The sequence below is a fragment of the Culex pipiens genome, chromosome 2 (genome assembly GCF_016801865.2).
Source record: "Culex pipiens pallens isolate TS chromosome 2, TS_CPP_V2, whole genome shotgun sequence".
Lineage (NCBI taxonomy): Eukaryota > Metazoa > Arthropoda > Insecta > Diptera > Culicidae > Culex > Culex pipiens.
Genome location: NC_068938.1, coordinates 213686061 through 213830239, shown reverse-complemented (window position 1 = coordinate 213830239; position 144179 = coordinate 213686061). Strand labels below are relative to the sequence as shown.

The 144179-nt window shown below is 37.5% G+C and overlaps 5 protein-coding genes across 11 annotated transcripts in view; all 5 read left to right on the top strand.

Annotated features, from left to right (window-relative positions):
• The window catches only part of LOC120416837 (prominin-1), an 11821-nt gene extending 9581 nt beyond the window's left edge, over nt 1-2240 (top strand). For 3 of the 4 annotated variants that reach the window (XM_052708271.1, XM_052708272.1, XM_039578726.2), the window contains exons 7-8: nt 1466-1582; nt 1973-2240. In XM_052708271.1, the coding sequence (XP_052564231.1) occupies nt 1466-1582; nt 1973-2144 (289 nt within the window). In that variant the 3' untranslated portion in view covers nt 2145-2240. Of the gene's footprint in view, nt 1-1465; nt 1583-1785 lie in introns of all 4 variants that reach the window. The other variant, XM_052708273.1, reaches the window with a different exon arrangement.
• A 6151-nt stretch (nt 2241-8391) lies between these two features.
• LOC128092975 (uncharacterized) lies at nt 8392-9518 on the top strand. The gene is made up of 2 exons (XM_052708274.1): nt 8392-8903; nt 8956-9518. The coding sequence occupies exons 1-2, from the start codon at nt 8397-8399 to the stop codon at nt 9463-9465; spliced, it is 1017 nt and encodes a 338-aa protein (XP_052564234.1). The 5' UTR covers nt 8392-8396; the 3' UTR covers nt 9466-9518.
• An 18182-nt stretch (nt 9519-27700) lies between these two features.
• Nucleotides 27701-32327, top strand: LOC120416830 (probable serine/threonine-protein kinase kinX). Of its 2 annotated transcripts, XM_052708504.1 has the most exons (5): nt 27701-28135; nt 28226-29986; nt 30046-30105; nt 30163-30444; nt 32005-32327. In XM_052708504.1, the coding sequence occupies exons 1-5, from the start codon at nt 28060-28062 to the stop codon at nt 32253-32255; spliced, it is 2430 nt and encodes an 809-aa protein (XP_052564464.1). In that variant the 5' UTR covers nt 27701-28059; the 3' UTR covers nt 32256-32327. The 2 variants fall into 2 exon arrangements, with proteins under 2 accessions (XP_052564464.1, XP_039434651.1); XM_039578717.2 differs by lacking the exon at nt 32005-32327 and having other exon boundaries at nt 27708-28135; nt 30163-31975.
• Nucleotides 32328-32436: 109 nt separating this feature from the next.
• Nucleotides 32437-33014, top strand: LOC120416863 (uncharacterized). The gene is made up of 2 exons (XM_039578760.2): nt 32437-32584; nt 32649-33014. The coding sequence occupies exons 1-2, from the start codon at nt 32437-32439 to the stop codon at nt 32984-32986; spliced, it is 486 nt and encodes a 161-aa protein (XP_039434694.1). The 3' UTR covers nt 32987-33014.
• Nucleotides 33015-39400: 6386 nt separating this feature from the next.
• Nucleotides 39401-143746, top strand: LOC120416849 (RNA-binding protein 24-like). Of its 3 annotated transcripts, none has more exons than XM_039578739.2 (8): nt 39401-40695; nt 103877-104672; nt 104755-104881; nt 105035-105052; nt 111279-111339; nt 139957-140119; nt 140233-140326; nt 140399-143746. In XM_039578739.2, exons 2-8 carry the CDS (start codon nt 104433-104435, stop codon nt 140554-140556), a joined length of 861 nt encoding a protein of 286 aa, XP_039434673.1. In that variant the 5' UTR covers nt 39401-40695; nt 103877-104432; the 3' UTR covers nt 140557-143746. The 3 variants fall into 3 exon arrangements, with proteins under 3 accessions (XP_039434673.1, XP_039434674.1, XP_039434672.1); XM_039578738.2 differs by lacking the exon at nt 39401-40695 and adding an exon at nt 72615-72949; XM_039578740.2 differs by lacking the exons at nt 39401-40695; nt 105035-105052 and adding an exon at nt 72614-72949.
• The last annotated feature ends 433 nt before the right edge of the window (nt 143747-144179 follow it).

Genomic DNA, 144179 nt, shown 5'->3' with positions numbered 1-144179 from the left:
CACCAATGAAAAAACGGCTAATATCCACTTTTGGCAAAAACGAGATATTAGCACCAGGTGGTAGAGGATGTTCCAACGCATCTTCTGCAACTTGAATTTTACTAAAATAGTGTTTAGATTTGGCTGCCGATGCAAAAAACCAAACGGCTAATATGCCACTCCTATGGGAAATTGCCCTGAAGAAGATTTGGTGACAAACATTAAAACGCGTTTTTCTCGGAATACTTGATTTGGCATAATAGCCGAATTTTCAATTATGGGCAGTTTAGTTGCTTTTAGGATAGTATATGTTGCCATGCGGGGTCTGTATTTTCTTTACATAAAGTCTTTATATTTTATTTAAATTGGAATGAATCATTGTATAACTGAGATGAAGGAGCCAACAACCTAAAAATGTGTATTAAGTAACGTTTTTAATTTGGACTTTCACACCAAAAAATAATAACACAAAATAATAGTTTTTCAAAATTCTTATTTTTTTTTTAATGACAAAAATCGCCGCATATGAGCTCTAGCACTTATTTAGCAGCGTTTCCATTTTTCCAAAAAATCATGAATTCCGAAAAACGTTGGAAAAGGTTTGGGAAAAGGTATTTTTTTGCCCGAAAAATAAAGGGGCAAAAAAGATCCAAAAACTTCGAAATTGCAATGGAAGTAGGCGTGTAATCACCTGGAAACAAAATATTTTTAAAATGCATTTTCCTACGTTGAGAATCATTTTCAGCATGTTTGGACTCATTTAGGAATATTTTGAAATTTTGGTGAATTTTTCGTCGCTTTTAAAAGCTAATGATAACAAACAGTTTGTCTGCTTTAAAATTAATTTAAAACACTTCTTTTATTCATAGGCCTGTTTTTTAAATATTTATATTTTTATTTGAACCTGTTGAATAAATTTAATTTGGGGCCTCAAATCAAATTTGAGTTAAAAATTAATAATAAAAAATCATGGGTCGAATATCCGAAGTAATTTTAGAAATCTTAGGATACTAAAATTTTGGATAATAAAATTTTAGATAATCGAATTTTTGGATAATCGGAGTTTCGGATATTCACCATATTTTTATGAGTTGTTGCACGTGAAATTTCCTTTGAGAATTTGAAATAAGAGATATATTTAAAATCACCTGTATACGAAGGTCTTGGTTGCAAAAAACTGTAAAACAAATATATATTCAGATTTAAAGCTAGTTTCTGAATATGACTGAGATGCCGACAGAGTGGAAGCGACAAGCAAAGTAAAGCGACTAAAAAAAAAAGAGTTTTAAAAAAACTCTATCATAATACTTCTTTTTCATAAAAAGTTTTTTGCAGTCAAAATTTGCCAAAATTGACGAATGACGCTTTCGGGTTTATTTTAATTTAATATGATTTTCATATTGCTTAGCTTTTTTTTGCAAATTTTTGCCTTTTTATATTATTTCAACCAAAAACTATTTTTCTAACAAGACAGTTTCTTCCGCAGTCGTGGTGGGGCTAGCCGTTCCGAGAGCCAGCGCCATTCGCACCACCACCAGCAGCAACAACAACACCATCATCATCATCCTCAGCACGAGTCCTCAAGTCATTGGTCCACCCAAAGGTAAACCTTAACAATAGTTGAAACAGTTTATTTGCAGGGATGTGGAGTTCGATATTGACTTCAAATCAAATGTTATACAAAAAGTTGTGAAAACTACCTCAGACTCAGACTCCACAGCCCTGTGCTCATACCGAAAATCATTCTCTAACTCAAAATTTTCCCCATTTTTCTTCTCTCTCCCTGCACCCCTCGAATTGGCCCAGATCGCATATGGCATCCTCCGTCGGCACTTCCGCCAGTGTTCTTCCGGACATTGACCGGTCCAATTGGTGATTGGAGCTCCTCCGACATTGACCATCATTCTCCTCCATCTCTCTCTCACCCGGGTGATTCCTGCTGTTGTTGTTCCGTTTCTGTGATTTTCAACCGAACCACCTCCTCCTCCTGCAGGTCCGTTTCGGTGCACATTGCCGCGGTCAAGGAGAGCTGCACCGACGACGAGATCATTGCGGACGATGATGAGGCTGGTCAGGACGGGGAGGTTAAATACATCGAGTACGAGTACATCGAGCTGATGTTCGATGCCGACGATCCGACCAAGTACCGCGAGTGTTTGATCTGAAGCTCTAGTCATTTTTGCTCTATTATTATTATTCTTGCCTAACAGTATACTCTGAACCATCATAAACAACAGTGAATAAAAATGTGACTTAAATTACGCAATTTGTTTTTTTTACTCGCCTTTTCACATATTTTTCCCTGGAATTAGTCGAACGTTGAACGGCGGTGATGTTGTGGTTGCCGATAAGGAGACAACTAGTTAGACATGCGGGATGATCATCATTTCACTTTCACTTGCGGTTAGTGTTACCAAAATACTTTTTAAGCTTTACAAACTGTGTTGAAGTTAAATACAAAGCATTTTTTGCCTTTTTTATTATTGCAGGGGATGAAAAAAGAAAACATTAGCATAATGGTACAAAATCTTTAGGGTTAGTGATTTTTTACGATGTCTCATACAGTGTGAAATTTAGAAATTTTGGTGAAAATTCGCGAAATTTTTAAAATCAATGTTTATCAAAAATATCAACATCAAACTAATATTTAATCCGCAAAAACTTTTTATGTAATTTATATACCGTCATCAGGGGTGATATTGGGTCTAGGGGGTGAGATTGGGTCATACAATTTTTAACATTTTTATATGACCCTGTTTCACCTCCCAGACCCAATGTCACCCTAACCCCTGAAGACGGTAAGTTTTTGTTTTGCAAAGCATTAATAGAACTAATGTTTTTCAATCAAAACTTTTCTAAAGTGGCTTAACAAGAGTATTGTGATAAGTGGTTAAATGACTGATCAGATTTTATTTTAGATTTTATATATATTTTTTTTTTGATGATCGCATGATAGCAAAGCTTCTTGATAACATAACATTTAGTAAATATAGACGAATTTCTGTGAGTCGATATTAAATGGGCCGTGGTTTGAGGAAGCAACCAGGATATAGAACCGATAGTATTTTTCAAGCTTTTCTTCGCAAACTTACTGAATTAAATTATAGTTTTATTCGCTTTAATGACAATTTAATTATTATTTTATTTTAAAGATTGAAGTACAAAAAAATAAGATGATTTAAACTTGGTTTATTCTATTTTTTCTAAGATATCAGACGTTAGAATTATGAGATTCTTTCTCCTTTTTTATTATTTTTGATGGAAATTAATGGAGATTGTTGGATTTTCTTGATGTTTAAATGATAATTTCGAAGGAGGGGCTTATTGGGCTTAGATAGTTTTTCAAAGTGCCATTTAAAATTTGAAATAGTTAAAATAGAAGCGAATCTGAGAAAACTTTTAAGTTTTTTGAAAAAAATGGGCTGCAAAAAAAAAAAAAGCATGTGCTTGAATAATACAGAATTATGTATAAAATGTACTTTGTGAAATATTAGTATAAGATATTTGAACTTATTTTAACATTTTTCACGTTTCGTGAAATTTCCATTAATGTTGATGTTTTGGAATATGGTCCCCGTGAAAATTGCAATTTTTAAGCGTGAAAAATCACTAAGCCTAAAATCTGGTTCGGAAATTATTATAAAATCACTTTAAAAAAATTAACTTCAAATTTTCAGAAAACCCAAAAAATCCAGGGCAAATGACATAAATGCCACGGTTTAAGTACGGTATGCTGATCGGAAGGAACGCGGTCAAGAAATGTTGCGTGTTCTTTTCGTGACCCCCCCAAGAAAAGTTGACAGTTCGGTATGAGCGCGATTGACGGTGTGCGCGCTTGAGGTTCTTTCGAGGAAAAAATAAAAAGATTAAAAAAATTAAAACTTAAAATGTTTATTCAAAAACTTTTAATAACAATTATAAACAAAATTAAGAAATCAATAAATAAAAGCAAATTTAGAAATTCTTAAATTCTAAAACAAGAAAAACTGAAATTAAAAAAATATGTAATTATGAAATAAGGAAATTAAAAAATTAGGAAATTAGGAAACAAGGGAATTAGGAAATTTGGAAATTATGATATTAGCAAATAAGTAAATAAAGAAAATAAGAAAATTAGGAAATTATGAAACAAGGAAATTAAGAAATTAGAAAATTAATATGTAAGCAAATTAGGATGTTAGGAAGTTAGGAAATTAGGAAGTTAGGAAATTACGAAATTTGGAAATTAGGAAATAAGGAAATTTTTAAAATTAGAAGACTGGGAAATTAGGAAGTTAGGAAATTAAATTAGGATATTAGGAAACTTGGAAATCAGGAAGTTAGGAAAATAGGAAGTTAGGAAATTGGGAAATTAGGATATCAGGAAACTAGGAAATTAGGAAGTTAGGAAATTAGGAAGTTAGGAAGTTAGGAAATCACGAAATTAGGAAATTTGGAAATTAGGAAATAAGGAAATTTTTAAAATTAGGAGACTAGGAAATTAGGAAGTTAGGAAATTAAATTAGGATATTAGGAAACTAGGAAATTAGGAAGTTAGGAAAATAGGAAGTTAGGAAATTGGGAAATTAGGATATCAGGAAACTAGGAAATTAGGAAGTTAGGAAATTAGGAAGTTAGGAAATAAGGAAGTTAGGAAATTAGGAAATTAGGAGTTTAGGAAGTTAGGAAGTTAAGAAATTATGAAATTAATATGAATTAGGAAATTATGAAATAAGGAAAATAGGAAATTCAGAAATTAGAAAATCGTGAAATTAGGAAAATAATATGTTAGGAAATTAGGAAGTTAGGAAATTAGGAAATTAGGAAATTAGGAAGTTAGGAAGTTAGGAAATTTGGAAATTAGGAAGTTAGGAAATTAGAATATTAGGAAGTGTGGAAGTTAGGAAGTTAGGAAATTGGGAAATTAGGATATCAGGAAACTAGGAAATTAGGAAATTAAGAAGTTAGGAAGTTAGGAAATTAAGAAGTTAGGAAATTAGGAAATCAGGAAATTAGGAAGTTAGGAAATTAGGAAACTAGGAAATTAGGAGTTTAGGAAGTTAGGAAATTTGGAAGTATGGAAATAAGGAAATTAGGATATTCGGAAACTAGGAAATTAGGAAGTTAGGAAATTTTGAAATTATAAAATAAGACTGGTACAAATGTTTAATTTTTTTCTGGAATTCCTAAATTCTTAAATTTTTAAATCCTTAAATTCTTAAATTCCTAAATTCTTAAATTCTTAAATTCTTAAATTCTTAAATTCTTAAATTCTTAAATTCTTAAATTCTTAAATTCTTAAATTCTTAAATTCTTAAATTCTTAAATTCTTAAATTCTTAAATTCTTAAATTCTTAAATTCTTAAATTCTTAAATTCTTAAATTCTTAAATTCTTAAATTCTTAAATTCTTAAATTCTTAAATTCTTAAATTCTTAAATTCTTAAATTCTTAAATTCTTAAATTCTTAAATTCTTAAATTCTTAAATTCTTAAATTCTTAAATTCTTAAATTCTTAAATTCTTAAATTCTTAAATTCTTAAATTCTTAAATTCTTAAATTCTTAAATTCTTAAATTCTTAAATTCTTAAATTCTTAAATTCTTAAATTCTTAAATTCTTAAATTCTTAAATTCTTAAATTCTTAAATTCTTAAATTCTTAAATTCTTAAATTCTTAAATTCTTAAATTCTTAAATTCTTAAATTCTTAAATTCTTAAATTCTTAAATTATTAAATTCTTAAATTCTTAAATTCTTAAATTCTTAAATTCTTCAATTCTTCAATTCTTCAATTCTTCAATTCTTCAATTCTTCAATTCTTCAATTCTTAAATTCTTAAATTCTTAAATTCATAAATTTTTTAAATTTCTTTATTCTTAAAATTTAATTCAAGATTTTTTAATTTTGGAAGAAATAGAGTTTTTGATTGTTATAATTTCGAGGTTTTCGTAAATTTGTATTTACGAATTTCTATATTTCCGATTTTTAAAACTTTTGGAATTTCGACTTGTACATTCGTTTCGAATTTTAACATTTTTGATCTATGGAATTTATAAAAACGTTAAAAATTAAAATTATTATTCAATTCTGCATATTTTTAATTTTGATTTTCCAAATTTCAGATTTTTGTTGAAATTTTCTTTATTATTTAAAAAAAATGTTATTTGAAATTTCTGAAATGTTTGTTTTTTTTCACATTTTTGAATTTGTTGTTTGGTTGGATTTCAAAATTTCAGATTATTATTGTATTTTCAGTAAGAACATAGATATTTGTATGATTATTGTCAAGTTTAATTTCACTCTGATTTACTTCATTTTGGTCCCGCGAGTGTGGATAAATCGGACAGTGCAGGGGACTCATAATCCAGAGGTAGCTGGTTGGTACTAGCAATAAATTGTTGGTGACACGATGGTCGACATCTATAAAGACAACTTCTTTTTTTACTCCATTTCGACCGAAAAACTAAATCTGTCCTTTTAGTTTTAATATTCTGCTTTTTGAGATTCGGCGGGAATTTTAAATATTATTATCTCCAATACAAAATTATTAAAACGTTTGTAATTATCAGTCGCATTCAAAAAGAAAAATTACAATTCTTTGATTTTTTCATCAAAACATATTACAAACAAGCACCGCGCGAAGAAACGTCAAACGCAATCTTTCCGTTTCTGTTACTTTTCAGCTGCGTACCGCTTAAGAAAAATCTTTTCGTGACCCTTTCCTTGACCGTTTCTTGGGCGTTTTTTTGTATGGAGTTTTGCGTTCCTTCTAATCTGCGTATCAGCCTTTAGCACCGCAGCTTATGGGTTTTTGGCTATAAGGGAATCATTGGCTATAATCCTAAGAAAAAGTATCCAAACTTTTAAAAATTATAGTATTGTCAGCTATCCGTTGCAATTATAATTACATGGAAATTTTCAAAAAAATATGTATTTTTCCTGTATTTTATAAATGCAGTTTTTTTTCGAAAAAAATCTCAAGATCATTGTTTTTGCAATATGGGTATCAAATGATCGGAATTTTTTCATACATTTCGAAAATAATAACGCAAATTCTTGGATATTTTCACAAAACTACGGATTTTTGAAAAAATACTCAAAATTTCAGTAATTTTCAATATGGCTATCAACTTATCAAGATTTTTTTTATACATTTCGAAAATAGTAACACAATTTTTGAAAATACTCAAAATTCTCCTAAAACTATGTATTATTGAAAATATACTAAAAATTTCAGTTTTTATAATGTGGGTATCCAATGATCGGAATCTTTTCATACATTTCGAAAGTAATAACATATTTTTTTGAAAATACTCAAAATTTACCTAATGTAAATTACTTAAATTTGGAGTATTTTTTCAAAAATCTGTAGTTTTGTGAAAGTTGTGAGTATTTTCAAAAATTTGAGCTATTATTTTTGCAATATATGAAAAATCCCGTTCATTGGATACCCATATTGTAAAAAAATTGAAATTTTGAGTATTTTTATTCAAAAATACGTAGTTTTATGAGAATTTTGAGTATTTTCAAGAATTGTGTTGCTATTTTCGATTTTTTTTTTAAATCGTGATTATCTGATAGCCATATTGAAAATTACTGAAATTTTGAGTATTTTTTTGAGTATCCATGGTTTTTGTGAAAATGTTAAGCATTTTCAAGAATTTGCGTTAACAATATTGAAAAAAACTGATATTTTTAGTACTTTTTAAAAATCTTAGTTTTGTGAAAATTTTGAGTATTTAAAATAATGTGTTATTACTTTCGAAATGTATGGAAAAATCCCGATCATTTAATACCCATATTGTAATAACAATATAAACCGGAACATGACTGTATGCAATTGATGATTTTGTGAGGAAGGTATTCATCACCTATTTAAATAAGGTTTTTGAATAAAACTGCATTTTTTTTAGTAAAGATATATGCTTTTGCAGACTTAAATTATCAAAAAATGTACTTCTTTCACCCTTTGAGAGTACTCAGTAAAAAAAATAAAAGCTAAATTTTAAAATTCCGAGCTTGTTTTTCAAAATATTTAAACAAAAAGTATTTTTCACAAAAAGCTATGCTACAAGTTAGTCAAAATTAATTTGTCATTGCTGACATTTTTTTCAAAAAATTGCCAAAAGTACTGTACACAAATTTCTATATCGTGCACCATTTTCAAGTTATTGTAACTAAAATTTGTTTTTTTTTGTTTAAATACGTCACTTTTTAGAAGTTTGATTTTTTATATCATTTACAAATCAGGCCATTGCTAATAATTTTCAAAGTTTTTATCATCCCCTCTGTACAACAATACATTTTAAATTTTCCTAATCATCATAAGTTAAAGTCTGGTAACCCTAACGTGGAGCAGATGTACCCCACGATCAAGCATAAAGCTGATGGTCTGGATCGCTTCGCGATCAGTTCTGGTCTCCACCTGTTCCGGTGAAGATGTGGTTTCGCTATGCGTTGTTCGTGGTTCTAGTGTGTTCAAGTGCCGGTAGTTCCGACCAACAAGAACAGGAAGTTCAACTTCATCCAAGCGCCTCTCCTAGAAGAGGTCGTTTCCTCGGACTTCTTGGCCTGCTAACCGGATTGACTTTGGTGGATTCGTTGGACGACGGAGATGGGCCACCTCGGATACGAGCGCCCACCGGGATAGTCAAGATCAATATTGGTCGACCGTTTGGGGATTCGTTCTACCAGCACGCGTACGCGTACGCCAATCCGTACTACTATGGAGCAGTTCCGACTATCAACATCAAGATTCCGTTGAGACCGGACGGAAGTGTGCACGAAGGGTTGGATGGGTTTGGGTTTGTTGGGAACGGAGGTGTGAACGTCAATACGGGACCGGCGGTTTTTCCTGGACAAGGAGTTGGTGCTGGTGGTGGTCATTTTGGATTGCATGCAGGGCAGAACCTGATCGAACCGAGGCCACAGTTTGCCGATGAACAGGTGAGGCAAGCGATTAGCGAATATAAAATAAAGTGACAATAATCATTTAAAGTTACAGGTACCGGAAGTAACCGAACCCTCGGAGAATAAATCCCGCAAGGCTACGTCCATTCCAAAATCTAAGCGTTCAAAACTACCAACAACACGAAGAGTTCGCAGCACAGCACGCAACGATTCCGGCGAAGATCAAACCGGAGAAGCATCCGAAAACCAACTAGAGGACTTAATCTCAACAACAACCATCCCATCAACTCCGGCCGTCCCGAACAATGACCCGCCAGTGACGAGTTCCACCGAGAAACCGCTGGTCCTGCACGCAACGGCCATTCCAATTATCGAGGACACCCAAGCATCACTACCGATTCCACAGTCGTATTACGTTCACCCAGGGAATCACCAGCTGGACGTGGAGTCCATTAGCCTAACGACCACTGGAGGTCCTCCCCTTCACGAAGGCAGAGAGTTCAAACCGAGTCGACCCGATAAATTGCTAAACTTCTACAGCAACTCCGTGACCGCGTTCAGCCCGGACGAGTTCCGTCCCGTTGCGGCCGTTGGCTAGAACTTTGCATTTTTATTCGTAACCGTAAGCTTTTCTGTAGAATAAAGAGTGTGTTAAAAACTGTCGTTACAACATCACACCTCGATGTCCGAAAAGCGACCCCCAGGAAAGTTGGCCCAACAATGGCCATGTCTCACCGCACCGCACCCGACCGTAGACCGTAGACGACACCTCCGACAAGCCGGAGGAACCCCGGGAGTGATTATCAGTCATTTCTCACCTTAATTTGTGTCCCGCATCTATTCTACGGTTAGCGTTTAGTGGAGTCTCTTCGACGATGACCTGCATCAACCGTGACAATCCATATGGCGCTGAGACGACGAGACAACCAATCGAGAGGTACTTCAAATTCCCATTTTCGGCGGAGGCCAATTAAGTCGTATTACGTAATTTGAACTGTTTGGGAGAGGGAGAGAGAGGATGACAGAGGGAGAGGCCCACATAATTGAGGTGTCCTACGGTGTGGTGGGATTCCTGGTAATCACACGTCCCGAAGGATTATTGTCCTAAATGGATGCTTCTGGTTAAGGGGTTTTTCTTTTGTTTCTACAATTTCTCGGTGTTCAATGACTCGACAGTAAATCACTGCTCGGGACATGTGCGAGACGCAAGGAATGGGTTAAGTTGAGTTGTATTATGATGTTTTGATGCGGTTTTGATTGCGATCAATTAGAAATGGTAACATCGAAGTAGGCAAAACGGCAAATTATTTTTGAATCATAACCAACTTACTGATTTTTTTTTTTCAATTTAACACAGAAAATCAATTTTAAAAGATACAAATATTTTTTCCTTGGTCAAATTTTAATTTTAATTTTCACGATTTTTTGATTGGCAATTAGGGTGACCCAGGCCGTGTTAGGGTTGTCCGAAAAAAGGCAATTTTTGTCGATTTTCGCAAAAACCACATTTAAAAAAAATCACCGATTTTAGCTGTTTTGGACGCAAATGAAAGGTGATAAGTTGACCTTTCAAAGATAAATAGCAAGCAGTTTCAAAAATCTAGCCAAATATTTGAAAAGGTCATTTGAAGCTTTAAAATGCCGTTTTGACGGTGTCTGGACCAAAGAGCCTATTTCTGGAAATATATTTATCGGATTCCTCGGACAATTTCAATCTTTTTTCTAAAAATGGGAGGAGTTCATTAACAGGATTCCGAGATGTGATTTTTTGAAAATAAAATCCGGATTTTTTTCAACTCGCCGCGCGTTTTTCTAAAATGACGAAATCGGCAAAAAGCAGCTTTTTTTCACTCAAACTGTGATAATTCAAAATTTAAGCGATGACTTGATGACAATGACGATGGTGTTTGGGTACCAAAAGTTGCGTCTTTCATTTTTTTTGTTGCTTTTGGCTATTTAGGAATTTTTCAAATTTGAGCTCATATTTCACAAATGTTTCTCATTTTTCCACTCATTTTCCACACAATTTGAACTTAAACAGGCTGTATCTCAGCAATCAGCAGTCCGATAAACAAATACTAACAATGAAAATTGTACACTTTTTCTCAGCTCTTCGAAAATATTTTTTACAAGAGTACTTTGAAAGTATTTTTAAACGGAGCACTTCATTTAATTTGTGTGAAGTTATTTTCAATTGCAAATTTGAAATTTTATCTAAACATGATTTTTGAAATTATTGTTGAACAAATAATTTAGATTTCTTCCAAATTTTTTTCATGGCATCACATCTTTGGCATAAGATTTGGCACCATACTTAATTTGTAGCGCAAAAGATGCATATTTTAGTTCCCAAAATTTCTAAAAAATGAAATTTTTTAAAAAGTTCTTTGTAAATTAAAATAACTTTGCCGAAGACACCAAATCGATTAGAGAATCCCTTCTCGAGATACAGATTTTCGAATATTCACCATAAAATTATATGGAGCGTTGTATGGAAGAAACTTATGATGCAAATATGGCTTTTAATACAAAGTTTCATTCAAATCAAAAAATACATATTAGAAAAATTTAAAAAAAAAACTTAGGAAATTCTAGAGAATAATACCCTTAGAAAAATCTAGTTCAATCAATTTAGCAGGGCTGTGGAGTCGGAGTCGGAGTCGGAGCCGGAGTCGGTGGAGTCGGGTCTTTTTGGGGACCTGGAGTCGGAGTCGGAGTCGGAGTCGTCAAAACTCTAACAGCTGGAGTCGGAGTCGGAGCCGGAGTCGGCTAAATTTTATGAGCTGGAGTCGGAGTCGGAGTCGGAGCCGAGGATTTCTGATAACCCGGAGTCGGAGTCGGAGCCGGAGTTATCTTAAATTCAACAAAAAATATGTTTTTTTATTGTTCAGTATTTCCTATAGAACAGCTTAATTTACAAAACATCTTATATTTTTAATTGATTTATCAGATGCCATTGTGTTTTTGCAGCTTTTTATTGTGATTGAAAAGCTCTAATTGTGTTATTACACTATAATCACTAAAAGTAACCTCTTACCCAATTATGTTGTATCATAATTTAAAAAATAATAAAAAAAATATTGGTTATGTAGTCAGACATATCTAATTGATTCTTGAATGCTTCCTTTTGCCTTTATTTATGTGCCCTTTCAATTCAAATTTGACCAAATTTCATCCAGTTATTTCTGAAAAAAAATACACACATAATCATCTTTTACCCTGATAGCATATGTCTTGGTACGAGGTACATAAAAAGATTAAAAATAGTAATCACTGTTTTTGCAAATCGAAAAAGAGTCACTGACAGTTTAACTTTTGTAACAAATAATCTACGATAATAACAATCTCTTACTTGGAACTCAACATGCACATTTTGTTTATCACTAAGTACAAGAAAATCAATATGTTGCATATAAAATAATTGAAACTAACAAAAAATATCAAAAGAAGTTGCAACAAATTTTGAATTAATCATTGGTTGTTGATGTTGATGTTGATTTTAGTTAAACTATTTTGATATCGTTGCAAATTATCGTTGAACAAATCTGAAGAATTCAGTACAAAAATGAACTAATAAAAAATGTATAGAACAAAATGTAGGATTTTAATTTATTTGTCATATATTATACATAAAACAAAATCAAAATATTATAAACTGGTACGAATTTTCTCATACTGTATGTCCCAAGCCAATATGACGCAAGGTGATAATCATTGCATAACAATGTACCTAAAAAAAAAAAAAATATTTGTGACCTAGAAAATATTTTACTTGTGGATATTTGTTTTTTATAATATTTAAAGTTTTTTAATATTTTTTGATGGAGGCGCAAGATCATTCATAAAGCTTCGTTTTAGGTGAAGATTTACGAAGTATCGTGCGCCTCCTTTTTAAAGTACAAGCCTTACCCGACAAACTTTGTTCTGCCTTATTTCGTTTGTTGTCATTTTTTGATTTTTTGACTTATACGAACCCAACGCAACAAAAAGCACCTCGATCCGACTTTCCGTTATCAACTGATGCGCGTTCGAACAAAACCGTCGAAATTTTTATATATATATATATATATATATAGATATAAAATTTTATAATTAAAATAAATTAAAAATTTCCAGGGTAATATATTTTCCATGTCACAGATATTTGAAAAGGACATCTTAAGCGTCCTTTCCACGAAAAAAATGTTTAGATACATTGATTTGCAATAATAATCTCCTTCAGCCATGGCGTGATGTCCATGTACTTCTTAAAAAAAAAAAAAAAAATGTTTCGTTTAAAATTGTCATTTTAAAAACAAGGTGCCTGTCACTGTGCTTCTTACAAATGTCAGCCTGAAAGTGAGCAAATTGAATTTTAATGTTCAATAGATCATTAGGCCAGGTTTCTTTTAGTTATTCATTCAAAAATAACAATTTAATATTTAAATTTATTAGCTTTGAAAAAAATATTTTCAAATTTGAGTTTAAGCAAATAAATCCAAATTTTTTACAAAACTGTTCTTCTCAAAATGCCTCTAAAACTGAAGATATTTTTTTGATTTCTGTTTCCATAACGTATAAAACATGTAACCTAGAAACTTTTTTTCCGTTTATTTACTACTTACCTTATTTTTCTTGAGAAAAACATGACGCTTAGAGAGTATTCAAATAATCCTATTTATCAATGTTTAAAAAATTATTAACTAATAATAGTTAACTAACTTTTGAAACATTTAAAAAAATGTGGAGTCGGAGTCGGAGTCGGAGCCAACCATTTGTTGAAAGCTGGAGTCGGAGTTGGAGTCGGAGTCGGCTAGAGTTGGTAGGCCGGAGTCGGAGTCGGAGTCGGAGCCAACAATTTGTTGGAAGCCGGAGCCGGAGTCGGAGTCGGAGTCGGCTAATCTGACAAAGCTGGAGTCGGAGTCGGAGTCGGAGTCGTTTGAAATATGACCCGACTCCGCAGCCCTGCAGTTTAATCAATTTTTATCCATATTTAATTAAACTAGATTTTTCTAAATGTTTTATTCTCCAGAATTTCCCATTTTTTAAATATTTTTATTTTGATTTTTTTTATTTGAAAAAAGCTATAATTCGGCCACTAATTGTCTGTTTTTGAAAGTTATATAAGAAAATTTATAGTGAATTTTCTCAGATAAAAAAATATATTTTTAAAATTGGACAAAGATTGACTTTTTCAAAAATCTTAAAATAATCCTATGTATTACCATAAATTAAACATGAACTGCAAATAATTTGAAAATTATGCATTTTACTAAAAATATTGTAAAAGATAAAAAAAAATATAAAAATTGGAATAACAAGCTATGGTCTCAACGTTGGAATAAAAAAGGTGTTTTAACATGCATTTTACACCTGTCAAGTTGTTTTGCAGTCATTAGTTTTCAAAATATCCAAGTATTGAAACAATTTTTTTTCGCCAAAAAGAAAACTTTTTGCGGTGCTGTACATCGGAATTCTACAAAAATTGAAAATATTTTTGATCGATCCCGAGCAGACGGAAATAACTTGAGAATAATTTTTTTTTGATATTTGAAAATATTAGCCCAATAACATTTTATGTTATTTATAACAAGATTTGTTATTCGTCGTTATATTTTTTTTTGTTATTGGATTGTAATTGTAATAACAGACTAATAACACTTTTTGTTATTCTTCGAAGAAATCTTTATTATTATTTTTTGTTATTTTAACAACTAATCCGATCATCCCAATAACAGTTGACGGTATTCTTCCATAACAAAAAATGTTATTCAAATGTTGTTTTGGCTTTCAACCAATATCAGACCAAAAACAAATTTTGTTATGATAACATAAACTGTTATAAAACCCTTAGGCAAAAATTAATTTTTCAAGAAGATTCCATAACACTTTCTGTTATTTTAACAGTATTTGTTATTGAAATTGCATGAATTTTGTTATTACCGTCTGCCCCGGATCCCAGACATGCTAAATATGGTTTTAAACGCAGGAAAATGCATTTCTTATTGTTTTCAGTTGGTTAGATTTCTATTTCCTTTAAAAAATTTAAGTTTTTTGAAAAAATACTAGTTTTGCCATTTTTCGGACCGATATTGAAGGAGGCGACATAAACATTGAAAAATAGTGTTTCAGTGTAGTATTTATTATGAATAGTTCTCATCAATACCTACAACTTTGCCGAAGACACAAAATCGATCAATATGTTTTTCAAAGGATATAGATTTTCGAATATTTACGTATTTTTTTATATGGACAGCTGCCTAAATTGTTTGGAGACTTCTATGGGCGAACGAATGGCACAAATTGCCATTTTGGTCATAGGGAAAGTTTGATCCAAATTTAAAGAATACAAATACGATCCATTTCCGGAATTCGGGGAGAATTGCTCCATAAAAAATACGATTAAGCATAGTCTTGGAAAAAAAACCAATATGACTTAATTTTCCTTAATTAAAGAATGGTAGTCAATAATTAAAACACGGATAAAGTTGAACCAAGGATAATTTTTTTTCAAAAAATTTACAAAATCACACATCACAATTCGAACTAAAGTAAATTCAAGAAAGGAGTAGACAGTGCTGCGTTACGTCAATAAATGTTTGTTAAATATTTCAACAAGAATATTGAAAAAAAAAAAGATATTTAGTCGCAAGTCTACGTAACTCCAAAGACATCGGTCACCAAATGGTTGACTGCAGCGACGACAGCCGTCCACGAAAAAAAAGGGGGCCGTCCCTCGCTCAAGTGGGCCATAAAGTCGATCGCTTTTTAGCCCCTTTGTTCTCGGGGCCCTAGGACAATAAACGTTGGTCACCAGAACAAAAGGCAGGCCAGGCCAGTCAAAATCGACAGAGGAAAAAAACGAGACAACCCTACAGCAGGCTCGCTCCGAGACGACGCCGCCGATATCGTCGTACGCCCCAGGATCGAAGCAGGCCACCATCCGGTTGGTTGCTTTGTTTTGTGAATCGGAAGAGACAAATCCACAAACAAAACAAAGGATCGATGTTTACCCCCGATTGACTGGCGAGGTGGGTTTTTCCCAGACGCGATTCTTTCATGAAGTTTTTATTGGAATATTGAGACGTCTCGATTTTTTTAGGTAGTTTTGACGACGATTGGGGACATTGGCCTGCTTTGAGTTTTTTTTTTCTCATTTTCTGAGTTGAATCGTTCTCATTGAGTAGCCTCCGTCCACCGTCGAGTCACAAACCGTTACGGATTGACTCCTAAATGCTTCTTGATTACCCACAACAACAGACACCGGCCGCCGGGGATCCTGGGTCAGATCGGATTATAAAGTCTCTCTCCCTACCCCTTTAACCGAAGGGGTTAAGTGGCCCTAAGCCAAGTCACCAGCCACCTTATTGGCTGGTTTATTGTGACGTTTCCCCCTAGATTAGTCCGTCCTTTGTGGCTAAACAAACAACGCCCGCGCCGGAACCGATAAGAACCGAAAACAGTGCTTAGCGTCTGATCGGAAACAAGAATCAAGTCGGGCGCCCGGCCAATTTCCTGTTTGGGCTGTTTTTTTCCTCTTCTCTCAACCCTGAACAAACCTGGCCCAGACGACCCCTTGAGCCCTTAAAAAGTCAAACATGTTTTCCGTCTCAGAAGGCACCTAAAACGCAAGATAACAGAACTCTGTGCGAGTGTGTCCTGGGGAGGAAATGAACTTTATTATCCCTTTTTCAAGAGCTTTTTATTTGCATCCGACACGAAAAGCCATGGCGCACTACGATGGTGACTCCGAAGCGAAAAAGGATTTCTTCTGGGCCATACGCAGCAGATTTGGCTGGGAAATCGATCGCGCCTACTTGGATCACCCCTAATTGGGCCCGATGTCTTCTGCGTCTAGTCATAGCCTGCCTGGACTGAGCCACTTGAGAGTCCCGGGGCGTGCGACGCGGCTGCTGACAAGTGGCTCGTGTGTTTGGCAAGCTTGAGTTTGTTAAAAGGTTAGGAGACAGTTTTTTATGTCCGTCGTCGTCGTTGAGGGATCCAGAAGTCGAGAGGGTCTCAAAAAATTGGTTCAAGAGGGTTATCTGTGGGATTGATGGATTGTGGGTCTGGGTCTGTGTTTGCACTTAGCAAAACATGTGTTGCGTGTCCGTCAACGATGAGTTAAAGAGATCTATGGACTGGTGCAATATTTGAACGTCTGTTCCTTAGTTTAAGTTTATCACGTTAAATACCGATTTTTGATTTGTTTTTTAATGGTTTCATATTTCATAAATGTTTTATTATTAATAAATGAAAATAGCTAACAAACATGCTCGATTTTTGAGGCAGTTTTTATTTTTTCAAAGTTGTTACACTAAAAAAAACAATTTTAAAGATACTTTTGTAAGAAAACTTGAATTTGACAAACTTTACCACCGTTGATCTTTTTTATATGTTTAAGTGTCAACTTTTGATAAATTTTACATCATGAGCGTGGTTTTGTCAGTTAGTCCTCAAAATGTTACCTGTTTTTTTTTTTTACCTAAAGAAGGGTAATTTTAATGACAACAATGAAATTAAAAGATATTTTCCCCTTTTTGTTATCTTCAAGTCATCAAATTTTATAAAAAAGACGAGTAAATCTCCCCATATTTTCAAGATCATCAGATCTTTAAAAATCATAAAAAAGTCGAGTGAATCGCTGTTAATTTCATTATTCTTGTAAGAATTTGCTCTAATTTTTAAATTAAAAATATAATTTAAGAGGCCTTCCAAATTTTGATGGATATAATAGACTAATCTACTGCAAACAACCTAAAATGCATTTTTCTGAATTGATTATCAAATTTAGCATTTTTGAACTAGTTTAAAAATATTTAGATTTTTATTAAATTCCGATCCCAAAAAACTCATGTTTCGCCAAAAAAAATGTTTTGATAATACTTAGATATTTCAGAAACTAATGATTACAAAACAAACTGCATAGGTGTATAATGCATTTTTAAACACTTTTTTCCAACGATGCCAGATTATTTTATGAGAGATCTCCAATCCAATCCACTTTAACGACCCCCGGGTCTTTTGTGGTCTCTGTTGCATGTTTCTGCTCATTTCTAGGCGTCCGAAGGTTATGTGTGGTGAGTCACTCAAATCCTTTTTTACGCTAATGGACCGACGTTTTACTTCCCCATCCGATAGAAGGCGTGATCAGGCAAATCTCGTCTCGAAAAATGCCACCGGGTCCGTCTGGGATTGAACCCAGGCCATACTGGGGTGAGAGGCTACCACGCTAACCACTGCGTCACCGGACCCGGCTAAGATCTATATTTCCTTAAAAATAAATCTGTATTTTATCTATATCTAATTTAGACATTCTTCAATTTTTAACAACTAACTTAAGCTTTTTAATAATATTAAAGTATGATTCATTTACTAAATTGTAGATTTTTTTAAAAATATAATCATTTAAAAAAATCTGTACATACAGATTTTTGTGATTTTTGGAATCGAAAAATCTGTAAAATCTAGATTTATCTGTATATTTGAAATGGCTACTTTGTACATGCAAATGCTGAAACTATGGCTTGTTATTCTTTTTTTTTTTTTGCCCTCCTCAATTGACTTTGGTCAGAGTCGAGGGAACGGTCTAAAAAGGTAGGAAAATCTTTATGAATTTCTTAATCCTCGTAAAAATTTAAAATTTTCAATTCTTCAAATCTCCAAAACATCTAATCGTCAAATTTAAATGATAAATTCATTATCTAATGGTTCACTCCATAAATTTAAAAAACAAAAATCATTATAAAATTACTCTTCTTTTCAGTGAAAATTATTCATTTAATGGAATGGTTTATTCTGGCGTATGGGTCATTCTGAGGAATGGGATTCTGGGGAATGGTCAATTCTGGAGAATGAATTTTTAGTGAATGGCATTCTGGGGTATGAAATGCTAGAGGATGGAATTTTGATGAATGTGATAGGACTGAAAAAAGGGATTTTTTGAAGGCTTCCATAATACACCCGAAAAAAAAATTATTAGTAAAATTTAAATTGATCAGGACTGTTAAAAATCGGTAAGCACAAAAAAAAACTTTTTAAATCAAGTTTTTATCAGAAAAACTGTATTATGACTAACATTACCCTCTTCGATTTTTAAATTTTATAACATGTTTAGTGGACCAAAAGTGCCAATTTTTGGTATAGACATTGCAAATCGGATTAATTGTTTCGAGATATCTTAGACATGAGGGCTTATTGGGTTTTTTTTTTCTAAACATTCATCGTTTCAAGGCCATATTTTGCAATCAACGTTCGAAATAACAATGGAGGATGAACATTTCTTTTAAAAAATTAGAAAAGAACGTATCCTAGACAGCTCAAAAGCTGGCACTTTTTGGAGCAATCAAATTTAAAGTTGTTGTCAATAAAGGATTTCAAGACATCATGGTGAAGCCAATAGGAAAAATGCTTGAATTGGACATAAGAAATCGATGGACAAAATTTCATCAAAGAATTGGTTAAATGAATTCATCAAAATTTCATAACAAACATAAACGGATTTGTTTTCCCTACCTCTGATCTCTGAGCTCTTTAATTTTAATTTGCTGTAACTTTCTGAAATTCTGAAAAGATTTCAAATTTTGAAATTCGCTATTCATTCTTTTTTGCGCAAATTAAAGTGTTTTAAGTGTTATTTGGGCTTCTCAAATGTATCTTGAATTAATTGAAATTGATGGATTTTTTTTACAATACAATGTTACGACAATATTTTCTAGTAGATCTTCAAAAATATCCAGAATATGTCATTCCATGAATTTTTAATTTCTGAAAAGAAAATGCGATTTTGAATAATTTAAAAAACTTTAACTTTATTTATCAATTATGGATCAACAAAACATAACAAACATCAATTCGTAATTCATCAAACCTCAGGCAATCACCGTCTGCTGCGTGCGCTGCCATTCCCATATAACGAGCTACTCTCGAGAGCCACGCCTCTACTCTGGCCTGCCAGCCAGTAGCAACAGAAGGCAACCTGTCGCCGAGACTCGAGACAGGACCAGCCGTCGACGACAAGTGCATATCCTGGACGTACAGTCAGTGGCTTGAGAACCGGGTAGGATATTTAAACGCCTCGCCCTATGGAAATATCATTCACTTGCAACTTGCGCTTCAAACGAGTAACATCATCATCTGGGCTTATTTCGAGTGACAATGAACTGTTGGAATTGAGTGATTGAAATTGTTACAGTGATTGTTTGAATAGTTTGTACGAGATAAACGATATCAACATGTGTTCAAAGGCAGTGATTTTGGTGGTGCTGTGTGTGGTTGTGGATTTAACCGCTGGATTTACGATTCGTGAAAAGCACTCAAAGAAGGAGGATGTAAGTGCTTCCCTGCGCACGCTGGCAGGATACCGGAAACGTCTTCAAGCTCAAGGATTAATTCCTTATGTTGAACAACACGACTCACAAGGTAGGTTTCAAAAGATGCTGGATTGTTGACTTATTTAAAGTGAGATCATCTCTCTCAAGCAACTCCCATTTCAATAAGATCATAAAATACTAATTACAATTTCCTCTTGTTTTATTACAGAAGTGCGAAACTTTGACGAACTTGAACTGCTGCAGCTCATCCCGGCCACAATCAAGCAGCTGCGCCACGATCTGCTCTCCGCCGAAGAACGACGATCGTTGCACAATATCTTCGGCGAGATGTGGACTCTCATGGTTGAGGATTCTCGTCGCAAGCGCAGTGAACCCCGCGATGCGGTCCTGTCCGTTCTGTTGAACTCTCGTGAAGTCCGGCTCGGCAAGAAGGACATCAACCAAAAGTTCCAGAATGACATCGAAGGCAATTCAGTTCAAAAAGTGTACAAACCAGCGGACGCCAAATCCGTGCAACTGTCGGACGACCTCACCGTGGAACCTTCCCAGCGAATCCTTCGCATGGTAGCTGCGATCGTTCAGAAAGCATACAAGGACTTGGCCGCTCGTAGACCAGCGCCTACCCCCACCCCCAAGAAAATCCGCTCCAAGCGATCCAACTCGATCAACCTGGAGAACGTCAAGGTTACGATCCACATGCCACGCGTCAAGCGCTCCCCGTCAATTCCACTCAAGTCAACGATCGGGCTGTCCGCGGAGGAGAAGCGTCGCGTCGAGGAAGCTAACGAGGCTGCTATTATGGAGGCCGTCCTGGCCCAGATCGGCGGCAACAGCCTGGACGAGGACGAGGACTACGAGGAGGAAGACTACGAAGAAGAGGAGGAGCCGGAGTTGAAGAAGTCGTCGTCGGACAAAGTCGCATTCCCCAAGCTGGGCGAAATTGAAGAAGACGAGGATGATGAAGAAGACGCCGGTGATGACCTGCATGGAGCCATGCCGGATTACGCGTACGACGATATCGCAGGCAGTGACGACTACCTTATGGAGGAGTACAAGCCGGCTCGTTTTAGTGGTGGGGACTTTGAGAATCCGTCCGTCAATGAGTTGATTATGCTGGCGGCGAAGCACCGGACGCACAGGCGAAGTGATTCGGGGATCCGGGCGTCCAGTTACAGGACGGAGAGTGAGGAGTATGAGTACTAAACGGGGTCTTGCGGGAGAATGAGGGGATTGAAGTTTGATCGTACATTAGAATAGTTTTGTAAATAGTAGTCATGTAAGGCGATGTACATAATTTTATTGTTGTTAAGGGAGAGTTGCAATATTTATTTAGTTACGTTAAATAATTTATGAGTAAGTTTAGTTGTATGAAATAATTTTATAAGACCGCTTAAAATTGCGAATAAACACAAAATTTAAATATGAACAATTTTCTTCCCCTCTCCTATTGATGACAAAACGCAAAATGAAAAAGTTGTTTCTCCCATTTGATATTGAAATATTTTGTCAAAATGCTAAAAAAATACATTCCTATTTTACCACATAAGTTCGACTTCCGTTTTAACCATATTTATCTCATGTTATATTTAAAACTTGATTTTTAATTGAAGTCCTAATTCAAATTTAACAAGATTTTTATTATCGAATAAAAAAACACACTTTTAACCTTCTTATCAAATGATATTCATGCATTTTGGATGATTCAGGCCATCTTTTTTTAATTATTGTTTGAAACCAAAATGAATAAAAAACAATTGGGCAAATCAATCTTTAGGGTAAATATGATGAAAATTTTCAAAGAAGATCAAAAATCAAATCCAACATATATTATTTATATTTATTTCTTTTTTGAGTTGTTTAAATTTGACGATGCTAACATGCACAAAAACTGAATAACTAAAATAGTTACTTTCCCCATACAAAATCGTACGGAAAAGCTGTAGACTAAGGTTTATTGAGTTTTCGTCTAATTCATTGATTCCCAAACTATTTTGTGCAAGACATCACCTTCCATAGATCAATGGTGGAGCACAATGGGGCCCAGTACCCACTTTGGGAAACACTGGTCTAATTGAACTCATATTGTATATGTAGGCTCAATACACCCTAAGTCAAAATACAGTTTAAAAGTAAGAAAAAAAGTTTTATTATACCTTAAAAGTTGCGCATTCATACTGTTTCATATGTGTGCAGTTAATTAATGATTATTTTTAAACTTGTATGACATATCGGAAGTATCTTTTATTTTTTATCATGTAGTTGTGAGAGAAGGGAGAATAGGGTCCTAAAGCCCTATGTTAATTTTTATGTACAACGGTAAAAAACACTATCAAAAACTATTTCCGATCACTTTTTTTTTATTGTAACACAGACAACAGACGTAGCTGCTAGAACAGAATTAGTGCGTCCATCCCGGGAATTCCCGGGACAAAAATCCCGGGATTTTTCCAAAACCGGGAATTCCCGAATCCCGGGATTTTTTATGATTTTTCCCGGGAATTCCCGAAATTGAAAAAAAAAACAAATTTTATTCTGGAAATTCAGATTTTGTTGTGGAATCAGATAACAAGTTGAATACTTAGTAATCGATAAGAATTTTAAAGCATTAACATTTTTATTCGGCATATATCATTCATTTGGATTATCACGGAAAATTGTTTTAATTTTAGATTACATAATGCCTTGCGCTTTAAATATTTTATATTTAATTATATTTTATATAATATATTATATATGATTTGAAAATATTTTTTCAATTGAGTTTTTTTAACTATAGATCAGTAATTTCAACGGTTTAGTGACTAAAAACATATAAGTATTAAATAAATAAAACTTACATTACTCGGAAACCGGCTGAAAATAGCTTGATGCTAGTGAAAAACAGAAAGTTGTACAAGGTGTCCCGAGCCAAAAGTGATAAGCAACGAGGCCTAAATTTTTGGACCTAATCGATGTGCTAGGAAAATTATAGGAAATGCGAGTGGCATTGGAAAAAGTGGCTGAAAAAGCGGAAATAATCAAAAATGTTAACATTTTTGGAAGAGGTAAGCTACAAAACGATCCTGCTTACACTTTCTGTTGGTTGGATTCAGTAAATTCGTACTTTAAAAGCCTGAACTACCTCGATTAATAAAAATAGGTCCAAAATAGGTACTAGGTCCAAAATAGGGTCATATACCCTATTTTTAAAAGATATTTACGTATATTTATGATTTTGAATTTGAAAAAAAATAATCATATAAAATGTTTTTTTCATCGAATTAAGACAGCTGTTGTTGCCATTTTTGTGCATAATGTTTTGATTGACTTCATTATAACAAAAACAGAACAAAACAATAAGTACATCGATTTCCAAATTAATTGCTCTAAAATCTCCTGTAACTATTCGACTGTAATGTCGATTTTACCCAGCTGGCAGTAGTAACTCAAAGATAATTTTTACTCAAAGATTTAATTTTTATATGAAACATGATATTAAAACCTATCTAAAATTTTACATTGACCGGTATTATTTTATTTGTTTTCGCTTCTTGTATTTTATACATTTTCAAAGATTTTTTTCTGGCTTTTCTAGTCACGTCATCTACAAAAATAAATAAAAGAAATATATTTATAAAAGACATATTCAATTTGAATCACAGTGTATTTAAAATTGTGGTTAATTTAAAATCGAAAGCACAACACAGATTAAAAACACATTTTTTTAAGCTTACTAAAAACTGCTGTCCTTGTTTCGATTTAAGTGTAGATTATCACCAATTAATATTTTTGACCTAATTCTATGATTTTATGCTTGAAAACATAACCAATATAATGAAAACATAGATTTTATGACTGTTTCAAAAATTTCCCGGGATCCCGGGAATTCCCGGGATTTCAAAAATATTTTTCCCGTTTCCCGGGAAATTCAAAACCCGGGAAAATTGGACGCCCTAAACAGAATAATTTGAAAATTGTGTGTTAATATATGGCGGGTGATCTAACGCCATCTCGTAGTCTATTGCCACTTGCAAGAATAAGCCTGAATGTAGACTGCAGTGCACCACAGCTTTTGCAGGAGCCGCATTCTGATTCTCACCAACTTGATTTTGATGATGCTATTTTTTTTAAAATAAATTCATTTTTTTCTTCTTAAATTAACTAACAATTATCTGAAGCGATACTCAAAATTATTTCTTCGGCGACAGCTTGCCACGGCTTGCCATTCTTGATAAAACCGTTGCATGGTTTTACACAAGGTGAACAGAAACCTTTTATGCCAATGCAGATTTTTTTTCAGACTACAATTTTACTTTAGAGAATATTTGCAGATATTCTTTTTATTTTACGGTTATTTTGTGAATTGTTCTTGAAATTAGAAATTTAGTTATTTTTTTATTTTCTTCATTCAATATTCTGTTTATTTTTCTGCAAATGATTTTGTCAACAAAGTGCAATTTAAAAAAATATATATGAATAATGCGTTAGTAATTTATTTTATATCTCAGTTCAAGAGCAGTAATTATTAACAGTTTATTTAGTTTTCTGTAGAATGGCTATATCCAAAATGGAGTGCTTTTCAAACTCAGGTTTTTGTTTGTTTCCCCGAGCAGGGGTAAATAACACGGGAATACCAAATTTTGATATTACTTGGGCAAATAACAGCGACCAAAATGTGCCTTTGGTTGCCCAGTAATACATGGTAAAATACCATTAAATCATACCAAAGTCTTGTATGTGGAAGGGCACTACAATACCAAACCATGTTATTCCAAGAGTAAAATAATACCTCAAAATAAAAACATTTCAATACCAAGTTGAGGTCTTCTGTTTTTTTTTTAACATTGCTTGAATACCAAAACTTGGTATTGCCATGGTTTTATTCTTAGGTATTCCTTCGCCCTTGGAAAATCAGATTTTGGTATTCCTGTGGTCTTCCACATACATGATTTTGGTATGATTTCATGGTATTTTACCATCTATTACTGGGCAACCAAGAGCACATTTTGGTCGCTGGTATTTGCACAAGAAATACCAAAATTTGGTATTTTCATACCATTTTTAGTGCAACAGTTGCAGTTAGTGAAAAAAACGGAAATGATCCATATGCAACAGCCAAATCTACTCACCTGATGATTCCATGTTGTTTTTAGTGATATTCTTCACCACATCGAATGCATTTGTCATTGATGAACGGCCTGTGCTTGAAGTTCTTGAAGCTTCTGAAAAATAACAAGATTGAAAAATAAGTGTTATTAAAATGAAACTGGATTGAAATTCACCAAAATTCAATAATCTGTCGATTGACTCGTTTTTCAAAGTATTTGGTTATCCCGACTTAGAGAAATTTCAACGATTTAAAAAAAAATCTTAAAAATAAATTGAAAATCAGCTTTAACATTTTTGGGTTTCAAGTCATTTTAGCGCAAAATTAATTATCTCGTCAAAATTTATAAAAAATTTCCCATAGTTTCAGAGGAATTTGATGAAACACTTCAATACCAAAATAATACCAAAATGTGCCATCCTGACTTAGAAAATTTTCCACAATTTCAAGTCATTTCTTTAGGGGGTATATCAAAAATGTTTAAAATCAAGTATGAAATTTCCGGTTTTCAATGAAAGCATTCGCTTTGAGAAATCATTTTAGCGCAAAATTACTTATTTTGTCAAAATTTTCCCATGGTTACAGAGGAATTTGATAAAATACTGTAATACCAAAAGAATACCAAAATGTGGTATTCGACCATTGACAAATTCTGCAATTTTGCAATATCAAAACAATACCTTAAATTGGTATGATACCAAATTTTGCTCTTGCATAATCCTTAAGACAAATTTTAAAGGGTCCAGGAATACCAAAATTTGGTATTGATACCAGAGAAAGGTATTATTACGCATTTCCCTTGTTATTTACCCATGCTCGGGTTTGGTTATTTTAGACAACAAATCTAGAGTTTTTTTTTTAATAGATTCTATAAACATATGAAAGACAATAGCTTATAGGAACTTAAAAAAATCTAGAACTATTTTATACATTTAGTGATGGAAAATTCTAATTTTGGTAAAAAGGTCTCTTCAAGGGTTCAAACTGCTGTTCGGCGTGAGCTGCATTTGATTTACCCTACTCGCCAACAGATGGCATATTGGAATGCGGGCGGGCACACGCATTTGAAATGCATGGAGCACGTGAATTAGGGGAAATATACCCATTTTAATCACTCTACGCCGTTCGACCAATTCTCATCACTTTTGTCGTTTTCGCTATTAAATCAACATTTTCAGTTGTATCAACAATGGAGAGTTGCTTGCTCACTTTTATTTAAGCTATTTATTACTTTGGAACAGTCAAAAACACTTTATGAAAGCTGTAATTCATAATCAAAGTGCTGATAGGCCGATAATCGAAATAGGCTGAAAAAGGGTATAGTTCCCCTAGGTAAATATTCGATTCAAAATATTCTATCGGTAAAAATGGCGTTTTTCATAAAAATGTGTTTTCAATACTAATGGAGATGCCTGGTACTAAACATAATAAAAGAAAATGATTAAAAAACACTTTTTTAAGTTAATGCTTATCAAAGATAAAAGAAGTGTAAAACATTTTGAAACACTACATGTAATAAGTAAGTAAATCTTTCCCAGTTCCTGAGGGGAACACCCGTGAAGAGTATCGGGACCGGCATTTACAAAGCGGATTCAGTGGCAGTTTTTCACTCAACTAATGTTAACATGGTTAGGTTAACATTCCATAGGTCGCCTCCCTAAGGTGTCGTGATAAGGTCCAGTTTGTGACGATACACTACCTTCCCTTTACTAAGCAATCGAATCCAGAAGGGAAAAGATCACCAGTTGTGTTGGTCCGAGCTGGGATTTGAACCCCGATCTACCGCTAACGAGGCGGAAGCGTTACCACTAGGCTACGTGGCTCGGTCACATGTAATAAGGCTTATTAACAAATTATTGAAATTTACTTGAGCCACCATGCGCCTCCTCCCATGGTACTTTAAATGGGAAAACACATTTTTCTGAAGAACGCAATTTTCACCGATAGAATATTTTGAATCGAACATATTCTTAATCAGGAAGGTGAAACACAACATTCTACGTATAAATTTTCCATGGGTGTTTTCGATTTATAATATTTTGCTTCCTCCATACCGTGAACGGCGTGTGTAATGAATGATTATATATCATGATCTCTCTGAATCGTCTTTTTTTTAAATAAAGACGATGAATTTGAATAGCTATATAAAACAGTTTTTTTTTAAAATTATTATGTTTCCTGTTGTACATTTTATGTAAAATTGTGCAAATTAAATTATGTACAAAACTTAGAGACATTAAATGCCTCCAGTTCAAATTTATCAATTTGGATTTTCCCGTCATTTCCTCCAGTCCCACGTAACGTTCGGAATTTACGCAGACAATTCCCCAGCTGGTGTCGGTACATGTGCCAAACAAAAGAGGCACCGACTTCGGAGGTAGCCAAAAAACGCACAGGACGAACAGAGGAAAACATCCCAAACATTCATCATATTGTCATCTTTATTTCCTCTCTATAGATCTTCGCTCGATCGGCCCGCCACCAGCACCGTCGATCGGAGGTAAAGAAATTACACACATGCAGTCGCCAGACAAGGACGCCTCCAGGAGACGCGCCAAGGCCAAAGGGAGACAGAGACTGGGATCTGAAAGCTATTCTTCTACCAATTGGTCAGGGCAGGTCAATTTTGGCTGCCTATTGAATTGACCTGATCTGGGAGATGCTGCCAGGACCGCTCACGATCAGTTTCAGCTTGTCCTTTGACTTGGAAGGACATTTTTTGCAGTTTTTTTTATATTAAAATTTAGAAAGTGACAATTTTTACATTAAGTTGGTGTTTTAAGAGTGTTTCAAGATGAGGGCACTTTGCTTGCTGATTTTATCAGCAATCGTCAACTGCAGTGTCGGATACACGATCGTTGAACGACCTGGTAAGTGTATAGAATTTGAATAAGTTCTCCAAAATGGATGATCGCTACGTTTTGTTGATCATGATGCTAAAGTTGTTTTACAATTTTCAGCAAAAGTCGATGAGAAAGAGTTCAGCTACAACCGAATTCCATCCGGCGTAGTTCAATCGCGTCCCCCGACGGGCTTCTGGTTTCAGCAACATCCGTACAACCTGCCGAAGTCCGATTCCCAAGCGCTCTTCGAGCTGTACTACCTGACCCAGGTGATCACCATCTACCGACGCCACCACCCACGTGCACACCGGTCCCATCTGGACGCGCTCGTCGAAGAACTGCAGGATGACGGTTTTCAGCAGAAGATGCGTCAAGCGCTGCAAGGTATCAAGGAACTCGACGTCCTGAAAGCCTACGCCGACTTGAACCTCCAGGACTATGCCCCGTTCGTGAACGATCGTCGCCAGCTGATTCCGACGATTGACCGAACGCTGAACGAGATCCAGCTCGGTCAGATCAAGGACAAAGCACTTCGATGGACGTTGGAGCGACTGAAGGAGGAATCGACGGCGTTGACGGTCAAGATGGCACGCAAGGAGGCCGAGGTGCTCAGGGAGTTGATCGAGTCGAACCGGAAGGTCGAGAAGGCTTGGACCGTGTCGGACATCCTGGCGGCCGTGTTCGGGAAGCAGGACGAGGACACCATGAAGGACTTTGAGCAGAAGTACGAGGTCGTGGACGACGGGAAACCGATCGACGATGGCAAGGTTGAGGAGTTTTGGGTGGTGTTTGAGGACGATAAGCGGGAGGAGTCTACGACCAAGGCGCCTACTCCAGCTGAACCGGAAACAAAGCCATTCCAGTTTGTTGACGACAACTACGAGCAGTACGAGGCGAAACAGGAAGTTGAGGTCGATGCTAAGGAGGAATCGGCTGAACAAAGTTCTGAGTCGAAGGAGGTAGAAGAAGCTGTTACCATTGAAGAAGTTGAGCAATCTCTGGAACAGGACTCTCAGCCCAAAGAAGAGGTCGAAGCTGTTGAAAGAGAAGACACCGTTGTCGAAGAAGAAACCATCGAAGAATCTCTTGAACAAGAGTCATCTGTTGAACTGGACGGCGAGCAGCGTATTGAGACTGATGGTTTTGAGTTCAAACCGGAAAACTATGAGGGGGCAGACCTGGAAGAGTCTGACTACGAGCGAACGGTACCGGAAAAAGAAGAACAAAGTTTGGTCGAGGAAGTCGTAGCTGAGGAAGAACTTCCCGATGCCGTTCCCGAAGAACTGCAGACGCTGGATGCTTCAGTGGAAGTCGTAGAAGAACCTGAACCGGAATACACTGAAGAAGTCGAGGATGAACTACCAAGTCTGGAAGACTCTGCGAAAATTGAAGAACAACCAGAGCCTGCTTTCAATGGAGAACTCGAGGAAGAACTGCAGAATCCAGATGATCCCGTAGAAACTGAGGAACAACTTGAGTCAGAATTTACTGAAGAAATCAATGAGGAACTGCAGAGTGTGGATGGTTCCTTGGAAGTCGTCGAAGTATCTGAACCAGCAAACACTGAGGAAGTCGAGGAAGAACTACAAAGTTTGGATGATTCCGTTGAATCTGAACAACCCAAACTCATCGAAGAACTCGTGGAGGAGATCCCGGAACCAGCCGCAGCCAAGGCTTCACCAGACTCGATCACCTTCCCAGAAGATCCCAAGTGGGTCGAGGACTCTGTGAGACCGCTTGGACCATCGGTAGCTACCGGCTTGGACTCTGTGTACAATCCGGAAGAGGTCGAAGCACCGGTGACCCAATCGGTACCCCTTTGGATCAGCAAAGGCTACGCCGCTGAGTATGAGGGACGAGAAGTTGTGGGTGAGGAAGGTAAGCGATCAACATGTTGTACTCAGAATATTGGCTAATTTTAAGTTTTTGTCTTCTAGAACCTGAAGAAGTCCAACAAGCTGAAGACTTGGAGTCGCGAGCTGAACCATCTCAAACAGGTACGATCGCGATCCAACACCAACTCCAACCAAATTCTAACCTCAAACCAATTTCAGTGGAAATCGATCAGGAAACGCTCCGCTACGTCGCCTTCGAGATCCTCAAGGTGGTGAGCTTGCTGGAGGACAACGCCGGCTTCACCGGACTACGCGATCAGATCACCACCGAAGACGTGGATCGCCTGATCGAGCAGCTGAGCATGGAGCAGTTTGTGGGTCTGATCGACGAGCAGGGCATCAACCGGGTTGAGATGATCAACGCGTTGGAGCGGTTGATAGTGGAGAAGGATCTGGAGAATTCGGGCGAGATTTTGGAGGTTCTTGAGCAGTGGAAGCAAGGTGAGGACGCGCAACCGGTTGAGGATGGGTACTTTGGCGAGAGTTACGGTAAAGATGGTGAGGGCGAGGTTGAGGGTCGTATACTAGATGATGGAGAGGAACCGCTGGTTGATGAGTCTGTGAACGTGGAAGAGGTTGGACCAGAGCTTAAGTCCAATGATCTTGATGAGGCTGAACCGGTTGACGATGGGTACTTCGGTGAAAAATATGGCCAAGCTGAAGGAGATATGGACGGAATCGAAGGTCGTATGTTGGATATCGATGAGGTGGCAACCTTGGAAGAAGCTCAGGAACAACTTGTTGACGAAGTAGAAAGTGAAGCAGGATTACAGGTTGAAGACTCGGAAGACAACGTGGAAGAGGTCCAATCAGAGCATAAGTCGAATGATCTTGATGAGGCGGAACCGGTTGATGATGAGTACTTTGGTGAGAATTACGGTAAAGCCGGAGAAGATGAGGATGACATCGAAGGTCGTATGTTGGATATCGATGAGTTGGCAACCTCGGAAGAAGCTCAGGAACAGCTTGTTGACGAACCGGAAAGCGAAGCAGAGTTACAGGTTGACGACATACAGGACGCTGAAGAAGAGGTTGAACCGGAGACAGAGGACGTTCAGGAATTGAAGTCTAACGATCTTGTAGACGAAGCTGAACCCGTTGACGATGGGTACTTTGCCGAAAAATACGGCGAATCCGAGGACGAAGCAGAGAGTCGCACACTGGAAGATGATCAAGAGACGGCTGAGCAATCCGAGCTGGTAGTGGCCACTCCAGATGAAGCTCAGGACGCGGAACAGTTGGTTGACGAGCTGGAAGGAGAACTTAAGGGCGATGCTGAGCTGCAGGTTGAAGATTCAGACACGCTGGATGAGATTTCAGTGGAGCCAGAAAGCGTTCAAGAGTTGAAATCTGGTGATCTTGTTGAGGATGGTGAGTTACTCAACGACTCACCGGAATTGTTGGAAGACGCTTCGGATCTTTCAGAAAGCATCTCGCAAGTTGAAAAACTTCAACCGTTCCCGGAGGAGGTCACCGAGGATACCGAACCTCTGGAAGGTGCCCAACGCGTTGTAGAAGAGAAGAAGTTGCAACCATTCCCAGAGGAGGTCACGGAAGAAACGGTTCCCGTGAACTCAAAGACGCTTGAGCCATTCCCAGATCAAATCCTAGACGAAGCGCAGCCACTGGAGGTCGCCTTGGACCAACTGGAACCGTTCCCGGACCAGATCTTGAACGAAACGCAGCCGTTGGAGATCGCCGCAGAAGATCAAGAGTCCGACTCGGCTGTTGACGACGTAAAGATCGTCCCGGTCAGCAATCGACCATTTCCTGCGACGCCTACCGGCGGGTCGGAACCTCTGGAAGTGGCTCGAACTGGCACTGATGAAGGCGCTTTAGCCGACGAGGATCGCCGTGAAGAAATCCTCGAGGATCTTCATCCAGAACCGTAACCTTTTTGTGATCAACTTAACAATAAACTAGCAATTAAGAACAAACTAGAATAAAGACAACTTCAAGAGCATTATTGTAACTAGATTGTGTTTTGCTTTGCTCTTGCAGATCCCTCCGAAATCAGTGATGATCTAGAATCTTCCCCCGTCGATCGGTACCAGCCAGATATGCAGCAACTCGTTCCGCTCATCGTCGAGCAGCTTCGGTTGGGGAACATTTCCGAGCAGGAGCAGGAAACGCTGGCGCGCATCTTCGAGGACACGTGGCCGCTGATGGTGGCGGAAGCTACGCGGACGGATGACCGCCGGATCGATGCCCAAATGCAGGGCATAGTGGAAAATTTGAACTCGCTCGTTTGAGCGAAGGTGTGCAGTGGAAAATGCACACATTTTTTTCTTGTAAATAGATTACTTTACGACGGTTTACCGCTACATTTGCTGGCCTTTTTCTTTCGTCCTCCGTCCATTCTTCCCTGCTTCGCCGCAATTAGTCCGTTGGGATCATTACCTGGGCTGACCCGCCCGGGCCGTTCTTGCAGCAATGCACCGTATCGAAAGAGTTGGAAGGTTCAGTTATCGCATTGCGTTCGAAGAGTTCACTTCAAAAATGCATTCCAAAGTTCTGGTCGCCGTGATTGTTCTGCTACAGATCGTCCTGATCAGCTCCAGTCCATTGTGGTCTAACCATGGTAATTATTCGTGAGTCACCCCTAAAATAAATCCCCTCTCTAAATCAAAGTGACTAAATTCCAGACGCAAACTGGAGCTACGAGCCCCAGATCGTAGGCTACAAGGATCAGCTCAAGCAGTGGGGCCTCTATCCGAGAATCTTCCGGTACGGAACCAGCCTAACCACCCCCAGGTTCAACGGGCCCAAGCGGAACACAAAAGAATCGTCCACCGTGAAGAAATCGGATTGGCGCGGACGGAACGAGGAAGTGGCCGGTGTTGTGAGGAAGGTGCAGCCGGCCAGCCTGAGCGAGTGGGACGCCCAGCATCAGGCCAAGTACGAGCGCGTGTTCCGGAAGTTCAAGGAGCAGCGGCTGAAGCGCATGGAGCAGGAAGTGGCGGAACTGTTGTGGAAGTGGTAGGAAGTTGGGGAGGGGAGAAGAAGACTGATTTTTTTTGAAGAGGTTACCATTATGGATTGTGAGTTTTATATTTATTAAAAATATATATTTTTTAATTTCATGGTTTGATGTTTGCTTTAGATAATCACATCCAAAATCCTATGTCTGTACCAAATTTCCCACTGGTTGAGTGTAAGGACTGTATCGAAAATTAGTGCGACACTCCAAAATGCTTCGAAAACATATAAAAACAGGTTTCTGTTGAAAGAATTTTTTAGAAACATATCGAATCATGCCGTACTATGATTCTTTGAAGAATGGCAACTATTTATCCAAAAAAATAAATAAATTGGATGGATGGACAGGATTGGATTATGGATTTTTGCAAGACATTCCTTCTACAATTCCCGACAGGTCAAACATTTTGCTCAGAACAGAACAAGCAAAATTGAACAAAATTCCAGTTATTTTATTCTAAAAATATAAATGTTGATAAATTAAAACAGACAATCTCTCGGTGTTGTATTCAAAAATAAACTTGTTACCTATTGAATTTCAATCATAAAATTATATTTCTTTGAAAAAGATTGCAACATAAAATACGACTAGAAGAGCTCAATTTTAATTTACATAAACTTTGAACAATTTTTGCAACCGCCTAAGCTGTCATAATTAAAAGAATTGTTGTACGGCATATTACGATTTGTGTTTTATTCATTCAGATCTAGATCTGCAATAAGCTTTCTACAGAGGTTTTGTTTGTTTTTTTTTGTATTTTGCAAAGTATTTTAAAGCGTAGCACTAATTTTCGAATCAGTGGCTATTGCAAATCTTTTTCAATATTTTTGTCGAATTTTAAAATGAGCTCTTTACGTTTCAAAAGGCCCAACATAGGTTGTTTGAAACAGGTTTCAATATTTTTTCAAAATACTTTAAAGTTTTAATGGAAATAGAAGTCTTATCAACTGAAAACAATTTAAAATGCATTTGGCATCGTTGAAAATCATATTTAGCATGTTTGAAATCGATCAATTTTTAATTTTTTTGTAAAATTCCGTTGTACAGTACCGCAAAAAGTTTTTTTTTTTTCGGCAAAAAGAAAATTTCGCCAATACTTAGATATTTTGAAAACTAAAGATTGCAAAGCATCTGAGCAGGCGTAAAATGCATTTTAAAACACTTTTTGCAATTTTAATTTTTATGTTCTTTTCGAATCTAAAAGAACAATTTGATGTTCTTTTCGAATCTACATTAACCCAGAAGGGTATTTTTTTCATATAAAATAACATTTTTCATTTAAAAATTATATCATTTCATAAATTAGCAAGTTCTCTACAATTTAGTAATTTTTTTCGCGATTTTTCAATTTTATTTTGTTTTATTTGGATAAAACTTTTTCCATGCATTCCCTGTGTCAAAAGGAGTCATTTTACATCAAAAAATGCAAATTTAGATTTTTTAAAAGTATCGAAAATCCAGACAAAAAAATTATTCAAAACCGTAATCGATTTTTTTTTTTTTTTGATAAAATGTACCGTTCTCATGTCTTTGCAACTTTTGAATATTAATTATCGATTCATTTTTCCGTTTTATTGCATTAATAAAATTCTTCTTGAATGAAAAGTATTTGCGAAATAAATATTTTTGAAAAGCTGTGCTGAGTTTATATAATTTGTTCGCTGGAAATTTGAAAATTGGTAATAAGTTTCTGAGATACAAAGAATCACAAAGAATTCGAATCGATGACAATGAATTTCTCTAAGTGCAACCTAATTAGCCTGTAATTTTCAACTGATGATATCTCAAATTATATTGATCCGATTTCAATATTACAGATTGGAACTTTTGTGAAATTTTGTAATCTTTTTGATAAAAGTAATTTCAAAATTTTAAAATCATGCTGAATTGTTAAAAAGTTTAAATAAAGATGGTTACTATATTTATTTTCCAAATTAAAGAAAAATTTAATCATTTTGAGATAAAAAATTAAGTTTGCAAATTCGGCATCAAAATTAGCTTCACAATTTTTTGATAAAGTGCACCGTTTTCTAGTCATAAAAAAAATTAAACTTTTGTGAAATTTTGTGCACTTTTCGTTTCGTTTTTGAAATGAAAAGTAACGTTTTGAAAAGGCTGAAAACACTTATGATGGACAAATTTTCAAATGTTGATGTTAAAATGTTAAAAATTGGCAGCACTACCAAATTAATTTTGAACTACTTTTGCTAAATCGCTAAATGGCCTTTTTGGTCTTGTATAACATATCCAATAATGATATTATTCAAAACTCGATATTTATTCAAATCGAAAACTTGTATCGAGCTAATGATGCCTTCTTTGGTCATAGAGTCTCAGAGAATTGCTCACTTGGTAAAAAAGTCTAAAAATTTATAAAAAACCAGCCCATCTCGCAAAAGTTCATCAGTCATCTGAAACATAGTCGCACAGTCGGCCTACAAGATGTTTCTTCGTTTTTTTTTCGCGGGCGTTCTTGTTTGGAAAATGTTTATAAATAAAACCATACACCATACGAAACGAGTGCAACGCGGGAAAGAGCGCAAAGAGCAAACATTGTCACACTTACCCTCAAACAAACACACTCGCAAAGGTCTACAAATTGTAAAGCGCAAAATAATAAGCCACAATCGGAGCTGAATACATGTACAACACACAGGAAAAGCTACAACAAAGGAAAACTGAGCTGAGAGAATCGCGAGAGAGAGAAAACGCCGGAAAATTCAACTCACCAACACACGCAACTTGTATCAATGTTGGTAGAGCACGCGAAGTCAGTGATTGCTCAAATGTACTCCACACATATACATTTGGGTTACCGATTTTTGGGAGAGTGAGAGACTCATAAGTCACAGAACTGTACTGGGGGAATCGAAATTGCGTGTAATCACGGTGTACCAATTATGCATTTAAGTTTCAATGTTACATGAGTTTACACTTTTGAAAATTTAAAGTTATTTTCTAGGAAATACTTTTAAAAATATTTCATTGTATTTTAAAATTATTAGGGTTTCATATCTCTATTTAATTAGTAATTTTATAATTTTTAAGTTATTTAAATCTGAGTATGATTTTTATGTTGCAAAGTAATTTGTTCATCGGTGGGACGCCTGAATGGCTTCCCTAACCCAGTCTGTACTGTCTGTATTCGCGAACTGGTGTGCAATTAAATGAGAGTGGAGAGAGGGACATGAACGGCAAGCAACAACACAAAGAATCGAGCACACACATCATGCGATTTGCTGTGCGTTTTGATGTGTACAGTAGTCGTGCCTTACTGGGCTGGCACTGGAGTTTATGCTATCATGAAACATGTGAGGAGCATTGGCTTGGATTGGACTGACACATCGCGTCGAAGCGTAGTAGGCTTCGAACGGATCCATTCAGCGAACAAGAATGAAATGAAAACAATGCTCGAGCGCGATGAATTGAAGGAAAGATATTGATGAAGACACGTTGAAGTGATTTTTAAATTGGAGTTCATTGCAGAACAATGCTGAGGATGCCACAAATATTTTTAAAAGTTATTGTCATGTCAATGCATTTTGCATTTTAAAACACTTTTTTTATTCAAATGTTAAGACTATGGCTTGTTATTTCAATTTTTTTTTATTTCCTCGACCCCGACCAGGGCTAAGAACCAAAACTTTAAAATAATATTTGCATCAGCCTACTGATTATTTGTTTATTTAAATCATTTCAATATTTCAGAGTTTGATTATATTTTTTTACTACAGTCCAGACTCGATTATCCGAAGTTCGATTATCCAAAGGTTTGTATAAGACTTTGGATAATCAAATTAGGAACAAAAAATGTTTTTTCTTATATTTTTTTTATTTTCTTGTTTTTAACATCAAATTCGAGTTCTGCGACCCCATTTTAGTCAAATTTGAATGGTTGATTGCCTATACAATTAATAAATGCATTTTTCAATATTTCATCACCGCCAACTTGGATTTAAAAAATCTTAATCACTTTAGAGGAAATTCGGGGTCATACTAAAGCTCAACAATCAAAACTAAGACAACGACAGCGACTGTATTGCTTAGTTTAATAAGATCTTTGCTTGAATAAAAAAAAATACTGTACGTATCGAAATATCACTACAAAGATTTTTGAAATGATGATTGCAAGCATTTTTTTTTTTTGATTTTGGGTGCTGCTCATACAAAATGGGTACCTAAAAATATGAAGTTCTGTAACTATAGAAGGGATTTTCTCGTTTTTTCCTTTGCAATTTTCGAAATTTTGGTTGTGTATACTGCCGTTCTACGCATAATTGTCCCATGTTCAAAAATGTGCAACTGAGAAAAACGCGATTGAAATTTTTCGACCGTTTTTTGTGTTTCTACGCATAATTGTCCCGTGGGTCCCTATTCACCCTATATGTCCCTAATCATCCCAGTTAGCAGTTTATCACTCTTATTTGTAATCCTCTTGCTACACAACAGGTAAACAAGACACAATACTTCGTAAAACTGATAATTTCGTGATAGAAAATACTTGGTGGGACAATTATGCGTAGAAGTACAACGATGGGACAAACAGACTTGGTGTTGTTTTCACTGAGTTTACGAACAAAGTACTAGATTTTATGTGTTTTTCGAAAAGTAAACGTCAAACTAAACCTAAAAATGACAAAAGGTCAGAATCGACAAAAAATGACATGGGACAATTATGCGTAGAACGGCAGTATATGGGACTAAAAAACATTGAGCCACAGTGCGTGATAGTGCAAAATCTTTTTGAAAAATATCGAAAATCTGGACAAATTAAATTTAAAATATTTTTCTAAAGCTAAGTCAAATTTGCGATCGAAAAGTACTTTACATTTTTTTGATAAAATGTACCGTTTTCAAGTTAGAGCTACTTTTAGTTATAAATATTTTTGTTTTAGCTTGAAAATAACTCTTGATAGAAAACGCCACTATTTTTTCACACTGGAACTTTGAAAATCGGGCAATTAGCAATTTCTTTAAGTTTCACCTAATAAGCCTATAAATCTCAACTGAGGATATCACGGAAACTATTGGTCCGAGTTTCAATGTAAAAAAATGTTTTTTTTGCGAAATTTTCTGATCTTTTCAATGATAACATTTGTATTGTATTGTATATTGTATATTTTGGTATTGTATAATTTGGTCTGAAATATGAAATGAGGGAAATTATTTATTTTAAACCTTTTCAAAAAATGACCTGATCCCGCCTGATCCCAAAAATTAAAAAAAAAATCATTGAAGAGATCAGAAAATATCGCAAAAGTTTCAATTGTCAACATTGACATTGACATTTTATACATAAACATAGCCTATTAGCTTAAAAGTCATAATAAAATTTGACAAATCACAGTCTGGGAAATGGAACAAAAATACTGAATACTTGTTATTACCTCAAAAGTTAAGGATATTAGTTTGAAATACGGTCAAAGTTGACTTCTAAAAAAATTGCACGTTTTAAATTTGAGAGTGAAAAGCAGACTAATAGGGGAAATTAGTTAAGCACTCGCTCCTAACTCCATCCAATTTGCTGATTAAACTATTTAAACAACTAATTTTGCTAAACTTTTGATAGAAACTTGCTAGCTCACTTCTCATTGAGCTATTTATCACCCGATTTCAGTTGAAAACGCTTTTGATTAGCTTTGATGGAATGTCAAAGTTCTGACCTGCCAACATTAGAGGCACGCTGGAATTAGATGCTGTTCCCCTAAATTAAGCTCGCCCAACATTTTCCAGATCAGCAGAGTAAATGAAGTAGTGTTTGCAACAATGATTTTATAATTTAAATGGCATAATAGAGTATACATTTTATTTCAAATAAGGCCTACAAAATTTGCAAAAAAAATGCAGATTATTTTGATAGATTCTTTGATGTAATTGAATACGTTAAATGTAGTATGAAAAATGTAGCTTTTATTAAAGAAGGATGCAGATTTTACAAAAAATGGCAAGTTTCCGCATGCCCAAATGCAACACTTTTCCTCCACCCCCACGATTCCAAAACCTTGCAAAAACAGTAAATCACCCATAATTAAATCGTTGCTCGGCGGTCGGCGGAAAATATACAGTAATGTGTTCACAACATACCACTCGTTTTGCGTGCTACTCTCCAGCTCCCGCCCGGAATGCGTTGCGTTCCCACAAATACGCACGCAGATTTTCCACGAACACACACAGCCACAATTTTGCCGGGTGGGCTAGTAGGCGGCGCGGAAGTGGGAGGGATGATGCGTTTTTCCGATTTGCACAATAGAAACGAATGGCGTCCCGCCGCCAACTTGGATGAGCTTGTGTGTGAGTGGGCGCACGCTGGAGTGAGAGAGTGAGAAGAGAGCGCGAGAGAAAAGTGGATCGTTGTTTGGCTTCGGAAGTGTTCGATTTGGAGCTCATTTCGCATTCGCAGTTGTGTTTTGACCATTGTGTTGTGCACAGGTGTGTGTTAGAAGGGAAAATTTCGCGTTGTGATTTTTCCGAGAATTATCGCCACGATAATCACAAAGGTTAGGTTTCGATTTGTTGGAACAAGAGGGAGAGACAAAAATCAAACCTATTGTACTCTGCCAAGCGGAAAACCGGAAGCAAAAAGGGGGAAAAGACACCATTACACAAACACACTCACAACCAGCAGCGGTGGCGTGTGTTTTGTTCGTTTTGTGACAACGTGACACAACTTGTTTTTGCTCCGCGCCTGCTTTGCTCCGATTTTTTTTCTGTGTGTTTAAAAATAGCCTATCAGTCGGTCAGCGTGGAACGACGTGAAAATTGCGCGCCCGGCGAGTGAAAAGCAAGAAGACGTCGACGTCGCGACGCCGTTTGGGAAAAATTGAGTTTTTCCAAGAAGCGCGAAGAAGAAGAAGCGTGAAGAAATTGTAAATGTGTTAATGTTGTTGATGAACGCGTAAAATATTTGTTGTTTTTTTCTAGCGTTTGTTGTTGTTGGAAGCGGACAGTGACGGCAGAAGGCAGAAAAAAAACAAAAACAACAAACGGTGTGTTGCAACAGCGCAATAAAACGTGAAATCAACACACACATTGAGAGAAAGATAGAAAGAAAAAATAAAACATAAGAAAGCAATTCAGTGAGCAATCGAATCGAACAAGATAAAAGAAGCAAACAGCAAAAAAGCAGAAAGGAAAAAGTCCGTCGAGGTGAAATATAGGAAAGCAATAGAGCAATGAATGATAAATGATAAAAAGCTGCAAATTAAAACAAGAGAAGCAGCAATTTTCGGACGACTCCGAGTGATACATATTTATATGATTTTTATTGCGTTACCGAAAAAAAGCCCACAGTTGAAAGCGGCAAGTTTCCGTTAATTGAAGTGTGCGCGCTCGGAGGAAGTTTTTCTCGACTTCCAGTCTCGAAAAAAAAACAAAAAGTAAAAGAAACCAACAGAAAAACTCCAAAAGTTGAAACAAAAAAAAAGTCGGATGCAATATTCAACGCTTTAATTACCCAGAGAGTTTTCAAGAGAGCGAGGCTTCGAGGATAATTACATTCAAATTTTCGGCTGAGATTTTCGGTTGTGAAACAAAACGAGGAAGAGGAACACGGATCAATAGCCAGGTTCGAATTGAATCTTCCGGGCAACCGTGTTGAGGCGGAAACATTGCTGGAATATCGGCGGCGGTCTAAGAATCAGAAGGAGCGAGCTAGGGGAAAGGGTTCTCTATAGCCAACATAGCATTCAACAGCTTAGCCGATTGGATTAGAGGTAAGTGTAATTGTAGGGTAGGAATTATGTGGGGCTTAATGGTGAAGCTCTACGGCGGATAGGAGCTGATTTTTGGTTGCTGAAGCACTTGGCTTATCAAAATGATAAGCTGTGATTTGCGGATGAAATATGAAAGAAAGGCGAAATTCATCATTATGATATTAAAAACAATGAGTTTATTTCATCTTGATACAAACGTTTTCAATTTTGTCTCATTTAAGGTAAACATTTTTGAAATTTAATTAACAATCACAGTTAATATTTATAATCGAGTGCTTTTACTTCAAGAAGTTTTTTTTAAATGATAACAACATACTTTTTTATAAACGTAAAGTATACGACACTTTCTCAAAATTGATTTTGAAAAAATCCTTCAGTAAAAATACGTTTTTGCTGCAAAACATAAAATAAAAATAAGAACAAATAAATTTACAAACCATGAAATCAACATTTAAATGATAAAAATTGTTGGAAATGTTTTTTGCAGCAGTTAAGTTGTTTTGCAATTTTTTTTTCAATATATCTTAGTATTGCATTTTGAATGACGTTTTTTGAAATCAGTCAGAAATTCTTCCTCCCCCCCCCCCCCCCCTGAAGTGAGGATTTGGCCAATCTTTGAAGGGAATGGGGAAGGAATAGAAATTTAATGCCTTCGCAAAACATATCTACGTATGGAACAAATCGAGAGTTTTGCATACATTTTAACTGTATCATTTTCAAGAAGATTGAACTATCTAATTGATTTATATTGACTGAAAAAAAAATCAGTTTTTCGTCAAATAAAACTGTAAGTATTTGCATTCTTCCCAACAGAATCAGTTTTTTTAAATTTGTTTCCATTTTTGTTCAAGAATAAAATTGCTTGATAGTTTAACATATTTTATTGCATATTTATTGAGCAGCTTATACAATATTTATTTGATGTCAGGCAATAATTTTTGTTGATACTTTATTTTTCAGACTTAATACGATTTTAACTTAATATAAAGGTATATTTTGCATAATTTTTTTAATGATTCAAATCTTTAGATGTGAACTAGTTAAAGTCTGTCGGAGAGATTTTGTAATTGTTACATGAAAATTGAAATTCATCACTGCTCCATCGATAAATATTACGATTTTAGGCTGAGCAGTCTGCAGCATTAAAATTTGTATTCGGCATATATTAGGGGAAATTGTTAATATTTAAGTTTACAGATTCGCAAAATGCCTTGCGCTTTAAATATTTTCTATTTGATTTTATATATTTAAAAAAGGGTATTATATTACCGTAAACCAAACATTTAATATTACGTCCTTTTGCAATGTTATTCCTGATTTAAAATTTTTAAAAATATTGTTTTCGAAATGATCGGAAAATTTGTTTGGGTGAGACTTAGAAAACATCAATTTTCCTTCGTATCAACAAAGTTCAAAAAAGATAAATATAGAGAATTTTCTCAGCTTTTCAAAAAAAATAATTCAAGAGTGGGCAAACATGGGCACTAATTTAAAAAAATGAATAACTACGACTGTTTTCAGAAAAGTTACCTAAAAATGGCTTCAACTTGAAAACGGTGCACTGTATCAAAATTTCACTAGAGTACTTTTTGATTGCAAATTCGATTTTACATTCTGTACCTATTTGGACTGTAGTTCCGATTTTACATTCTAAAACATTCTAAAATTACCTTAATTTTTACACTTCGAAGAAATTTTTTGAGCTTTTCTTGTCATGCCATTAGAAAAAATAATTAAAAGAAATATATTTATAACAGACTAATTTAATTTACAGCGTGGTTAAGGGCCATTTTTGAGGATTTCGCGGAAATCTAAATTGCTCTCACCGAGCAGGATTTACATAAATCTTTGTACTTTCTTCTGGAAATACTAGATATACACATAAATACATTTAAAAGAAATTGAAAATCAATCATTGTTGAATCAAACTATTATATTTTTACAAATGAACGGTGGAGGAGGGATATGAAATTCTAAAAATAGTCAAAGGGGGATGAAAAAACACTTAAGGATTAACTGTTTAAATTTTTCTATCATGTACGATTGCCAGTTTCTCACAATCAAAATCTATGCAAACATTAATCTTGCTACACAAATAATTTTAGAAAGGGTTTCCAGATCAATATCTTTACCTTGTGTTTGAACAACTCCCTTAAATGGATAGTTTTGCGATGGTGTTTCCTTAAAGAATCACCCAATTATGAAACTTCCGGACCTTCAACAAAATTCCGACCAAAATCTTAGGAAATCCTGCTTTTAAATTGATTCAACTATTGAACAGTGCCCATCTCCAAACTTGAAACAATAAATTTAAGAACTTCAACGGCTGGTCAGCTTGGAATTTATTACAAACCTAAAACAAAAGGTTAGTTACACGTTGGGCACGCGTCGTCCCCCCACAAGTCTGCAAACCCTGTTTGACCATCATCAACGCAAAAACCCAACGAGAGCCCCTCCAGTCAAGAACTATCGAGTCTAGGCTTGCGTGCGTCCGGCCGTTCATCTTCTTGGCTCGCGCGCGCTTACGGAAGGCTAATAATCATAATTAAGAAAGTTAGCGGCCCTCCTTTGGGCTCCGGACTCGCAATCGCAAGCTATAGCTATGTGTACGCGCGTTTGCTTCTGGGGTTTTCTACCTTTTCTTAAACGGTTCAAGTGTAAAGGTGGTAACCCTCGCCCGTACGAGCTGGTAATTTGAACAAGTTGTCTGGAGAATTATCGGATTGGGATTCTCTGGAAAATCGGTAGTTGAAGAGATTTTATCAACTTTTTTTTGTTTTACCAGAGATTTTTCCACCTTTCCAGAGAACTACCCTGGATTAGATCCGAGAGTTCACCTGTTTGCAGCCATCAGAAACGGTTCGTTCGCGTTCCCATTTCTCCTCACCCAGCCAAGTGTGGCCCCCTCCGCGAGGTGCCGGCACCTGTCCGGACTTTAATTAGTTGCCGCTACACACACACCTTCCCCTGAGTCTGAGTGTTGTTTTGGGAGATTGAAGACCCGTCCCCACGTGCGATAGCTTAACAACGCGTGCCAACTATCTGTGACAGTTAGAGAGGTGGTTCCGCCGGGATGGTTCCGGCGACCATCAGCGACTAATTGGAAGCCACGCGATCCCCACGTGGGGATCTCGCGGTGAAACTCGCTGGTCGGAACTGTAACAGTTGTATCAGCGTGCCAGGTTTACATGGATTTTTTGTGTCCGATTTCGCATCGCGGGTTGGAGTCTTCGATCTCATTCAGGTTTTTTTTCTGTTGAGGCTTTTTTGATGGGGGAATTATTTGCTCGGAATGATGATGGAAACTGTTAGATTGGTCCGAATTGTGTGTGTACAAACATGCTGAGAGTGCAGACTGCTGTAGGGTAAAGCGCCAATTGTTGGACTTTGAACCGTTGATACACTTGTATCAGATCTACGTTGAATACAACTCAAAACTACCCTATAGATTACGGAGCTTTGCTGGGATCCAGCTGCGGAACCAATCGACGAGACAAGCCACGATTCCAGACTTGGGCCAAATTTCGCTTTTTTTTTCTCAGGAGTGTGTACATTTGAGAGTTGAGATGTACACATGCAGATTAATTGGAAGATTAGATCTATCATGTGTTAGCTTTGGCCAGAGTGTAAAACCAGGTGAAGTTGCTTTTTGCTCTTCCATTTCTATCTCACCCCGGTTTTGTCGGGCCAATCAACGGGAATCGGCGGCCGTGGCAGAACGCGGTCAATCAGCTGGTTTCGGCGATAAAATGAGGTTATTGGAAACAGTGGAAGTCTCTATTAGACTTCTGTGTGGTATTAAGGCTCTACAAAAAAAACTTCTTTTTTACTGGAGTTCTTCACGAGGATCGAGCTAAAGACTAACTGATTTAGAAAGTTTGTGCTGGCATTCTTGAGAGATGTCCATGATTTGTTTTTAGAATATTTTCTTATTTAAATTTAAACTAGCTTGGCAAAAGATTTAAAATAAAATTTGTTTGTTTAATATGCATTCCATTTGAATTTATGTCTGTATTGAAAACATGCAAATATTTGAAAAATGTCTGAAATCATCCAATTAATTTCTTGTTCAATTTCGTTCCGAAACAGTTTCCCACTAAGTATGAAATTCCCGGCTTTCCTCCAAATATGAATAAGCTGGCCATAAATTACTTCCTAAACAAACACCTCGACCACACAATGTCCTTTTCACGCCATGTGTACAGACGTGTATGTGCGTCCAAGGAAACGCCTCATAAATTTCCTCCAACAGCCGCCATTTGGAGCTCGCGGTGGAATTTGGTCCATTGAGAGACCAACCGACCAGCAGCCAGCAGTGGGAAGGAAGGAAGGTTAAACCTTAACCAATAACCAAAACTTTTCCCATCCAACACACGGGCACCAACCACATCCTCAAACTGCAATAAAAACACGAATAATTCCTGGCTCCGTGAAAGCGTGCGGAGAAAAAGCTGTAAAACATATTAAAATTCTTTTATCTTGAGCTGCCACCCACCACCACCCCCCAGCAGATCATAAAATTGGACCAGGAGTGACTCATCCTGGGGGGTGGGTGGAGCGCGCATATAACACGTGGCAGGAGGCGGAAGGAATCCGAGGAATTCAATTCGCACCTATATTGCGTACATTTTGAAAGAACGCGCAAAAAAAACTGCCAGTTGGGACTCCCAAAAAAAGAGCGATAACAATAAACCTGAAGCAGGGCATTAATGAGAATGCGCAGTTTTTATTATCGGCAGGATTCAGCCCCGAAACGAAATGAAATTTTATTCACGAGAAAAACTTCAAGACGCAGAAAGTTTGTCGCATATGACGAACAAATACTGAAGCTCGCCCAAAGTCGGTCCCATCCCGGGCTCACAGAAAGAAAGATAGAATTTAAATTATGCGTAATTTAATGGAAACGCTTATCCTAACGCTGCGAGAGTCCTTGCCCTGCCCGGAGTTCAGTGATTCTCAGTGTTTTCTTCTTTTTACGCAGTTTCTACGGACTGCTCTACGAAAGCGGACGATGACGCCGATGCGTAGTGCATTGATTCAGGGTGCAGGGTGGTTACTCCATTAAAGATTTGTTTTGTAATTCATTCATGAAAATTCTTTGAAAATTAAAATAAGCAAAAAAAACAGAGTGTTGTTTGGTTGACCATTCTGTGGATTGTCCCGGAGTTTGGTTGAACTTGGTTGCCGGAGTCCCGAGTAATGGTTACAAATGTTTACAGTACACTCAACCCCCGGTGATTGGTCACTTTTTCGTTTGACACTTTTTTAGTTTGTACCCCGTTGGTTGGTCAAAGTCAAACTAAAAAGTGACGAACTGTCACTTTTTACACGGCGCTCACGCACACTATCATAACAAACGTTTGGTAGTGTGTGTGAACTCCGTTTAAAAGGGGTGTCAAACTAAAACGTGACCCCGTTCGTTTGACAACAGTTGGTGTCAAACCATCGGGGTTTGAGTGTAGTCGGGCATGTACGTGTGTCAAATGCGTTCTGGTCCAAAAACCCTTTGGCTAGTTGTCGCACTTACAGCATTTTTTAAGCCTGTGTCAAGATAGCACGACAAGATGAAACTTCTTCCATATGAAGAGTGACAACAACGCACGGAGTTTTTTCGGTTTTTATTGAATCTGTGAATGTTGAACGAAATTCCGTTCTTAGCTCATCGTTCTTAACAATCGACGTGCGACAAGATAGCACGACAGCGACGATTTTAGGCTATTTATTAATTGCTTACTTTTTTGAGTTCATAAATTAGCTTTATTTAACACCATGTAGCCACCCTGCCGTCCCTTCATTACCCAGAACCGCTTGTAACCTTTCTCCTTCGACCGTCAGAACGCCATGAACCAGGGCCATGGAATGCCCAGGATAAGGAACATTGTTACACGTTTTTGGTCCCTTTGGATTTTCCCCGTGTTCCGTTCAGAACCTCGTCTCTCGGCAGGGGACTTTTTCTCGTCGTCGCACACACCAGGAGCTCAGGCAGATTCGAATCGGTAAATATGAGTGAGTGACACACACACGTACCCAACAACAGATGCAAAGTGTGCATGGCCCGAGAGAGAGGAGAGCGCCAGGCGTTTTCTTTGTTTCCGTTTCGAGTCCTCACATGGTGCTCTTGTATCATGCAACGACACGTCCGTTCATGGTTCTGGGACCTGGACCCTTATGCCTTCTACCTGTTTAATGCTAATTTCATCTGATAAGTGAATGTTTTAAGGTCACTCGTTTGCTTTTATGGGATGCTGTATTACATAAATGTTTACTTTATTGATTGATCTACACAAACACTGAAATACCTTTAATTTTAACTCTTTTCAGTTGTTCTACACTATCAGTGTTAAATCCACATTTGTTGATTTTATTTAAAATAAGAATCAGTTAATGTAATCAAGTAATTATCACAAAAATCTGCAATCTTGAGCAAATGATGTCCTTATGGCAGGATAATTTGCCAAAAATACACCCACACAACACCCCCAACTCATTAAAGCAGCAGTTCAACAGGAACACTTTTATACTTACGCGTATCTGTTCATGAAAATGTGTGTGTGTGTTTGCGAATCGACTGTTTCACCCCCTATTTTAATATTTATATTTTTCATTTACGGCACAACCAGAAGGCAGACCCACCACCCTGGATGTGATGTCGTTGTCGTCGACAGAACTTGTGCCGCCCAACAAGTCTGAACTTTATGGGGTTCAGTTTTACCGCTTTTTGGGCCAGAAATTGCCGACGTTACGTGGGACAGTGGGAATTTCGTAGAACTTTCAATTTGTTACATTTTAAATTTATCATCAGAAATAATTGCCCTATGTTTTTTTTTTTGCAATTCCGTCGTGAAACTACTTACTTTTTCTGTCATTCTTGAACGACGAAATAGCTTACTTTTCTGTACCAAAAATAACAGAATCGAATAGCAACACTTTTCAAAATAAATGCTGAAAAGTTGAACTTTTCAGCACTTGTTTCGAAAAGTAACACTTTTCAACATTTTTTTTTAAATTTAAACGATTTATTGACAATTGCGTGAGTCTGAATGGGTGTTTTTCGGAATTGCAAAAAATGTTGTATGGAACTCGTTGCAAAACTTGATTTTTTCAGCACTCGTTGTATTTATCCAACTCGGTGAACCTCGTTGGATAAATGTACGACTCGTGCTGAAAAAATCCTCTTTTTGCAACTTGTTGCATAAACTACTATTTCGGGAGAAATCAGTTAAGCACTCGCTCCTAACTCCATCCAATTTGCTGTTTTTCACTATTTAAACAAATTATTTTGTGAATCTTTTGACAAAAACTTCACTTCTAGAGTTTTTTTTTAAAAAAAAGGTCCTATAAACTATTGTCTTTCATATATTTATAGGACCCATTCATACAAAACTCTAAACTTCATATTGAGCTTTTTATCCCTCGATGTCAATTGAAAACGCTTTTATGAGCTGTAATTGACGTAATTTCTGAACTAACCCAATACAGATTTTTTTTAGTTTTTTTTCTTTTTCTTGTGTTTAGTATCAAATTCAAGTTCTGGGACCCAATTTTAGTCAAATTTGAATAGTTGATTGCCTATTAAATAATAAAATGCATTTTTTTAATATTTCGATACCGCCATCTTGGATTTAAAAATTCTAAATCACTTTAACGTAGTTTAGGGGTCATACTTTTAAGCTCTACAATAACAAAAATAAAAATAAAACAACGAAAAAAACATTTTTTTCGTGATTCGATTATCCGAAGTGAAATTTTTCCGAGGCCTTCGGATAATCGAATCTGGACTGTAGTGCAATCGATAGCAATAGTTTAGTGTGAAGTCCAAGTTAGTGATACAGGATAATTATACTTTGCCAAATAATTTCAACTTTTTGGCCGGTACTTATATTGCGGAACGCTTTTTGTTATTGAACTTAAATAACTTCAACGTTTAGCGACAAAGAAATGTTATTTTTTTATTAATTTTTTTCTCTAACATATCCAACAGAATCAATGTTTGAGAATGTAGCTTACCAATAAAGCAATTCTCTCAAAAGTTTCACTACACAGCTGACATGACATATTTCAACTGAAAACAAACTAAGCTTGATCTTTTTTATCAAGAAGTACCTCCCGGCTGGCTCGAAATATCCTGCTTTTTTATTGCCACCCTCCATCAACCAGCAGAGGAGCAGCCACCACGACGATCCCGTCAAAGACACTCGATAATAGCGGTTCTGTGGAAACCACCACCACATGCCATCTTGCATGGTTGGTACAACAAAGCAACGACATACCCTGAACCCAGAAAGGTACCGTTTTCTGCTGCGGGATCTTCAGCATTAAAGAGTACAAGAAATCCAACACCAGATGGTTGTCACACGGCGGGAAAGAAGCACTGAGACGTGAAGAAGAACTCCCCTCAGAACCATATGATTCATTAGCATATTAACCGTGGAACCCCTTGGTCGGGGGAGACGTTCAACCGGGCCATCAGCTGTAGATCACCAGCATAATTCTTGGTGTTGGTATAGTTTTTTGTTACGTTTTCTAGATCATCAGGATCAGTCGTGTAAGAAATTGGTGTAAATTATGGTTCAGAGTGGTAACACTTGGTTTCAGGACCCCTTGATGGAATGAATAGTAGTTTGAATAAGTTGGACACACAGCAAAAAATCCGATGGTAAAATCGCATGCAAAAGCATGCACATCACCTTCGACAAAATAAACACGTAATATTACACACTGCATGTACAATTTTTGCAAACAAAAAAAAAAGTTGCAACCGACAGGATTCAAACCGAGCACCAACAGGCGCCTTAGCCCACCAACTGGCGCCTTAGCCCACTCGGCCATCAGACTGATGAAAAGTTGTAAGGATAAACGCATATATGAGCTTGACATTTCGGTCAAGCAGATTTCCCATACTGATGGGCTACATAATTCAGGATGTAATATTACACAGAATTTCATAAAATAATGCAAAATTTAGTTTACACCCAGGCCTTTTACACGCAGCTGGATTACTACTTTTTTAGCTGTGCAGTCTAAAGAACTTCGGAAGAGAATCGTTCAAAATCGAACGAAACTTCATTATTTAGTCAAACTGAATTTCATCGATGATTCGAACATTTTGTGACCCGAATCTCTAGACACTCGCTTCGACAGCATACCAAACGAGTCGCATCCTCGTAAAAGGTTGAACTAGAACCGCCCTGCCTTGTGCTAGATTCTGTCTGTTTGTATAGAATAGCGGGAGAAACCGGGCAGAATCAGGGAGCAGCCCGGCAAACCATCATCATCAATACGTCGCCGTCGTGCTAACTTGTCGTACGTGCATTTTGGGCCAAATTGAGTTAAGAACGCCATTTTGTGCAGCTCACAATGCCTCACCTTTTGACCTTCACAGATCCCCAAAATTCGATTTCAATCCTGAGATATTCAATAAAAACCAAAAAAGCTCCGCGGATTTTTGTCACTTTTCATATGAAAGAAGTTTCAATCTTGTCGTGCTATCTTGTCACTCCCTGAAAATTGATGTAAGTGTGACAATTGGCCAAAGGGATTTCAGGTCAGGATGCGTTTGACGCACGTACAAGTAAGACTACCGCAAACATTTGTGATTATAACTCAGGACTCCAGCAACCAAATACAACCAAACTTCGGGACAATGCACAGAATGGTCAGCCAAACAAAACGTGTTTGTTATTGTTTACATTGCGTGCTCTCGTTTTTGTTTATTCAAGGTCAAACATTAAAACGCGTTTTTCTCGGAACGTCGAAATGGCGGGTGCGACATGATAGCACGACGACGTCGAATAGCTGATGAAGCTCCCCATAGTCATCGTCGTTGGGAACGCCAGAGAACACGCACGCAGCGTGAAGCAAAAGTCTGCCCAAAGAACATCTGTTCCCGGAGCACCCAACAACAACCCGGTCGCCGTCGTGGGTCGACGACTACCGACCGAACCCGGCATCGCCGTAATAATTACCGAGCCATCGAAAGCAAACACGAGGAAAACAACAGCAGCAAAAAAACTAAACTAAAATCTATACCTGAAGGCAAACACCACACCAATACCGATATAGTACCGTACTCGTATGGCAGTCGGACCAATTTAATGCCAAGTGAGTGCTTACGAGTGTGTGGATATGACACGACTCCCGCGAGTTGAAAGTTTTTCATTACATTCTATTTTTTTTGCTGATCCTGGTTGGTGCTCTCCCGGAAGGTTTAAGAGGAGCAGAAAAAAAGGAAAATATTGCGTGAAATATGACGATTTGAGGTTTTGCGGTAGCAGCCGGCTACTACCACACGGGGTCGAATGAGTAGAAATGGGTTTGGGAACGCGCAGGGTGGGTGCATTGAAACTGAAGGAAATGTGAAAAGTTGGAACTATAATTAAATTGAAATGGTAAATATCATATGGTATTCCCAAAGAAATTTTTAGACGGGGGTCAGAAGGCAAATACAGTCTAATCTGAATTATCTAAAGTCCTCGGATTGTTCACTTTGGGTAACCGAATTACGATATTTGTTTTGTTTTTGGACCGTTGCGCCTAATACGACTAGAGAGCCTATATGGAGAGGCGAAATGTCACTCTCAGGGTTCCAATCGAACTGTCAAATCGGGGTTCCAATCGAGCAACAAGATCATGCAAGAACAAGGTTGGAATCAATTTAAAATAATTTTGGCAGAAAAAACGAGACTTATAACAATCACAAGTATTGTAAAACTGTTGTTGATAATAATCTGGTAGTTTTTGTTATGTTTGTGCTTGTTCGGTACAAGAAAAGTGCCAGCACCAAAGAAAAAATACAAGCTTTTCAACCTTAAATTTGAATGACTTTGGGTGTTTGAAATTTCTCTCAGGTCCCTAAATACGACTCCAATTAAATTTTGAATCCAAGATGGCGATGGTAAAATATTGAGAAAATGCCTTTTTTAATACTTATTTCTATCAAAATTAAGAAGGTCCACTTCAAAAAAAAAAAACAAATTTATGGAGGGTGCCTGATTTGTTTGATTCTGGATTTCAACTGAATAATCTTTTTTTAAGGTTAGGTAGATCAAACTTTTTGTATCAAGAAAAAAATCAGAATCAATTTTGTCATTTTATTTAAAACTGAACTTAGAAATTGAAAAATGTGCTCCTTCCAAAGTACCAACAATAACCTGCAAGGCTATTAAAGTTGGATATCTCTTAAGAGGGTTAGGTTGTGCACTTTATCAAATCAGTTCCCCATAAAACCACCTCAAAACACTGGAGAGAGGGCCCCAAAACAGTACCAGCCCACCATAAAGCGCAACACTGTAATTAATTCGGGCACAATTAGGTATGTGCATATTTGTCTAAAATAAAAGCAAAATAATAAACCACACAGAAACACTTGGGGCATGTGGCTGGCTTCCATTCAATTTCTCTAGTCAGTTTGGGTCGTCCGACACGGTGGCACCACACTAACTATGTGTGGCTTTCAATTAAGGGTTCTACACAACATAGTTTCGCCACCACTAACTGAGCCCAGCCGTCAAAATAGCCACAAACTGTTGAAAAACTAAGCAGCAAAAAAAAAAGAACTCTTCCAAATAACCCCGGCGCACTCGAAAAAAATAAATAGTTCACATATGATAGTCGAGTTGGTCCCGAAAGGAGAAAGAGGAAAAAAAACTTTGAAAAAGTATAAAAAAGATAGTGGAAAAGAAAAAGGCCAACGAACAGCAAGCGCAAAAAAGAACGCTTGAAAACATGTGCTCTCATTGCATGCACACCAAACTGTACGTGTGTGTGCGTACCCGGCACACTGAAAATCATAAACCGCACAAGCATTAAGGCAACATAGAATGAAATAAAAAAACAGAAGCTCTCCCACAGGAAGAGAGTTTTTGGAGAGCAGTTGCCTTTGCCATCACCACCAGCAGAGGAGCAGCACTACACTTTTTTGTGTCTGTTTTCGCCGGAACCGCGGAACAACCCACCGGCCTCAGCCGTTTTCCCCGTGCGTTACTAATGGGCCCTATCGACAGAACTTATTGAGGGAGGACGTTGATAGGGCCCTTGCTTTTTAATCACTCCGGAAGTCGATTTGTATCGAATTGAATGGGCTTTCTGGCTATCGAATTAGTTAAAAATAAGTAGTTGAAAGAACTTTAAAAATATGATTTTAGTGATCTATGTGTATTGTATTTTGAGTTGAATTTACAGTTTAAACTCAAATTATAGCAAAACAGTTAAAATGGAAAAAAAGCTTAAACATCCACACAGAAAAAAATAAATTCTCGTAATCGTGAATTAAGTTCACGAATGTGAGAACCAAGAAGAAATTTATTCATGAGTATGGTGCATTTGCACTATAAACGTGCATGTATTCCTTCATGGTTCTCACACTCGTGAACTTAATTCACGATTACGAGAATTTATTTTTTTCTGTGCACTGACGTGAGCAAGATACAATCATTGTCACTCGATTTTATCGGCATTGGTTGAACCGTTTTTGACTGTTTTGGTCTCATTTGATCCGTGTAAGGGTCCCGTAAGTCCCGTGGCTGATGCCTTTCTCACAATAGTATAGTTTTTTTTTGGTAAAATAAAAATGTTGACCTACAAATGTTTATATGTATGTATGTATTTGAACCCCCGTCTTGGCAGGACTTGGCCACGACCATAGTATATTTCAACTGAGACGGTTTGGTTAGTAACCACCATATATCTCAAGAAGCTTTGAAGCGAATACCTTTCTCTGACTAACGATTTCTTCTGAAATTGTACAGACATAGATCGGTAATGCAGATGACTCGGGCCAGGCAATCCACGACTCCCTCGTCCAGTTCATGAGTATATGAGATATGGCCCTGGGCTGTTTTTGAGACGGTGTTAGTAGTTATATAATGATTTGATATGAAATACCTTGTGACATTATTTCGCCACTACGGATCAATTCAGTTCTAGAGCATTAACTCCATGATGGCCGACTGGTTAGCGTCGCAGACCATCAATCCAAAGGTGTGAGTTCGAATCCCACCTGATTCTTAAAGGTTTTTTGTTCATATTCAAAGTTCAATTCCTGATTCCAAATTTCAAGGGAACCGACCGGGATTTGATCCCTGAACCTTCTGCTTTTGAGGCAGAAGCCGCAACCATTAAGCCACGGAGCCGGTATAAAAATGTCGACCTACAAATGTTCTCTAAATAAAACTTCATATACTCATTACTCGATAGGGTTGTCAGATATTTAATCTTTTGGACTCGTTGGATAGGTATTTAGATTACGCATCCAACGATAGGTCGCATGATTAATCCGGACATCGTTTCCAGCCTCAAAAGAGTTATAAACAACACTGAAGTGATCATAACTTTTGAGAGGGCTATCAGATCATCGGTGTTTTAGGCTCATTTGAAAGGTCTTTCAATTATCTAACTAACGACTTGTCACATAATGGACCCGGACATCATTTTAATCGAAATATCTGAGATCCGGATTCAAACGAGTGAATAAACAACACTTAAGTTCTCATAACTTTTGATAGGGTTGTCAGATCTTAAATTTGTTGGCCTCTTTTACTTATCCAACTATGGGTCGCATGATAGATCCGGACAACGTTTTTATCAAAATATCTGAGATCAGGTCTCTGAAAAGTGTATAAATAACACTAAAGTGCTAATAACTTTTGATAGGGTTGTCAGATTTTCAATATTGAACTCGTTGGAAAGGTCTTTTGAATACCTTTCTAAAAATGTGTTACAAAAACACCCCTTTTTACAATCTTCCGGACTTTTGTTAAAATCGATTTTTTAGCATAACTTTTGAAGTACTTTTCTAAACTTCATAATATTAACTAGAGTCTTGTGGGACCCCGAGACGGACCGAATGAGACAAAATCGGTTCAGCCAGTCCGGAGATAATCGTGTGCATATTTTTCGGTGCACGGACTTACAGACATACACACGCACAGACATTTGTTCAGAATTTGATTCTGAGTCGATAGGTATACGTGAAGGTGGGTCTACGAGGTCGAATAAAAAAGTTCATTTTTCGAGTGATTTTATAGCCTTTCCTCATTGAGGTGAGGAAGGCAAAACGTTTTTTACTGTAGATCTGATAAATCTATCGAAAGTTATCAGCACTTAAGTGTTATTTATACACTTTTTTGAAAGCAGGTCTCAGATAGTTCGATGAAAATATTGTCCGTATCTATCATATGAACTATCGTTGGATAGGTTACCAAAAGATCTTGCTCATGAGCCAGACAGATTGAAGATCACATTTTTCCACCTAATACCTGTCACTATTCTCGGATGCAATATTACCGTGATTTTTTTTTACTGTGTAGCTTATATATTTTGAGTTTTCTTCTGTTTCGTTATTGGCCTTCAATATTTTTTTACTTAAAGCCTTTTCGTGGGATTTTCATGAAAATTTAAAATGTTGTCCAAGGAGTTCAAACATGCTAAATATGATTTTAAACGCAGGAAAATGCATTTTAACTGGTTTTCAGTTGATTAAACTTTGGTTTTCATTAAAATTTTAAAGTTTTTCGAAAAAAAAATATTTTTTTGACCCCTGATTATTCAGGTCAACTTTGAAGGAGGCGACATAAACTTTGAAAATTTTGCAACGGCTTAACTCTGCTATTTACAAAGTTTAATGATTTGGCAACACTATCGTTTTGGTTTAGTAAACAAAACTTTTCATTACAATGATCCTTTTAAAAATCGATTGCACTCCCGAGTGCTACTTTAATCACGACAAAAGAACCCAGAAAAACACACACCTCTCCGGAGGAGGTTCGTTTAAAGCGGCACCTTTTCCACAACCCATTAAACGCTGTTCCCTGATGTGGAAGAGGTCCTCTTCAGGACCTCCCCAACGCCCTCTAACAACGTCCCCGTTCACATCTGAAACCCGGAGCTCTGCTCCGTTTTCTGTTCGCTCTATTCGCTGACAGTGTTAAAACTGTTTACGTCTGTGGTTTTCGAGTGTCCCTCCTCAGTAAACCCAGCATCAGCCAGCAGGTTCTCATACCACACCGACCGGCTCCTTGACGCACTCCAAATGAGTCCCTCGGCAGTCCCTGTGTGTGCTGCAGTCAGTGTGTTGTGCGATGATGACGGTGGTAAAGATGAGTGTCTCGTCCTCTTTTTTTTTCGCCAAGCCAGGATTTCGCAAAGAGCTTGGACAAATATCGACTTCGGGACCTGCCTTTGTGTGGTGTAGTGGGTGGAAGGCACAGTACAAAATTAAATTGCAAATTCAAATTAGATAGAAATTTCCAGAAATTTGGGCAACCTTTGGAAAAAAATTGCAGCATTTAATTCTAAAATTTCAAGAAATATAGAAAAATAATCATTTTCAGACATCATTTTAATATTCGTACGATTTATCTGTTACACAGCTTAGAAGGACAAGGCAAAACCGAGGAAAACACTAAAGTAAAGCCTACCACTTGAAAGTGAAGTACCGGGGCTTGCCGGGGTGGAAAAAACTGCAAAGGGACACAGAAAATTATGCATACAAAATTCGTCGTTTTGCAAAGTTCCGACCGAGGGCGAAGATTCGATCCGAAGAATCTGCTTTGTTTTAGCGCGCGCCAGATGCGGGAAGTCTTTCGCGCGAAAAGTTGTGAATGAATAATTTTCGCATTAAACTTTTCGTCTCGTCTGGCAGGGGAAAATATCTACTCCAACGAGTACTTCTGGCCTGAGCGTGGCGGGTAGTGTGAGCTTGGGGATGCAAAGTTTGGCAAAATTAAATTATGATCTAATTTATTTTCACTCTCTCTCTCTGGCACTGGCTAATCTGGTTTGTTATTCAGGTTAATTGAAGGACGTTTTGAAGCTTATGGGAGTAATAGACTAAACGCGAAGATGGAATAAAATTAGCGGGAACAATGCATAATTATTGAGGAGCATTATCAAAAGATTAGCTTTAATTGAATTAAAATGAATTTAAGATGGTTTGAAAACCACAAAAACCAAAGGATTTTCAAATTAACAAATTTAATGGAGTTTTACCAGGTGTTCTATCTTAGTCACACGATTGGATAGGAAACATTTAGGGAACAGGGACTTCCAAATCAAATAAAATTTTCTCATCTTCCTAACTGTTTAACTTTTAAGAATTTTATTATAGAAAAATTATCAATAATAGCTGATTTATTGATGTCTGATATTTTTTAAAATTTGCAAGCATTCAAAGAAACCTCAATTCCACAAAAAAAATGTTGCAAAAAGTCGTAACTCAAAAATGTGACCACTTGGACCAAAATTGAAAATGCAGATTAAGCAAACAATCTTAGAGAAATATTGTTTTAAAGTTCAATAATTTTTAAATCTATTGCATCGTTACTTTTATGTCAAACAAACTTGTTAAATCAAGTGCAAGCTGGTAAAAGCATTTTTTAAGGGTTAAAAAAACTAAACTTTAAATTTGAAGCCTGATCTGCAATTAATTTGTTGCGAAGAGTCAGTAACTAATTTTGCCCTCTTATTTTAAAGGGAAAATTTCGCAAGGGGGACAAAAACTTGCAATAAAAATTGCAATGTTCTTACTGCCCTGATCGCATAAATGTCACATAAGCATTTTCATCACTTTTGAGTAATTGATGCAGGTTAGTTGAAAATCGTGTGCTCTTTTAGAAATGCCTGAACAAACCAGTACATTATATTAGAAATCAGGAGGAAATCCAGTTTTTTTCGTGAAAACATAACACGTAGCCTTGTGTGTGGGACAAACTTGCCTTGCTTTTTTCTCAGTTTACTTTTTTGCATATGAGATATTTATGCAAACATGGGCAGCTTATCCTTTTTTGTGTTTTTTTTTGCGGTTTTTAAAAATGTATATCTTTGTTTTTTGTTATAGCAAAATTCCATAAAGATTGTTGCAAATATTTTTTGAAGTTTTTGTCACTCGCCTCGACTCTGGGCACAATCGAGGGAAAATCAAAAAAATAAATTTGAAATTGCGAGCCATGATTTTAACACTTGAATGAAAAGGGTTTTTTCAATTGTTTTACAATACACAGCAAAAAAAAAGTAGTAATCCAGCTGCGTGTAAAAGGCCTGGGTGTAAAATAAATTTTGTATTATTTTATGAAATTCTATGTAATATTACACCCTGAAATATGTAGCCCATCAGTATGGGAAACCTACTTGACCAAAATGTCAAGCTCATATATGCGTTTATCCTTTCCATTCTTCATCGGTTTGATGGCCGAGCGGGCTAAGGCGCCAGTCCTTACTGTTGGTGCTGGGTTTGAATCCCGTCGGTTGCAACTTTTTTTTGTGTTTACAAAAATTGTACATGCAGTGTGTAATATTAAGTGTCTTTTTTGACGAAGGTGATGTGCATGCTTTTGCATACGATTTTACCATCGGATTTTTTGCTGTATATTTATTTTCCATAATATAAGCATTGCGGAATTTTTATCGCAAAAAAAAAATTTCACGGTGCTTTGTACACAGCTTCCTAAAAATAAAAAAAAAATGCAAAAAAATTAAATGTTCACGGTGCTCTGTACATCGGAATTTCCTAAAAATATAAAATATTTTCAAACGAGCTATTTTGCCTCCTTATTTTTCAAACTAATTTTGAAGGGGAAGGCAACATAATTTATGAAAAAAAATACTTGCAACGGCCTAAAAAAAAAAAATTAAAATTTTGATCAAGTTCGCCAAAACATCACCAAGACCTTCAAAACAATGACTAATAGCTGTTATTCGTGATGTCAAATGGTTTTTATTCGAGCATTTTTTTTTTTTTAATATTTACTTACATTGGAAAAAAGATATTCGTCAGATTTCTTGTCAAAAAATGTGTAATATTACATCAGGAATTGGTAAATTTTCATCAGGTTCGAATTTTTACACATTTTTAAGGTAATCTTACTAAAAAAAAGAGGTAATAGGTAATATTCAACCAACCAAAATTAAAACCTTCCAAAATTAATCTTATTTTCTGTTTAGGGACCATCCATAAACCACGTGGACACTTTAGGGTGGGGGGGGGTATGGCGATTGTCCACGATCCATACAAAAAAGTTTTTTTTGTATGGACAATTGTCCACGTGAGGGGGGGGGGGGGTAACAGATTCCCAAAAAAGTGTCCACGTGCACAGCAAAAAATCCGATGGTAAAATCGCATGCAAAAGCATGCACATCACCTTCGTCAAAATAAACACTTAATATTACACACTGCATGCACAATTTTAACAAAAACAAAAAAAAGTTGCAACCGACTGGATTCAAACCCAGCACCAACAGTGAGGACTGGCGCCTTAGCCCACTCGGCCATGAGACCGATGAAATGCTGTAAGGATAAACGCATATATGAGCTTGACATTTCGGTCAAGTAGGTTTCCCATACTGACGGGCTACATATTTTAGGGTGTAAAATTACATAAAATTGCATAAAATAATGCAATATTTATTTTACACCCAGGCCTTTTACACGCAGCTGGATTACTACTTTTTTAGCTGTGTGGTTTATGGATGGTCCCTTAGTTTCGGAACGGATTGTGATTTTTTCAAGAAGTATTCTAGAACTGTGGAATCATATTCACTTTATATATTTTTTTTAAATCTAAGGTTGGCAACACAAAAACAACAAAAACTCTCTAAAACCAGCGTCATTTCAAAACTGCACCAAGTTCGTTATCAAAACACATCTCGTTTCCTGATGCTCGAATTTCGTCCAATCCGCCTAATGGACTCCTACTTTCACTCCGATGTTTGATGGAACTGGGATGTTTTCGCAATCAGCAAACAATAAAGGCAAGCAAAGTTGAACAACTGTTTGCGCGAAAGGGTTGTATTCTTGGTGTGTCAATAAAATAGAAATTATCTGCGGTCAATTTGTATCCCAAATATTTAATTGAGTGTAACTGATAAGGGGGCAACGAACCCGCGTGTTTTTTACAACAACTTTTATTTTACGACCAAATAATGTAAATTTGCTCAGCGGTAAAGCACCATAAAATTAAGCAAGGGTTAAAATTTACTGCCCTTCCAGTCGAGGCGCAAAGGGGTGAATTAATCATCTCGTTTTCTGACAATGGGGCTTCAAAAAATTATTACAACGTGCTAATGCTTGCTAGCTGATCCACATATGGTCCAATGGCTCTCTGGCCGTTTGAGTTTTAGCGCGGTGGGGGCCAATTGGCCAGCAAAACCTGGCCAGGGAAAGAGCAGCAATGAAAATGATACATAAAACCAAATTGCTCACACAAACACACATACAGCTGGGGAGCGTCCAACCGTTTTATCTGGGCAGAAATAAAAATAAAACAAACCAAACTACGAACTCGGGAGTCAGGCCGGGACCGAACCCGGGAAGTTCCAGCGAGAGCAACCTGTCCAAAAACCTTAAAAGCCAGCAGTCAAAGCTCCCGAGGAAAATGAGAAGAGAGCCGTGTTTGTGGAGTCCGAAAAATTTGTTAATCATTAATTTCGCTCGGCGTGATGTGGCCGAGAGTGGTCTAGTGTTTGAAAAAAAAAAGCTGAAAAAAAAAGAATCGAGAAAGAGATGTTGTACTCTATGAAAAGAGAGGCGTAAGAGTTTAATTATGATAATGGGTTCAGCCACGTTGGTTGCGGTGAAGTGGCGAAGAAACAGACGAGCCAGAAACTGTAAAGTTTCTCAACTCTTTGAAAGCTCGCTCTGGAGAGGAGTAGGAGGAAGTCGGAACAGATGAGGTCATGAACGTATTCCTCCCCCCTTCCTTCCCATATTTGCCGTGGTTTATAGATTGGACCACGGCGGTCGGTGTTTGGGGTGAAAAAATAACGGATCCTGGATGGAGGCACCTTGATTAAGATGTACCGAAATATGGTTGTGCTCGCGAACTGACCTTAGGCTCGAGTTGTGTGCTGTGTGGAAAGATAAGGGAACGAGTAGGAACACCTGTTTTGAGATTGAACGGTTTTGACCTACTTGCCGTGATCAACCGGTTAAGATTAGGTTAAATTATTGAACTTCTTACTTTTGGAGTCTTAAATCAAACTTTTTTCTATATATTTTTAAAGATCGTTCTGTTAATGTAGGATTTATGGAACTGCCAGCAGAAGTGAATTGGGATAGCAGCACTGTTTTTAACAGAGTAATTCTCTACGAAATCGGTCTCTTTTCTTCAATTTTAATTTTTGTATTTTTTAATCCGGCTGAAACTTTTTTGGTGCCTTCGGTATGCCCAAAGAAGCCATTTTGCATCATTAGTTTGTCCATATAATTTTCCATACAAATTTTGCAGCTGTCCATACAAAAATGATATGTGAAAATTCAAAAATCTGTATCTTTCGAAGGAATTTTTTGATCGATTTGGTGTCTTCGGCAAAGTTGTAGGTATGGATACGGACTACACAAAAAAAAATGTTACACGGTAAAAAAAATTTGGTGATTTTTTATTTAACTTTTTGTCACTAAAACTTGATTTGCAAAAAAACACTATTTTTATTTTTTTTCATTTTTTGATATGTTTAAGAGGACATCAAATGCCAACTTTTCAGAAATTTCCAGAATGGGCAAAAAATCTTTGACCGAGTTATGATTTTTTGAATCAATACAGATTTTTTCAAAAAATCGAAATATTGGTCGCAAAAATTTTTCAACTTCATTTTTCGATGTAAAATCAAATTTGCAATCAAAAAGTACTTTAGTGAAATTTTGATAAAGTGCACCGTTTTCAAGTTATAGCCATTTTTAGGTGACTTTTTTGAAAATAGTCGCAGTTTTTAATTTTTAAAAATTAGTGCACATGTTTGCCCACTTTTGAAAAAAATATTTTTGAAAAGCTGAGAAAATTCTCTATATTTTGCTTTTTTGAACTTTGTTGATACGACCCTTAGTTGCTGAGATATTGCCATGCAAAGGTTAAAAAACAGGAAAATTGATGTTTTCTAAGTCTCACCCAAACAACCCATCATTTTCTAACGTCGATATCTCAGCAACTAATGGTCCGATTTACAATGTTAAAATATGAAACATTCGTGAAATTTTCCGATCTTTTCGAAAAAAAAAAATTTCAAAATAAATTAAAATTTTAAGTGTAGTCCGTATCCATACCTACAACTTTGCCGAAGACACCAAATCGATCAAAAAATTCCTTCAAAAGATACAGATTTTTGAATTTTCATACATCATTTTTGTATGGACAGCTGCCAAATTTGTATGGAAAATTATATGGACAAACTAATGATGCAAAATGGCTTCTTTGGGCATACCGAAGGCACCAAAAAAGTTTCAGCCGGATTAAAAAATACAAAAAAAAATCGAATGACCGAAATCTGAGAGAACTGCTCAACACTTTAACCCTCTACAACCCAGCTCCGCCTCTAGACGGGATTCGATCTAAAAAATCGCCAAAATGCAATTTTTACCCTATTTTTGATCTTTATAAAGAATTTGAAAGAAGAACTCTTAAAATTTTAGAAAATTTAAGGCTTGGAAGTTTGACTTGTTTTATGTGACTTTGCCAATGTTTTCAAAATGTAATTTTTTAGGGGGCATCTTTGGCTGTGATTTTTACTACCATTTCCTATATTTTAAGTAAAAAGAAGTGTGTAGTAATTTTGTTAGTTTCCTTGACTATGCCTCTACGCATTTTTTTAATAATTTATTTCTAGAGCAGAAAATGTGAAAATCAAGCAAAAAATTTAAAAAGTGACTGTAAAAACATGAAAAAAATAGAAAGGCAAAATGTAATGATTTGAGGTGGTAGAACAGGATAAATACATTCAAAACATAGATAAACTAAACAAGATAAATGCAAATTAAAATATTAAAAACAAGACAAGAAAAACATAAAACAATTGAAGTAAAGTTTTTCGTAGAACAAAAGTTGCTCAACGTTTTTTTCGGAATTCTGAGTACGCCATCAAATCGGGCGTCTAATTTTACATAAAAGTCCCTTTGACACCAAATTTCTATCTCATCACCGTTTCAGGCTGCAAATTATTGAAAAACACCTCTTTTTTCGCATGTTCAAAAATGGAAGGGGTCGTACCGCCCCTCCGTCACGAGATATCAAAAAACGGACCTCGGATTCGTGATCAGGGACAAAAGTTACCCCTTAGGACAAAGTTTCACGCAAATCGAAGAGGGGTCGGGGCAACTTTTCCCGATTTCGTGTGAGTTGGTAGAGAATTACCCTTCTTCAAAATTTAAAAATCTAGACATTCAAAAATGACAGATTTTTTTCAATGAATATTTTATTTACTTTAGCCCTGAAAAATTCATAGTTTTCAATTGGGCAAAAATTTGTCTTCAAAAATATATTTTAATAATCAGTGTTGATTGTTTAAAAAGTTATCAATCTATCAAGACTTTTATTTGCTGAGAAATCGATCTTACTATTTTTTTTATGTTTGAAGTGAATTTGAATTATATATTAGAAAGACATAAGAAATTGTTCAGTGATGGGTGTACACAACATACCTATGTCAATTTATAGAAACTTTGACGAAGTTTTTATTTACGAAATTAAATATCGATCCGCTAGTTTCTGAGATACCTTCAGATGAGGCTTAACAAATGACACTAAGCCATAGTATTTTTTTTATTAAATTTTATGTATTAATTTAATTTCAAACACTCTAAAATATAATCTGACAGAACATTTTCTCAAATTCTCGAGAAAAGATTTATGAAATCCTTCGTTATAAAACAAAAATAAACTTATCGTTCTAAAATTAACCTTTGACAGGCAATACATTAAAACAATTTGGTTTTTCTTGGTTCTAATATTGGCTAGAGCCATTTTAGATAGAATCCGTTAATACTGTTATTGACGCAAATATATATATTTCGCGCCAACCTGACCAAATCTGTTTAACAGTTATTGTCATTTTTTAGTTTTTTGCAATAAATAAAAATCTTCCTGGTTCCCAAATATGAACTTTGATCACGTTTTCATGAACTATGTATTTCAGTGTTTATAGTTTTCAGTATTTTCAGTATTTTTTCTTTTAATTTTTCATGTTGAATAATTAGTGAAATATTTAAATATGAAATTATTTTCTCCTTTCAGGTACGATGCAATTGCTTGTATTTTCTTCTATTGGGATTGGTAACTGATAAAGGTATTATATTTTTTTACAATAACTCAAACTAACAGATTCTTATCACTGATATAAACACTTCACAAATATTGTTAAGACAAAGACCACTGAACCCCTAAATTGTTGCTCATACTATAAGTTTATGTATCGCATCGCGCAAATTGTTCACGCCAACCAGTAATTAAAACATCCAACACCTTCCACGCAAACACCCACCCACACCACCCACTTGGTCATACCCACTTAATAAGTCATTTGTATGCCTCCCCTCCCAACTTTTCCGTCTCCTACAAGTTCTACCAAGTTACGGAGGGTGGTTGTATGACATGAAAAACCTTCTCCTCGTCGTCAGTCTACAACTTTGCTTGTTTTGCGCGGAAAAAGTCCTCCGAAAGTTGCTCTCCTTTCTTCAAAGAGCCCAACTTTTTTTGTTGCACCCAAGTGCCACCACCAGCTCAGGCACTTGACTGTCTTTCTCTAATGAGCATTTAAAAATCAAGTCGCGAAAATTGTTCTTCCTTACATTTTTTGCAACGAAACTGTCCTTTGAAGGCAAGAAAAACTAATCGAGTTTCCTCCCCTCCTCCGGAGGGGGGAGGGTTTTGAAAAATTATGAACTTCCCCTTACTGTGCGAGCTATACCCGGAAGGAGATCGAGCTGATATGTCACACCGCAAGTCACTGGCACTTCCTGTGAAGAGGTTGTTCCTTCCTAGAACCTTTCAGTATGCCGGGGGGAACTTCAATTTCATGCGAGTGTTTTTCAATAAGGACTATTGATAAATGTGCGGTTTGCCAGGGCCATTTAATACGGAAATCACGCAAATTGCGCGAGGGGAAAAACCTGTTCTGGCGAAGGGTTTTTGAACCTTAAGTTCGATTTCTTCGTGCTTATCGTGAAAAACCTGAGCGTTTAAAGTTGAGCTTGCTCTGGGGTGCATAAATTGATGAACCAAGTGTATGTTAGAGCATTGAGTTTGAAAATCTGTTGAAAAGCGTGAGGCAGTTTGATTTTCGATTGCAGTTAATAAAATTTGTGAGGAGTCAAAAAGAGGGTTACAATGAAATATGACGCTTTAACAAACATAACTTAAACACGTAGAAAAGGTAATTGCATTCAATCTAAATTTATTAGCATGATAATGCTAATGTTCAAGTTCCCTTGCCTCAAGTTTGTTTAAGATTGATATGATTTATTCATATATATTTTTTGAAGATTGATTTCCAGATTGAATTTTTTTAAATAACAACCCAAATTCATAAAAAAATCTCAAATTTAATTTTGTTTATTTCAAGTATAAAATCAATTTGATTACAAATTCAACCCATAATCAAGCTCACCTCACATAACTGCAATCCATCCTATACCAGGTGTGGTAGACTATTTCAGTCGACTCGTACTAAATTGTGTCCTTTTTCGTCGACGACCACATCGATGATTTTTACGATATCCTGCTCAAACCGGTCGGCCTTATAAACACGATGAACGTTCGAACCGGCCGGCCAATTTTATGTGTTGCCACGGCGGCCAAAACTCTTCCCCTTTTTTTTATTTCAGTTCCGTTGGCCATCCGGAAAAAATCATCCCTTCCGTGTGCTATGGGGTGAATACTTGATAACATGAATTGTTGAGTGCAGTTCATCACAGACAATCGCATTGAATAGAATGTTTGAAATCAAAATATAATCCAAACTATATTAAAAATTTTAAATTGAAATCAGCAAAAACAATTAGCAATATTTAAAGCTCAGGTTGATTGAAAGAATCTTGAGATAAGACAGTGAGCAAGAGAGCAACTCTCATTCGGAAGCAGAGCAGAGGAAATGAGAGAAATCTGGAGGAAAGAGAGTTGCTCTCGTGCTCACTGTCTTGTCGGAGAAATTATTCAAGCGTTTCAAAGTTGCCATGTGACATCTGTAAATGCAAGGTTAAACGTTTATTTAAAAAAAAACAACTTATTTAAAAAAAAAATCGACTAAACAGCTCAACAAAATTCCCCAGAGATAGAATGCTGTCCTGTCAGGGCGGTCTCCATCACACAACATTGGAGTCCCCACCGTTTGTCGTCCGTTAACATAAACGGTGCCGGTGCCGCACCGGCAGAAGAGGAAGAGCTCTAATATTTTGTATGGCACCAAAATCGAATTAATGGAGTGCAGCTCAGTCAGTAACATCGAACGATAAAAAGCTCCCAGCCCCGTCGCTCTGTTTCGAACTGAGCCGAGCAGGGGAAAAGCAGTGGCGATATTATATTATGTGGGGGTTGTCCATGAATAAATTTTGCAGTTATGTTGCTAAGCCAGCTTAGCAAATTTTCAGCTTTTCACAAAAAAAAACCTATCTAGATTGCTAACAAAACATTATTTTTTTATTTTCCTTGAATATTTTAGGAGGAAGAATACCATGAGCACAATTTAGAAAATCTAAAAATTGCTAAATTTTCATAAAAAAAAATTTAAGCTTGATTTCTCGGGAAGCAAACGTATAACAAATTAATTCAAATTAACCTTACCTTATCATACCTTATGACCATTTTATTATTTTTGGTTATATGATCATTTTGTTCATTTTGGTCATTTTGGTCATTTTGGTCATTTTGTTCATTTTGGTCATTTGGTCATTTTAGTCTTTTTTGTCTTTTTTGTCATTTTGGTCATTTTGGTCATTTTAGTCATTTTGGTCATTTTGGTCATTTTGGTCATTTTGGTCATTTTGGTCATTTTGGTCATTTTGGTCATTTTGGTCATTTTGGTAATTTTGGTCATTTTGGTCATTTTGGTCATTTTGGTCATTTTGGTCTTTTGGTCATTTTGGTCATTTTGGTCATTTTGGTCATTTTGGTCATTTTGGTCATTTTGGTCATTTTGGTCATTTTGGTCATTTTGGTCATTTTGGTCATTTTAGTCATTTTGGTCATTTTGGTCATTTTGGTCATTTTAGTCATTTTAGTCATTTTAGTCATTTTAGTCATTTTGGTCATTTTGGTCATTTTGGTCATTTTGGTCATTTTGGTCATTTTAGTCATTTTGGTCATTTCGGTCATTTGGTCATTTTGGTAATTTTGGTCATTTTGATCATTTTGGTCAGTTAGGTCATTTTGGTTATTTTGGTCATTTTGATTATTTTAGTCTTTTTGGTCATTTTGGTCATTTTGGTCATTTTGGCCATTTTGGTCATTTAGTCTTTTTGGTCATTTTGCTGATTTTGGTAATTTTGGTAGTTTTGGTTATTTTATTCATTTTGATCATTTGGTAATTTTGCCTTGCCTTACCTTACCTTACCTTACCTACAACTTTTCGGTATCTTTGGAATTGATCAGAAATTTCGTTATTGACATACAAGTTTTGTTAAAAAAAATGTCCTTTTTTTATTTATTCCAATTTTTTTCATATACATTTTTTCAGATAAAATATGTCTGATCACAATCGGAGACTTTTATTTCAGAATATTTAAATAAGTATGGGCAGCTTTAAAATTTGTTTGGAAACTTTTATATATGAACCAAATTCCCAAAAATAGCTTCTTTGGGCATAGGGTAGGCCCCTACAACTTAAAGGCAATTAAAAAATACAAGATATAAAATAAAAGAAAAAGAATTATTCAAGGACAAACAAGTTCGAGTTAAGGTTTTCGAGACCGGATATGATATTTTAAGATAAATGGTTACAACTAGGAATGACCTGGAGCCCTCTGGAATGATTCGAAGATTGGACATTTATGGGTATTTATATTTATGATGATTTTCGATACCAAGTCGAGAATAAATATTTTGACGAAAATCGCAATAACTCTAAATGATGGGAAGCGGTCAGAGTTGTTCAGACGGAGGAAAAATTACAGAATCATGCCAGTTTGAGCACAATGTATAGTTTTCGAAACAGCGTATATAAAAACTTCAACAGAATCAGTTAAAATCAAGGTTTCATGGATTTTCTTTAGACGAACTTTTGATATGTTTATTATTTAACAATGTTCTCTGTCGTTTTGGTCATGTCTGTAACATAACATTCTGCAATTTCTTTTCTTTTCTTTTTTTGTTTTTTTTTACAGTTTTGATACTTCTAAAATAAACTTTATTTCGAGTCTCAATATAAATTCCCTACAGTAATTTCAACTCTTTTCAAACACTTCGTAGTTTACGAACATCCCCCGTCCATCTCGCCTTACAAAGCATGATAGTGTGATGGTCATAAACATAAAATCGCGCGCTCACTCCGCGTTCAATCCTCGCCTGTCGATGACGACGACTTTAGGGGGTAGTGCTACAATTTTCATCATATTTTCTTCCGTGGGTGGAAAATCGCACCGGTAGAGGACGATGGAGCGGGGACGGACTGTGCCACAGCGAATCAGATTAATCGACGGTACGTGGATTCGATGTGGTGCGTACGACCGTCGACTTCGGAGAAGAAACGTTCACATACACGCACACTTTTACAGCACCACGTGACGGAGCTACAAATTTGGTGGAACAGTTAGAAATATTTAGTTTTAACTGTATTTTGTTCAAAATTGTAAGAAAGTTATTAGAAAAAAAAATGTGGGTTCTACCTTATTCGAAAAGTCAACAGTTAATAAATAATCTTGGAATGATTTTTAATATTTTGAACCTTGATCAATAACGTTTTACAGTGCTTTGATTTGCCATAAATTTTCCCAGGGATCTTTTTCATTCCTTGTGGCGTTACAACAGAGCATGCCGTAGGTGGCAAATTTGTACCGCTACCGTTTTTGGGGGGGATCTCTTTTCTCTCCCTCCTCACCCACCTTTCAAAACCAATATTGCTTCCGAATGTTTAGTTCCCAATTTCCCCACCAGGGCTTAGTTTCTGTGAACTCAAACGATGTGTGAAGAAGACTCCACCATAAAGATAAGACGCAATTGTGACGAGAGAGCGCGAGCAGCACGTGTGTAACGGTGCAGAACACGTTGTGAGGTTCTTTGTGTGTCTCATCTTCTTCAAACGAAGAAGGGGGATCGTCAACCAGCGGCGTTTGGGGTCCTACCGAGTGACAGCTGACGAAAAGCTGGACATTTAAACCTCCCCTGGTCCTGGTGGCATGTGCGGAGCATCTGGAAGGTCTGTCTGTCTGTATTGGTGTATGTTTGTTGAGCCATCTTTTTAAATCCCCTAAATCATGTGTTCTTGCAAAGGAATTGAATGGAACAGTTTTGGGAAAAAAAGGACGAGACATGAAAGGAAAGGACCAAAGAAAGGACTGCTGAAAACGGACAATGGAAGGTCAAAAGCACACATAACCTGGGCTGCAAATGTGTTCCAGCGTACCGCCGGTTTGTTTTTAGTTTGATTGAGAAGGGTAGCTCTTTTAATCTTGCAGGGATTGAATCTTGGATATTACGCAATCTTGAGATGATGGAACATGAGCGCAAGTGATGGTTTTTTTATATTATTTTCCTCGAAATATTACATTAAATGTGGAAGATTCAGAGTTTAAAAAACGATCTTGTATGTTATGAGATTCCCTATGTTTTAAGACCTTTTCAAATAAAAAATAATTAAATAAATAAATAAAACTCTAGTTGTTGATTATTTGAAAAACGATTCATTTTGTTCATTTTGGTCACTTTGGTCATTTTGGTCATTTTGGTCATTTTGGTAATTTTGGTCATTTTGTTCATTTTGGTCATTTTGGTCATTTTGGTAATTTTGGTAATTTTGGTCATTTTGGTCATTTTGGTCATTTTGGTCATTTTGGTCATTTTGGTCATTTTGGTCATTTTGGTCATTTTCGTCATTTTGGTCATTTTGGTCATTTTGGTCATTTTGATCATTTTGGTCATTTTGGTCATTTTGGTCATTTTGGTCATTTTGGTCATTTTGGTCATTTTGGTCATTTTGATTATTTTGGTCATTTTGGTCATTTTGGTCATTTTGATCATTTTGGTCATTTTGGTCATTTTGGTCATTTTGGTCATTTTGGTCATTTCGATCATTTTGGTCATTTTGGTCATTTTGGTCATTTTGGTCATTTTGGTCATTTTGGTCATTTTGGCCATTTTGGTCATTTTGGTCATTTTGGTAATTTTGGTAATTTTGGTAATTTTGGTAATTTTGGTAATTTTGGTAATTTTGGTAATTTTGGTAATTTTGGTAATTTTGGTAATTTTGGTAATTTTGGTAATTTTGGTAATTTTGGTAATTGTGGTAATTTTGGTAATTTTGGTAATTTTGGTAATTTTGGTAATTTTGGTAATTTTGGTAATTTTGGTAATTTTGGTAATTTTGGTAATTTTGGTAATTTTGGTAATTTTGGTAATTTTAGTCATTTTGGTCGTTTTGGTCGTTTTGGTCATTTTGTTCATTTTGGTCATTTTGGTCATTTTGGTCATTTTGGTCATTTTGGTCATTTTGGTCATTTTGGTCATTTTTGTCATTTTGGTCATTTTGGTCATTCTGGAAATTTTGGTCATTTTGGTCATTTTGGTCATTTTGGTAATTTTGGTCATTTATGTCATTTTTGTCATTTTGGTCATTTTGGTCATTTTGGTCATTTTCGTCATTTTGGTCATTTTGGTCATTTTGATTATTTTGGTCATTTTGGTCATTTTGGTCATTTTGATTATTTTGGTCATTTTGGACATTTTGGTCATTTTGGTCATTTTGATTATTTTGGTCATTTTGGTCATTTTGGTCATTTTGATCATTTTGGTCATTTTGGTCATTTTGATTATTTTGGTCATTTTGGTCATTTTGGTCATTTTGATTATTTTGGTCATTTTGGACATTTTGGTCATTTTGGTCATTTTGATTATTTTGGTCATTTTGGTCATTTTGGTCATTTTGGTCATTTTGGTCATTTTGGTCATTTTGGTCATTTTGGTCATTTCGATCATTTTGGTCATTTTGGTCATTTTGGTCATTTTAATCATTTTGATCATTTTGGTCATTTTGGTAATTTTGGTAATTTTGGTCATTTTTGTCGTTTTTGTCATTTTGGTCATTTTTGTCATTTTGGTAATTTTGGTAATTTTGGTAATTTTGGTAATTTTGGTAATTTTGGTAATTTTGGTTATTTTGGTAATTTTGGTAATTTTGGTAATTTTGGTAATTTTGGTAATTTTGGTAATTTTGGTAATTTTGGTAATTTTGGTAATTTTGGTAATTTTGGTAATTTTGGTAATTTTGGTAATTTTGGTAATTTTTGTCATTCAGGTCATTCAGGTCTTTGGTCAATTTGGTCAATTTGGTCAATTTGGTCAATTTGGTCAATTTGGTCAATTTGGTCAATTTGGTCAATTTGGTCAATTTGGTCAATTTAGTCAATTTGGTCAATTTGATCAATTTTGGTCAATTGTGGTCAATTGTGGTCAATTTGGTCAATTTGGTCATTTTAATCATTTTGGTCATTTTGGTCATTTTGGTCATTTTGGTTAATTTGGTCAATTTGGTCATTTTGGTCAATTTGGTCAATTCGGTAATTTTGGTCAATTTGGTAATTTGGTCAATTTGGTCATTTTGGTCATTCTGGTCATTTTGGACATTTTGGTAATTTGGTCAATTTGGTCATTTTGGTCAATTTGGTCATTCTGGTCATTTTGGACATTTTGGTAATTTGGTCAATTTGGTCATTTTGGTCATTTTGGTCATTTTAGTAATTTTTTGCCACATTTCACATTTTCACACAGATAATTAAATTTAAAAAAAACTAAATCAAGAAATGGATGCGAACTCCGGATGATCTAACAATCCGTATTTTCTTTTTTTTTTTCACTTTTACACATTTCACATTCGAGTTCTGCAACCTCATTTTCGTCAAATTAGAGTGGTTTACATTGCCAAAAGCAAGAAAAAAAGAAAATTCCAGATTATTTTGGAGCGTTTTTCGATTATCTAAGGTGAAATTTATCCGAGGATTTGCTTTTTAAATATGGGACGGACTTGATTAGAGCGGCAGCATAGCATGCTTAAATCACGAAATATCTACACTTAAATAATATTGTAATATTACTTCAGGAAGTAGTGAATTTTCATCAGGTTCACTTTTTTACAATTTTTTAAGGTAAAATCACTCAAAAAAGAGGTAATTAGTGAATTCAACCAACAAAATTATCAACCTTCAAAAATTAAATGTTTTTGTGTGTTTTGTGTTTTGAAATTTGCAAAATAATTTAAATTGCAGTCAAATGAGGTAATTTTTATCAATTTAAATTATCGGTTGAATTTACATGTATGTCATCCAAAGTGTCTCCAGGAAACCTCCCTCAAGGCTTTTCTCTCAAAAAACCCCAAAACTTGCACGTATGCATCATAAGAATTATGAGAAGACGTCACGTCCGATTATGCTGGCTTTCCGTCAGGATGACAACAACACAAAATCCTCAACCCCCCGTCAAGACACTTCTGCTGGTTCGTTCCTCAGCAAAAAAGTATGTCGTCGTATGTATTCCACTTCCAAAGAAAGAACCAAACCTCGAACCCAGTTCAAGCAGATGAGCACCAAAACAGAGAGCCGAGCCCGCGCGCCACGAGCCAAACGCTGAGGAAGGGGGAAGCCTTACAACTGGTGCCGTCTGAGGTGGTGGTGGCAAGACGACGAACGCACCGACCAAAAAGGAATAACTCAAAAACAGAGAAGCAGCTCCCGAACGAGAACGATAAAGAAAACTCGAAGAAAAGCGCGAGCGACGAAGCGAGAGAGAGAAAATGAGCTGAGGGAAGTCTGACTCATCGCCGACACCAACACAATCGCAGTAGGTGAGTGTACGTACAGAAAGAAAAGGTCCTTTCACACAAAACAGCACATCGGGAAAACCCCCGCGCCGACTGTGATCCTGACGCTCTCGAAGAGAGAGCGCGAGCGCTCACCAATACAATCGCAGCGCTGCTCACCGGGAAAAGTGCTCGTAGCGAGGTCGGAGCGTGGTGCGCTCTCAGTTGAACATCGGATCTCGACCTGAACGCGCGTACTTTTCGAGTGTTTTCCCGCAGCAGCTGCTCGTCGAATCAAGCCAGTCAGTAGTCAGTGGAGTGCAGAAGAGGAAGGAGAGGAGTCTGATTCAGAGCTAGCAAGCAACACATAGTGCAAGAGGAAAATCTCGTCGGAAAAGCTTCGCGTCGCGTTTTGTGAGCAGTCGAGTCGAGAGTGATAGATTTGTGTTTTGTTCTTCGCGAGTTCGAGCAGTGAACACAAAGGGCCGGTGATGAGCGATGATAATGAGTAATCGTGATCAGCAGTAAAGGAGCGGAGAAATTTTCAAAAAAAAAAGTAAGGAAACAAGGAAAAGCGCTGTTGAAAGCCAAGAATTTGACCGTTTTTCCTCGATTTATTGTGGCTCAAATTGGTGTCCTGGTGGTAAAATATGAAGGCGCGGTTCTACTGCTGTACAGCAGGACCATCCAACTGAAGAACAAGAACAAGAGCACACGCAGCAGGGGTGGCATTACTGAGACACGAGGCAGTGGGATGTGATGTGTACAAATATAACGAAACCGTGAATGAGAGTAGGATTTTGAAATCTGCAGATGTGCAACTGTGAGTGCTGCTGACGATTCAGAAAAAGTATTCAGGAAATTGTGGCGGAGGGTGTGTAGTGTGAGGCTGGAGGAAGCTCACTCCCGGGAGTTCGTTCTTTCGAGAGTCCTTTTTTCCCTGTGAACCGTATACTGTACTGCGTTGAAGTCGGCTGAGGAGCGCAGAGCTTTATGTTTCATTTCGCGGGATTAGAGGGGTTGTTTTGCGCTTGGGATTCGGGGTTGGCATTGAAAGCACACAGCGCGGGATCAGCGCAGGCAGTTAGCAGCAGTGGCATGGCAGCATAAGCAGCCGGGGAGATGAGTACATTTGTGTGTTTTTGTGTGCATAAAAATCGGGGGCATTTTGGGAGGGAGTGGAGCGGGCCAGATGGGTTGAAAAGTTATTTAATCTTGCCGGCATTGTTTGACGGGGTGGATTGAGTATTGAGATTTGTGTCGATGTAATGACGAATGGTTGTAGGAAGCTATTGTAAAATCTAAGAAACATCAGCATAAGAAGACAATGATATTTCTGGAGCATTTGTACTTAGACACATTCTCCGGACTTGTATACCAGTGCGATAATTTTTAAACTTAATTTAATGGTTAAAAGCGTTAACTTCAATAATGCGAAATAAAGTGTTTTCAAGTACCTCAATTAGCAAAAAAACTACCTCAAAATCTCCTCCGGAAAACCCGAAACATCTCCGGTGGCCGGGAACCATTTCTTCAAAGCTGATCATATTCTGGAAATAGAATTAATTTCCCGTGCAACTGGGTAGATCGAAATTTAACTCTTTTTTTTTGCAGAGGTACAGCATTGAGAATTTTCAAGTTATAACGCAAGTAAACCATCCTTTTTTGCAAAATTTAAGGCGGTTACAAAAAAAAATAATGTACTTTCAGAATCTGTAAAAATATTGAGGTAAATTTTATTATTTCCAAGTGACAGCCACAAAAAAAAATTTAAAAAAAATTGGCGAATTTTTACTTCACTGCAGATAATGTGACTTACCTAATCGTCAAAGATTGTCATAATTATTAGATGAATAGACTATCTTTACTTCATCATAACAAGTTTTAATGAAAACATTTGTTCTTTTACTGTTGAGAGTCGTATTTTTTTGTTACCGTCAGTGGGGGTGTCTATGGGTCAAAAAACGATACACCTCTCGTAATTTCTTAATAACAAAAACAATTTAAATAACATCGAAAATCTTTCAACGTAGATTTGTTCTAAGATAGTTTACTAACATTTTCCCAAAATATGGTGGATTTTGATGAACACTTCCTTAAATGCCAATAGTTTGAAAATTGACCCAATCTCACCCCTTAGAGGGGGTGACATTAGGTCAAATCAAACTAAAATGATGCTCAAATACAACGATATGGTAAAAACAAGTCATCCAACAGCGTTTCTTGTTCGAGGGAATCGTATTGACACGCTACAATGTTTGAAGGAGAGATTTTCAAACATTTGAGTAGTTTTCGAGCAATTCCAACAAAAATATTAGAAAAATGATTTTTCGAGAGGTCATTTTTAGCCAAAAACGTACCTCAACTTTAGGCAGCTGCCAAAATAACAGGATTTGTTCCAGGAACGAGATTTTTTCAGCAAAGTCATATTAAGATGTCACCTACACAACCCTTTTAACAGAATTCAGTTTCATTGAGAAGAACCTGAGAAATGGTAAAATCCGTAAAAAATCACTTTGACCCAATCTCACCCCCCAGACCCAATGTCACCCCCACTGACGGTATTTTTAGTCATCTCAGAAGTTTAATGTACTTAACGGTGCACATCAACCAGAACTTTTGCACCCAGATTTTTGTTACAGACATTTTAGTATCTTCAAAACTACGGGAACTATCGATATAATTTTGTATTCATCCCCTAAGCTACTGTTTCCATAAACATTTACAACAAAATTTGTCAATTTTTATAATCACATTATTTCAGGATTGGGTCCGTAAGTTCATCAATTTTGGAATAAGAAGATAACAACTTCCTTGGTTGCTGTGTACCCTTAAGCTTTTTTTTAAAGACAACTTTAGTAGAAAGAATCATTCGCTTTTTCAATGCGAAAAGGCCATATAAATTTTTTTCTCAAGGTTATTTGTCTTCCGCGAAAATTCCAAATTCTTGCAGTATGACTCATATGTTGGATATTATCTATACAATGAGAATTTATCTTTTTTTAATTTTTTGAATTGTTCACAATTGATTCCAAATCAAATTTTTAGTGTTTGCATTCTTTTAACCATGAGCAGTTCTTTAAACTTTTAAACAATTTCCCTTTTTTTTAAGTTTGAACATTTTGCTGAATCAGAACCAGTATCTTATTCTTTGTGAGTAAATTATTTATTCGAGCAGCTTTTCTTGAAATTTAAATTGAAATATGTTTTGTGAAATGTTGGACTTTAATGATTTTTTTTTTTGTAGGAATTAAGTTACTATACATTTTGCAATTTGCAGATTGTTTTTGCATAAACAGAATATCAAGATATCAGATCAGATGTGGTTTTATTTAGTACTGATTTCTAATGTAAACGCAAAACATTCAGAGTAGATGAATTTCCTCAAACAAGATCAGATCTGTTGGAACCGGTTTTGGTTGAAGGTACCTGGTTGGTTGTTGGGATTTGGGATGCTCGGACTCCGGGGCTTTTGCGCGGCCACTGCTGTGGCAGGCGGTCCTTGGGGTTGATGGCCGGATCCGGGACGGGTTCCGGTCGTTCCTCGGCACGCACTTCAGCGGCTAGTCGGACCACTGGGAAGGTCGCCGACTTCTTGGTAACCGGATTTCTCAGGCGGTTCTATGGCCTATCGCCGAAAATCACACGCACGCACGGTTTAGTTTAAAACGACTTTTATTTAAACACGACTCTTTATTTAAGAAAAACTAACTAGTCTAGTAAACTTTATTTAATCTTATATGTAAAAACACAACTTGTTATTCGTCGTCGAGGAAGGTTTGCGTGTGGGTCTTCGCGGAGTGAAGCGCTGAAGCGTACTGTGCGCAAACTGGATCGCAGAATCCTCGAAGGCTCACCAGCGGAGATCGCGGTCCAGTTACTCTCTCACCTCTTCTCTCGCGGCCTTCGCGGCGAAATGGCGATCAGAGGGATCTGCCGTTCGCGGTTTAGAACTCTCGGTCCACACGGTCCGAGGGGTTAACAGAAACCAAACATTCCGACCCCCCCTGAAATTGCCCGATTTCAGCTGTCTCTGCCTTTTCTTCCTCGATCGATTCTGCTGGTATTGGTAACAGGCAAATCTTCGTAACTGGTCTCTTCAGGTATCCAGTAGCAGTCCGAAGCGTAACTACGCGGACCACACCATCAGCGCCGGGATGAATCTCGTGTATTCGTGCCATCTTCCACTTCATCGACGGTTGGTTCTCGTCGACCACGATGACAAGACGTCCAGGGCGAATTTCGATTGCTGGCTGCCAGTTCTTAACACGAGCTTGTAGTTGTTGCAGGTACTCCGTATGCCATCGACGCCAGAAATGTTGAAGCTGCTGTTGGATGCTCTGCCAGTGCGTGAGGCGGTTGTTCGGGATCTCGGAGTAGTCCTTGTCCGGCACTGCTTCTAGGGATGTCCCGATCAGGAAGTGAGCGGGGGTTAGCGGTTCGAGGTCGGTGGGATCTTCAGTGAGGGGCGTGAGGGGTCTTGAGTTGAGGCAAGCCTCTACCTGGGCGAGGAGGGTTATGTAGTCCTCGTGTGAGATGGAGGATTGGCCAACAACGCGGAGAAGGTGTTTCTTGGCGGACTTAACAGCGGCTTCCCAGAGCCCACCAAAGTGGGGAGCGCCAGGAGGAATAAAGTGCCAATTTATACCCTCCTGGGAGCATTCGTGCTGGATGTGTTCGTGGTGTTTCGCGTGCCTGAGGTTGTGCAGAAGGTCTTTGAGGTCGTTTTTCGCGCCGACAAAGTTTGTGCCATTGTCGGAATACATGTCGGCTGGCTTTCCCCGACGAGCCACAAACCGACGCAGTGCTTGGAGGAACTTGGCGGTGGACAGGTCCGAAACCAGCTCCAAATGGACCGCTTTAGTTCCAAAGCAAACGAACACAGCTACGTAAGCCTTAACCGGCCCCCTTCTATACCCTTGCCTAATGTAGACTGGCCCAAAGTAGTCTACGCCTGTATTGGTGAATGGTCGAGCGGCGATTGTTCTTGGAGTTGGCAGTTGTCCCATAAATTGCTGTAGAAGTTGAGGTTTCGCCTTGAAACAGTCCTTGCACTGGTGTGTGGTTTGCCGACACAGGTCTCGTCCTCTCAGCGGCCAAAACTTCTGTCGCATCGTCGCTAGCATCAGCTGGGTTCCGGCGTGAAACAGTCGTAGATGCAGGCAGTCGGCCAGAAGTTTGGAGAAGTGGTGGTTTCCTGGGATGATAATCGGGTGCTTGAAGTTCTCGTTTCGGTCGGAGTTGCCCAACCGTCCTCCCACGCGGATGACACCTTCCTTGGAGAGTTGCGGGTTAAACCACCGTAGCTTCGACGTGTTGTGAACAGGTTTGCCCTTGGCCAGGTCCTGGAGTTCTCTGCCGAAAGCTTCTTGCTGGACCAGCCGTGCGAGACACCATTCCGCTTCTCGTAGTTCCTTAGTGGTTAGCGGGACTGACAGAGTACGCTCGGCTTCCGGTAAACGACGATTGCGCAGGTACCGTCTCCAGTAGGCGGTCGTGCGGATCAGCTTCCAGTATTCGTTGAACTTCCCAAAGTACGATTCGTTGAACGACTTGGCAGAAACTGCAGCAGCTGATTCGACGTGCTTTCTCCTCTCCTTGTCTCAATCATTCTTACACCTCATCTTTATATATCTATTTTCATTCCCCTTCCCACTACTCTAACCACCACTGTACCCCACACTACCCATCCACACCAATTTTTCCCGACTTCTTTCCACAATTACCTCATTTACTTAACCTTTACTATCAAACCCTATTCCACAATTTACCACATCATTAACACTTATCCACTAAATTCCCCTACTTCCAACCCTAACAATTTTTAAACTCCATCCCATCCTTCCCTAACATTCCATACCCTCCTCCTTATCTCTCTTTCTTTATATCACTCAATCACAAACTTTAATTTCATCTTCACTCCACACCTCCTTATCCCTCACTCTACTTTTAATTTTAAATACTCAATCTCTTCTCTTACTTTCTAATTACTTATCAATACTACCACCAATCCACTCCAACCCTTTTCTCTCATTCATACCCTCAACTCCCCCTATCTACACCTACTCATCCCTCACCCAATTTTTAATCAATATTCCAATAATTTCCCCATCTCCTCAACTTTTCAACTCCTTTATAATACCTTATATCCTCTTCACTTATCACTTCAAACCACTTTCATCTCTTAAACTTCATATTATCTAACCATATCCCTTTTATTTCCCATCTAACATCACACCCCTAAACCCATCCTAACATCACAAATCAACTCCCCCACTTACCCCCACATCCCCCCCCTTCACTCCCCCAAAATTCACATAAACATATTCATAATCCTTTTACCTCACTAACTTTTTACACATCTCCTACATCCAACATGAAAACTTACCTATACCTACCTAAAACCTTAACCCCCAGACCAACCCAAGAGTTTTCACGGTCCTCTCTTCGTCGAAATCGATCCCTTTCTCTCTCGGTAGCGCCAAGTTGTCCTCACTCACACCCTCGAGCGCTTCCTCACAGTTGGAGACCCACTTGCGAAGCGGAAAACCTGCTCCCAGCGTCATCGTGTCGAGTTGCTCACGAATTTGTTTCGCTTCGGCAGGGTGGTATGCACCAGTGATTACATCGTCCATGTAAACATCTCTCGCGATCCTCTCGGCAGCCAGTGGGTACTTGGTTGCATCATCGACGGACAGCTGCTTCAGGGTTCGGGTGGCCAGGAACGGCGCCGGTTTGGTGCCGTACGTCACGGTTAGCAGCTCGTACGTGTCGATGGGATCGTCCTCCGAGAAGCGCCAGCGAATTCTCTGCAGCGGTAGGTCCTTGGCGTCCATCCGAATCTGCCGAAACATTTTCTCCACGTCTGCGACGAGAAGGATTGGAAACAGGCGGCTTCGGGAGATGATGGTGCGCAGGTCGTCCTGGATGACTGGGCCGTTCAGCAGAACGTCGTTTAGGGATGTCCCAGTGGAGGTTTTGCTTGACGCATCAAACACAACGCGGACGCGCGTTGTTGTGCTGGAACTTCGGATGACGGGGTGGTGTGGGAGGTAGTAGGTGGTCGCGGTACTTGTCGGGTCTTCGATGATCTTGCACATGTGGTTCCTGTCCAAGTAATCCTTCATGAACGCATGGTACTCCTTCTTCAGGTCATCGTCGCGAGCCAACCTTCTCTCCAGGAAAAGAAGACGACGATCAGCTGCGCTTTTCGATTCTCCTAGCTTGATGTGCAAATCAGCAGACTTTGGCATTCCAACGGTGTACCGACCGTCTCCACCTCGCTTGACGGTGCGCACGTAGTGGTCCTCGCACGTGCTCTCCTCCACGGAATAATCAGAAGTTAATCCTCCGTCCTCGCATTCCCAGAATTTGGTCATAATCTCCTCCAAGGTTTCCGTTACGGTTGAGTGCTGGCATACGATTGGTGCTTCTCCACGGTTCCAGCCGCACCTGCCAGTCACGATCCAGCCGAACACCGATTCGACCAGGGATGGTAATCCTGCTCCAAGCGAGATCCTCTGTTTGGATGGGAAGAAGTTAAAGAAGAACTCTCCACCGAGCAACACATCAATAGGGTTGGTTCTGAAGAATTCAGGGTCCGCCAGTTGGACACCTTCGGGAACAGTCCAGCTTGTTGGTTCCACCGGGGAAGTTGGTAGATCTTCAGTCACCTTGGCCAAAACGTAAAACTCCATGACCTCGCAGTACTTCGACAATCTGGACTTGACCGTGGCTCGAACCTTCTGCGAAGTTATCGTAGGAACTTGACCAACACCGGAAATCTGCACGTTTGCCTTGTTCCTGGACACGTGCATCCGTTGAGCGAGTTTGGTGGAGACGATATTGCACTCTGACCCAGAGTCCAAAAGTGCCCTTGCTGGAAACTCCTGTCCAGCATCGTCGACGAGCAAAAGTACTGCAGTTGCCAAAAGCACCTTTCCGACCGTAGCTGCAGAACTGGTGTTCGTCGGGCGTGTCTCCGTGACAGCAGCAGAGGACGCCTCAGCGGTCGCCGCCGTTCCTGCCTCCTCCTTGGTTGGCCTTGCTGGGATGGCTGGACATAGGTTGGGTTTTACTTCCGGTTTGTAGCAGACCAGCGTATGGTGGCGTTCCTTACATCGCTGGCACGAAAACCTAGAAGTACAATTCCTAGCGATGTGGCCCTTCCGGAAACAGTTTCTGCACAGCGCGTTCTGATTGACGATCTTCTCCCTCTCGCTGACTGACATCCTCGCAAACGATGGACATTTGAAGAGTGGGTGTGAGTCAGAACATGCCAAACAGCCGAAGTTGGGGTTGGAATGGACCGTGTTTTGGTTGGAGACCTTGGTGGCGAAAACTTTACGGGGTTTGGACTGGTGGGACTCTTGGTGTTTGGTAGGCAGAGATTCCAGAACGCAAATATGCCGACGCAGGAAGTCGATCAGATCCTGGAAAGTCTCTTCAGTCTTCGTGGACACGTGCTCCTCCCAGCTGCGCAGCGTTTTGTCGTCCAAACGAGAGCACAGCAGATGAACAAGAAGAAGATCCCTGTACTTGGCGTACTCCACAACTTGATCCAGAACTCGAACGGTTTTGTCGAATCCTTCCACCAGTTCGCGTAGCTCAGCAACCGACTCCTTCCGCAAAGTTGGCAGGTCAAACAAACTCTTGATTTCCAGCTTCTTCATGTGCTTGGTGTTACCGAACCGCTTTTCCAGTAACTCCCACGCTACAGTGTAATGGTCTGCAGTAAATTTCACATTCGCGATCTCCGTTTTGGCTGGACCGTCAAGTTGATTCCGCAGATAGTGAAACTTTTCAATATTTGGCAATTCCGACGAGTGAATCAGCGACACGAAGAGATCTCGAAAAGGCAACCAATCCTCATACTTCCCAGAGAACCTTGGCAAACTGATAGTAGGCAATTTAACGTGTTGGGTAGAAGGGGTGGTGTGGGCGGACTGCGAAACCATGGGCAGGGCTTGGGCTTGATCGGGAAGCTCCCGAATTTTAGACTGCAGGAATGCTTTGACCGTAAAGTATTTATTTTGGAAGGCACTCCGAATGTTGGCGTACCTCTCCGGTTTGGACCCCTTTTTCTCACCACTCTCACTTTTATCCTCACCCTTATCCTCACCTCTCTCCTCCTCGCCGGTCCCCTCCTCACTGTCCGCTAGCTCCGCCTCCGTGATGGCATCATCGATTTTGTCCCACAGCGGTTCGAGCTTCTCAAGCCGCATAACCAGCTCGCCGGCCTGCTTGCTTGCGTCGTAGCCCTCCATGAAAGCGTAGATCCCGTTGAACGACGTCATCAGGTTGCGCAGGCGGGTCACGGTTGAGCGTCGAGACATCGTGGCAGATTGAAGAATGCGCAGCTAGAATGAACAAGCACGAAAGGAGCACCCTTGGGATGCGCGGGGAAATATTGGAATGGTACTAACCGATTGCCAATTAATTCGTGCCTTGAATTAATTATGCACCGTTTTCCTGGTACGGGCCTTCACCTCAAGGTGGGAAATGGAGCGACCTCCTTGTGCACGAACCTCAGGGCTTTGGGGAATGGGACGGTTCACGAACGATCGCTGCCCTCGCCGACAGTCCGCTGTCGACTTCGGTGGGTGGGATTGTGGGTGGTTGGCGCCGAATATCCAATCGGCGGCACGCAGTGATCGATTCCAGGCGACGATCACTCTCTCTCTCGATGGGCGGGGCCACACGGGGTGTGGTAGACCAATGCCGACTTCCGGTCGACGGGTAGCTCGAGTCCTTTCGAGCTTCGCTGGGCGTGGTCTCGTTCGAATCCAGTGCCGAATCCAAATCGGCTCGAACGATCGGTTGTCGGGCGCGTGCAACGGGGTACCGATGTGCGAATCGGTTCGCTGGGGTGGACCAGGACAGTCCAAGCACGGGTACGGTCAATTCCGATGACCGTTCGGGAACGTTGCAGCGTCTGGAGGCTGGCACACCTGGATGCGATTTGACTCGCGGGAGGGAAAAGTGCCAAAGCGTAACACCGACTAAACCGATTTTAGGGAATTGGGGCGGTACTAACCTGCTCCCGATTAAAACGGGCCTTGTAAAGTTAAAATCAGGAACTCTCGTACACTGGCCGGCGCGGTCGGGACGGCGCTCGGGAACCTCGTACAAGTGGCGATCGTGGTAATCGCCGTCAATTAGTGGCACAGTCCGCGGGATGAGTGCCAAACCGTTGGAGATCAGGCCAATCCCTGGCCGGGATGGGGTGAGATGACGCTCGGGAAATGGCGCCAATCTCAGGGAACCTCGATGGCGGAACGTCCTTTGTACCTCCTCGACAAAGAACTCGGAATTTGTAGGGCTCCTCCGACAATATCCAATTGTCCGCGGTGGCCTATTGTGCGTCCTCGCGACAATGGCGGTCCGATCGGCTTGGTCCGGCGTGTTCCGGACGCGGAAACCGACTCCAGGCGGGTACCTTCAACCGATCCGGTTCGAAGGACCAAATGTTGGAACCGGTTTTGGTTGAAGGTACCTGGTTGGTTGGGATGTGGGATGCTCCGGACTCCGGGGCTTTCGCGCGGCCACTCCTGTGGCAGGCGGTCCTTGGGGTTGATGGCCGGATCCGGGACGGGTTCCGGTCGTTCCTCGGCACGCACTTCAGCGGCTAGTCGGACCACTGGGAAGGTCGCCGACTTCGGGTAACCGGATTTCTCAGGCGGTTCTATGGCCTATCGCCGAAAATCACACGCACGCACGGTTTAGTTTAAAACGACTTTTATTTAAACACGACTCTTTATTTAAGAAAAACTAACTAGTCTAGTAAACTTTATTTAATCTTATATGTAAAAACACAACTTGTTATTCGTCGTCGAGGAAGGTTTGCGTGTGGGTCTTCGCGGAGTGAAGCGCTGAAGCGTACTGTTGCGCAAACTGGATCGCAGAATCCTCGAAGGCTCACCAGCGGAGATCGCGGTCCAGTTTCTCTCTCACCTCTTCTCTCGCGGCCTTCGCGGCGAAATGGCGATCAGAGGGATCTGCCGTTCGCGGTTTAGAACTCTCGGTCCACACGGTCCGAGGGGTTAACAGAAACCAAACAAGATCTATCAAAATTTAAAATAAATTGTATTAAGGATCAAACATATATTAATTTTGTTGAGCAAACATGATCTGACTTATAAACATATTTGAAAAAGATTGTGCATTTTATGAACATTGTCAAATTCGCTGAAACTAATGCGTAATAAAAATAAATTTTTCGATTAGGCCAATTAAATTTTTTCTTCAAAGCTCTGTACCCCCTCTGACCCCTTTAAAAATTCCCCTAAAATTAACAATAAAAATTAATAATTTCGCTATAAAATTTAATTTCCATTAAAAGTTCTCTAAAAAAGTTTCATCAGTTAAAAAATGAACTACTTTTAAAATTTCAAGCTATTTTTTACGAAATTTCGAAACGGAAAGCATCACTAAATGCTTTATACAACATTACATTAATGCCACTATAAAAAATAGCAAAATGTCTATAAATTTATGAACATATTTTACTGAACTGTTACGTGTTTTCCGATCTGTGGTCCCAAAGTTTAAAACTTTGCTAAAATATTGAAAACAATCTTTATTTGATTATAAATGCTTATCGTTTCACTGTGTAATTTTTCAAATTTGAATTTAGCAAATAACTTTTTTTTGGTCCCCTGTTTTTTTTGTCAAATTTTTAATTGGGTGGGGGATTTTGGACATAAACTTGAAATAAAAGTTGCACTTTGCGATACTTTTTGCATGATATTTTTGAAAATTTGGCTTCATATTAAATGCATTCATGAATCTCTGTTATTTTTTCCTAAAGTGAATTTTCGTCCCATTAGAGTCCCAAAATTAAAATAATTGTATATAGATTAAATGGTCTCAGTAACTAAGTATAAATGATTTTTTTTATGAATAAAAAAACATTTAACGGAATTGTACGTCAGGATTTTACAAAAAAAAAACAAATATTACTAAATATGATTATCAACGTAGAAAAAAATATTTCAAATTGTTTTCAGTTGATTAAATTTTATTTTTATTAAAATTTTAAGTTTTGCAAAGTACTTTTTTTATTGATTTTGACATAAACTTTGAAAAATAAACTTTTAATTGTATAACTCTCGGGTGAGTTTTCAAAAAGCCGTAAGAGCCACCGTGACCTATTACACTAATTTTAGTTTTTCTCGAAAATGAGACTAAATTCCAATTATTTTTAAATTGGGGCACTTGAAGGACGTGTAGATGAACAATCTCGAGCGTTTTTGATATTAATTTTTCATAAGTAGGTCGAATACCGATGTAAAAAGGACTTTGTTTACCAATGGCTCTTACGGCTTTTTGAAAACTAATCCGAGAACTATTTCTTGCTACCTGATATTGATTTTTCCCCTAAATTTTTTAAGGTAAATTCGTTCAAAAGGTCTCTTTGATCCTAAAATTATTTTAAAACCAGTTACAAAATCTCTTACCCCATTTCACACCCCATCCTGAATCTCACACTCCCATACCAACCATGACAACACGTGCAAATGATGTTCACTAAATGAGCCAATTCTGAATGTTATCTTCCCCCATTCCTCCTCAGTGCAGTAGTGTGATTAATGACTCTTATCACTGTCACCATTTCCCCTCTTCCTCGTCGTCCAAAATGAGCAAATGACTCGGCAAAATCAGTTACCACCCCATTACTTGCCGAGGGGAGATGGGGCGGAGCCCCAGCTTGAGGTGCAACGTTTTGTGACCACCTTAACTTAAACTACCCTGTTTGCAAAGTTGCTCAATAAAATAATTAATTCTTCCGGGGGGAAAACGTCGCAAGTTAATGCGCTGTACACTCCCACACAGAACAGAAAACAATTCAACGCAACTCGCTGTCACTTGCAGTTTTCCTTTTTTCCTATATTGGTGGGGAGGGGGGGTGCCGTCCATAAATAACGCTCGATGTGAAATGTGTGCACTACTTGCGAAGGACATTGTTTCAATTACTGAGTGTCGTCGGGGAATCATCGCTGCTGAATGTGCACAAACCAGAAGGACTCAGAAGGCAGTGTTGCCAGCGATGGTGAAAAACTCTTCGAGTGAAAACACAACAGTTCGCGATAAATTTCACATCGTTGGCAGTGAAGTGAGCATTCGACCAGGATGACGATGATGATGATGTGTCCACAACATGAGCATCACCACTACCACTAGGAATTGTGAGTGTGTGGAAAAAAAAGGACACATCTGCCTGTGCTGAATGGTCCACTCGAGTGGAAAAGCCACGATAAATCATTGTTTTTCACCACCAGAGCTCGTTCGGTTGTCCACCGTTGTCAACGCATACACCAGCGGCAGCAGCAGCAATGACCACTGGGCCAGGCCTTGGTGGCCATCTCTTCTGGTCATGTCTGGTAACTGCTGAAAGTGATTTGATTTATGATTTTTCTGTCTGTAGGAAAATCATTGTTTAGTGATTTGTGGTGGGGCCACTTCTGCTGCTGGGGCAAACAAGTAAGCCCCACCGGAGAACGAAGTGCCCCCCGGAAGGCTATTAGAGGAACCATTTGTCCTGCTGCGAGCAGCCATGTGCCCTCTGAACAACAATTTCCCAGAATTCCGGCCTTTCCACTCGCCAGGAGGGCGCGAACTCACGCGTTCGGAAATATGTGACGCAATTATCATTAACCTTCTCCTCGTTCGTTCGTTCATTCGTTCTCTCCTCTGTTTTACAACGCGATTTTTTAAAAGTCCTTGCCTTGACTGTCCTCGGCTTCTCGGGCTTCTCTCTGGCATGAAATGAATTTAATTGCAACAATGGCATACGTGCACGACGTCGTCGTTTCGCGTTACGCGTAGCTGAAATTAAAATTCACCCCCTCTCAAATTTGAGGAAGCCTGCCAAAATACGGGCACAGTGGGCGAAAGTGAACAAAATTCGATCAAAAAAATATTCTTTCCAATTTTGAACCGGAAACCATGAAAAAAATATGTGTTGTAAAAATATCTGTAATTTACAACATAATGATTTTTGGTCAACTACTGTTTGAAAAATTCTTCAAAAAATAATTATAAATAGTTTTTAACAAATTCAAAAGTTTCATCATTAAATTTCAAATTTCAAACCCAATATTCAAAAATTTAAAGCAAAGTTTATAACAATATCTGTTTAGATTTAAGTCTGTTCAAAATAAGCCCATTACCATTTTTTTACTTGAAATATAATTTTATAAACAAAATTTTTATACAAAAGGCATGATGAATATGTACTTTTTTAGTTCTCCAAAAAATTTGACTTCTCGTTTTTCTGTTTCTTCTATCATTTTTATATTTTAGTTATGCCTTCATCTCGTTTAGTTTTTGTTTTCTTTCTGGTATTTTCAAGTCTTTTTTACAACCTCCAATCATTATATTTTGCATTTTTGCACATTTTTTTATATTTAGTAATTTTCCTGACATTTTTTATTTTTTGAGTATTTTTTACATTTTCTACAAAGCAAAAAAAATCGATGGTAAACACACTGCATGTACAATTTTTGTAAACACAAAAAAGTTGCAGCTGACGGGATTCAAACCCAGCACCAATAGTAAGGCCGATGATGAATTTATTTTTTTAACTACCATCCTTGTCATCTGGGTCATGTCTGTAACATAACTATCTGCACCTTTTTTTTTAGATAAAGAGTTCATTTCTGGTTCTGGTTTTGTTTTAATGAAGACTAAATTTAGGTTTTAATTTTAAATCAGCCTTGTTTACAAGATGTTTTTCGACATTATTTAAAATTAATATTTACATTTTTATCAACTTTATCTCACCGTACATACCTCAAAACAAAATATCTCCGATGAAAAAAAAACTCAAAAACACACCCAACCCCACTCAAGTTCCTCCATAAAGTACCCCGAGCAAAAATTTAATAAAATGTTTAACAAAAAACACAAAAGCGCGTCCCGCGCAATTCGAACCCCTACCGCTTCTTTTTCCTTCTGCAAAACAACCCAACTAAACAGGCTCGTTCATACCAAACAAAAAAATGGAAAACTAAATTCACCACTTCTTCTTCTTGCTCGATGTGGAGGGGGAAAATGAAAATGAATGGAAGTATCGTAAAGCGCACGAAAGGACGAAAATCGGCCTGGCGGGGGAAAATTAAAACCAGACTCTCCGGAGTTGTACTCCTGAACAAGAGAAGCAAAAAAAGGGGCCACAAGTAAGACCTCGACAAATGAATTGTATGGCAGGGAGAAGAAAAAAACTCACCCCTTTGCACTCTGGCTTTTATTAGGGGCATTTTTCTCTCCGTGGATGTGTGTGAGAGGGTTTGGGCTGAACGTTTGTACCGATTTTCAACCCCCTTGACGTTTTTTTCCTAATTTTGTAAAGCACAGTAAAGAAAACCATGTGAAATTACATTTTCAAATGAGAAAGGTTTTGTGTAAAATAATTTTATTTCTAAAACTATGTAAATTTACATGTTTTCACATGTAATTCCATTTTTTTAATTATGTAGGTGAAATTACCTTCAGTTTTTTACATTTACACTTTTTAACAGTGCAGGATAAGGGAAAACGATGCTTGGAGACACAGTCCGGATGTGTTTGGTTCAACTTTGATCATCAAAGTTTGCGTTTCCTGGAGATTTGCTTCGACTCCATGGCTGATGAGAGAAGAATAAGAAGACAACGTGAAAATATGTTTACAAGTTCATTCAAAGGCGTGTAATTTCATCTGAAGGAATGATGGGGAAAAGGAATTTCACTCGAGGAAAAAATTAAATCACTCCTTGTTAATGAAAGAGCTTACTTGAGATTCGTAAATTTTACACCAAATTTGGGTAAAATGGCTTCAACATAAAATTAAATTAAAAATTCCTTACATTTCATTAAATTTTCTCAAAGCTGCTTAAAATAGCGTAATTTTTAAAGAGCTCATCCAAAATTAAACCGTCATCCTTTTCCACGTTCTGACTCCTCCGAACATGAAACACCCAACTTGTTATCGCTCCTTTCGCTACATTAATTTCACCGATTTCCCACCGATCCGATTGTGTCACATCTTTCAGCACTTCCGAATATTATTCTCTTTTTAGCCCAAGAACCTGACCCATTCCACCCGAAAAATACTTCGTCTTTACACGTTGGATAAAAGCCCCGGAAGCATTTCTGGAACATGACTTCCTCTTTGTGTTTAAAGCTGAACTAAATTTTAAAATTTTTAAATTAATTTAATCACAAAAAGCAGAAAATATTTAATTTCGCTTATCCTTAGCAATGCTAAAAGTGCCGCGCGCCTGCTTGTTATGCAACCTGCATCGCACGTGTCACTGTCACTAACTCGAGCGATCCCTGCGCGACCTGCTGCTCGCGACAGTCAAAAATAATAGAATAATAAGTCTGTGATAGTGGTGTGACGGGATCTCGCATCCGTCAAAATCCGGCAGGAACGTGACTGGAAATTTAAAAAAAAAATGTGTTTGGAGCGCAGGAAAAACCTCGGCGGAAATATATTGCAATCTCGATGTGCTGGGAAAAGTGATGTCAGATGATTTTTTTCTGCTCTTTTTGTCCTTTTTTGAAAAATAGCACAGGATGGAAAGTGCGGGGAAAACACATTAAACACAAATGTCATCGGCAGTGAAGGCGTGGTGGGATGAATGGGGCCACTACAAGTAGTGGAAAGGTCTGAAAACAATAGTTGAAGCACAGACAATCAGACAATAAACTCATTTTAAATATCATTATAACGTGATTTACGAATGGTCCCTTTAAATTTTTGTTTTTTCAAGCTATGATTAATTTTTGGGGGCAAATATCAGGTTTGGGTTAATTTTACTTAGAATTCCATTGAGTTGTACCAAATTTACTCATCCAGTTTTGACCATTACGTAAGTTATGAATGGTCCCTTTAACATTTCTTAAAACAATTTTGTTAATTCCTTTTTAAATTCTTTAAAATTTAAAATGTGTTCATGAAATTCGGTTGAACCTATGTTTCCACAGCTAAATTATCCGCTTTACCTTAATAATACATATACTCTGATTGCATGCACAATTTTGACAGTTCAAGGAAAAAGGGTCCGTCCATTTTTTCCGTTACGCAATTTCGCATTTTTTTATATTCTTTTAAAATTTTAATCACATATTTTGATTTCTAACTTAAAATGAACCGTAAAACTCATGCTCAACGCAATAAATCCAAACATTCCAAACCAAAACACTCACACCATCAAACATATGGAGCAATCGCACACTCACTGAGCCGTGTCAAGCAATCTGCTCCCTCACCCATACGCGCCCAGGAACCGGCTGTGAAATCATCCGGAACCATCAACAACCGGGCATCTCCATCTGGTCTGCGCTCAAACGTCGCCGTCGTTCAGACGTCAGAAACAGTAGCAATAATGTTGTTGCCAGAACAGCCTACTGGGGTCCGGAAATATAATTTATGAGGTTAGACGATTTCGATTCCGGAAGGACGCACAATGTGTGTGTCATTAGTTCGAAAAGCAAGTTCTGGACGTGAAGTTTATAAACTCTCTCTCTCTCTCTCTGGAGTTCTGGCGTTCTGACTGGCTGACTCCACGAGTTACGGACGACCCCCGCACCTGGCACAGACGCGCGGCGCATTTTATTTATAATTTTTAATACGCTTGACCAAATTTCCACCGTATTGTACCTCTCTCGGCGTTACAGTCAACTTCCGAACTTCCGGGGGGGCGCCTGCCCCGGCCACTTGTGGCCGTAACTGTTGTTTTTGATGGGTCATTTCCAGCGAGCATTAAGTGTACACACGAATTCGTTACGTTTTTGCCTTCCTCACATCACAATGGGGAGCTTTCGAATCCGCCGTGTGTGTGTGTGGAGGAAAGTTGATTTATTGGTCTCAAAGTAAGCGACTTTTTGGGTCAATTAACGCGATGTGCGATGTGGACGCTTGTTTATGGAAGCGCCCCGTTTCGGAGATAGCAACACTTTGATTGCGCGTGAGGTATGAGTGAGATTGCTGGATTGATGTTTTGTCGTGAGTTTGTTTAGAGAGAAACTGATGAGATCAAAATCTTGCAATAGTCACTATTTTAGTTTGACACTTTTTAACGATTTACGATCAATTTTAACCACGACTAAACTACGTTTTGAGAGCTTTATATTCAGTCTGTTTGATCAGTTGTGCTATGCTATGCTATGCAGTGCTATGGTAGACACAAAAAAGCGCTTGCATCTAATCAAGAGAAAAAACATCTCAAACTGGTCCTGAGAGCATTTTACTCTCAGATTCAGCACAACACACACGGAATCTTGTAAGCATATCCGGTAACTATGTAACTCTATGTTTTCGTATTCGTAAACCTTGTCGTACACATTGAAACTCTCAAAAAATCGACTTTTTGGCGATTTTTAAGTTTTCAATTGCGCAATACAGGTAGAAAAATTATTTTAATCCACGGAATCACGGAAATGGATTGAGTCTAAGACCGACTCTCTAAGATTTGTGGTTCCTGAGCAATCGCCGTTTGAAGATAGGGGGGAGGTACAAAACTGGAGGGGGCGGTCCGATTTGGATGAAAATCTGGATTTTTGCATGTTTTGATAGTCTCAACAGCTCTGTCAAATTTGAGCAGAATCGGAGATGGTAGTTTTCAAATGCTGTTCCGCTTCAGATGGAATGACCCATACAAAGTTCTTGAAAATTAGACAAATCGGATTTTTTGAGATTTAAAGACTCTGACTCCAACTTCGACTTCGACTCAAATGCTGAGTCTGAAGGAGGTATTAGACTATGACAAACAAACAAACAAAACTTGCACTTTTTCGTGTTTGACAGTTTGACAAACTCGCAAACCTGGATGATGAATAGTGAGAATGCGTAACGTGATTTTCGAATGATCCCACTTTGTTTACATCTACAATGTAGGAGGCTGTTCAAGCACAAGCATGACTTTTTTCTTACTGGTAAATGAGCTGATTATAGTAGTAAGTGTTTTATTTTGTCTAGTTTTTGACATTTTTGCTGGAAAATTGTCGCGTTTCGATTAGTTAGAAGAAATTTTTCTTTTTTTCGGGTGACGAAGAACTGCGGCGAGAGTGTCATTATGCGATGTCGCAGATAAATTCCCTGGCTGATTTTGGAATCCTGCAGCTCTTCCTGGTCCAGCGAAAAAACATCCTTAATTATAGCGAAGCTGATCCAACAAACAGAGAAGATTTTTCCTTTACCTGGTTTTCAAACGAAATCAAACAATAAAGACAACTTTTGGATGGATACAATTGCATCGCCTTCAACATTCTTAGAATTCTTGACTTCAACTCCAAGTCCTCAAAAGTCACACATTTTTCATTCTTGCAACAAATAAAAAAAAAAAACAATTTTTAATGATCGATAACAATACTCTCTACTTTTGGCGAACAGTAAATTGATTCCACTTTGACAGTTCAAAATTGAGGCCGTTTTGCGAACCACTATTCAGCACCCAGTTGCAAACTACGTTTCTGTCAAAAAGTGCGAGTTTGTTTGCTTGTCATAGTCTAATACCTGCTTGACGCGACAGCCTTGGTTGATGCTTGAGCCCAATTCTGTGCATAGATAGATTTGCAATTCTCGACTCAACGATGGTAACATTCAGACCAGACCTCGGCAAGTCAATTTCCTCGCAAAATGCAATCTGGTTAGCGACAAAACTGCCAAACTATTCATCGACCACACCCAAGTGCTAAATTCCTTTCGCAGAAACGCCACAGAGAACCCAATTTGATTTATGGTGCTACTTTTGCAACGAAGAAAATCGCATTCTCTCCGCTGTGTTTCGGATTGTCCCAAGGAGTTCCAGGATGTTTGCCGGCATCCCGTCTCTGCAAGGGACCTTTTACAGCCTCGGCAGACAGCCGGAATTTCCCAAAAAAAGAAACTGTTTTGCACATTCGAGGCAGGTCGTAAATTTACAACCTAATCTTCGATTTATTCGAATTTGTCGAATTATTAGGAGGGGGAACTTGCGCTAGCAGGAATTCCTTGCATCCTTGCGGAACAAAAGCACACGGGGCGCCCTCTGGCAAATGTAATAATCGTAAACTACCCTCCCAAATGTTTCCGACAAGCGCGCGCGCGCTTCGTCCTTTTGTGTGAGAATCCTGAATGCACGGACGGGATTGCATCTGCCGGCAGGCTGTGTCAGGAATTGTTGAATTTGAGCTGCATGACGATCCCTTTTGAAGCAACGAAAAAAGAGGGATTTCCATTCTTTTTTTCAGAAGAGTGCATTGACTTTGTTGGTGGTTGTTCAGAGTTGATCAACACTGGCCCGAATTGTGCCATGTAGATGGCGCTATTAGGGACTTGGATAGATCAAGATATGGTCGGAACCCCTCGTGTGGTGTGCGCACATGGCTTTGCCACCCCTTTTGAAGCAGAGCTTTCCGAGAAAGGGTTGATGACGGTTCCGCGTGTCCCTCCCTTGTCGACTCGATGTCTGTCCAGTGCATGCATGCTTGCATATAATTAATTTAATGTTGCTTTTTCCCCTGCTCAACCCCTTCTCAGCGCAACTCTATGTGGGATATGTGCCAGATATATCTGTTAATGGTTGTCGGTCGCCGTTGTTGATTGTATGTTTGTACACAACTGTACACATCCGAGGACGACAACTGAATTGTCTCCGTACATGAACCCGAGCAGCCGATGTCCGTCCTAAATCTTGCCCCTTCGATGGCTTCATCGGAATGGTCCTGTAAATCCCAGACCTCAACCTTCCTTCCCATAGAAAAGGAAGACGACAAACGCTAAAAAGGTCATCGGTTATAATTTATCAACATCAACTGCAGATACTTAACAGGCAGGCCGCACTCAAACTTGGCAAAAGGAGGGACCAGAACAAATTGATTCCTTACCCCCGCCTTCATCTTCTCGTGAGTCCCCCCACAAAACAAGAAGTGTCCCCTTCTTGAAGGCGCCCTTTCATCGGCAGTCAGACAATTTTTCCAGCCGACAGGACGATAAATTAGCTCGCTCGCACCTTTTTGGGCTTAAGGTTCCGAAGGTGTGGTTGGCTGCGAAAAGGACTCCGCTTTCTAGATGAATATCTTGAACAAAACGTGGGGCAAAGTTATCGCTGGGCCTGAAATCTAGCCGAAAAATCCTTTCATTTTGATTTATTAGTCCGTCAGTCAGGTTCTTGAAGGAAAGTTGGTCGCGTCAACGTCACGTGCGAAGAAAGGTGGGTCGGTCCTGGGGTTAACCCTTCCGGAGCGAGGTGCCGACTTTTTCCGGAAGGATCAAATGGGAAATGAGTTACAAGAAATCCTGTTACTGACACTTTTCATACAGGTTTGATCTACTGAAGTTAATTAGACGTGAAGGCATGTTAGAATTTGACTTTGTTTTGATTCCCTAAACAGACCGAAAGCCAAACCTAACCTAAAAATTTATTGATACGGTCGAATAAACAGCAGGATTTCAGCGAAATTTCATTTCTTTCAAATTTCAAATTCTAATTTTGATGTGATAAATTTTTGTTTAGTAAATTATTTTTAATTACTGTTATGAACACTAAAATAAAAAAAAAATAATAATCATTTAATCTGGGAATTTTGCCTCTTTTCTTCTTTTAGTAATTGGGTTTTTCGAATTACTTAATAAGGAAAGGAGGCAAAATTCCTAGAATGTAGGAATTTGATACTGTATTTTTTATTTCAATTTGACATTAAATTGTATTAAAATTTCTTGTTTTTCAAATTACAGCAATACTTTAAAATATTCATTAATTTGCATGTTTAAAATATTATAGAATCTAAAATTTAAAGTTTGACAATTTTAAATCTAGTACGGAGCTCGTTAGAAACGTGCGGTGCTTGTTTGCAATATTTTTGATGAAAAAATTAAAATTGAAAGCGTACAATAATTTTGTACTCGATAAAACAATATTTGAAATGCATCATAAGACCGAATCTCACAACGCAGAATTTTACAATGCCAAATCTTAAAAGGATGGAGTTAATTTATACTCAGAATGAAGTAAAACAGAGGAAAAAGCTGAAACAGCTGATCATTTAGTTTTCTGGCAAAAAAATAAATAATTCCGAAAATCAAAAAATCCAAAATTTAAAAAAAAATAATAATAAATTAAATCTAACAAAAATCATGTAACATGAAACATTCAGAATAAAATTTTATGGCAAATAATATCACGAATTCAGAAATTTGTTAATTTAATTTTTTTTTTAAAGAGCTAGGGGAACAGCACCTAATTCCAGCGTGCCTCTAATGTTGGCAGGTCAGAACTTTGACATTTAATTAAAGGTAATTAAAAGCGTTTTCAACTGAAATCGAGTGATAAATAGCTCAATAAGAAGTGAGCAAGCAAGTTTCTATCAAAAGTTTTGCAAAATTAGTTGTTTAAATAGTGAAAATCAACAAATTGGATGGAGTTAGGAGCGTTTTCTAACCTGCCAAACATACGAGAATTTCCCCTACAAATTTTAAAATAATAAATTTGAAAAAAACGGCAGTGTGAATTTAAAATAACAATTATCAATAAACAAAAATAAATATATTTTTTCAAAAATGCTAAAGTTTAATAAAAAAATCATAAAATTAGAAAAGTTAGAAGTTTAAAAATACAAATATTCAAATACACAAAATCTAAAAAAATAAGTTCAAAAATTCTAATTTACTAATTTAAAAAATAAAAAAATACGCTAAAATAAAAATAAACATCAATTCCAAAAACCAAAAAAGAAATAAATAGCATAAAATTAAATCTAACAAAAAAAATATAACGTGAAACATTCAGAATAAAATGTTATGGCAGATATAATCAAGAATTCAGAAATTTGTAAATTTTAATAAAATAAGAATATAATTTAAAGAACTACAAATTTTAGATTAATAAATTCGAAATAAACCGGCAGTATGAATTTAAAAAAACAATTATCAAAAAAAAAAATATATTTTTTTTTCAAAAATGCTAAAATTTGGAAAAATACTCAAAAATTCATAGAATTAGAAAATTAAGAAGTTTAAAAATACAAGTTTACAAAAAATAAAATAAAGAAAAGTTCAAAAATTCCAAAAATTAACAATAAAAAAAATAAAAATAAATATGCTAAAATTTAGAATTTAAGTAAAATAAAATTTAAATACAGAAATTAAAAAAAATCTAAAATTATAAAATTTTAAATCAAGGCATCGCACAAAAATTCAATCTGGATAATGAAATCACGAAATGTTTATTTTTCTAAACAATTTGGGCCTCAAACCTAAAATATAACTCTAAAATTGCTTCTAAAAGTTATCTGATTTTCTGTAATTTATGGCGGTACCAATTTTTGATTTATAATAATTTTTAATTTTGTAAATTTTATATTTTTGTATATTTTTAATCTAAATTTTTTTATTTTTTGAACTTTAACCTGATGGATTTTAAATATTTTAATCTCTTTATTTTTCCCACAAAGAATCTCAAACGCACATACCGTCATACGCATTCAAATTGAACTGTCAACTATTCTTGGAAGCCTTGATCTTTATTGCCTCTACCTTATTTTAGATTGAAAAAGTGGCATTACCACGAAAAAGTGGTGAATTTACAGATTTTAAATGAAAAATTACACATTTTTATGACATAAAAGATTTACTCATTCCCAGATGTAATATTACCATGTTTTTTACCGTGTAGTTTTCAATGTATTTCACTAAGTTGAGAAACATAAATAATTCTAAAAAACATCTTTAAAATGTTTAAATTTGTCCTATTTCTAAAAAATATTGTTTCCATCATTTGGAATCACAGGGTTCGATAAAATTCCTCATTTTCGTCCAAACCTTTCAAAATTTGATGGATCACCGATTTGGCATTAGATTCGCCACAACCCTCTCCTTGGCATCCGTAATTTATGCCCCCAAAATTATTGCTGCCAAAAATCCTGCGGCCACAGATCATCGCACACTCGGCCCACTTAAACGATTGTAAATCAATTCCAGAACCGATCAACTGAAAATATCCAGCTGAAACCTCACCCGTAAGCTGTTCCGTACCCAAGTGTAAACTCCCATATGAAGCCAAAAAGAAAGCAAAGCAATATGAAACAAGGTGCAAGCTCGAGGAATGAAACTACGATTACCGCCCGGAACACGAAACACACGGGGGTGACCCCTGGGAAACCGTACCGATACTCAGCACTTGGGACGGCGGCGGCGGCGGTGGAGTTTGAGGTGCAGGTCGAACGCCTGGAGCGGAAATATCGAATTCATAAATTCAATCGCTCTCTTCCCTTTTTCGCGCCGAACTACTACTGTTGAACGCCGTGGGCTTTGATAATGAAAGCTAGTCTTAAAGTCTTTACGCTTAGGGACGATAAGATTGGTTTTCCCAGGTCCTGTGGGTCGTCAGGACTTTGGCAGCCCTACGGCGCGTGCCTCCGGGTGGCGGATGGAGGTTAAAGGGATGAGTTAACTGTAGCGACAGGCTGCAAGGGATCCGGATCCTCAGCAGTCATCAAAACGGTAAGCTATCCTATGGGCAATGCTTACAAAGATGTTCTCTTAAGAACAAAACGACCTCTTTGAAGAAAAGCGCTCACGCGGACCAGATTATCACTCGATGGAAAGTGCTTTTACTCTGTAGTACTAGCGCGAGTACTCACACGATAAGCTACGTTGCGAGATGATATTAGTATTATTATTTTATTTATTTGTTTCTTTCATTGTAAAAATGCGTAGCTTTTGAAGTCCTCTGCCGCTCTATTTTTTTTATGCTCTTGTCGAATCAATTTTCAGGGTTGCAACAGGAAGGATAAAATAACTAATTATGGATGTAAAAAGAAAGCTGTCTCCACGAAAGAGGGATGACAGGTAATTTTACGTGGTCAAGTTGCTGCGGATGCCGCCGGGTTTGAGGAGGATTATCCAAGGCTTGTGATATCTCCGTTCGAAGTCTGCTGGTAAGATGGTAATCCGATCCATCTTCAGGTATGTGAAATCGTTTTATAAAAATAATCAATTATTGTACGTTAAATATCGCTTTTGTTGCGGTACAAAATTCATCTAAAACAATATGTTCTTAGTTTAGAGTGTAGCGCTCATTGCGCAGTGCTGTCACTTTGATGGTGCTAACGGTCGCCGCGTGTTGCTGTCAAACTGGTGCCATTATCCCGCGCGGGCTTTATTGAGAAACGTCATTCATAAAAGTTTTTTTTTTGCGCGGTGAAAGAGGTGAAAGTGAATGAATGTTGAGGATTAAATAGTTTACTCGTGCGTGGTCGCCAGTGCGTGTTTATTAAAAGGTTAAATTCACAAAAAGAATTCTGTCCGGTATGCAGCAATTTTATGAATGGGTAATTTGAAGAATTACCTAAATTTCTCTTCCTAATGTAGTGTGATTTGTTGCGGAACGTTTGCGGCTGGAGCGGCTTGATTGCGTGGGGTGATTGGAGGAAACGAGACGTGAAAATGGAAACGGTGAAATATGACGCGGGGGTGATTTTAGTGAGAAGGATCGCCGGAGATGGCCATTGTCTATTTGGGGCGCTAGTTAACCAATTCCATGGTTTTCCGATTGAGTCGCCAGAACACGCCCAGGGAATCCGGCAGTTAAGAAGGGAAGTTGTACAACACATGAAGAGGAACCGCGAGCGTTTCGAGCCGGGCATTATCTATGCAATCCAGGAGGAGGCGCGACGGAACCTGAATGTGCAGGAGAAGCACATAATAGAGTTTTTTGAGAAACTGGAATTCGGCGATTTGTGGGGCGGTGAGGAAACAATTGTTGCGGTTTCAGAGATTTGGGATTGCAAAATAGAGGTGTACGAAGAGGACGGGCCAATATCATCATACAACGACAGCGGTGTTGCCCACAAACTGCTGAGGATTGCTTTCAGGAAAAGCAGAGGCGGACGCCGAATCCGTAATCATTACGATAGCGTGATTCAGAGGCTTCGCCTTAGTAGTGCCACGCGCTCTGCCTCCGTCTCGGTTGGAGTTATGGATAGCGAGAATCAGGATGGGCATCAGCAAGAATGGGGCGGAGTAGGAGTTTCTCCAGGATTGGTCCTTGCTGCTCCGGAAGTACAATCGGCGAACCACCGGCTGAGTGCGGAATTCACGGCTGCGGGCGCTGGTTCAACTCCACTGGAGAGGCGTGCTTACGGTGAGCAGGCTGGGAAAGGTTTTGTCGCCGATCACTGTGCCCAAACATCGATAGACGATGGTCCTAGTCTTAGTCAGCAGAATGTAATTCAACCGGCACGGTCGCAGCTCGGGATCTGGCAGCAGCGAGCAAGATGTGGAGAATCGCAGATCTCTGCGCATTCTCTCCCAGTGTGCTTCCCGGAGGACCGTACAGGTGTTACGGAAACATTGAAATTTGCTAGCTGGAACGTACGAGGATGTTCGGAAGTGGAGAAGCGAGAAGCTATGGATGATTTCTTTGAGGCGCAGAAGTTTGTGGTGGTGGGACTACAGGAGACCAGGTTGGCGGAATGTTCGCTGGTAACGCAGAACTATCACTGGTTTAATGTGAATCAGCAAGGGAACGTGAAAGCAAGACAAGGAGGTGGCACCGCGATATTGATTCACAAAGCGATCTTTAGAAAGGAGAAAGTGAAGAGGATTAGCAACAACACGTGCTCGTATATTGTGAATCTATTCGGCATCGAAACGCTATTTATTGCTACTTACGTCAGGAACGCTGAGTCTTCGAGCTGTTCAGAATTTGAAGTCATCAACAGATACATCATCAACCTTCCGGCCGCCCTAAGGAACAAGATCGTCTTGATGGGAGACATGAACGCGTGGATTGGCAAGCGCGACCTTTCGGAAGAGGACAAGCGCTTTGTAGGGACTAATCTACATCATGATTACTGCAACGCAAATGGTCTAGCGTTAAAGAATCTCCTACATTGTGAGCGTATGAAGGATTATCTTACGCTGAGCCAATCGAAGTCATGTAAAGTCACTTGGGCGAACAAAAGATCATCTTCCCAGTTAGATCACGTGGCAATCTCCAAGCTGGATTGGATTGTATTCCCGGAGGTGAAGTGCTTTTTCCATCCGCTAATCGTAAGCGATCACAAAGTGGTGGTGTGTGTCTTCAAGAAAGCGAAGGTTTCGACAAGTGCCCAAAGAGTGGCGGTCCCCAGAAACGGCAGCACTGTCTCGCATCCGGCTAAACGAGTCCGTCTTGATTTGGAGGAGCTGAAGTTTAACGAAGCAGTTCGTGAAAAGTTTCAGCTAGAAGTGGATCAGCGGTTGAAGGACATCCCGGTGAGCTCGGACAGCAGTCAGCGAAACTGGAAGCGTATTGAAGAGGCAACGATCAAAGCAGCGGAAGCAACATTGAAGGAGGCAGGATCCCCAAAAACTCCTAGAAGGTTAGCGGCTTCCAAGGAGTATTTTTTGGCGCGTCAGAAGCTGCTGGCAGACAGAACGAACCCGGATCTGAAGCGTAGGCGAAACTTGGCCAAAGAGGAGTTTCTGCAAGCAGAAGAGGCCCACTTTGAGGAAAAGGTCGAAAAGTTCATTGACAGTTTTCAGGGTCTGGGTCCGTTGGAAAGGATGTCTAAAACTTTTCGATTTTTAAAGTCACACTCACGCAACAATGATAGAAGGAAGGGCCAGAAACGGTACATCAGTATCCAACAATGGCAGAACAAGCTGGCGGAAGCGGAAGACGTCCCATGTCCGCAGTTCGACGAAGAAGGTATCCTGGGAGACTCACCGACAAAGGAGGAGATCTTGGCGATCATCAAAACCATGAAGAATAATGCAGCGCCGGGTCTGGATGGCATCCCCCTGGAATTTTTTAAATATGGTTCGGAGGCTTTGTTGGAGGATCTAATCAACCTGATTCAAGATGTGTTCAGAAACAACACCCCGCCAGAGATCTGGCTGTCAACTCTCCAAGTCCCAATTCCGAAGGTCCCGCAGCCAAAGGATACCAACGACTACAGATGCATAACGTTATGCTCTGCGGCGTACAAAGTGTACGCATCCTGGCTTCTTCAACGACTTCGGCAGCAACTTCCGCCGCTACTATCCTACCAAATGGGGTTCCAGCAGAAACGAAGTGCGGCTGATCAGATCTTTGTTCTTCGTAGGATTCTGGATGAGAGGTGGCGGAAGAACCTGGTCACCATTCTTGTTTCAGTGGACATCAAACAGGCCTTCGATAGGGTTGACACTTCGAAGGTCGGGTTTGTTCTGAGAGATATGGGGGTACCGGTCTATCTCATCAATCGGATCATCAGAACGTGTCTGATGGAAAGAACGTCGCTTCAATGGTTTGGTCAGAGAACTGCCGTGGTGGAGAAAAACAGAGGCGTGAAGCAAGGCTGTCCCATAAGTCCCTACATTTTCACCCTGCTGATCCATCACGTTCTTTTGACCTTGTTGGAATTTATCCCGGAGCTGAGGCTGGAACATATTGGAACCATCTCGCTTCCTTGTGTATTGGCTTACGCGGACGATTTGCTGTTCCTAGTGGAGAAAGTGGAGGATGTTTCAAGAATTTTGGACAGCTTGCAACCGTTACTCGCCAGTATTGGGTTAGAGATAAACCATAAGAAGACCAGAGTATTGATCCGTGACCCGGCACTGATAGATAATCGAGAGCCGGACTCAAAGTTCATGTTCGGCACGCATGAGCTAGTGTTGGTGACAAAACTTCGGTACCTGGGAGCTTTCATCACAAGCAGTTTAACGAGAACGGAGACAACAGCAGAGAGGATCAAGAAGGCGGAGAAGGCGTTCCGGACGTTGTGTGCTTTCCTCACAAAGTTTAATCTTAAGTGGAAGGTAGTCAGAAGCCTGTATCACGCGCTCATAACACCTGTTGTCACGTACTCCATGGAAGTCAGCACCATACTGAAACAAAATAGAAACGCTCTCAGAAGGATGGAGAACGAAATGCTGAAAACTTTGATTCACTTGAGTGCTGATGGTCCGGAAGTCCTGTCTTCTCTCGGAATCTCGGAATCTTTTGCCACGGTGGAGGAAGTCTCTCAACTACTTCAAGACAGTAGGGAAGCTGTTATGTCTCAGAATTCCGGTGAACAGCTGTCACAGCGGGACGAAGGAGATCTCGAGCCGGTAATGGACGATGGGGAGAGAGAGGAGCTTGTGGAGTATTTGGCCCCGTTGCTGTTGGACGGCCGCACAATCAACAACAAAATAAGGATAGCCAGAATTGATTTCTACTCACATATTCTGAGAAGTACAACCGAGGGCATCCTCAAGACGGCGATGGAGTTCAGGATCCCTCTTCCGAAGAAGAGAGGCAGGCCACAGTTCACTTGGCGCACTTGCATCAGGCAGGATATCAGCCGAAGTGGGTCTCCAATGGAGAACTGGCAGTAGCTCGCTATGGATAAGAATAAATTCAAAGTGGAGACCAGGAAGCTATACAACTCGCTCGTGGAATCGGAGTATGAAGACAATGAGGAAGAAGAGGACGAAGATTCGGGGGATGAACTGATGCTTCCTGACTTCAACGGGTACAGCAGCGACAGCGAAGATGAGCTTTATGGTTTTTGAAAAAAAGAACCCACTTATAGTCTTGCTGCTTGATATAGTCTGGTAAGTGTTCGCTATAAAAAAATAAGAGGCTTAGTATGGCAATTTCTGTTTTGCTATCTCCCTCCTTCATTCTGGAGTAAGAGATTGCTTTGATATTATTGTTATATTGGCTTTTTAGGTTTAATTTATACTACATTGGCTTCGAAAAACGGAAACACATTCTTCCACATGTCCCCAACAAGTAAGTCATCTTTATTTATTTATATTTATTATTTTTTCAGGTAATGTGGAATATTTTTCCTCAATTGTTATTTAATTTATTATTTGTATCTGTTTATTTTTGCAAAGTGAATGGGGGGATTAATATTCCCTAGTCGAGTTAGTTTTCATTGTTCGTTTTCCAGTAACTTTTTAAAAATCCATTCAGAGTTGGAATAAATCATAGGTTCATTCGTATTAATCTACAGTTAGTTGAATATTCAAAAATCTTTACAAATATTCATTCAATTTCTTTCGGGCCTTTCACTTTGAGTTATAATTTTAAATTTCCTTTGTTCAGTTTTAAACTTAGATTAACGTAACGGTTCAAGTCATCCAAGTTCTTACCACTCACACCTACACTAATTTCTTTTAACCATCCCCCTCCTGATCCTCTATATCTTCCGGTGGTGTTCATTTGGTATGCAATACTAGTTCGGCCACTACCCTTTTTTCCACAAGAAACCGGACTTGGACTGACTTGAGGCCGCGTCCCCCACCTTGCTCCGTAAAACGAAAAACGAAAACGAAAACGAACGAACTACTACTGTTGAACGCGTTCGAGTCGGCAACCCTCCAGAGAGAGCGAGGGCATGACCATCGCTCGGGGTAGCGATGGCCATGTGTAGGGTGTTCTGAAGTTTCTGTTTGGTCTGGGCCAGCCGACCGTCTGTCAGCGGCTTTTCTTGCTGGAAACCCAAACACACTCACCTGGGCGGGCAGTGGTGGGAAACAACAGCGATAGTTAGAAATTTGTTAATTTTAATACCTTTTTAGAAGAGATGTTTTTTTATTGATCTCTTTTGCAAATAAGTTCTAGGTGTTGATCATGTGAAGACCTAAAAATGACATTTTCATTACTCATTCTAATTCGCGATTTGGGGTTTGATTGCCTTAACCGCATGAGAGAGTCAACCTAATTCTCTTAACTCATTCTCAAATGAGCACTGAGTGATGATCATTTGAGATTCGTTACTCATTAAACAAAACATTTCCATCCCTGACCAAAAGTTCTGTACTTGTTCAAATTCGTTTCATTAGTTCCCAACTCTCGGGCAATGCAGACTGTTGTTCAGTGTTCACAGGTATAGCCCTGTTGCGAAATATAATTTATGTACTTTTCGGCGAGGGTCGCGAGCGTCGCGTCGCGTTTTATACCTGAAGAGGATTCATTTATTTGTTTAATATACAATACGAAGTACGGTTCGTTATTTTCCTTCATTTCTGCGCCGCTGACTGGTGGGGCGTAATTTTTCGACAATTGGGAACTTCCCCCGGTGATACCGGCAAGCACCTCGCGCAGGCCGGAGGTCACACTTGACTGGGCTTTATTGGTTCGCGTTAATGCCTCGATTACGGAATTGTTCGAGTTTTTCCTTGGTGTTCTTTTTTTTTATTCTGTACCATACTGATTGATTTTTGTACAAAAGTAATCGTGAAGTTCAAACTAAATGACAGGGAAGTGCTCTCAAAATTGTAGTAAAATCGAACTATCACAGACAGAGAAAAGCCATAACGGGCAGAGAGCATTTTACTCTCAGTTTCATTCTAGACAAAAATACACGTGAAACAAAAACAAAACAGCTAACCACATGAATCACATGTTTTTGAAAAACGTGCCATGCAATTTGAACACTTTGTTCCCATTTTCATGAACGCATGTTCACGATTTTGGGAACTCTTTTTTCTCCGTGTACTTTTTGATAAAACTTAACCGATGACTAACTTTCCATTCTCTCTTTTCTCTCTTTTCAGTCTGTGCAATTTTTGAAGAGATCTCATCTTAACGTCTAAGGAAGAAACGTAAATTTTCAAAATCTACACCACCACCAAATCAATCGTAACTAGTGCGAAATACGTAAACCGTCAATCTGCAAACAAACAAACAAATCAAACCCAACTCAACCCAACCCAGTGAGAACAGCTGTCTAAATGCAAAGCCAAAGAACGCAATAAAATCTGTGATTTTCTGTGTTTGTGTGTCCCTCTCCCCGCGTATTTGCGTGTAATTGTTTAGTTCGACTTGAACAGGAAAAAAAGGGCAAAAAGCAAGAAGAGGAGTTCAATTCCCGCCAAAAGCACCCCCCTCTTTCAAAAAAACAAAAACAAACTGCTAGCAGCCAAGGGTGCCGCCCTTTTTTTGTGCCGCGTGCCGCCGGTCCCCGTAAAAGCCGTCAAAATTCTCGAGGTGACGTCCGCTGCTGTCAAGTGTCAGAAGCGAAAACCAGAGTGCGAAAGCCCCTCGATTTCGCATCCGACGCCCGAGCTCGTGACAGCGACCGCCGCCAGCGCAGCCAAACGTAGCCGCATAATGTTGATGCAAGTGGCACCGGACGCGGCCGACGCACTGGCCCTGGTTCCGTCGAACGGGGGTGGCGCCACCACCGGCGTCCAGCAAAAGGACACCACCTGGACGAAGCTGTTCGTCGGCGGGCTGCCCTACCACACCACGGACAAAAGTCTGCGCGAGCACTTTAGCGTGTACGGTGACATCGAGGAGGCCGTGGTCATCACGGACCGGACGACCAACAAAAGCCGAGGCTACGGATTTGTAAGCACGCTTGTTGACACCTCCGGCAAACCTAACCTCAAACTTAACTGTGCTATTTTTTTTTTTCGTTTTTTGATTAAAGGTCATAATGGGCGACCGGATGAGCGCCGAGCGGGCGTGCAAGGAACCCAACCCGATCATCGACGGCCGGAAAGCGAACGTGAATCTGGCGATTCTGGGCGCAAAACCTCGAGGCAATATCACACCTGGTAAGTTGGTTGATCAAAGTAGGCTTAACATCGAAACATAAGATATTTTTGAAAAATACCATGGGACTCCATTTGAAGTCAAACAATGGAGACGCATGGTTCGTTGAGGTTATGGTTCCGGATTGTAATCAGAGTATCTTTCTTCCATTTCAGTGTCAATGGAACTGTCAGGTACTAAGTTTTAAATGCTACTAAAATATAAATGTTGTAGTGCTAAAATGCTTTTTGTTATTTATTTTGGAAATTAACACACCTTGCTAATTTAACTTATTTTATGATTTTTGCTAGATTATATGATAAAGCTATTCTAATATTTTTTTCTTGATTTATTCAAAACTGGCATCATTTTCATTTAATGTAATTAACAGTTTTTAGTGTTAACTATGTAGATTTTTCATCTTAACAACACAGAAGAAACGCATGATTAACTGAACATTATTTAGAATTCCTTTTTTGTCATAAATTTTTTGCCCAACCCTTTTAAAAATCATAACAATGTTTTGATCATTAAGAATTCTAATAAAATTTCAACCTCAAAAACACAAAAAATTACTGGTAATATTTTATAACATTGCACAGTGGTCACATCGCTTAATAAAGATGAAAATGGATTAAAAAATTAACTTTTGGAGCATTTACAAGTTTTACCCAGCCTAAACTGTTTTTTTTTCGGTTTTCATTAGTGAATGAATGATGAAATCAAAGGTACTGATTGCTCCAAAACGACTCATTCACTCGCGACCACACATTGAAAGCGACAAAAACTGTTCTGAACGTTTCCTACCGTTTTTCGCTTACACACCAATCGTTACAGAATACTCTCTCTTTGCTCTCCCTCTCACTTCGTTTCCTACCGTTTGTCGCTTCCACACCAATCGTTACAGAATACTCTCTCTTTGCTCTCCCTCTCACTTCAATCGGGTAGTACAGCGAATCGGGTAGTACAGCGGTAGTACAGAGAGACGGATTGCGTTATGTCACTCAGTCGCTGAGTCGAAATAGTTTGCGATCGGCTTTGTTTTACTCAGTTATCAAACTGCTTAAAATCAATGTTATCATTTTTTTTGCAGTTTTGTTGATAACACGACATCAAAGAAACATTTACAAGCAATTTCCATCATTCCAAATACAAATTTACGGCAAACTGTGGTAGTGCAGGCCAAAAGAGCGCCGAGCTGGTATGTTGTTAGATTCTCCCCTCTCTGAACGTATTCGTGTTTGACTCGGGTGGATGGACGGAGTGGGCAAAGAAATTCACGAAGTATTTGTGTCGCTGGGAGAAGCGATTGAGCAAGCCGCTGGTAGCCTAAGTGTACTGGACTGGTTGCGAGCTCGACTCGGCAAAGATTCGCTCGGCGATGAGTGAGTGATTTCTGATCTTTGAACCGAAAATCAGGACCCTTGGATGAAATCTTTCAATTGATCCGATAATGATCATCACCTGAATACACAACTCTACATTTTTGAAGTTGATGTCAGTGAACGCTTCAGTTTCGTCGAGGTATGATAGATTTGGGCTCCCTGAACACGCTTTAATTGACAGAAATAAATTTTAGTGGATTCCTAGTCAATGAATAAAATTGTAAATCGCTGTCGTTGTAATTTAAGTGTGGGAAGCTTGCTATTCAATACTTTGTAATCTATGTAAATCTCCAGCATGAATCTCAATCTTTTTGTTCACCGTTTATTATTATTGTTCTTTTCATTACCTTAAAACGAAACAAGTCAGAGTCACCTCAGAGCAATTTGTCCCACCAAACCAACCGAAAGAACACGTGTATGCTTTCACAATAATGAAAAACATGGAGAGTTACAAAAAAACCGCTTGCTCGTGGCAAGTGCAACACATTTCAGTAATTTGTTTGCATACCAGCCATCCAAACACTCCCACCACCAACGCCACCTTAAAATTACTTATTCCGTCCACGAAGGAGTAATGAATCTCCGAGTGTTGCTGCTGCAGCCAGAGATCATCTCCCACCGTCAAAACGCGCTTGGCTGGTTCCCGTCTAGACGGAAATCTTTAAAAATTAATCCTGATTTTTTGAGGAGAAAATCTCAACTTTCGAGCATTGAAAAGTTTGCTGACTTTGATTGGACAACAAATCCAAATTTTGAGTAAGTTGCGGGCGGTTGTTGTGCCTCTTTCAAAAACTTTTAATTTTTCCGGCGGTCCAAACTTTTCCCCCGACTTTTTCGCGTGATGCGACGATGACGGCTATTCTGAGTTGCTTTTTCTGGTTTGGTTTGGCTTGGCGATGTGTAAATAAAACACAGAACGTTCCCATTTCTCGGGTGTATTTTACTTTCACCAACTACCTCAACCCTCAACCCAGCACCCTCTCTCTCCGAGAGATTTTTTCGGGGATGATGACGATGTTGAGTGAATAAATCAACAACTGGACATGGAACGGACAACAGAAATAAAAACAGCCCCAACCCCGGCTTCACCAACTGGTAATTACCAGCTCCACGGCAGCACCCAACTTCGAAATGGAAAATTAACTACGCCGGAGCCGAAGCATTCTGCTGGAAAAGTTGTTGCTTTTCGATTACGATCTGTTGTGGACCCGGGCCGATGATCGTTTGCTTGTTTTTCGCGGTGGAATGTTTATGTTCGGCCCACTGAGCTGGACACATCATCCTAGGCCGGCGGCGATGCCATCACGAGGGACAATGGAGAAGGTTTTGTATTTAATTGTCATTGAATGAACGGAAAATTCGTAATTTAATGTTTAAATTTTAGCCAACAAAACTTATCGTAAAAAACAACATTTCTTCTATCTATTTCAAATTTTAAGAATACAGTTTATAACGTTTATTCTTTATTATTATGTCGTTATTTAAATTCATTAGAATTACGTAAGCTTTTGTTTTCAGTAAAGAAGTTATTAGACTACGACAAACAAACAAACAAATTCGCAAACAAACCAACTTTTTGTCAGTTTGGCAGTTGCAGGCAGCATTTGTTTGCTGAAACGTCAACCTGCATACATTTGACTTAGTTTGCGAGTTTTGTTTGCGGTTTGTGAGTTTGGCAAACTGCCAAGAACAAAAAAACTGTGAGTTTGTTTTTCGTTTGTTTGTTTGCCGTAGTATAATAGCTCCTTTAAAAAGTTAAAAAAAAGATTAATAAAAATAATTAAATAATAATGAAAAAATTAAAAAAGTCTCATAATTTATTTTTTAGGAAAAATGTTGATTTTAGAGCAAGATAAAATTGTACTTTATTGTAAACTTTTCCTCAACAGGGAAACGAATGCCGTCGATTTTTTTTTCAAAGAATTGAAAAGACTTTCCATCAATCTTCAACTGTCTTAAATCTACTCCCAACCGTCAGCTTAATTTACTTTCCCTCACAATGATGTTTACCAGCCTGGCATTATTTTCCTCCTTCACCATCGCCATCATCCAGAAATCATTGACATCGTGTGACGACTGGCACGCCCTAGAATTGTGACGTGCGGCTTCAATACCATGGAGATCTGACTGACGACAGACGTCGTCGCAACAACTTTTCCGCTTCAACGTAAAAATCACGAAGCAGAAGAAGGTTGCGCGGGAGGCTTGATTTATTTTCCACCGAATGTGCCTCCTTGGAAAAAGAGCACATTAGTTTTCTGGGAAAATTTGAAAATCTCTCATTTTTCCTCGTGCAACAAGGGGTTCGTCATTTTGCAATATTTTTGTAAAAAAATATTCATTTTTTCAGTGCGGTTATATTTTTTTATCATGATTACAGAAAGTTAAAAGGAAAAATGTTAGAAAAATCTAATGACAGCAACCATCTAGTTGAAAACCACGTCTGACAGGTGTCACACCACTAGTCGCACTTTGACATTTCGGCCGCTGCCTGGGGTGACGTTCGCTCGTGCACCTAGATATATTGCACGGTTGTGTTACTTTGGTGTCGCGTCGCGCCAGATTCTATTTTTGAAAACTGTCTTTTGGGTGCACTGCGCGCGACGTTGCCGTTCTGACCGGCTTAACCAGCGCAGCGAATGGCGAGAAAAGCCATTTTAATTAGTGCATCCAAGCGGAAATAATCACGACTAGTGACGACAACACGTCAATTCGGGGGACAGATTTTTTGGGAGGAGTTGTTTTGATAAACTTCAAAAAATATATTTCCTTGGAAGCAAACTGAAAGAAAATATGCTTTAGTTCTATTTGATTGAGGCTGCACTGAAAAAAGTTAGTTGATTAATTTGATATCTTAACCTTAACACCGCATTTGACAAGTGCAATATACTTAAAAAAATGGTTAGTGATCAGAATGATATTTCTTTTCTCTGAAAAAAAATTAACATTTTGAATAGTTTTTGAGCGATTTGGGTATAGAGTTTCCTCTTTGTTCTTTTTTCTGATATGTTGGTACCATCCATTCCAACACAAAGTTTACAAACTCTGTAGCGCCACCACCCACTACCGATTTCGGCTGTCAATAGGGATGACTAACTAACTAACTCCCTTGGGTGTATTTGCCGGGGAGCACAATATTGGCCCCCAGCTGAATGATGAACACAAACACTACGCCACACTGAGCCAGCAAAAAACGACTGTGACGACGACAAAAGCAAAACTCGATTTACTTTGATGATTTGTTTACATACGTATTTACGGTTACGGGCCACTGAACACAAATACCACACACGCACACATACGACGCAGAACATACATCGTATACTGGGAGTCTGGAAAAAATGTATTTGAAAAATAAAAAGTTATAGACATTAAACATTTTATAACGGCTGCTAAGGGACCATCCATAAACCACGTGGACACTTTTTGGAAATGTAAACCCCGCCCCGCTTCTTGGACAATTGTCCATACAAAAAAAAATCTTTTTTACATGGAGAGTGGGCAATCACAAAATCATTCCAGTCATTTTCATCATATTGGTCTTTTGGTCATTTTGGTCATTTTGGTCAATTTGTGTAATTTTGGTCATTTTGGTCATTTTGATCATTTTGGTCATTTTGGTCATTTTGGTCATTTTGTTCATTTTGGTCATTTTGGTCATTTTGTTCATTTTGATCATTTTGTTCATTTTGTTCATTTTGGTCGTTTTGGTCATTTTGTTCATTTTGATCATTTTGTTCATTTTGTTCATTTTGGTCGTTTTGGTCATTTTGATCATTTTGATCATTTTGGTCATTTTGGTCGTTTTGGTCATTTTGGACATTTTGGTTATTTTGGTCATTTTGGTCATTTTGGTCATTTTGGTCATTTTGTACTTTCTGATCATTTTAGTCATTTTGTCACTTTAGTCATGTTGGTCATTTTTTGTAATTTTGCTTCAATGCTTGATTTAGAACAAACATTAAAATTTGGTCGTTATTTTAAATTGGTTATTCTTTAAAACTTTTACATCCACAAAGGTTTTTTTGTATTGACGTTTAAAACATACTACGTTGAATTCATGAAAATATTTTCCTAAAGTTGCATTTTATGTGTCAAAGTTAATTTTTCATCTATTTTAATTTAAGGTTGTCTTTACCTCTAATAAAGAATGTAATTCATGATGAATTGACTTAATTAATTTTTGAGGTTAAATTCAGATTTTTTTTTGCATAAATGACTATTTTAACAGAAATGCAATTTTCAGCAGTTCGAATCTATTTTACCATAAACAAAAGCCATTTTTTTTTATTTTCTTCATTCAAAAGTGTATGGAAATTTTAGTGCCCACATTTGCCACGGCTACGTCACGACTGTCAGCCACATACAAAGTTAGTGAAGTCCAAATCGAACCAAGATCGAACCAAGTTTTTGACATGAAGCTTTTGAAATGCTCGTAAAAAAACAAAGCCAAAGCTGACCCCTGAGAGAAATCTTTCTTAAATTTTAAAAGCTCTTTCTTCCTTGCTTTTTGAGGATCAAAAATTGGTTGAAAACTGATTTTCGGTCAATTTTTAGATCGAAACCCGCCTGTAGGCGTGTTGGGTTATAGAGGGTTAAGTAAACTTCTATTCAACCATAAAATTTGAAAAAAAAAATCCCATTCCCCCAATTTATCACGGTTACTTCCGGCCGTCAACGCCGCTGTCGTCGCCGCCAGGGTGATCGCAAGTGTCACCTTTCCGACAGCCAGACATCCTGGCCGCCGCCTCGATACTCCTTATCAATAGTGTCATAACCCCCACTTTCCGTTTTTCAAAATTCCCGGTGCGCCCCAGCCGCACGTGCACGTGCTAAACTGTGTGATTCTTTTTTTGTTCTGTGTTCTGTGTGCCCCGAAAAGAAACCTTTAAAAACCTTAAAATATCAAACTCCCCTCCCCCAGAAGAACCGATATCGATATCGGTCGGTATCATTTTTTTTCTCACGTTCAGAGTCCACACAGACACTGTGCATTGTCTAACCACGTTTTTGCTTTCGTTTTTCGTTTTTCCAGGATTCCCCTTCACGGCGGCAGGCCTCCGGACAGGATATCCTGTGCTACCGAGCCAGTTTGGGTAAGTTCAGCTCTTCTTTCTAGTTCTCTTTTACCTCTTCCTCCTTGTCTTCTTAAACACCAGTTCAGACAGTTTTACGCCGTCGTAGGTTCTCCCATTTTGCTCTCTAGGGGTCGTGCTCAAGTTCTGAAAATTATCAGAAGGAAAAAAAAGTGGGTTTTAAAATTCGAAACACACCGACACACACTTTAGTTGCCTTCTTCATTGAGTTTGTTTTTGTTTTCAATTTTTGTTTCGAGGCTCCCCCTTCCGCCGTACGATTTATCGAAACTTTTGCTTTTTCGCGCTATCAGACTTGATTTCCGTGCGACTTTAACACCTGGACTTCCAAGCAGAAAAAGACATGTAATTTTTACAGCAATTCCATGTAGAATTACATGTGGCGCAAATTGCTATGTTTTGAGAAATTACTGATTGAAATTTGTTCGAAATTTATTTTCTTTTGCCTGGTAGTCCAACTGTTACAGTTTAAAATGACTGAATAAAATCTATTTAGAACGTTGACTGGTCCCGTTTCGTTGTTTTATTCATAACGTGACATTTCGTCGATAGCAGCACTTCCTAAATACAATTTTCGTTCCTTTGTTTCATTTCGAAATACTTCTTGTTCTCACTTTTGTTTTTCGATCATTTCGTTTTTCCCTTTCCCCTTTTAAACAACATAAAAAAATCAAGTTTGACAAGTTTTGGCTGGAAAACCCAGCCGGGCAGCAAATCGATTCCGAAACTTGCAACTAAAATCAGTTATTAGGGTTCCGAAGAAGGAAGACCACGTTGACGTTGGCCAATGTCTGCGCGCTGTGACTGACTGACTGAAAGATCTATTTTTAGGGGGGAGGACCCCGAAAAGTGCGAAGTGAGTTATAATTTTTCAAACGCAAAATAAATGGCGCGTTGTGGCGCGCGCGGTGGAATGTTGTAAGGTTTTCTTCCTGACTGGGTGCTTTTTTACCGCTTTGCCGATGGCCAGTTTTAAGTGGTGGGACATTTTGGCCACCGCAGGATGACCTTCAAGTGACTTTTGCGATGTGCCACGTGGAGCTTTTGCCGCGAAAAAAAAGGAGTTGATGGTCATGGTAAAATACCGTTTTTATTGAAGCTCCTAAGGCCAATGCAATTTTGTGTCAACCGTTCCTCTTGTCTTGTCCAAGAAATTAGGGATCGAAAAATATAAGTATTGCTTTAAAATAGACATTTTCGCGGAAAAAAAACATGTAAAGCAGATTTTTATTGTATTTTTAATCAAAGTTGTAATTAGTTCTGAGGCATTTTTAGGATCTGAAAAAAATATTCCTGAGTGCACTGATTGGAAAAAGACGTGAAACAAAATATTCTCATTGACGTATTGAAATTTTGCCAGTAGCAAAACTTTTATACTGTATGTATACAGAAATTCCATATAAATATTACATCTCAATACTTTAAAATGTCCCTTAATTTGTTAAGAGGTTCTTTGGCCCAAATAGTTACACGCATATATTTTTTTTAATGTAAGCATTAAGGTAGTCCTAGCCAAGCCAATGTGGCTCAAAATATTATATTTTTTGAAAAAAAAATGGCAAAAAAACTTTATTAGTTAGTTAGGCTTTCATTAAAAAATCGAGCTTTTGTCTGAGAATATTTTAATCAGAAAATTTCATTAATAGACATTTGTCCGAAAATTTCAAATTGTGAATACATAAAATAAAGATACCTTCATACAAACTTTTTTTTTTTTTAAGTTAGCTTCCATATAGAATTGTCCCACCCGTGTGGATCAATCGGACCGCGCACTGGACTCACAATCCAGAGGTCGCCGGTTCGAATCCCGCGGCGGGCGCTCTAAAATTCTTTGTGTAAATATGGGTATTCGGCGCCGTCGCTCTGTGCCGTACTCAAACACTTAGGAGTCCAGGGCGGTGAAGTCCTTGTAGATAAAAAGGAAGACACTAGTGGTTGGTACTAGCAATGGTGGCCGACAGCTATAAAGTCAACTTCGTTTTTTTTTCATATAGAATTTATGGACATGTACCTAGCAAGCGAATTATGTTTGAATTTGAAATTTAATTCAACGATAACTCATAAAAACTTATTTCTTAAAATGAACTTTTTTTTTAATCAATCTTCCCGGACTTTGAAAGCTTTATAGTAAACATTTTTTTACTGTAGTCAAATTGCTAATATGACAGAATTATGTGCTTGGTTGAATAACATGCTTTTCTCATATCTAGATTTTTTAAAAAAGGTCCAATTAACAAAATCTGTTTTTTTACGTTTTGGGTGTTTTTTTGAACCGCTTTGAGTCAGAGGCATTCAAAAACACCCAAAAAGTTGAAATTATGTTTATTCAACCTTTTTTTAAAACTCAAGATATGTATTCAAAAATGCCACGAAATTTCGTATTTTTTTTAAATACACATTTTTTAATTTGCAAAAGTGGTACTAAGTGACGCAAAATTCTGTATTAATTTTTAATTCAAAATAATAGAATTTTCATGTTTTATATTTTTTGTAAATACTATTTTTTCATAATTTTTTTCGCGAAATTTTGTGTAGATTTTCACTATTCTTCCCTCATTTTTTTTTGTTTAAAATTATGATTTTTAAACATTTAAAATGAACTACAGTGACAATCCATTTATGATTTCGGGTTGCTAATAGCAAATCAGGAATATTTAAGTATTTAAGTAAATCGTGGTATTTTGTAGGAATTGTACTATCTATCACTAAAAATTGTTTTACGTTGAAAATAAATACAGAATTTTACATTTTTACAAATTATGAAACTTATACTAAATATTAAAAAAAAACAAGATATTTTGTGAACATTTTATGTTACATTCGAAATTGTATACAGTGAAAATCTTTACGAAATTTGTCAACATGTAATACCCACAGTACATTTTAGAAAAATTTTAATTTTCACGAAAATATACGGAATTTTGAGAAAATTTTAGTTTTAAGCAAAATTATACCACTAACAAATTTATGTAATATATTTAAAATCTTTTAAAAAATCGCTATAGTCCAAATTATGGCACTTGAAATATTTCCAAAAAAATACGTTTTTTGTAACATTTTGAGTATTTTACAGAAAAAATAAAAAAAAACCCTAATAAAAAATCATACCGCACGTGTTTTCAGAAAAACAAAAAAGTTTAATTAAAACGGCTATTCATTTTGTAAAAAAAGGCTCAACAAACAACCACTCTAGGCGGATTAAATCGATATTTTATTGGGTTTTTTTAATGCAGCATAGACAACAAATTTAATTTGCGTTACGATTTTTGAATGGTTTTCCGATTCCACAAAACACAGTCTGGAACAAAACATAAAATTATTTCATACTTTTTGGGCAATAAATATAGCAGACATTAGTCAAAACACAGCTAAAACATTCTCTTATTTATTAATCTTTTTCAAAATATTAGCAAACATATCAAATCTTTGAACCAGTAATTTAAGAAAAATAAAAGTTTATCTTTCCTACGCTGTTTAATGACAAAAAACTTTTTTTTCGTTTTATTCAAAAATATCTGTTTTGTTGAAAAGTTGAAAAAAGCATCAAATCTATTGTTTGTACTGAAAATGAACTTAATTTGAGAAAGTTTGCACAACTAATCAAAAATATTAAACAAAATTTATTCTATTCTCAATCAAACATTGATTCAAATCGATGTTTACTTCTTTTTGGCCCCAAAAAACAAGACCACAAACTCCTAGAATCCAATTACCATTTTCCTGTAACGCAATTCATCTTTACCGTACAAACACTCGCCTTGTTCAATTTCACCATCCATCCCCCGAAAAAGAGAGCAAAGAACACGCAAGAACTCTTGCGCCTTAGTCATCCTCGAAAAACGTGACCAGGACAAAGATCCGACGATGACTTCCACGAAGAAGGACCAAAAACCTTCAGGAAAAAAAACATAAAACACAGCACAAACATCAGGTCTATTCCCGTACTTGCAGAATTGCAGAATTTCTGCAGCTTCTGCAGAATTCTGCAGCCAGCATAAGTCACTTTTTTGCAGCACGTTCCCGTACTTTTCAGCTCGCTCTCTTCATCTCTCTCTTTTGCAGAAGTTCTGCACGGAGAGAAGCGGCAAAAATTTTGCCTGGGTAGTACTTTTTCTGCAACATTGTACACAGTTGAGTGGATTTACTCAAATTGGGTATTATTTTTTTTATTATTTCAAAATATTTAAAAAAAATGGTTGACAAAAAAAATTTAAAGAAGTTTACCTCTAGAACTGAGACATTATTGTGTTATGCAGCAGAACATTTTGTTTGAAAAATTAAGGAAGTATTATTTATTAAGTAACTAGAAATTAATTATGCTTAGGTAGAAATCATATATTAGAAACAACTTAAAAATTTTACATTAGGTAAACAATTTTACAAATGAGAGTGGCAGGTACGTTTAACAAATATGATAAAAAATAAAAAACAAACAAAGGTTTTACATAGAAGGAACCATAAATACGTGTTTCATAGCAGAATGTTTGAAAGATTATTCAGGATAACATAAATAAATTATGACTGGATGTCACATGAAAGAACAACGGTGACGCAGTAAAATTGAAAAATAAAAAAATGATCACAAACTCAAAAAAATTAAACAATCTGGAAATTAAGAAATCCATAATTAAATATTTAAAACCTTTTAAAAAACATTAAATCAGATATTTGAGAAATTAAAAATGCAAATAAATATATCAGAAAAAAAAACAATAAATCACATATGCAAAGCTTAAAAAAATCAAATAATAAAAAACTTAATATTTCAAAATGATTAAAGTTCAAAAAATCTCAATTTAAAAAATTCAAAATAAAAAAAAGGTTGAAAAAATCGAAATAAAATAACAAAAGTTTTTTAATATTTATGAGTTCAGAACACAACAAATTCAAAAGCTACAGTTCAGTTAAAAATAAAAAGATAGAAACTTAAAGAAATTATCATTTCAAATACAAGTAAAATTAAAAAATTCTGTAAATCAAAATTTTTAAAACTCAAAAATAAATAAAAAAGGAACAGTCAAAATTTTCATTCTCTAAATCCTCTAAATTATGAAATATGACTTCAAAAATGTGTATTAATAATGATTCAAGATGGCGTAGAAATAAAAAGTTCAAGAATTTAAGAATTTTGGAACTTTAGAATTTTAGAATTTTAGAATTTTAATTTCGACAAAATAACATTTTTTTTGGTTCATATAAGAATACAAATTGGTAGCACCGTTAAAGGTATAATTTATTATTTGCCAATTAAATTTACCTGTTAACACACATATTTAGTATATTCCGAGGCATATTCAAAAACAATTGAAGATCAAAAATTATTCCTAAACAAATATTTATTTGAAATTATTAAACTCAAAAGAAATGTGTATTTTAAAAGTTTTTTAAAACAATTTGTTTTTATAGTACAATTTTTGTTGGGGTACTAGCCGTGCTGTAATACTATGGGTTAAGTTATCAATTTTTTATCAGGTAAAAATATAAACACAAAAAAAATTGCTATATCATATACATAAATGAACTAAGCCTGAATTCGTTTACATAAAAAAATCGTTCTCAATAAAACCAGACCCCAAAATCATTTATTATTACAACTTATAATAAAATGCTTAATTTCACCCAACTTGCAGATTTTATGTAAGCGTGTAGTCAACATCCATCACACCAAATTGCAGTAACTTTTCAACAAGAAAGAGAAGAGAGAGCTTGCAGAAAAGTACGGGAACGGTTTTGCTGCAACTTCTACCTCTCTCACTGCAGAAGTTCTGCCTGAGAGAAAAGTTACTTTTGTTGCAGAAAAGTACGGGAACGCTCTTCTGCCGTTTTTGTGCAGAATTGCAGAATTCTGCAGTACGGGAATAGACCTATCATCAGGGATGGTGACAAAACCAGACCACAAAGTCATGGCACACTCACACTCAACACGGAAAAGCGTGTGTTTGTGTAAATTTGAGGTGCGAGAAGCAAACGTGGAAAATAAGAGCGCAAATTCCGATTTAAGCCGTCGTCGTCGTCGTAAACATTGCCCTCGCGAGGGTTTACTACTACGGTGGAGTCACCCACCCACTCACTAAATCAACGGTGGATGGGGTTGTTCATAGAGTACGAAACAGGAAGTTTAAAGTTACTTTTGATTTGAAGAATCAACGTTTCGGCCGACTTCTTTCCTCCGGTCATCTTCAGGGTCTGTTCTTCACATTTAACGTGAACACAACCAAATTAAGATACGTAATTTTCAAACAACCCTCTAAAAAAGGTTTGCAGTGAGTTTTTCCCCTCATGGGGTTTTCCGGGCACGGATTAGAGTGGGGATGAGATGTCGAGACCCGCCGTCATCAAAATGCATAACACGTGGTGGCAAATCTATGCTTTTGCAACAGCTTTTTCGCGTTCTTTTTTTCTTCCTGAAGACTGCTCAACAGGCTGCCGTTGCTACCTACACACACAGGACCCAGGACGACATTGCTTGGGAGCTCGGTAGAGAATTATGCTTTCAATTCCGATTTTCCATCGCGACTTGGCGCGCGGCGCTATTTTATGTGTCTGGGGTAAAAAAGAGGCAAAAGACCTCACTGTATGTGTGTGTTTGTGCATTTGGTGTGAATGGCCACTTGGACGACGATAAAGGCGACGTGGTGGTAGAAAATGGGCCTTTTTTACGGGCGACTTTTCTTGAAGAAAAGCTCTGCCAGGTTTCCGCGCTTCGCGCGTGGGAAAATTGCCGTTTTAGATGAATGGCCGTAACCCGGTCCGCGATTGATGATTTGCTGTTTTGCAAGCTCGTAAAACAGTGGCGGTTGAGTTTGTCACTTGTGACTGCGTAACTGAGTTATTATGATTGACTTTTTTTTATTGATTTTACACTAAAAAGGTAAAACAAACTGTAAAATCAGTTGTTACAACCAAGTGTTTTGACATTTAGAACGTACCATGCAATTTGAACACTTAATTCGTGGTTCCGAATTTCATGAACGCTTGTTCACGATTTTGGGAAATTATTTTTCTCCGTGTAAGAATACACTCAAAATTTGAACTGTTTGTTTTATTTTGTAAATAACCTAAAATTCAATTCAATAGAGTCGAACAACTTAAGGAAACCTAATTTTGACGGATCATGACGGTAAATCAGCAGTTACTTACTTCAAAATCCAATCTCTTGACGTCAAATCTGAACAGTGCATCGAAAGCAGAAGCTAAAGAAATCAGAAATCTCATCCCACAGTCACGTGTCCGGTCACGTGTCATTAACTCCTTTCTCTGAAATGTTCTCCCTTCCTGGGCAGAGAGAGTTCTGCCATAGCCACCTCTTTTCTTGTCCGCCATTCTATAGTAGCGATTCAAGGTAATAAAATCCAGAACACCACAGGCTCGCACAAAGGACTTTTTCTCCGCTGTTCCACCTCCACCTTCCAGGGAAGCCCTGATGACAGTCAATAAATTTCTGTTTGGCAACCCTGGCAAGGCAAGTCTGGTGCGGTGAAGAAATTTAATCGTTTCACTTTCTGCCCAGCCCAAATCTTCCGGGAGGATGCTGCTGCTGGTCCCGGGGAGGTTAGGAGGGTAATTTTGTCCTCCCTCCTCTAGTTTCACTTCCTGGTGTCCTTTTTTCCACCAACGAATGACAATGACAGCGTGGCGGTATTTAAGGATCGGCAGTCAGCAGGGTGTAGAGAAAATTGATAACAATGCGCAGAAGGAGGAGGTTCCGACTCATCCTTCGGAACGACGACGTGCGGTTTTACTGCCCGGTTTTCGGAAAATTGAAAAAAAAAAAAGACGACGAAGAATGGTCACATCGGTTGAGCTCACTGTCGCATGACTAATCGTGTTTATGACACGCTGATTAACGACGGTTTTGGGTTCGAGGGATGAAAAAATCAAAAGTCCATTAGCTTTTGTCATGGGCGGCCAACTGGCCGTACTCGGCCAGGGAGACTAGATTGGCCGATTTGGGGATGGTACTTATCACACATTTGGGGGACTTTTTTTCTTCTTCATTTAGAGCAGCACAAAATGAACAACACCGAAAAGGTGGTCTGGATTGCGATACAAATTGCGTTGTGGTAATGATGATTTGATCGAAAATCGTTGGATAGATTAGGTGACGTTTGCTAAATGGCCTCGTTTGATGGTTGGATCAGCAATCAATTTAATTCTGAGGTGATGAAATGTTCTGTTCTTTTGTACAAAATAAAAATCAGTAGAGAAAATACTTTGGAAAACGTGTTTTTATTGCAATTTTTTTTCGAAATGATATTTGTTTCTGTAAGATGCTTGATGTCAAGTGCAGTTTTGTATTTAATTTGAAAAGTTAATCAATACGAATTTTGCGAACAACTTGTTTATAAAAATATTATACTTTGATCACAAATCAAAGCTGAGTTTACATAAAAACTTGTAATAATTGTTTTTTCATTTAATATCCTTTTTATCAAAACATACCAAAATTGTTCCCAAGGATGCATAGTGACCCACCAGATTTTTTGATTTTTTTTCTGTGTTTATCTCCGACTCTCTTTTCATAAAGTGAAATAAATAAATTGTCAAATAAAACAATTAAAACTATTGTGTTCATCCCGCGATATTCTCAAAATCTGGAAATTCTCAAATAAAGAGATTTTTATCCTGGTTTAAGCAATAAAACCCATGTATGAGTGTTACAAACTTCTAGTGAATTCTTCAAATAATATATTTAGTCTATTCTAGTAAGTTTTTTTTTGAATTTTTCTTACTTTTTGTTAAGCCCATAGTCAAAACAATAATTTCTCCAACATGGATTAGTGTAACACACAGCTGAAAGGAACTCCAAAACTCTGTTTTGTACACAAATTGAACTTATTGTAATCTGTTTATTCAAAAATAAAAACTGAATTGAATTGAATTGAATATATTTAGTCATTAATTTTTTAGTTTTCCTTAAATAAAGTAAAAAAAAACTCTATTTTGTAGTGAATTTGAAGATTAAATTAAAGACGCTTCAGAATCTTGAACAAAACATTATATTTTTGAGTAAAAGACTCCCAAAATAAATCTAGTTGATCACAAATTAAGTTGTTACTTGTAATAAGAAAAATTAGAAAAAAAAAATCTGACCAAGCTCAAGCTATAAAGATGGATAATTCTAGAGCAGTCTACGTAATTCTGGAGTTTCGCATTTTATCAGGATTTTTAATTTGATTATTCGCATGTCAAAAGGAGTCATTAGTTTTCCCAAACTGGTCAAAAGGGCAAATATTTAATATTACGTCCTTTTGAAATGTTGAACTGGATTCACAAATTTTCAAAATAAAAAAAAAGATCCAAAATTTTTTTCAAATTTTTAATTTTTCGCGTTGAAAATTGGAGTTGCTAAGATATTGGCTTAAGAAAATATTTGGCTAGTTGGGTGAGCCATTGAAAACTTCATTTTTTCTGTTTGTTTTTCCTTTATCAAATGTACCTCAGCAACCAGAGATTCAATCTTCAATGTTACTTAAACGAAATTTAGGTTTTTTTTCTGAAGCTTTCGAAAATAAATATTTTTAGAAATATTCTCTCAAGAGCACTTTTTTAAACATTCATAAAACTACAAATTTTTAGATAAAATCAAAATCTTCAAAACAGTGCACTATATCAAAATTTCTGTAAAGTACTTTTCGATTGCCATTTTTTTTACATTAAAAACATTAAAAAAATCATTATTATAAAAATCATATTCGGTGGCTCACTTTTGGCCGTACATGTCTAACATGGCTCAAAAATTGTCCCCTAAAACAAAATTCCTCATCACCTACAAATTGGCCGAAGACACCAAATCGATCAGAAAGTTTCTATCAAGGATTTTCGAATATTTACGTACCACCTTGTAATTAATTATTTCATTAATTTGAATATTTATTTATTAATTTGAATAGACACCTGCCAAAATTGTATGGAAACTTGTAATGACACAAAATGGCTTCTTTGGTCATGAGGAAGGACCCAACAAAGTTTGAGCCAATTAAAAAAATGCACAGAATCGTAGAAAATTGCTCCACGCAAAAAAAAAATACAGATGAGAAAATTTCCTTCAATTTTCTCTTTAAAACTTTGTTGATCGGACTGCTGGTTGCAACAAAAGTGTGTTTAGCCTTTTCAAAAGGTTAGTTATTATAATAGTTTGTCGTTCATCAATCCTATTTTTAAGCTAACCAATTTCTACATGATCTAATCAGTGCCAATCATTTAAACCACATTTTCTATTGATTAATATAAATTCATCAGTGACAGTATAATATAAAGACACAAAATACCAAATGTCACTGTTTGAGCGCCAAAACGTTTGTTCGTGTCATCGAGACACCAAATAATTCACGGCAAAAAAATACACTCCTCAACCATAAAATCAAATTCTCTTCCTTTCGAAAGTGACTCTTCCCTCTCTCGAGTGTCCACACAATAGTTCCGCGCCATCGCCACCGTGCTACGCCGCCAGAAAATCGTCCAATAAACAACGTCCCAATCAAATCCGTGTTCAAAACAGCTGTTCATAAATAAACAACCCCACAAATCTTGCGCCATTTTGAAGTGTGTGTGGGCAGGCTCTTTTTTCACAAAGATTTCTTAATTTGTGTCGGCAACTTAAAAACAAGAGAGCGCTCTGTAATTTTGCAGGATTTTCCACCATCAATCATCACAACGCGACGATCGAGACCAAGACGCGCTACTGATGAGGTTTTCACTTCAAGTGCCGAATTACGCAAGTTTTTCGCTCGCTTTTTTTCCATTTTCACGCAATTGCAGCTTTGAACATTGAGATTGAGAGGTTTTTGACCTGATCGGGGCGGCCAATCTAGTAGGCTGTGCGAGCCTACATTAGAGAGGTTCACGGCGAGGATCAGTGACTTCTGTTTGAGGTCATGATAAAATAAGCCTCACTGATTCGATTGGAATTGGTTACAGATTGCATCTCCTTCACGTAGGTTCTCTAAACTGGACCTTGATCAAGATGAAGATGCACATTTCTCGTGGTGCTGCAGCAACCTCATTTGCCTCCGACGACGACGACAGTTTTTGCGCGCAAAATGTGCATCTCAACTCGACCCCCCTCTCTAAAAATAGATCTTTCGCCATCGTCTCCTTGGTCTTCACAGCATCAGTCACTACTCTGCGAGAGGTTGGTGATGGTGATGATGATCAGCGTGTCGGCCCTATGAATTACCAAGACAAGACCCCGAGAATATCTCACTTCATTTTGGGACGCCCAGCGGTTTTTAGTACCAAATTACAGATTTTATGAGCCCTTGCGTTGTCTTCCTTGGTGGAGCACTTTTCCGACTTGTAAGTTGACTTTTCCGACTAGAAGTCTCAGACGAGAAGAGACACACAAACAGTTGATGCGCATTTATTTCGGAGGTTTTATAGGGAATCTCGCGACGACGACGACGACAACGCGTTGACGGTAATAGGTCAGAAATAGAATCGTTAGTGGTTTTTAAGGGAGCAAGCCAGCGAAAAAGTACTAAACGTCGTGGAACCGATTGCGCTTCGGAGGGAAACATGGGACAAATTGTTGCTTTGGGGATTGAAGTCGTTTTTGAACGGAGATTTTCAAAGTTGATTCTATGAAAAAACATAGCAAATTTGATTAAAAAATGTACAGTACAAATGAAAAATTGTGAGGCAATAACTTAATTCAAGAAGCATATAATGTCACATTCTTTCCCATTTTTAATCAATGTTTCTAGAATTAAAATCTACCCAGAAACACGTATTTTAACTATGTTAGGTTTATGCCTCTCCAACTAACATAATACGACTTCCCCTGTTCACATAAATGTCCAACAAGCAAAAACGATAAGCTAAGAAAAAAAGAAAGGCAAATTTGTCCCAGTTGGAATGGACTTTTGAAATGGAAAATTCGATATTTTTTTTATTATTTAACATTCTTATTAAACTAACAACGTAAAGTTAGAAGACGTGTTCAAATGTGCCCCACTTCTCTATCTGACCTGAATTTGAGGCAAAAGGACAAATTTGCTACCGTATTTCATGAAAACGATAATTTTAATGCTATTTAAAAAAAATCGAAAGATTTTAATTTTTTAAAAGCGTAGTTGTCCCACAAGTGCCAATTAAACCACTAATAAAAATGTGATTTTAATTAGATCGACTTCATTTGAATCCTTAATTATATCTACAAATAAAATATAAGAGAAATAACGGTGTATTTTCAAAATCAAAAAACACAAAAAAAAATCAAGTGAGACTTACGTGCAGGGTAGCCACTCAAGTCGAGAAATTGAAAATATCTGGAATTTACCAAAATCCGCAAAAACGGGAAAATGTCGAGAATTTATGATTTTTTGTAAAAAGTCGGAAATACCTATATTAATTGTTCGACTATTATTTTGCGGTATTTTCTACAATTTTAAAATCTTAAAATCTAAATATTAATTTTACTCCTCTTTTAATTTAAATTCATCTTGAGCACCTAGCTTTAAATTTATGGTTCCTCAGGCCATTGCAAATTTTATTTAAATTTTTTATCCCTTCAATATTTCCTCAAAAAATTTTAAAGCAAAAAAAATTGTCCCTTCAATATTTCCTCAAAAAATGTGGAAGCAAAAAAAATTCTAGTAAAATAAATTGTAAACTATTTCGAAAAGATTGTACAACTTGAGTTTGGTACAAGCTTTTTTTATGATAAATATTTTAAAATGTTAAAACTAAATTCATAAAGAAAACTTTTTTTAGTTTTTGAAATTATATAAAAAAAAGAAATGGCATAACTAATTCAACAAAATTTTGATCGGGATATAAAAAATCTGTTTAAAAGATTTGTCTCTTCAAACATTTCACATAATGAGAGGAGTGGAGCATTGAGTCATAAAATCTTATTTAACTGGATTTTTCTCTGAAAAAAATAAAATACTGTAAATTTAATAAATCAATCTTAATTTAAAAAATTACACGTCATAATTCTCAAAATTAAAAATTAAAATTTGCCTGTTTTTGAATTTCTAGACGTTACGATTTGTTGACTGTTTACGATTTTTTCACGAATTTGAGTAATGATTCTAGAGTTCCTTGGCATAACTATTAAATAAAATTTAGAATACAATTTTGAATTCAGATATTTTTAACTTTTTGCCATTCCCAATTTATCAACAGAAAAAATCTTGACTAAACAATTTTTTAAATGTACCTTGAAATTGTAAATTTTTGTAAAGCTTTTGATAATTTTTAAAGAATGATTGTTTATTTTTTCTCTATGATTCTAAATAATGATTGCTTTGAAGTTTTTTTTATTTATTTTTCTGTTAGGTTTCTATTTTACTTGAATAACAAATATTTGATTTTTTTCATCCATTAAAAAAATCGATAAAAAAAAGTTAAAATCAATCATATTAAGTTTTTATAAATAAATTACAATTTCAAATCATTATTTGGGTAAGAAATGCCTATTATTTCAAGTTCTGGAAACGTCGGGAAAAAGTCTGGAATTTGCCCATTACACGTTTTCTTTAAAAGGTAGTTGGAAAATCATTGTTAGCAATGATTTTAACTTCCAACAAAAATTTAAATATTTTTTTGAACTCATTTTATGTTTTGTGAAAAAAAATCTTTAATTTGTTTATTGAATTTTTATATTTTTCTTTTTCTTGAATTCCTCCACACGGTTTTTAACACATTCTTTTCTGTTATTCCGTTTTTATTCCAGAACATAAATCACACAAATACATTAATCAATTGATCTAGGAAATTATCACTTGCGTAGAGAAAAAAATTTGAAAAGATACACGTAATTTTCTGTTTTTTAATTTTAGTTATTTTGCGAGATAGAGTGATTTTTCAGTTTAAATTGTGTTTTCTCCTTTTTTCGTTTTTGGTTGTTTCTTATAGGTTTTTCCTGAGTGACTTCGTTTTAATTTATATTTTTCATATTTCGATTTTTCCAAGTGTTGTTTTTTCACCTTTCGTCGCGACAATCAAGTGTGATTTCTTTTTCACCTGAGGATGTTCGTTTTGAAGCTAATTGAAGTTTTCATTTCACACGGGGGTGGTCAACCCAAAAAAAAAACTCGCTACTTTCACGTGCGTTACGTGAGACAAGACTTTCGGGGAAAATGCGTGGCACTTTTCCTTTCTCGTTGTGAAATTTTCCTCACATCATTATCGCGCGTCCACTTATGATGACGAGCGGACTTTTTTATATAACCCGTTTGGAAAGTGCGGAATGTTTCGACCTCGATCTGTGAAAGGTGGGCTGAAAGATTGACAGGGTGTCAACCCGAACGAGAAACTTTCAGGGGTTTGCTTTTTCTCGCATAATTTATCACTCAGTTTGGTGCGTAAAAATATACTCACACACGTGAAAGTAACAAAACAAGCCATTTTGAGCGCGGACCACATGACCGTCAATTCACCTTTTCGCGGTCTATTTAGTGGTCAAACGCGATTTGATATGCGGGTGGAAAGTGTTGTTTTTTGTTAACGGATTTCGAGCGCTTTTTGCGCTGTCTGGCTTTCGGATGCGCTAAATTGTTAATGACGAATTAATTTGCACTTTAAAGTTGGTTTGACGTGTAAATGAATTGAATTAGGCTGTAATTGACCTTTTCTGGTTCGGCGGACTCCAAACGGGTTGACCTGGGGCTGGGGGACAGCTTTGAATTTAATTACGCCTCTAATGCGTGTTTATTGCATGTGGAAAAGTCACCGCGAGCACGTTTCGTGGTTCAATGTCATGAGAACAGTTTGGTTTTGTCGTTGAAAGTTGACAGATTTTTTCAAATTTGCGCTGATATCTGATGCAAAGAAATCAATCCAAATGACCATCAAATTTAATGATCAAATGATTAAATTACAGGGCAAAACGTTCACCAAAAAAGCTTCGCTCAGGAAACAATTTCATTCACAACACCGTTTTCGGATAAGAAATTACCACCTGTGTGCGAGCCGCGTGCACGTGATAAACCTGTTGTTGAAAATTTCCTCCCCAAAAAACGAGCCCGCGATCATTTCGGATGATTTCGCGTTGTTGAGGCATCAATTTGCCACCATCACCCCAAATCGAAGAAAAAAAGTTACGTCGAGATTACTTAATTGATCTCCGCAACTAATGGTCTGAGGCGAGGAGGAGGTTGATGTGAAATTTTTCCTTTCAGCAGTTTTCTTTTAAGAGGCGGTTTGATTTCCGTAACGAATTGTGAAGCTGGAGAAAAGTTGATGGGATTGATTAAGACATTTCAGTGGGTAGTTGGATTTGTTTTTTAAGATTTTAAAATATATTTTTTTTAATTTTGAAACAACTTGGGATTGATTATTAAAAAAATCGATTTTTCCATAACTTCGTAGCCGGCCTATTGATGAGTTGTTCTTGCAAATTGATCAAATTGACGCAATTCAGTGGCATTATAATACACTAAATGGTATTATTTGCTTGATTTCATGCGTTTGGGCGTTAACATTTTGTTATAGTTTCATATCCGGCTCTTAAATTGATTACACACAGACAGTATTGGTGCGAATTGTATTAAGCAAACTAATCGAGTTGACGCAAATCAATCCCTTTTTGAACAAATATGATTTTGATTTCAGATTTCATTCATATGGATGAAAAAAAAATGTTTTCCATTACGGCGTAGCCGGCCTAAGGATATTCATTTTTTTTACCGACAGACAATGTTGATAAATAATTCATATTTTTAATTTTTGAAGTGAATTTCAATTAAAAAAAATATTTTCAAAAAATAGTATCTCAGAGTATTGAAAACATAACTTCACCATTTTTTGATACGTTATGTGAAATTTTCCGAGGAATCCGATAAACATATTTTCAGACATAGGCTCTTTGGTCCCGAGACCTTCAAAACAACATTTTATGTTTTCATACGACCTTTTCAAATGTTCAGCTGGATTTTTGAAACTTCTTACTATTTTTACCAAATAGCCAAACTAATCACCTTTTTTTGCGTCTAGGACAGCTAAAATCGGATGAAATGGCGCGATAATTTTTTGAAAAAAGTGGTTTTTGCAAAAATCGACGAAAATTTCCATTTTTCGGACCACCCCAACACGGCGTAGGTCACCCTAATGGCCAAACAAAAAAATTCCGGTCTAATTATTTTGGCCAAGGAACCCCCAGAAAAATTTTGAGCCCGATCGGAGAACTTTTTTTTCGAATCATGCTGTTTTCGTGGAGAATTGCTGAATAACTTCATAGCCGGCCTACTGTTATGAAACTGGTTAGACACCTACACACAATGTTGGTCAATTTTTTTTGAAAAACTTCTTAGGTTGACCAAATTCAGTGACATTTTAATCTTAAAATCTTTTACATTTCTTGTTATACTTCTTTCATTAGGAAGTGACAATACTTTTTTACAAATTCGTGACCGGCCTACGGCTTAAGGTTTGATAACAGGCAGAAAGTGTTGGTGAATAAACTCATTTTTTTCAGTTTCTAAACAATTTTGAAGTTTTTAAAAGCAACAGTTTTTTCCATTATTTCGTTGCCGGCTTACGGCTTAAGGTTTGGTAACACGCAGAAAGTGTTGGTGAACAACTTACAACATTGGGTTTCTAATTTCAAAAAATTTTGGAATTTTTTAAAAGCTACAATAATTTTTCATAATTTAGTTGCCGGCCTACGGCTTGAGGTTTGGTAACCATGCAGATAGCGTTGGTGCATAAACTATTTTTTTAAATTTGTTTACAATTTTGATTTTTTTGTTAAAGCAACAATTTTTTTCATAATTTCATTGTCGGCCTATGGTTTAAGAATTGGCAACACGCAGAAAGAGTTGGTGTATAACCTAAAATATTTTTTCCTAATTTCTAGACAATTTCGAATTTATTAAAAGCAACAATATTTGTTTCTGATTTCGTTACCGGCCTATGACCTAACCTACAATATTTTTATGCTTTCAAGTTCAGATTTTTTTGAAAGCATTAATATGCAGTAACATGCAGAAAGTATTCGTTAATTACCTACTACAATATTGTTTTTTTCTAATTTCTAAATAATTTTATTTAGAAAAAAAAGCATTTTTTTCATAATTTCGTTGCCGGCCTACGGCTTAAAGTTTGGTAACACGCAGAATGTGTTGGTGAATAACCTTTCATATATTTTTTCTAATTTTTAAACAATTTCGAACTTATTAAAAGCAACAATATTTTTTCATAATTTCTTTGCCGGCCTACGGATTAAGGTTTGGTAACACAGTGAAAGTGTTGGCGATTAAGCTACTTTTTTGTAATTTCGAAACACTTTTTTTTTTTTTAAATCAACAATATTTTATCATGATTTCGTTGCCAGCCTACGGATAATGTATTTGCTAGACAAACGGATCGTTGTGAAGTGATGCAATTCTGTGTCAGTTTAACTTTTTGTTATTCTTCACTCATTTGGGTTTAGTGTACTAGATCAATTTATAACTTGTTTATTTGCTTCTGTTATTTTTCCCTTTTACAAATCCAAAAAAGCACACAATAACCCCGTCTCAAAACCTTTTTTTTTTTCGATCATTCCACGTGTTGTTAGCCCCCTGCGCAGGATTCAGCCCCCGTCGTAAATTACGCTCTAGGTGACAATTCAGAGTTTTTCAGTGTTTTTTTTTTTGTTTAGTTTCTTCATTCAAATTTTAGCCATTTAGACAGCGTTCCATCTCTCACAGCAGACAAATCTAGTTGGTAGTGTGATTTATAGTTGTTTCTCTTCATACATAGTAAACATCCCAAGCGAGCAAGCAGTTGAGCAGTCAATTTAGAAATCTGTAATGACAAGAAAAACCTTTAGCATTTTCCCACTATTTTTAGCGAGCCTAATTAGTTGTGTTTGTTTCTCTTATTTTTCTCCTTTCTGAACACCACCACAAAAAAAAATAACGAAAAAAAAAGACCCATCACCTAAACGGCGCACGTGTCGTGTGCCGTCCACGTGGTGGACCGATGACAGATCCACTTCACTCAGCTGTGATTTAGGAAAAATCGTTCGTTCGAAATTCGAGATGAAACAATGTGAGAGAAAGAGTGTGCGTGTGTGTGTGGAAAAAGATTTCGTTTGCGCCTTTCATTGTCAGAGTTTTTCTTTTTTTTTGTTTTTCTTTTTTCTTGAAACATAATCGATCGACTAACTTTAAACCTAGCGTGCCTAGAGGTGTACTGTGTTACTTTTCCCTAAATATAGCGACTTATAAGAAAGAAAGATACAACGCAAAACTATACTAAGAATCTAAGAGTACTGAAGTATATAACTGCTTTAGCGTTTCCAGAACTTTACACTCAGAAAAAGAGAGTTGCGTTTTCTCGTTTTTTGAAGTATGTGTGTCTATTTCGTGTGTGTGAGTTTGGAGTGTGAGTTTGCCGGCAAAACGGGTCAAATTTTGGATTTGGTTGAATATATATCACACACTAAAAGCGATTAATCGGGTTTGTCGTTTTTTTCTGTTGTTGTATTTTATGTTACGTTTTTCTTTCGATGTTTTAACAGTTTATTGATGTCCATTAACCAACCACGTGGCACGACGTTCAAACTGTCAAATGCTTTTAGTTTCAACAAAAACTGATATCCGAAAACAAATTAGCTCAGCACTTCAACCAATCTTAATTGTACTTATTACAACATCCCTCCCAAACGAGGTGAGAGCATATAAATCTCAAAAAAACCTTTCGTCAGCTCATCACTTTTTTCAAAACCCACGAGTACGTGACTTCTCATCGATCCCTCATCGAGTGGCGGTGGCCACTTGAAATGCGCTGCGCCAATCAAAAAAGTGGTGCGCTAGTGGCCACTAGAGGGCCACCCCACACCGCCTACTTCATTCAAAAGATATCGCGAACCACTTGACAGCTTCTTTACACCTCTCTCTTCAACCTCAAACACGAGCTATTCTGGGAAGGGTGTAGCAACTGCTGTTTCCGGTTTGAAACATCCGCTGAAAGCGGCTGACGTGGACGCCCTTTTGTGTAACTGGAGTCCCTCGATGAGTGGCGCCACTCGGCGGTGAATAGCGCGGTCCCCTCCCTCTTGTGAAAAGTTGTCAAGTTTCACTTTTTTCTTTCTTTCTCTCTGTTGTTAAATGAGTACATCATAAACTACAACCGGGTTTATCAAAGTTGTCAGTCGGTTAGTCCGACCAACGGTTCCACCGTTCCGGCTCGACTGCTTCCAGCTCAAATTCAACCTGGTACAGTTAGTCGTCGAATTTTTAATTTAAACTTTTTGCAATGCTAATCAGCGTGCGCGTAGCGCACCACCAACACACGAGTTGGAGGTTGATTGTTGTTTGTGACGCGAGACTGCTGCTGACAAAAGAAAATGTAAACAATGGCCGCCATTACTGACGGCAAGGGTCAAACGAGCTTCGCCCCTAATGGTTCCCATGGAGTCGATTGTGGAGTTGCGCGCGCGACAAGGTCTTATCGGTTGACATTGTACACACGGTGCAGTTCTGGGTTCGATATTGGAGCGTAAGACGGAAGGTGGCAGGTAATTTGTTAAATTGCTTCCGATTTCTGTGTAGACTACTTTGTAGCCTTCTTGAAACGATAAACGTGCAAACGGAGCCCGACGTCATCAAGTCCAGGAACCGCATATTTTTTTTAAACGGAGTAGTTCTACTTAAATTATCATGTTTTGAGCAGTAACTTTGCTTCTTTTTCGATTGCTTTCCAGTGAAAAAAATAATTTTGATATTAGCAAAAGAACGTGACTTAGTGACGTAGCTCTACGTCATTTTCAAAGTTTTACCTCTATTTTTTTTTAATTCGGTTGCAAAAACATCCAAAGAATCTTAAGCAAATTGATTTAGTTCCAATAAATGAATGAATGGAGTTTCTCCAAAGCAAGCAATTTTTGACTTGTATCAAATTTAATGAAAATAAATGACAGAATATTCTTTGGGTGGAAAGTAATTAGATATGCTTTTTCGATTAATCCGGCAACCCTGTCATAAAATTTCGCTTCATCAGAAAAAAACTAAACCTCTGAGAGCAGAGAATAGAATAATTGAAAAAAATGCTTCCAACATAAGAAGGCATCGATGAACTTAACCGATGAGTCCTAAACTGCCTTTTGAGTTTTAGTATTTTGAAAAATGATTACATATTTTTTAATATTTTTAGGGCGTGATTTTTGACAGACCATTTCGAAGTTATCAGTAAAAATAGTCATAATCTTTGTTTTAAGTTTTCTCATCAGGGATGGAATAATCGCAAAAAAATCATTTTCGCTTGCGAACTTTATTCACCCGCGAAAGAGAGAGGAGGCAAATCACGCAAAAGAAAATCGCTCCCGAAATTCTCCTAGAAAATCAATCTGCTGATGTTTTGTTTGTGAATTTCCTTGTCAGCACCACTTAGAATTATTTATTTCGTTTTGTTTACACACATTGCCCATCTACAAAATGTGGCAGGTCATTTTTCGACGTGTGACGTTTCACTTGCAAGTGTAGTAGTGAAAAAGATGTTCCGCTGAATAATCAAGATGATGATTTTTTTAGAATCCTTTTATCGATCTTTCGTGCGCGAGAGAGGAGAGCCATGCTCCCTTCGGATTTTTTCTCTTGATGAACGTCCAATGATTTTCTTTTGATGATGATTATTCCATCGCTGATTCTCATCCTCAATTTTTCAACAAACTCAGAAGTTAAAAAATGTTTTTTTTTTTTGGTTTTTGGGGTGTTTATTTTATACAGATTTGGTAATTGTTTTCTTATGATAGAAGTCACCGAAGTTTTTAAAACATACTTTTAAAACTAAGCAAACCTTAACCACGTTTTTTGGGCCTCGTGCCGAGTTCCTGCACTGCACTGCCGCAAAACGTGGCGCAGATCTTCGCGCGTAGACGACAGTTCTAAAAATATGATCTTCACCCAAAATAACGAGCAAGAAGAAGGCAAAGTCGATCGTCGTCACTTCATTCCCCTTGGTCTGAGATACTCAACTCTGCTGTTCAACTTTTTTTTAAAGAAAATGAATTGAAGAAGAAGAAGTTTTGGCTTAGTCGGTGGGGCATATTTTTAGAAAGTCTCGTTCGGTGTGACGAGCAGTTGGGACGGGACTACGCTGACTTTGAGCGACTTTAAGTTGGCTAAGAATCTTGAAGAATTGCAGCCACGTGGGTTTGTCACGCCGACTTTTGACATTTCTAGCGGTGGGATTTCACAACACCAAAAAAAGAAGGGGAGCCTCATTACCTGGGAGCTCCCAAGTCGGACGTCATTACCGAAAAATTGTCAACCATTAGCACTAATTGAGGAAGGTGGTTTGGGGACTTTCCAGCCAAGGTGGTGAGAAATTGTCATATTTTCCTTCCACCCACCAGCACAATGTTGTGTTATCATTCTGTTGAGAAATGTTCGCCCAAGCTGGGTGGTAGGTGGCGCCCCCACGTGTCCAAGGTTGGTTTGTTGTGGATTCACCTCCGGTGAGGGGACACATATAAATAATGTTATAAATTATGGACAACTCCGGGCGACCCCGGGTCGCCCATCAACCAAAGTCGACGTTGGGAAGGCACACATGTAATTACTTCAATTTGATATAAATCGTGCGATATGCACAACACATGACACCAGAAGCACCAGAATTCCCCTAATGGAAGTGTTTTGTGTGTCCTCGAATTGCCGGACTTTGTTGCCGAGGACAGAAAATGAAATAATAAAAAAAAGTTATTTGAAAGCTTTGACCATCATCAAAAAAGCATTGACCAATCCTCGATGGCATCACACAGTCGTCGACAGCACAATTTCCTCGGAAGTGATGAAAAGACCTGTACTCTGTACTCTCGCTGATTGGAAATAGAGAGTGTTTTCCAGTTGCGATGATGTCGGTGGCCTACAATATTCAGGCGGCGAAATCATCATTGAATAAATTATGGCCCCCTCCCGTAAGGTCGGGGAACTCGCCGCAAGGCGAGGTGAAGCAATTAGAGATGGCAGCACTGGAGCTCGGGGGAATTTTGCTCCACTTGTAGAGCTCTTTTCGAGGAATGTGCAACAAAATGACAATTTTATGATAAATCGTATGAATATGAGGCAAAATAGCAAAATGATGGAAATATTTGTAAATCAATGCCTTACCCTCAACAATTACACTTATTTGGCTTATGTTATTAAATTCAGGGTTGCCAGATGTGCTAGTTTCACGATTATTCGTAAAAGTCTTCCAAGTACAATCTAGCAATTGAATTAATTTAGTTAATTAAATCTAGTCGTCGTGATCGTGCTATTGTGTCGCATGTCGTATATTGGACCAAATTTAGTTGAGAACGCCATTCTGTTCAGCATTAAATGCCTCACCTGTTGACCTTTTCAGAACCTCAACATTAAATTTCAATCCTGAGATATTCACCAAAACCGCAAAAAAAAACCCTGTACACTAGGGTGCCCAGAAAAAAATGACCCCCTGCTCCACAAGCAAAAAACGTTTTTTTTTTTTTGGTTATTTTAAGCATCTGTGTAAATTTTTAGCGAAATTGGTTGAGATTAACCCATTGATACCCGAGCCTGAAGTTGGTGAAAAAAATGTTTTTGATACAAAAATGACTTTTTTAAATCGATAATAACTCTTCAGGATCGAGTTTTACAGCTTTGGTTTGTTCTGCAAAGTTGTTTTCAATAAGAATCTCACTTTTGGGAATATTTGGATGGAGGTAGCGCACCGTGCAGACAAAACCGTAAGAAAATTGGGTTTTCCATACATTTTTTCGATTTTTCCCATACAAACTTCACCTTCGAGTATCAATGGGTTAATGTTGACCGATTTTGCTCATATTTGGTCCAGAGTCCTAAAATAGCCCAAGGAACAATATTCAGCTTGTGGAGCGAGGTTTTGAGAAAAAGTCCCATATTCTGGGCACCCTACTGTACACTCTTATAGAAAGATAGTGGCGATCTGATCGTGCTATCTTGTCACACAATGCAAATGCTACAGCTGGCCAAAAGGAATTTAGTCAGGGGACATTTTGTCACTTGTAAATGCCCGACTATTGTATACTTTTTTGTTTGTAACTCGGGAATTTGGCAACTTCTTGCTCTTGTTTTTGTTTATTCAAGTTCAAATAATATGACAAATTCATTAAATTAGTGATAATGATATTATTATATCTGGTTGCCAGATATTCGACATGATTTATTAACTTTTAATTATTTTATGGGATGCCAAATCCGACTGAATCCAGCCTCGCAAATACTGTGAAAAAATAGATCATTATGACCTCAATTTACAAAAATATCATCTTCTGGAATACTAAACTCGTTATTAGTCCCTCTCCATCGATCATATCCCTTGCATAAATACACACCACAACGGTGTGACAAACGTCTAAATCATCAATAAATTTAATTACTTGGCCACGGTCCAAACCTCTAAAAGCCAGAACTGCAAGCTCGGTCAGCCGTGTTCATCCGTAACCGATCTCGGAGGGCACACTCGTCAATTTGGTCACCACCACCAGAGAATCTCAATAGCAAAGCAGTGCTGCCAACTGTTTTGCTGCGCCACATGTCACCCAACGGGTTATTAATTGATTTCCGGCCCCGAAGTGGACCAAAAATACCCCTTGCGGCAAACCTGGCGCGGAGGTGACAGATCTAAGCGATCGTTAAGACTCGAATTGAGACACATTTCTCAACTTTCAAACAGAGCGTGTTGTTGTTGTTGTTGAGTTCGCCCACACTGTTTTCCGTCTCCACTAACGACGTCAACGAAACTACGAAAACAAACGCTCAAGTCGATCAAGTCGAAGGTCTCAGTCGCCATCGCTGTTTTTCGCGCGATCACTTGAAGTCGCTTTAAAAAGGGGGGAGACAAAATGGCGGCGACGACATTGCTTGGTGGTGGTGATAATTGACGACAACAACTGGATTAACTACACCACAAAAGTACAATCGACTAACCACGAGTACACACACACTCACTCACAAAGCCATTCATTGGACGGCAGTGATTGAGGTTTTCTTCTCGGTTCTTCCCTCCCTTCTCGAGAGTGAGACTTAAAAGACAGTCGTTAGTTCGAGTCACCGACGTGGGACGTGGGTGGGAGAAAAACGGTCGCAATCTGTGTGATCTCTGTCTCTTTCCTTCCTTTTCTTCCTCTGTGTCGCCGCCATTGCACTGACTTGTGTGCTCCAAAAGTCAAAGTGAAAGAAGAAATGTGGTGGAATGGGGCTGAGTCGTGCCCCACAGGGAGGGTTTTGTGCTGGGAGATATCTCCCTCTCCCCTTGCGGGGTCGAGGCAATGGACACGTGTAAAAGGTTGAGTGGGAATTGGAGATGAAGCTCTGAATAAGGGCATTTTATTCGATTGAATGATCATAAAAAGTCTTGTGTTCGAGGTTTCTCGTTATTTTAATTGCTGTACAAATCCAAATGATTTATTCCCAAGAAAAAATGGATCTCTTTCGTGAACTGTTTTTTAAATTTTTGAGCAGATTATATATAATTTTTGGTTAGAGTTTTTTTATTGTCAAACACTCAACCCGGTCTTAAGGGGTTACATACATGTAGAAAATCACAAAATTTTATATTACAGAATATTTGATAAATCCACTCAAAAGATGATTATTAATCACTCCTGAAAGTTTCATGAAGATATTTCATGATTAAACTGAGTAAGAGACGATTTAAGTTAAAAAATTTGCCATGCGCAAGGCGGGCTGTCAAACTTTGTTGGCGTTTTTCTCTAAAACCCGAGTTGATTTACGGGTGCCACGATATCTCGAGATGGGATGGACCAAATTGGCTGAAATTTGAGGTGAAGACTCTCAAGACATATCCCGTGTGCATGACTAGCACCAATTTTTCAATTTAGCTTTTTAAAAAAATACAAAAATCAAATGCTGACGATTTTTAATATGGAAAAAATAAAAATATTTTTAACTTTTTTTAAGTAAACTTTTTGAAAATCGGGCTTCGTTATATCATTAAGTTTTCCATACAAGTCTCCATACAATTTTGTCAGCTAACCACACAAAAACTGTATGTAAATATTTAAAAAAAATCTGTATCTTAGAAAGGAATTTTTATGACTCAGAAAAAAGTTACACTTTAAAAAAGAAATTATTAACTTTTTGCCACAAAATTCAACTACCTAAATTCGTATTTTTTTAATTTTCAAAACTATACGAAGAATTTTTTTCTAAGCAAATGCCGTTGGGTTATGATTATTACAAGATATAGTGACTTTTTGAACAAAATTAAATTCAAGCAAAAACCCAAATAATTTTTTTCTTTGAGTTTGAATCAACAAATGAAAAGTACTTTATTTTTTGAAGTAGCCACTAATAGTTAAATTTGAGTAAAACCCATTTTTTCGATTTTTAAAGGTAGTGGATATATTTGCCTATTTTAGAAAATATTGTTGATTTCTTTTAAAAAAATGAAAGTTCGTATGAGGAAACATTGAAGATAGTTTTTTTTTTTGTGTCTGAGATACTGCCACTAGAACTAAAAAAAAAGTTTTGTGAGTCACTCAAACAGCACTCCATTTCAAATGCTGATATCTCAGAAATTATTTATCCGATTTTCATTTCCAATCTTTTCGTTTTTTTTTAGTTTGAACAACCTAAAGCATTTTTTTATTGAGATATCAGCCTTTTGAAAATTGGGTACTTTTTTGGTGACATTTAAAACTTCAATTTCATTGTTTCTTTATATTTTTTTCCAATTCCCCAAATGAAAAAAAAATTGAAACATTGTTATTTAAAATTTAGTTTTTTATAAACACCTGTAAATTCAACATTATAAAGTTTACGATTTTGATCATTTTTATTGCATTTTATATCGGGGAATCTTAAAAATATAAGGGAAATCTTAAAAATATAAGGGTGAAATTTGTCTTGAAAATTATATTTTTGACTAAAAAGTTTTTTTTATTGAAAATCAAAACAAAAAGTTGCTAATTAATAAGGTTTTTTGATATTAATTCTTCTCCAAGCTGACTATTAACTAATTCAGCTTGAGCTTGTACTTGTGCTTAAGAGACGCTCAATATCTAAGTAAATCATTGTCCGATTTTCAAGGAAAAGAAAACTTTAGGAAATTTTCGCTGCTCTTTAAACAGTTAGGATAAAAATCGACAATATATCTGAAAATTAAAAAAAATCAAAAGAAAAAACAAAACATTAAATCATACTATAACAGAGATGTGTATTCCATTATTGAAAAATGTCAATCGCTCCAGATTTCATTCCATGAAATTCAGAACCTATCAACAATTCCAATCGCGTTCATCCTTGAACTTGTGCTTCAATAGTGTTACCTGTGTGTATGTACGCAAACGTACACGTTTATCTGTCCCAAAGATTACAGCATTTATCACAATGCCCAAGCGAGAATAAGGTCATTCCCGAACCGAGAATATTGTCGCTGGTATCGTGTGTTCACCCAACCCGACCAGAACCAATAATTATCGGCAGGCAAGCGAGCCTGCCATTGGTGAGTTGGTTTGGGTGACAAATGGCCGTCGTGTGTTGGTCGCCGTAAATAATTGACAATGTTTTTGTTGTTGTGTGTGCGCGCATTGACATTTTTTTTCGTTTACTGGCACCTGAAATAGCGCTTCGCGCGATGGTCAAAGTTGGCGACGATAGTTGAAAATTAGACCTTTTTTGGCTAAATTTGACGGTTCGTTGTTTGGGAGTCATTGAAGTCACTGTTCTGCTTTTTGGCGTAATGGAGACGCATGGTACTTTATCATTATTTTTTTCGATTTAAAATTTAATCTGGATATCCGTCACCAACGTGTCACCTAATGGTCGCCCCTCGGTGCAAAAGGGTTGATCATTTTTCTAGAGCTGCCATCGCCCGACCGAGTGACGACTGACGGTAATTATATGTATGCGTGCTTTTGGTTGTTTATTGTCAGTGTTGTGGCTGACAATTTTGCCCCTCCCACCTTTATTCACCACCGCCACACGATTGTTGTTTACACACCTCAAACTGTTTCGCTCCCCCACGAGATGGTGGTTGTATTTGTGGTGGCTTTTTTTTCTAAAGCTGTACACACGACAAGTGCAGTGAGTGACAATTGCCACGTACAAGCTACCATACAGAAGCATATGTGGGGAATAACACTGCCAATCGACCATTGAAATCGAATCGCGGTTGGATCTGATTACGTGGTGGTCGTGTGTACCCTCTTGGGAACTATTAAGGGGTAACTCGTGTGGAAAATTATTATCTTGGAGGTAAACTATACGAAAAAAATACTTTCAGAAAGAAATCCTCGAAATATCTTGTATAATGCACAGTTATCTATGAAATAAATGAAGCTTAAAATTTACAAAAATCAACTAAATCCCTTAATTTGAATATTCCCTTGAAAATTCTTCCCTTTTTAAGGGGATAAGGGAAATTCTCCACGGATCATCTCAAAAAAGTTTCGCTTAAAATAAATCAATGTAAGAAAATTTAAAAAAAAAGTAAATCAAATTTATCAGAGTTCTATTTCTTGAGTTAGATTGCATAAAAAACACTCTTTTAATAAAAAATAACTACTTTGGAAATTCGAAATCTACCTGAAACAATAACAAGTTTACCTTTTTCCAAAATTCGAATCCAGTCTAAATATTTGCAAGCCACAAAATGGTGGGAATCTAAAGGTCAGTTACCTTAAAAAGGTGGGAAAAAATGACAAATAGTCCAGCGCATTTTTTATTCAATTATCATTCTTCAAAACGTCAAAAAATCAACAATCTTATCAACCTTTCCGTTTCTTTCCGATTCCCCCCTTACAGTGCAATGCGTCCCAATGGTTGACAGTTGGAACGTCACCGAAACCATTGTTTACATAACTGAAGAAAAGTCAAAATGCCCCTGAATTAGCGCCCTCAGTGCAAACACTTCCCACAACCTACAATCAACCAACCAAGTCCCAGAACCACAACAGGCAGGCAGGAATTGCGTGCGTGCGTTTTTCGTTTTATTTGTCATTGTTTTTGTATCTCTTTTTTGTTATTTTCCAACACACAGACACCTTAAAACACACACACACACAAACGTCACAAGTTTTTCTTCTGTTGTTTACTTTTGTTTTCGTTTCTTTTCTTTGTTTTATTGCCGTTTGCTGCTGTTTGTTTTTGTTAATTACTATTGTTGTCTCACTGTTTTAGTTTTGTTTTCTTTTCTTTCGGGACTTGTATTGATTTCGTTTTTTTCGGTGTTTCTATTTTTGACACTTGGACAGTGTCCGGGGCAAACAGATCTAGTTAGCCTTCGCTCTGTGCGTGCTGCGTGTCTTCGATTGGTTTTTCTTTTCTTTTAGTTTTTTTTTTGTGAAACACTTACACATTACACACACAATCATACACACTCGGAAGCTCTGACTGACCGACCGGAAGAATTGTGAAGAGAGAGTTTTGACAAACTTTGAGTGCTGCGAGCCACCTTTGTTATATTTTTTTACTGAGAATTTGTTTTCTTTTCTTTACTGTTTTTTTATTTCTTTTTTTTTGCGTTTGGGCGTTATTTTCTCCGTTTTATTTCTACTGTTTTCATTTGATTTTTTCCATAACATAATCCAAAGTTTGCCGTTTTGGATGTGCGAGTTTAGTGCTCTTCTTTGACTGTGTAGTTTGCCCGGCGTTGCGTTGCGTTTGTTGCACGTTAAAACTGAACTAATCAATTTTTATTTCTTTTTCCCCTCCGCAGAGTCCCCCAGTCGTACATTTATGGAACGCCCTACCTGGGAACGGCCGCCGGACAGAGCGGGGCCGCCGCCGCCGCAGCCTCCGGACTGATGCCAATTCCTGCCACCCAGCTGTCACATGCCGCGGCGATCGCGGCCGCCACCAGCCAGTTCTATGAGTACCAGGTAGGTGTCGACATCTGGCGCAGAGTAGTGAATGCTCAAATGCATCTACTCACCGCTAGGTGGTGCTGGTTTAACAATAGAGGATTTAACATTGTTTTCTTCTCCTCTTTTAGAATGCCGTAGCGGCAGCCGCGGCCGCGCCCTACCCGGGCCAGTACAGCGGTTTTGAGGCGTACCCGTATGCGACCGCAGGGGCCGGTGCTACAGGTAGGCTTTACAATGGTCACACTAGTGCTAAGCTTAATGGCTCTAACGCAAACCCTAATATTCCGCGCGCAGGTGCCGCAGCAGCACAGTACATGGCCGGCCCGTACACGTACGCAGCGCTACCACAGGCTGCGTCCGCGGCGACCGGAGGCTACCCCGGCCTGTCGCCATACCAGAACGCGGCCAACGCCGCGGCGGCTTCCGCGCTGCAAGAGGCTCGGCTTCAATAATATTTACCGAAAGCGTCCTCTACGTTGTCGCTTCTGACGCTGCTCGGGGGTGGTGGGCTCGATAAGATCTGAACTAGTGCGCGGCGACCAAAAAAAAAGCAAACAGCACGCAACCAGTCCCAACCCCCTCCCTCTAGCGGACACTAGTGATAACAGCAGAACGAGGGAGCAAGCGGAAACGTCAAACCGCAAACAATGACACAGCAAAACAGACAGAGAGCAGCAGCAGCTAGTTTAGCTAGGCAGTTCTTTTTTATATAGATATTATCTAGTACTTATGCAAATAGTAGCTCCTAAGTAATCAATTATTTACTTATCGAAAGATTATTATTATTAATATTATAAATCATAAATTAACCTATTTATTATAACTTAGTTTTACGTACGGTCAACACTTATTATTTACTAAGTAATTAAAAACAAAGCTCAACACTAAGACATATGAATCTTAACCTTAAAGCAAGCAAAAAAAATCCCTTTATTATTATCTTTATGAAACTTAGTTGTAAATTATTCTACTGATAACAAAAAAAAACACACGAACATTATGCAACTATTAATTGCAATATAAAAAAGTAATATTTTTAAACGTTTCCTTTTCTAACGTCAAACTTATATACAACAAGCAATACATTTCATACAACAACAAAAAAAACTCACCCAAATCGGAACCAAAAACCAAACAACTCCTATCCCAAGCGGCACACTAACTTAATCCTCCTAGATCGAAACCGCCGACCTCCGGACGGGGAACATCACAACAAACACATATATTTTATCAAGAGAAAAATATACTGAAAGTAAACAAAAACTTCATATTAGAAAAATTATTTTAATTTTAATCTACATGAAAAGAGGGGTTAAAAACGACGCAGTTGGCTGAGAGAAATCGATGGAAAACTTATTAATTTCATTACCGATTAACCGTTAGTGATATTTATCAATTATAAAGTCTACTATTAACATATTAAAAATCACTATTTATACATGAAAAAATTATGAAAACAAGCGGAACATATTCTGTTAAACTTTTTTCGAGAGCGACACATTTTCGGGACAACCGCAAAAAAAAATCTCCTCCAAATTTTTCACCAAAATTATTTCATTTCCTAACCTAAAAATTGATTTCAAGCGCATGCTCGCTCAACAAGCAAAGCAAGCCGTGCCGTTTAAAGTTAAGATTTTTTTGTCAACCCAAACTGTCATCATCGGCATGATCTGACCACACTTTTTTTTTCTTTTGTTGTTGAATAATTGCTAGCGAAGAGATGAAGATGAAACACAAAATGGATCGAAATCTAGTCAAATGTTTTGTGTGTGGATTATTTATTTTGTTAGTAGGTCGTATTTAGTGCAAGTCAAGCCAGCAAGAGCAAACAAAAAACATCACAATTTCACTCAACCTTTCTTTTCTTTTCATTTGCTTAAGTTTCCCGCAAAAATCATGATTTCTTTTAATTTTCAACTTTCCATTTGAGATGAAGAGACTTTTTCAGCAACGGTACAGTAAACGCAAGTAGGCGGAGTCCTTCGCCCTCTAACCTCAACCGATTTAGCTAAGAAACCCTAATCAACACACACACACAAACTCGATCAGAGTAGGCGGCGAAACGGAAAAAGAAAAAAAGCGTAAATCACACACTGAAAAGAATTAAACATTAAAAATCTTATCAAAAATCGTGCCTTTTTGTGCTGAATTATGACAAGAGAAAGAGGAATGACACAACAACAAATCACAAACACAAACACACCGCTGTCATAAACAAAGAGTAGAAACATGGTTTTCCCCGGCTTTCCCCAAGTGGCACACAATCTCCCCGTCGTCGTCGTCGTAGCATTTTATGAAAAAGTATAAAAAGGATGAAATTATAAATTCAACAACAAATAACGAAGCGCACCACCAAATTTTGACAATATAGAGTTAATCGAAACCTAAAAAAAAGAGGAAAGTAAATAAAGCAAAACAAACGTAAAAAAAAGTAGAGTATTCTCAACATTTGAACATGAAGAAAACCTTTTAAGAGAAAGACGTATTTTAACAAAGAACCTTTTTAAAAAGAAGAAAAACGTAAACAAAACATGATTTTGGATTCGACGCTAGAAACATTATAACTTGTACTGAAAAAGTTCTCTCTTTTTAAAAGTAGTTGCAAAAAAACAAACACACACACACATAAAACTCAACCAACGGAAAACGTTAACATCTTTCTATATGATAGAGTGAAGAAACCCACACAATCGCAAATCCTTTGTGTTAGAGCGAATGCAGCAAAAAAAATCGTACGAAAATCAATCTTTTATCCGAGCAGCTAATTTTGACTTCTTTTTTTCTTCATTCACTCAAAAAAAACACTGGCAACCGCGGCAATTTTGTATGAACTTTTTTTTTTTTGAAAACTGTTCCCAAACGTACACAAACAAACAAAAGAAACCGCTGTAAAAGTAAAACGATGAATAGCAATCCCATTTCTAGTGGTTAAGTTTAAAAGAGAAAAAATACACACAAAAAGAAGGAAAAAAACACTATTACGCGATGGAATCTCATTATTGCAATTTGACGACAAAAAGAAGAGGTAAAAAAAGGGACGTGCCCGCAATTTGTGCGGTGGCACTACTATTTTAAAAAGAAACACAACAAAAAAAAAACAATGTAAAAAGTTATGTGCGACAAGCAGCAAGAAAACGAATATTTGTTTAAGAAAAAGTATTTTATACTTCATGGAGGAATAAAAAAAAAACAAACATGTGAAAATAACAAAAAAAAGAACGTTAAAAGCAAGGAGGCAGTACGCAAGGAATAAGCATATTAAAGAAAAGATAACTCTTTACAATGAAAAAGAAAAAAATATCAATTATACTTTAAACATTAAAAATCATATTATTACAACTTTAACAATAATGAAAACGACAAAGCAAACAACATTACTGATAACCTAAACAACTCAATTTACCAAGAGGAACCAAAAAGAATCACTTACACAAACTCTCACATACACACATACTTACACACTCACACACAAAGAGAAATAACATAAACAAAAAACGTAATAAGAGATATAGGAAGTTGTAATGAAAGCATGCGCGGAGAATTAAATGCGAAATGAATCAGTGACAAAGTGGAAACAACAAGAAATAATTATTATACAAGATTAGAAACTATATATTTAAAATAAAAAAGTAAAAAAAAACATATGGAAATGATTGCGTGTAATTATTGATATCCGAAATTGACCTTTAGCATCTACTAATAAAAACGCGGTGGTAACCAAATAGGACACTTTGTTACACCCGCTTTTTTACTGTAAAAGTGCGCCTGAAAAAAAAATCCCCTTAAAAATGCTCTTAAAAAATACCTTTCTTTCCCTAACAAACCAAATCATCGGTCAATTGAATGCAGTAGGCCTGGCCGTGTTTACATTTTGATACTCGCGTGGGTGATGCTGCCGTTGCAATTAATTGACTATCCAACAATCCGGAATTATTGAGCAAGTTTTATGCAACATTGATTGTTCACTCCCAATCACTATTAGATACTTTATATCTTGAAAAAACAAGTTTTTGGAATCTGTAACGAATGTCAAAGTGCTTATGATTCAACAATACATGCTCGATGATAATACATG

What these genes read in the sequence shown, in the direction of transcription:
- LOC120416849 (XM_039578739.2), top strand. Translation starts at nt 104,433, where the DNA reads ATGTTGATGCAAGTGGCACCGGACGCGGCCGACGCACTGGCCCTGGTT. An exon ending in GTGCTACCGAGCCAGTTTGG is followed by an intron (nt 111,340 to 139,956) that starts GTAAGTTCAGCT and finishes TCCCCTCCGCAG; the next exon opens with AGTCCCCCAGTCGTACATTT. An exon ending in CGCAGGGGCCGGTGCTACAG is followed by an intron (nt 140,327 to 140,398) that starts GTAGGCTTTACA and finishes TTCCGCGCGCAG; the next exon opens with GTGCCGCAGCAGCACAGTAC.
- LOC120416863 (XM_039578760.2), top strand. Translation starts at nt 32,437, where the DNA reads ATGCACCGTATCGAAAGAGTTGGAAGGTTCAGTTATCGCATTGCGTTC. An exon ending in TCCATTGTGGTCTAACCATG is followed by an intron (nt 32,585 to 32,648) that starts GTAATTATTCGT and finishes ACTAAATTCCAG; the next exon opens with ACGCAAACTGGAGCTACGAG.
- LOC120416830 (XM_039578717.2), top strand. Translation starts at nt 28,060, where the DNA reads ATGAGGGCACTTTGCTTGCTGATTTTATCAGCAATCGTCAACTGCAGT. An exon ending in AGAAGTTGTGGGTGAGGAAG is followed by an intron (nt 29,987 to 30,045) that starts GTAAGCGATCAA and finishes TTTGTCTTCTAG; the next exon opens with AACCTGAAGAAGTCCAACAA. An exon ending in AGCTGAACCATCTCAAACAG is followed by an intron (nt 30,106 to 30,162) that starts GTACGATCGCGA and finishes AACCAATTTCAG; the next exon opens with TGGAAATCGATCAGGAAACG.
- LOC128092975 (XM_052708274.1), top strand. Translation starts at nt 8,397, where the DNA reads ATGTGGTTTCGCTATGCGTTGTTCGTGGTTCTAGTGTGTTCAAGTGCC. An exon ending in CACAGTTTGCCGATGAACAG is followed by an intron (nt 8,904 to 8,955) that starts GTGAGGCAAGCG and finishes AATCATTTAAAG; the next exon opens with TTACAGGTACCGGAAGTAAC.